The 142,982-nt window shown below is 37.6% G+C and overlaps 8 protein-coding genes, 4 long non-coding RNA genes and 6 pseudogenes across 12 annotated transcripts; 13 read left to right on the forward strand and 5 right to left on the reverse strand.

The window, feature by feature from the left end:
* Positions 1–10,676: 10,676 nt before the first annotated feature.
* Positions 10,677–13,837, forward strand: LOC145219033 (uncharacterized). The gene is made up of 3 exons (XR_013857811.1): positions 10,677–13,152; positions 13,356–13,464; positions 13,553–13,837. It is a non-coding gene; the product is annotated as an uncharacterized LOC145219033 (long non-coding RNA).
* Positions 13,838–26,629: 12,792 nt separating this feature from the next.
* LOC145219589 (uncharacterized) lies at positions 26,630–27,894 on the reverse strand (annotated as a pseudogene).
* Positions 27,895–29,671: 1,777 nt separating this feature from the next.
* LOC145218981 (protein FAM200A-like) lies at positions 29,672–31,226 on the forward strand. Its single transcript, XM_080086398.1, has one exon. The coding sequence runs from the start codon at positions 29,800–29,802 to the stop codon at positions 30,634–30,636; it is 837 nt and encodes a 278-aa protein (XP_079942524.1). The 5' UTR covers positions 29,672–29,799; the 3' UTR covers positions 30,637–31,226.
* LOC145219591 (uncharacterized) lies at positions 30,684–32,904 on the reverse strand (annotated as a pseudogene).
* A 2,741-nt stretch (positions 32,905–35,645) lies between these two features.
* Positions 35,646–37,347, forward strand: LOC145219008 (uncharacterized; annotated as a pseudogene).
* Positions 37,348–41,088: 3,741 nt separating this feature from the next.
* Positions 41,089–46,655, forward strand: LOC145219010 (cytochrome P450 3A8-like). Its single transcript, XM_080086426.1, has 7 exons — positions 41,089–42,282; positions 42,400–42,528; positions 43,296–43,407; positions 43,723–43,772; positions 44,598–44,694; positions 45,748–45,827; positions 46,236–46,655. The coding sequence occupies exons 2-7, from the start codon at positions 42,458–42,460 to the stop codon at positions 46,372–46,374; spliced, it is 549 nt and encodes a 182-aa protein (XP_079942552.1). The 5' UTR covers positions 41,089–42,282; positions 42,400–42,457; the 3' UTR covers positions 46,375–46,655.
* Positions 46,656–51,180: 4,525 nt separating this feature from the next.
* Positions 51,181–54,240, forward strand: LOC145219592 (cytochrome P450 3A4-like). Its single transcript, XM_080086937.1, has 6 exons — positions 51,181–51,238; positions 52,021–52,181; positions 52,451–52,539; positions 53,263–53,400; positions 53,774–53,930; positions 54,145–54,240. Exons 1-6 carry the CDS (start codon positions 51,181–51,183, stop codon positions 54,235–54,237), a joined length of 696 nt encoding a protein of 231 aa, XP_079943063.1. The 3' UTR covers positions 54,238–54,240.
* Positions 54,199–56,052, reverse strand: LOC145218972 (uncharacterized). The gene has a single exon (XM_080086392.1). It carries the CDS (start codon positions 55,966–55,968, stop codon positions 55,000–55,002), a length of 969 nt encoding a protein of 322 aa, XP_079942518.1. The 5' UTR covers positions 55,969–56,052; the 3' UTR covers positions 54,199–54,999.
* Positions 56,053–64,042: 7,990 nt separating this feature from the next.
* Positions 64,043–66,084, forward strand: LOC145219593 (uncharacterized; annotated as a pseudogene).
* A 6,874-nt stretch (positions 66,085–72,958) lies between these two features.
* On the forward strand, positions 72,959–75,675 carry LOC145219038 (uncharacterized). Its single transcript, XR_013857816.1, has 2 exons — positions 72,959–73,901; positions 74,038–75,675. It is a non-coding gene; the product is annotated as an uncharacterized LOC145219038 (long non-coding RNA).
* A 5,756-nt stretch (positions 75,676–81,431) lies between these two features.
* On the forward strand, positions 81,432–85,891 carry LOC145219594 (general transcription factor II-I repeat domain-containing protein 2A-like). Its single transcript, XM_080086939.1, has 5 exons — positions 81,432–81,511; positions 83,080–83,185; positions 83,266–83,525; positions 84,027–85,255; positions 85,563–85,891. The coding sequence occupies exons 1-5, from the start codon at positions 81,432–81,434 to the stop codon at positions 85,889–85,891; spliced, it is 2,004 nt and encodes a 667-aa protein (XP_079943065.1).
* Positions 85,892–86,774: 883 nt separating this feature from the next.
* On the reverse strand, positions 86,775–88,649 carry LOC145219595 (zinc finger BED domain-containing protein 5-like). The gene has a single exon (XM_080086940.1). It carries the CDS (start codon positions 88,647–88,649, stop codon positions 86,775–86,777), a length of 1,875 nt encoding a protein of 624 aa, XP_079943066.1.
* A 6,425-nt stretch (positions 88,650–95,074) lies between these two features.
* LOC145219596 (uncharacterized) lies at positions 95,075–95,740 on the forward strand (annotated as a pseudogene).
* A 1,829-nt stretch (positions 95,741–97,569) lies between these two features.
* On the forward strand, positions 97,570–99,034 carry LOC145219597 (uncharacterized). The gene is made up of 5 exons (XM_080086941.1): positions 97,570–97,711; positions 97,992–98,061; positions 98,355–98,461; positions 98,536–98,631; positions 98,827–99,034. Exons 1-5 carry the CDS (start codon positions 97,570–97,572, stop codon positions 98,952–98,954), a joined length of 543 nt encoding a protein of 180 aa, XP_079943067.1. The 3' UTR covers positions 98,955–99,034.
* Positions 99,035–108,569: 9,535 nt separating this feature from the next.
* On the forward strand, positions 108,570–109,426 carry LOC145219004 (uncharacterized; annotated as a pseudogene).
* An 8,507-nt stretch (positions 109,427–117,933) lies between these two features.
* On the forward strand, positions 117,934–118,877 carry LOC145219599 (zinc finger BED domain-containing protein 5-like). The gene is made up of 2 exons (XM_080086942.1): positions 117,934–118,743; positions 118,824–118,877. Exons 1-2 carry the CDS (start codon positions 117,934–117,936, stop codon positions 118,875–118,877), a joined length of 864 nt encoding a protein of 287 aa, XP_079943068.1.
* A 3,568-nt stretch (positions 118,878–122,445) lies between these two features.
* LOC145219048 (uncharacterized) lies at positions 122,446–123,994 on the reverse strand. The gene is made up of 2 exons (XR_013857826.1): positions 122,854–123,994; positions 122,446–122,777 (listed from the first exon to the last, which is right to left on the reverse strand). It is a non-coding gene; the product is annotated as an uncharacterized LOC145219048 (long non-coding RNA).
* A 5,907-nt stretch (positions 123,995–129,901) lies between these two features.
* LOC145219053 (uncharacterized) lies at positions 129,902–134,875 on the forward strand. Its single transcript, XR_013857831.1, has 2 exons — positions 129,902–134,095; positions 134,296–134,875. It is a non-coding gene; the product is annotated as an uncharacterized LOC145219053 (long non-coding RNA).
* The last annotated feature ends 8,107 nt before the right edge of the window (positions 134,876–142,982 follow it).

Consider the following 142,982-nt stretch of genomic DNA (forward strand, 5'->3'; position numbering starts at 1 on the left):
TACCAGAAAAGAAAATCAGAACAAGAACCCTGTCAACCTTGTACTTTAAACAGCAAAAAAGAAACAGCGATTTTGGAGTAACTTTGTGTACCTAAAGTCTGGGACATTTACCACTTTAAAGCAAAATTAATATTAGCAAAAATAATGGACATGATAGCAAAAGATAATCAGCCATTTTCCGTTGTCGACACGATGGCTTTCGGTCTTTACTGAAACATCTTCAACCACAGTATCAAATTCCATACCGAAAATACTTTGCAGAAACTTTGCTTCCTAAAGTGTATGACGACCAACGAAACATGTTAAAAAACGAACTGGACAAGGTCACAAACATCTCCGTTACCTCCGACATATGGACAGCACCAAATAACCTGGAATCTTTTATCAGCATAAGCGGTCATTGGCTTTTGCCAAACTTTAGCTTACGTTGGTTCAACCAAACGACAGCAGCAATTTACTGTGCTATGCGAAGTTATTTTTGCTTAATTTTAACGTGACGAAGTCGCTGCTACATGCACAAACTTTCTTACGCTGGCATTAAGCGTTGTACTTATTGCTTGGGTTTCGAACGCAGTACATGTCAAGGCCAAGTATTCGCTTTCATAAGTGCTTATATTACTGAACAAACGCTCTAGCGAATGCAGTAAAATATGAATTTTCGGTTTTCAAAAACTCCTTTGAACAGATTGAGACGTTCTTTTCCACGCTCTTTAATGAGTGTCAATTAACATGTTGCATTAAAGTAGACCCTACTTTAATTAAGAGACGTTGATGGGATGTGTTCACTGGACTAAAGCGGTGTCCGTTTTTCAGGTTAAAAGTCGCGATGAACCATAAAATGGATTAACTATCTAAACTTTTAACCTTTACTTGTAAAAAGATTTTGGGACTTGTCTTAACTCGAACCGCTAATGACTTGACTCGACTTGAGACTCGAACCCCTACTGAATTGACTTGTGACTCTACTGATAGGACTCGTTACCAAACCCTGGTTTGCAGTTTTCTGTCTACACACTGCTATTTTGACGTGGCCGTCATAAAAAAGTCTGGTTTCCATTCCGGGCTCCATTATTTGCACGGATTTCGAAATATCTGAACTTGTTTCATTTTGGGTTATTAAGCTTGCAGCCACGTACCCGACCTTGGTTATAAAACAGAGAAAAAAAGGGGGAGAGCATACTTCGTAGTTTTAAAAGTTGCATCCAAAGGACAAATTTTATGACCGTATCGAAAAAGGAGTCTCTTTTGCCAGGCGTATTGATAGACAGAGCAAGATATTTTTGCTTTAGATGATTGGCATGCTTCCATCAACTGAAACATTTAGGTTGCTGAAGGTCAAAATAGAACTTTGTCGCATGAACCTAGATTTTGTTCACTCTTCGATGTGTTGCACTGCGTTTGCCTGATCTAATTTAGATAACTTTCTGCCGCAATATGCTTTATGAAAGTGGTTCCTTATAATACGAGTTTGTTTTGTTTGTCGGGAGTCCTCCTTTGAAATTGTATGTGTTTTTTGAAGCCAATGTCCCATTCTTGAACCATGATTTTGTCTTTGCTGCAATATTTTGTTTATATTCTGCTGCACGTTCGAGAGAGGGTTTCTATCAAACTACACAATATCCCAGTAAAAATATCTTCCTCACAAGTCTAATAACATAATTACACAGTACAGGCGTAATACACAGTTAATGACAACAATCAAAACAGGATCATGTTTAGCTCGATAATAGCAAAAATATCATCAATACTAAGTTGCACTAAATCTTCATGTCAAACGTCTGCAAAGCCTAAATGTATCAACTCTGATCATCCTGGTTGGATCGTTGAGCATAAGCTTGAAGTTGAAAGCAACGGCCAGCAGTAACATGTTTGAGCAGAGCAGTTTTGCAATTTTTCTTGGGCCTAACTAAACAAATGGTCTGTGTGAAAAATTACTTTTTTGACAAATTATTTCATCTAAAATGTTTGATACATTTTACCCTTGGTAATTTCAATACTCACCTGTATAAATAAGCTCAATAAATTTTGCAAGTCCCTGATGTTGAATCTGGAGCAACTTCACTATGTCTTCTTCATAAGTTCGAATTGTGCAATTTCAGCTAATTGAGATGTAACATGTTCCGCTCAAATAGGGCGGTTATTTTTTGACCTAATAAAAGCAAAAGATTGACATTTCGTGTATTTTTGATTAAATTTAAAGTGAAACTCTGAGAAGTCTTTTGGCATTGGTCTGAAATTGGGCGCCACAGATAAATCTTATAAACTTTCTGAACTGTCATTTGGAACTAAATGTCAAAAATTCAGATCTCTTGATTGGGGTGCTTTTTGTTTAAAATGGTTGAGACTGTTTTTATCAAATAACCCAATGGTATACATGGAAAAACTTTCTTCAAGGTGTCAAATTCTGTTTCCATAATAGTGTTATTAGAATCAACACAGTAGTCGCAGATGCCATCGGCTTGCTTCCCAGGAACTGATATTCTATCCAAAAATCCCCGAGTTTCGATTATAGTTTCCTCCAAAGATAAGTTCATTTTAAAATATTTAGTTGTTACATTAGGGTTGCCATATTTTATGAAACACAATCCCTGACAAAATTTATCTCGGTTGCGTGAACCCAGTTTTTCTCAAACTTTAAGTCTAAATGTGCTCACGTAAGTCTGAGTGTGTATTTCAGAAAAACGAAAGTTGATTGCAGGATTTTAGCTAGTTATGCAAAATTGCGCATAACAATGATCCAAATCGGACATCACAGACAGGACAAAATCATTACAATTGTGCGCGAACAATTGCATTTTTTAGTTGTCATGCAATAAAGCTTATTGTTTAACAATGGAGACGGTCGATTCTCACTTGAACTTTGATTTCAACTTAGGAGTCTCAAACTTTTTGGGGGCGAAAAACATTTTTACGTTAATAAAGGGCCGTATCTATGGCCGTACTATTGGAACTTTTTGTAAAAGTAATATGAACAAAAACATTACGTGCTTAAAACTGTTGTGCGTTTATGTCATTTCATGTATATGAAACACTTGTAATGCAAGAAACAGATATACAGTGTAGTAAACTAAAAAACAAGTGCAATAAACTGCCGGCAGCACACCCAGACACACCGGCGGCACACCCAGCATCGTCTTGCGGCACATCGGTTGCGGAGCACTGCCCTAAAGGAGCGCGGACCCCAGTCTGAGAACCGCTGCGTTCATCATTTTTGCGATCCAAACACTTCTATTCCGGAATAAATTAGAATATTGGGAAGTCACACGGACAGCGACACGAGAAAACGTTACATATGATACCCTGTTTAGTTAAGTTCTTTTTTAACCAAAAAAATTAAACGATGGGAGTCACTAGGAGAAAAATGCCACTGTACTTGTGTGGTTTTGCATTTGCTATTGTCGAGTTATAATTGTATTGTCTCTATCGTTGTATGTTTGAAAGTTAAGTTTTGTAACAAACAAACGTAAGGACACATAAACAATTTATCATAAATCTAAAATACCTCTTATGTAACGATTTTGTCACTTTAATAACAGCGTGTCAACAAAAAGATAAGAATTATCAGTGTTGCCAAATCATTTGAAAACATGACCAAATTTCTAGTGATTTTAAAATGGCCTCGATTTTTGACTTGCCTGTAGGTGCGTGCCTACTTTGCCGTAGGTTAAACCAGCACTGAGGAAGGGGTTAAAGCATTATTAAATGGGCAAAAAGTAACACTGAAGGGATCAATTGCACAAATTTCCCTAGACACAACCTTGCTGCACATTCATTGTTTGGATTTACTGAAAAGTGTTTTGGTCACACAACATTTGTTTCAAGATATTGTCATTGGCATTTACTATTGGGTGTCGAACCACTATGTCAACTTCCAATCCTATTTTCAACCACATGGCTGTGTCAAGCAGGGTTTAGTGCAATGTGTTTATTGAAAACGAAGAATCGCAATCGATTGGAAGTGGAGCATGATATGCGGTTAAGTTCTCACTAACAGTTCAAACTAAAGGCCGGTCACACAGGACGTAGCGAAGTTGAGCGAAGGGGGTGTTCTCACCGGACGTAGCTAAGTTGGGCGAACGGTTAACTTTTTGTTGAAGGTTGTACAAATACCACAACTGTTTGACGGAAGATATAAATGTTATTAATTATTTATCTGACACAAATGCCTTTATGTATGAATTGTATCAAAGTAATTTAAATTAATTGCTATTGTGACGTCATCAGATTAACACACGTTTTGACGGGAAAAAACTATACGTTTGAAGTTTAAGTGCTAGAAGGTATTGTTATTGCTGGAAATAAAGATGAACAACCGCTCCGCATTGAAAAGGGCCCGAGTAGTTCGATTACTCGCCATTCTTCGCCTTTCTAGTCAGAGCAGAACAGGTAGAAGCATCTGGATGAAGACTACCAGACAGCGACGACCTGTTTTAAGTAAGTGAATGTTGCTGTTGCCTAAAACCACTTTAAAAAAAAATTAGCAGGAGGTTTAATTCTTTCAGGTGAATATTATCGCCTGATTCGGGAACTGCGACTTGAGCAGGTTGCAGAATTTCAGACTTATTTCAGGATGTCGCCAGCAACTTTCGACCAGTTGCTTTCGTTAGTTGGACCTCCAGTGTCCAGACAAACGACTAATTATCGGAGTCCTATTTCACCACGGTGAACAAGTTGCAGTAACTTTGCGGTTAGTTATAAGTTGTTTTCTTGCACTTCATTTCAACAGTAATATTTATGTTTTTGCAGGTATTTAATGGGTGGAATGACGTACGAGAGTTTGTCACATTCTTATCGCATGTCAAAGGCATCTGTTTCTACAATAATACCTGAAACTTGCCAAGCCATTTGGCAAGTTTTGCAGCCAAACCACATGGCAAAACCAAATGCAGAGGATTTTGAACGAATTCCCTCTGATTTTCACAGGTTATGGCACTTGTCTAACTGTCTTGGTAGCATGGATGGTAAACACATCCAAGTACAGGCCCCTTCCAACTCGGGTTCCCTGTACTATAACTACAAGGGCTCTTTTAGCATTGTTTTGTTCGCAGTTGTAGATGCAAACTATCGTTTTACGATGGTGTTGACATCGGGGGATACGGCAAACAAAGCGATGGCAGCATCTACAGCAATTCTGTATTTGGAAGGCAGTTATCAAACCACCAGTTGCCGATTCCTTTACCACAACCCTTGCCTGGATCATCGGAGCTCCTGCCATGCGTTTTTTGCTGGAGACGAAGCTTTTCAGTTACAGAAAAACTTGCTTCGTCCTTACCCAGGGAGGCAATTATCCCACCGCCAACGGGTTTTTAATTACCGGCATTTTAGGGCCAGGCGTATAAAAAACGTATTTGGTATAATGGTTTCCCGCTTTCGAGTGTTTTGCGGGCCGATTTGTTTGGTACCAGAAAGGGTGGATAATGTGGGGAAGGCGTGTGTTCTTCTTCACAACTTCCTTCGCCATGAAAGTATGTATGTTGGGCCGAGTGATCTCGACCACGAAGATAGCAGTGGCGAATTACATCCTGGCAGTTGGCGGGAGGAGTAAAAAAATAGTCTGGGGTGCATTCAAAGGGTTGGGCGACGTCATAGCACGCAAGCATTTGAAGTGAGGGAAAAGTTTGCAAAGCACTGTCCTACTGTAGTGAAGATTTTAGTTTTCAGACTCCATTTTTTTCGATATCTGATATTCGAGTTCTGATTTTTAATTTAAACTCGCACTTCACTACAGTAGGCACCAGCCACTTCAAGAAAAAACAATTCCTCCAGGGTCTTGTGTCTCCTCTGAAAAACAAATCAAAAACACTACATAAAAGGTCTGGTTTCAGGTACAAACTTTGTTAGGATGTACAAATTAAAACTTATTTCTAGGTTTGTGTTCTGAACAAAATACACACAAGGAAACTGCAGGTAAAATCATTGACTACTATTACCTGTTTTTTTTAAAGGCATATCCATGTCTGGTTTCCTTTTTTTTTTGGTCTTTCTGGTGGAGTTGGTTGATTCCGGGGTTGACTGCGTTTCTGGTGTAGAAACAGTTTCCTGGAAATAAACTGATTCTACACCTGAAATATCACTCTCACAGGGTGAGGTCTCCTCAAAGACTGTGTTGTAGTTTGAAATTGTACTAAACAAATAAAAGCACCAGCAAGAAGGATTAAGAAATATATCCACAATCAATGTATCGTGGAATTATAAATCTCATCATATAGTTTGTGACAGTGTGCACTGTCTTTGGGTGCATTACGTTCAGTTATATATATAGCTAAGTGAGACCTAGACAAATACTCTCACCCCCTGGGCTCCATTTGTTTTTCTAAAAACTGCATCACTGGGTACAATGACCACTGCGATGCAGTTGAAGCTTCTGAGCCGGACTTTTTCAGCATTTTTTTTTCTCCCTCGTGAATTTGTCACGCAGGAACTTCCACCTTTTTTTTCATTTCATCACCTGGTTGAAATTCAAGTTAGTGCCTATGTATTAAAGATTAAAATAAGGCATGCCATGGCTATACTGAAATGCTATGAATATGTTATTATACAATACAATCAAATATGGGAATCCAAACAACCAAGACATGGAAAATCCCCACAGGCCATAAAGGAATCAAGGATATGCACTGCATAAAATTAAAACAAGTGTTCCTGAATGACAGTAATGTTTGGGAATCCAAACAACCAAGACATGGAAAATCCCCACAGGCCATACAGGCATCAAGGATATGCACTGCATAAAATTAAAACAAGTGTTCCTGAATGACAGTAATGTTTGGGAATCCAAACAACCAAGACATGGAAAATCCCCACAGGCCATACAGGCATTAAGGATATGCACTGCATAAAATTAAAACAAGTGTTCCTGAATGACAGTAAAATTTGGGAATCCAAACAACCAAGACATGGAAAATCCCCACAGGCCGTACAGGCATCAAGGATATGCACTGATTAAAAACTAAAACAAGTTTTCCGTAATAACAGTAAAGTATACCCCATTCTACACACATACAATCACACCCTTATCAGTATTTTATTAATAATTGAAATTGCACATGTTTTCAGTTTTTAGTATTCTAAGGAATCAAAAATCTAAGTATGTAGTATTCTAAATCTGTCTGTCTGCTTTTACATCACACTACATTACATGTTTAAACTTTGCCCGATTGCTTTCCAGGCATATTCTTTCGCAAATTTGTCACGATACCCATAAAATGATAGGTCGTACAAAGACCTGTACTTTTTATTTCTTCCACAAGAATTTCATCGATAAGTTCAAAATTCATCTTTCTCTGCTTGTGCTCCTATGTTTGTGATCGTTGGGCCATATGTGATCAATACATGTACTACGAGTGTTTGTTATGCGTGTAGGTTTGTTTAACAGTGGAATAAACGAATTTTCAAAAAGTGATGTGGTAAAATCATCTACATGTATATCTTCAAATTTTGATAAATTAAAGTTAAAATCACCCAGAATGTAGGCTATATACACATGCCAAATTGGTTAACATTATTAAAGACAGTTTTGGTTAGTATGTACAAAAAGAGCAGTATTTTCTTGTAGTGAACACAGACGGACTTCCATTGTTTAAAGGCTCTCCATACTACAAGCTGTAAGGCCCGTTCACACCGGACGTAGCGTAGCGAAGTCGGCGAAGTTAAGCGAACCTTTCGCTACAATGGATTTCATTGGGACTGTTCACACCGGATGCAGCCTTCGCTCAATTTCGCCGAGGTTTCGTGCGCGTAGCGAAAAAGTTGGGCGAAGGCTCCTGTACAGTAATTTTTTGCCAGGAACTTTGCCGAAAACTTTGTTTGTCAGTAAAAAAGAACAGTTGGCTGTTTAAAAAAATGTAAAACTGGTAGTTAATTATTTTAAATGGATAAAAATCCTGCTTAAATTTAAAGTAACTTAATTGGGCGATGTTGAAATGTTTCTCTGTGGCTGAGATTTTGATTGACAAGGTCAAGGGGTCACGTTAGACGACAATTTGGTTAGTTGGAAGTTATTTTTAATCAAGTTGCTTAGACCTTGTTCATTTAAGTTTTTTGTTCGGCAGTTAAGTACAAAAAAATGGATTTTGAGCTAGTGGATGAAATACTGAGAAGATTGGTGCTTCGCGTGTGAGCTCACAAGATGATTGCCCACAAGTTTGACTGCGTGATAAAAACTGGCGAATCGGGAGCAAGTTGCACTCCTAGGTTGATCTCTAACTTCTGTTATATGTGGACGTTTTGTTGACTCCCGCTTACTGTATCTTTTTATTTATATGTGATTTTGTCGTCGAGAAGAAAATATTAGGTTACCGCCATCACAATATTGCAAACCGACCAATTCCCCTTGAGCAACTAAATAGTCAAAAAGGTCTAGTCATTAAAAGTTTAGAGCAACTGATACATTGGATCAGTCAAACCGCAGACGGCGGAAAAGATTGCTTGTTTTTCCCAATTTCGAATATCCAATTTAATTGCGTCAGCACTTTGGACGGATTGGGAAAAAGTTTCTAGCCTAGAAAAAAAATTTTTTAGTAACGAGTGTTGCGGTAATGCCAAACGCAAAAACAATTCTGAAAGTAATACAATTTGGCTTGATGGCTTTTTACCGCTTCCAGCTGACGCTTTGTAAGATAAAAACGTCGGTAGATTTTGTTTCATTTTGAACAATTAATAAAGACGTCAAAAACTTACATATTGTACAGGGGCGGCTCGTGCGAGGGGGCTGCGGAGCTGCAGCACCCCCAGCAGAATTTTTCCTTGACATTCCTATTCCAAGTTGTTATAGAAATCAATCTTTAAATATAGTTTTTATTTTTGATCAGTGTATAATAATAATAATAATTTTTATGGCATTAATCGGCATTTCATTAAAAAAAAAATTTGTATTATTCATGCCGGGCGAAATAGGCGAGAGGGGGCTGTGGCTCGCGCAGCCCCTCTCGTGACGTAGCGCTAGTTGTGCTGTCTGCTTCGCGTCACTGAGCTCCAAAGTCAAACCCGTGTAGCGAGTCTCAGGTTAGCATTCTTAGACAAGGCTTACAGTTATAAATTATTCTTCCAGCTATTGTATTTGATCACGTTTTACAGTTATTTATGAATTTGAACAAACCATGGCTTTTCAAGATTCGGGTTGTGTGACTGTAAGTGAGCTTCAGCAGCTCAAGTTTTCACAACTATCATCGGCTGAAAAAGTTAGCATAAAGAAAAAAGGGCGTCCAACACCTGCTATTCCAGTATGTCAATCAGGAATAAGCAATCAAAAGAAATACATACGCAGTTTTAATTGTGAATGGTACAAAAAAAAAATGGCTTTGTGGCTGTGAAGTTAAAAATGCACTGTTATGTTTTCCATGTTTGCTGTTTGGAGACAATGAAACATGCTGGACAAAGGAAGGTTTTAGAAACATAGGCAGAATAAATGAAAAAGCAGAAAGATAAGCAATCAAAAGAAATACATACGCAGTTTTAATTGTGAATGGTACAAAAAAAAATGGCTTTGTGGCTGTGAAGTTAAAAATGCACTGTTCTGTTTTCCATGTTTGCTGTTTATTTCATTTTCATTAATTTGTTCTAAGTTCTGCAAAAACAATAGTGTCACATTAGCTGTACACACAAAAGACACACATTAAAAAAAATAGGCCTTACTTCTTGAAAAAAAAAAAAACTTCCCTGGGCAACCATCTGTGAACAAATAATACATTACATGGTTTGCATGAAAAATGATTATATCTTGTTTACTTAGCTGTAGGGGGACTCTTCTTCAACCTTAAAAAGTATGGCATAAAATATATAACCTACTTTCCAATAAAACTAATTTTCAAAAATTCACTAACCTTCAAAGTCACGTGTATTACGGTGTCAATTTTCCATGGAAAATACACAGTCTCGGAGCAGCACCCCCAGTAATTTTAGGCACGAGCCGCCACTGGACAGTAGTTTCCTAGACTCAAGTAACGAACTACTGACGTTTCCAGCAAACTTGTCGAACACGAGGCGCGAAACTATTCTCATGATAGCGCTATTTACACTGAAATTTACAAAATGGGAAAACGGTGGACAAAAAAGTAATTTGCAATGTAACAGACTAGAAGCAAGATTCAACAAATTAGATAAGAAACCAAAATAGCAATAATTTCAATTTGCTGACCTATACACCTCCATGTTGCGATGAGCAATGGTTGGTGGCAGATGTTCCATGTTTTCTTTTTCCAATAGCTTCCCTATATGGGAAAGTAAAAACTCGGCCTCTGTCAAAAATGGCCATTGTGTCAGCACCATTTGGACAGGGGAGTTTTTATTTATTAATTCCAGTTGCATAAAGTAAGTTTGCTTTTAGATTTTAGTATGTTATTCCACTCAGATTTTGCTCAAACTCTTCATGTGTAACTTGCATGCAATCGAAACCTACATATTTCTACACTACAGATTAAATTTGAGTCCATTACTGAACTTTAGCTTTAATGAGAAAAGATTTAAAGTTTTGTCAAAAAGAAATCTGCACCATCTCTATATCCAGCAACTGTAAACACCGTCCAAAATAAAATCTAACATTAACTCTAAACAAGTAACACTATTTGCAGAACATGCTTGAAATACGGTCACGTGGACGTAAAAAAAACTTACGTTTCGTGTCCGTAAAAGATTACGTACGTTTTTCCAGTAAAATTTACGAGTTTTTTTACAGTGTAATGTTACAAAACAAGAAGATTTTGTTTTGACAATAATTGTTTTAATTGGTCTGTTTCCAGTTTTGCAACCTGCTACAAACGACAGGCCTAACAAACACAAAAAAACCTTTGTGCGCATGCGGGAAATGTTCATATCGACCAAAAGGCGAAAGCAAATTGGTCAACTAAGAACCTGCAAAAAAATCGCATTAGTATGAAGCTAACACTAACATCTGGTGGAAGTCAAAACGCTTAGGTTTCATTTCTGATAGCAATTGTTGTTTTTGGCGTGTTTGCAGTTTTTGTTTAAAAATATTCACCCATGTGGGAATGTTCATATCGTTCAGAAGCTAAAAGAGAGTTGATCAACCAAGAATCTGCACAGAAACGGTATGAATAATTCATCTGTAATGTCCAATGCATGTTTGATTTTGTTTATTGTTACCTTTGTCTTGTCAAGTCATTCAGCTACAACAAAGGTACTCTTGGGTTAACTGCCATTCCTTGCAGTTACGTTAATCTTGCAGTCTTTAGCGGTCAAACTAGTGCTTGCAACAACGTGTATGCTTGACTGTACGAAGCTTGTGAGGAAATCGGCCATAAGCTTACAAGGAATGTAACAATGCAACGGTTTACTGTACAAAGCTCGTTAGGAAACCTGTATTTCGCCAATTCGGTACATCACTAGTTAAAATTTAGGTTTAGCATTTAACCTGCGATAATCGCCACAAGGGCGCCAACCTGTACCATCTTTAGGGACCATATGTAAAGGCGAAGCCCAGGGACTCGCTGATCTTTGAATTATTCCCATGTCTAGCATTTTGTTAAATTCTTGCTTGGCTATGACCAGTTTTTCAGGAGATAAGCGGCGAGCCCTTGAATGCACCGGTGGTCCTGTTGTCACGATCAAAAAGCGTTGACAGGTATTTTTATCTCACACATAAAATAAATTGTTGATTTGGCCAGTCGCTGACGATGTTAGGAGCGACCGGCTGGTAAGTTTCCCTGCCAGCTGCAAGGTTTCTGACACTTTATAGCTTTTTCACCCAAACGGTCGAGATAAAAGCATAGTCCAGGCTGCTTTTTGGACCTAAACGTGTAGTTCATAGGCACTTCTACATCCCATTTGTTGATTTTTGATATTTGCAATTCATGCACTTTCGCCTGCCAAAGCACATCAGCTCGTAGAGCAAGTTTCCGAGGATCAGCAAAGCTTTCTTTTGCTAGAATCAAACGTATATCTTCTGGCAAAGCTTGCAAGAATATATATCGAAACAAAAAGCAGTTAGCATGGCCACACATCAGAGACAGCATCTCATCCATAAGTTGCGAAGGCTTCTTATCTCCGAGATCGTTTATACGAAATAATTTTGCGGCTCTTTCATATTCAGAAAGACTGAATATGCTCAGAAGTCGCTGCTTAATCGTGGTGTATTTTTCTTCTTCTAGTAAATCAATCAACCTACTTGCTGATCAAGTGACGCAACCACATAATAGTACTTGGTTTGATCGCATGTAATTTTCTTTAGGGCAAATTGTGCTTCCTTGGCTGTTCTGCCCAAAAAGTGGGCAGTTTAACAGACACAGCGTTTTCTTGGTTTGTCATCTTTGAAGCAAGATAAAACGTATCTTGTAGTCGGGGTCACCAATATGTAGCGAAGTTGTTTTTATTAAGCGTGTCCGGTTAAGAATGAATCGTGACACGTCAAAACGAGACAGGTAAACACAACACGAGAAAAAAGGCGTTTCTTGCAAACGTAATGCGTGTGTCGTCACCACAATATTGTGTTTAGGCTAGATCCACACACACGCTCGCGCGCCAGCGCATACTTGGTTTGTTCTTTTATAGCCAGCGTTTTACGCCGGCGCGCGAGCGTACGCTTTCGACTCGGCTGCAAAGCGTGAGGTTTCGCCCGCAAGGTGGCGCGGAGCTTGAAACCACGCTCGCGTTTTGCCGAGCGCGCGAGCGCTGGCTAAATAAATTTGATTTAGCTCACGCCGGCAAGCCAGCGCATTTGTGAAATGTCAACTTCTGATGTTTAGAAACTTTACCTGCTGGACGAAATGTATATCATGTGTGTAATGTATATTGATTTTAGGGCAGGAAATGTATATGTAGTTCTATTTTTTTAAGTCGAGAAAACCGAAATACCAATTTGAATGTCCTCTCTTGCAATGATGGCTGGCACCTGTTCACACATTAATGGTATACAGTTGCTTTTAGGGACACGTACCCGTTAACTTCCCTGATAGTCTTTGTTCGTGTTTAATGAGTTTTTCGTATCCCGCTGCTCTATTCGTATTCGTTTTTGCGCTCCCACAAAACCATTTCATTGTTCTGAAGTAGCCCTAACAGTTCAGCAAAATAAGACTTATCCACTATTCAGCATGGTTTTGTCAATTTACAGCAATCAGGAATTGTTAAATTGTATTGTATGTGTTCAAGCCTACCCGCAAGACATGGTTAAAAATGCCTGGAAGAAAATAATTTTGAAAGGTAATATATGTGGTAAGTTTGGTTATGCATTTTGGAAACTTGTAGGAATATAATTATAAAACTGACATTGCCTTGTATATGTGAAGGTGAAGATGTAAACACAGCCAAGGTTGTATTTAGGAGTTTAAAAAATATAAACGGAAAAAGGATAGCAAACATTGGTTTCTTTTATTTCTAAAAACTTTACAAAATACTTTCAACAGGAAAGCATGAAACACCAGTAAAAAAGAGGTTCAGGCTAGGTCATCACTCTAAAAACTGGCTGATGCTGAAAAACATTGTGTTACTTATCTTGGAACACTGGAAATGAAGGTATTTTTTAATTGTAAAAGTATTATTTTTGCCAATATACACATTAACAAACAGATAGACAAATGTTTACTCATATGTTTGTTTTCAGATACAACTGATCAGTTTGTGCCACACTGGCCTTTTCCCTAGAAGGATTTGATGGAAAGAAATATTGTAAATGGTTTATGAAGCAGAAGAAGACTGATTATATAATTGTTTTTAGTTCAACATGTTTGTGTGGTTTATGTTTAGATGAATTAACTTTTTAGCAAGTTTGGTTTGTTAAAACTGCATTTAACCTTTTTGCAACACATTTATTTGGAACTACCAAGTTTGCTTTTTTTTCATGATGTCATGGTTTATAACTCTTGCAAATAAAACAAATTGGAGCATTTTTTAAACTATGTTTATTGGTAGCAAAACACATGTTAATTTTTCCAAAGGAAACTTCCTTCTCACTGTTATAAGTATACCAGACAGAACTAAATTCAAATTATAATAAATAATAAGGATAGAAAGAATAACCTTTATCTATATTAACCCATACGGTACAGCCAAACATTGACTATATGAAAAGCACATGTAAAAGAGATCCTAGTTAAAGTGCGGCTGTGTGAGCCGGAGCGCCAGCGCGCGAGCTCGAGTTTTATGTCTGTGTGGACGTCACTGCGCCAGCGGGGCAGCTCGTGGGCGTACGCTAAGCTCGCGAGAAATCCTGTGTGGATCTAGCCTTACAGACAACATGCTACTGCATCGAGAACTGCGCGGACTTTGGGCTGGTTTCAGTACGTTAATCAATTTCACACTCACAAAGCACTACTTCGACTTTTTTAGTTTAATTTTGATCAGATTAGCTTTTAAGACCGTGTCAAAGTTTCTAAATCAAAAAAGGTACCCACAAAGCACAAATTCAATTTTTGTTTTATTAGGTGTGTCATAGTTCCTAAATAAACAAAGGTAAAGTATTTTTTACATAAAAACTAATGTTGTAAACCTACATTTTTAGTGCTAAACCCAAACTCACAAGCTTTTAAATTGGTCTGAGGTTGAAAGTTTAAATGTGTAGCTCCAAACGACAATGAAAAGTCGATATAAATGTGTTTTGTTGCAAAGTTATGCTTAATTTAAGCCCCACTTGTTTTTAACTAAGCCTGAACCCGACCAGGCGGCTTACAAATCTAACAAAATGTTTTTTTAGTGGCCCGAAACTGCCTGGCCTGTAAAGCGCGAGGGCTCTGCGGTTCCAAAGATGTAGAGCAACAAACACCAAATAAAACCAACAAATGAAACCTGTCCTGAAGGCGCAATAAAAAATTGTTGGTGGAAATACTTTTTTATTTTACATACATGAGTAACTGAGTTAAGCTGGACAAGGTTTGGTTTATTTTGCTTTTTGCATGGTTTGTTAAATTCTTTTGTTTAGATAGTTCATAACAATTACTTGCTTTTCTTTCTTAAGTCTTTAGCTTTACATAGTGGCGGAACCGTTTGGCAATTTTTTTGTTATCTTGGGTGACCAGTGACGAACTTTTTTTGATTTGCTGATGCACTTACAGTCCCCAAAACAGCCTATTCGCAAGTTGGTTGATAACTATTTCCAGGTCACAATAAGATGACAATCTTATAAAAACAAACAAAGTATTTCTCTAAAAAGTGCATCTTTAGTGTGTATAAAGCGCAATAAAAGGGATTAAAATTGGAAAAAGCTAATTGCTCTTTCGCCAACACGATCATTCTTCAACTAGAAAAAAGCGCAGCCGACTGAATAGACAGTGAACCCGCAATAAAATATAAGCAAATTGTTACGCAGTCCTCTTAACAGGTCACTGATAGTAGGAAACTGCTGTTTAAATTTACCAGACATTGATTGATCAACAACTTCTCGTGCTGGCCATGTACTGAATAATTTCAGCTGAGGGTCACAACGCTTGATAGCCACCCTCCATTTCTCCAGTGGAAATTTATGGTCTCCTTTATTTTCCAGTCAATTTGGCACACAACAGTATCAGCAATATGATTAAATTTCTTTAACTTTTCTTTTAAACGTTCGACTTCATCAAACAGAAGCAATACAAATCAGCTGCTCACAATAACCGTTGCGTGGCGACATGGTACGGTCATTTAATATTTTAGTTACCCACCCCATTGACATGGGTAGAGCTTAACAGTGAGCTTCAGCTTTAGCCCGGCCAAGGAATTTCTGGTGGGTGGCGCAACGGACCATAGGCGCGAAAAATGACGACAGTAAGCCTGTTTACATGCACAAATTTACCCTCAAATTTATTCCCTTTTTGACGACACCGTTTGTGTAAAAATTTACTCTCTAAACGCATCATTTCACATGACCTTAAATTTACCCTCTGTTTTTCGGTTCACTGAGTCCAGCTGTAACAGTTTGTGTTTTTATGCGAAGAGTTGTTTTATGAACAAAGACGGATTTACGTGAAAAAATACTCATTATAGCGATTTTTTACTGCTTGGAATTTCAATTAAAGATCATGTAGCTAAGTTTAAAGTTTTATATCTGTTGCCGACGAAGAAAGAAATGTCTGGTGTTAATTAACAGGCATGTAGCACTATATACAATCTTGTTTTGCACAAGGAGTATAAAATAAGCAACATAATTTCCATGTTAATGAACATTTGTTTTTATCAGATGAAAGCAGTGTCAAAAAAGCTATGCCTACAGACAAAAGGTGTGCCACAGCCATATATAAATTGGCATCTGCCTCAAAGTTACGTACAGTTGGTAATTTGTTCGGGGTCAGTTCGGCAACTGTTCACAAATACAAACCATAAATGTAAAATGGTTAAAATTAAATACACTTTTGCAACTTAACTTTGTTTCTTTTTCCAAGATTTTGTCTACTTATGTGCTCGATACTAACAAAATTTATTAAACTACCGGACAAATCAGAAGCAATTAAAATTGCAAAAAGAAAAAAAAAACAAGCATCACTTTTCCCCAGATATTTTGTGGTTTTAAATTTGTTGACTTTTCTTAAAGCATTAAAGAATTTAGGTATTTGGTTGCATCGATGGCAGTCGTATTGCTGTAACACCACCAAGAATTATTATACTAACCTAAAAGGGTGGGATTCCCTCGTGCTACAAGGAGTGGCGGATGACCAGTTGTAGTAAGATCATTGTATGATAAAAACATTCCAGCAGTTTATGTTAAAAACTTATGATCTCAAGTTTTGTCTGGTGAATTTTCTAGCTTTCGTGATGTCAACATTAAGAAGCCAGGAAGCTGTCATGATGCAACAGTGTTTAAAAATTCTCCACTCTTCCAAAACTCGGACAGGCTTCCTAAAGTTAGTTTTTACAGCCTGCTTTATAGCAGAAGTCAAATATATGTTACTTAGGCACCATCACAAATAGAAGGTGTTGAAGTACCGTTGATGCTTCTCGGTGACCCAGCCTATCCACTTTTGCCATGGCTGTACAAACCCTTCACAGGATGTAATTTGCGCGAAGAAAAATAAATCTTTTAATTTTTATTTAAGTTCCGTAAGAATAATGGTAGAAGTTGCATTTGGCAGACTAAAAGCTCGCTGGAGAATTTTAGGAAAAAAATAATAATTCTGGAATAGATTTAGCCCCAAGTATAATTGCCACTTGTTGTGCCCTGTTGTGGAAGAAAGCGTACTTGTAGCTGAGGAATTGGTTGCTAACAACGCTGCAACATCTAGCGAAGGTGCACTATGTCGTCAAGCACTTTTAAATTATTGTTCAAACAACTTGCCTTTACGTCGTTCAAGTTTTGCCAAATAATTTACATTAGCCTACTTTTAGTTAATTATTTTAATTTTCTTGTTGTTTCGACTGTTGCTTTTTGCACAGTTAATTGCTTGTTACTAATATGCTTTATAGTTTTTGTTTAACCTTTGTGATTTTCCTATTTATCCAACTTTGTCATTTTTATTTATTTAACTTTACTGTTACATCTTTTTTAAGTTGCAAGAACGTATGTGTTTATTAAAATAAACAATTAACAAAAAACTTTAAAACCAGTAAATGTAGCAAACCAGTTTTTTTTTTTTACTTTTTATTATAGCATAATTTTCGACTTAGATCCTGAAACGCAAATATAGCAAGGCAATTCCTGCAGTTAGAAGGCTACGCTTCGTTGTCACCGAAGTAGTAAATTTCTCACCACACCAAAAACCCCGACGAAAGTACTAAACTTTGCTCTTTACAGTCTAGCTGGATTTTTTTAAATTTTGCTTTAAAACCACATGTTTTTCGACTCTCATAAGCATTTCGTGTGTACAGCGTATCAGGCGACCTACTACTTTGTTTACAACGATACGGGTGAGTAGTTTGAAAAATAAACATTGCATTAGTGTATTTGTTACGTCATAGTGACTAGAAACGATTAGTGTTACATGTTTTTTTCAATTTCAATGTAAGGTATCAATCCGCACGAATACTTTGTTCTTCCCTCGTTACCTTCAGAAATTGTTTCGTTCTTCCCCATTTTTTCAAAATTTACCCACCAAATTTACTAAAATTTAGTAATTTACTCCAGTTGCTTTTTTTCTTTTTCTGATAAATCGGGGTAAATTTACGTCATTTACCCGGGTAAATTTGTGCATGTAAACAGGCTTAGTGTGTTTGGTTGGACATTGTAGTAGTTTTTTAAGACCAAGAGTTGTTGGTTTCGGGCTACAGGTGTTAAAATTTTAACAGGTTGTCTTCAACAAACATACCGGTAGTTAAAAGTATATGTCGTGTATACAAATAACAAGATAAAAAGCTTGTGTATTAGCACTTATGGTCTGCCAAACGCAAGAGTTGTCACAGTAACACTAACTAATATAGGTCACTCCTAATCATTCAGAAAATTAGTAAATTTGCTACTCAAAGTAGCTATGTAAGATGCAACTATTTTTGTGTAGCTGCAAATCTATGCATACTGGATGGGTTGCACTAAACGAAAATAAGGACAACCGAAAATTTTTATACAAAACACACGTTTTCGTACAAATCTTTGCATTTATACAAGCCATGACATATAATGCCATATATTTTGCCAAAAACAATCTGTTCCAGTAACTCTTGGTTCGCACAAAATACTTCGTACATCTCACGACAATTCAGGTCTAGGTTTAACCGTCATTTCACTAAGTTGGTTCCTTGTAATTGTAAAAAATCAGACAAAAAAAGAATCGGGTAAAAACAAAGACATTTCTCACAAATAAGAAAAATACATTTTACTGTGACAATGCTCTTCAAAAATAGGACAAATCTTAAGCAATAACGAAGATATGGCAACCCTGCATAATAGTCAAAGTGAGGAGCCAGCATGGTTTGAAGCAAACTTAAAGACAGCCATTTTCGGTCGCTATTGGACCAAAATATGATCCAGGCCAGTTTATTGTAATCTTAGACTATACACCAGTTCCAGTTGGATGTGGCATTCTATTGGCGTTTGAAAGGTTTTTGCCTCATTTTGGGCTTTTATTGTTCATTATTTTCCAAAATTGACCACATTTTACAACTTTTTGCCCAGATATGAAAGCCAAGGGTGCAGTCCTTTCTTTTAGTGCTGTAATGTAACAAATATGTTGGTGTGTTGATTTGTGCCCAGAAAAATAAACCAGTGAACATATCGTGATGTTTTAAATGTGTATTTTGCTTGAAAGGTGACCAAAATAATAACCAAACACACAGCACCTGCTGTCGTTCAAAAGTTCAAACTAACGAGTGAAGTAAAGACCAAAAACCATGTAAATTTAGATAGTTTATTCACTCAAACCAGTGAGTGAAGTTGTTTCGTCGTTTTTTAGAGTGTATTTATTATCTTACCCGCAGTCACCACTCAGTCAGCCGCTTAGTTTCTTAGCCGGTTTTGTAAGGAAACGTGCGTTTGCGTTGCGCCCAACAGAAATAATTTATCTCGAGAAATGAATTTTTAATTTCTAGTTACAATTAAAAAGGATGGGGAAAACGAGAACAACCGGAGGAAAAGAATTGTCAGTGTGGAAAATCATCCAGTGTCGCTTGCCAGCATAGCCTTCCACTTTGTTGCCGAAAAGCCCGCTGCAACGTTACAGAAAGCCTAGAGATTTAAGCGGTATGATATTTTAAGGATTTCATTTGGCCAGAAGAACAACTGTCGTCAAGACAGCGGTGTACGAGGCGTTCTTTAAAGTTGGGACTCAAACTTACTTTTAGGGAATTTTTCAATGAGGATGATAGTGGTCGCATTGAATTTTTGGATCATTGCTGTGCAAGTTTGAATAACTCACATTTTATAACACAAGACTATATTAAGAAAACATCCAAGAACCGCTGTTTTTGCACAGAACGTCGCATCACCCCAGGTACATTTTCGCGGACCAACCCAGAATAGCCTGGGGTACATCTTTTCCACGTCTCCTAAGATCGTTTACAAAAAAGCTTTAACCATCGGTGACCCATGGACATATCAAACAAGTTGCCATCGGGTTCTTGCAAAAAGTACGCTTTGTGTGGGAAACATGGTGTACATGTGGCGATGGTGCATGAGCACTGTCATTTTGCCACACAGGGCTAAGATATAAAGTTAATACCAGTTAAGGATTGGTCATTTACCTTTATTTCAACGTTTGGTCTTTTTACCTTGGCTGCTATAAACACTTTTTGCCTGAGTGCTACTATCTTTACTGACTTCGGTATCTATCACATCAAACACACACATACAGAGATTTTGCATTAAAATTTGCGTGTTTTATTACTTGTCTGTTGAACTGTGCATTACATAGGAACATAAAACATATACCGTAATTTTCCAAGTATAGTGCGCCCCCGTGTATAATACGCACCCTAAAAATGGCATGTCGATGCTGGAAAAAAGCCTGTACCCATGTATAATACGCACCCAAATTTTTACTCTTAAATCCGTAAACAAAAAATTATTTCAGAAAAAAGATTATTCTGCCGGTCAGTATCACTGCGCATGTGCTCGCAAACTCGATAGCGAAAAATGTTTAGGAATTGTGTAGGGTACATCGTGACAGCAAACGAGATCTTACTGGTCGCGTTCAAGCGGAACCGATCTTAATACTTGCAGAGAACATTTTTATTTTTAAAACACAAATGAAGTTTAATATGTATCAGATTAAAATACCTAAAAATCAGAATAATTAAATTCAAACTTATATACAAAATTTTCGTTCGATCCGTTGCATATCGGCAATGATATCACCCCATTTACGTTGTCGCTAAATGGGCAGTGTGCAGTATTTGACAATAACACACCATCAAGGATTGCACCATCGCATCAAACGATGTGTCGTCAATTATGAATTTTACTGACTAAGTGTGTTGGGCAGGATGGCTAAATGTGATGCGCGATTGACAACAAACAAGAAGAAAGGTGTGATTTAAAGTTTTATTTCGAGGCAGATTTTCTTCAAAATTTGTTGTACCCATGCATAATGCGCACCCTAGATTTTAGGACAATAAATTAAGTAAATTTTGCGCATTATACATGGAAAATTACGGCAATTCCGCGCCTGTAAGCTCAACCAGTGTGCGTGATTAATTGGCTTCAGTGGTGAGCCGTTATTGCAAGGTTTTAAGTAAGCAGAATTGGTGTGTAAGGATTTGGCAGGCCTTCCGAAATAATTCATGAGCATTACTGCAAAAAAAAATAACACACTGTAGGCATTCTACTGGCAAACAAATGCGAGCCTCCCATCATAAGTGTAACCCGCCCACGAGCTTTGACAGATACCAGATCATTGCCAAAGATAAAAAATGTTAAGTACAAAACGAATCACTCAGTTTATTAGTGCATCTCCAGAAAATAGAGCAAAATTTGTTTCGAAAATTTGGGGATAGCATTAAGTAATCAGCAAAGACTTGCTAGGTGTGTATGCAGTGAAGAGCTCGAAAATCCTTCAAGACAACCTAGTTTTATTGGAACCTTAAGTAAAACGTATCAACATGCACCTGATTTCAGTTTATTTTACGATCCAGTCTTCTCTCGCGTTTCCCGTTTTTTTTAAATACTGTGCCTAGCCTACCCACTTTTAATTGATTATAATTTCTAGTTTCTACTCTGTATTCTGTTATAAAGTTAATATTCTGCTGAAGATCCGCCCAACGTTGATGTTTCCAATTGCTGCGTCGTTGAAACCTTGAAAGTCGGTTGTTTTATGTTAGGTTCGTCGTAGGCTTATGTCGGTCCAAGGGTGGCATGGTGAAAAAAAGCTGCAAAATCTATGGCATGCGGACGATGCAGTCCTGCTTGCAGGATCAAAGCAATTACTTTAACGATCTTTCAAGCTGGTGAAAATACAAAGTGAAACAATAGGTCTGGTTATATACCTAAAAAAAACAGTTATGGTGGTTGCAAAACATCCCATAACAAGTGCTATTGTAATCTCCTGTTTAAGTATTTTAGAACAAATACACCGTTTCATCTACTTGGGAGCAAACATAAGTGATTCTGAAAGTGAGTCCCAAGAAATCAGTCGGGGGCTAGCTGTAGCAAGAACAGTCACACACAATATTTGGAGAGATGCAACCATCAGCAAAAGCCTAAAGGTATATCTAATTAAATCTTTGGTTTGCCCTTGAGCAACTGATCGCGCTAAGCTTGAACGTTTTGAAATGTACTGCTATCGTCGCTTGCTAAGAATTCCAAAAAAATAATAAAGTACAACGGACACATAAATCGACACCCCGAAACTTTGAAATATTTGTGCTTACATGGATCCCACGGCAAGAGATTAAGGGGAAGGCAAAGACTGCAATATATAAGGCGAATTAAACATGCAGGGAATGATACATACTTCTGGAGCTAACTCGATGCTGCTGAAACCGACAGAGCAGGAAAGAAGAAATATGTTATATACTATGAGAAGTTAAGAGTTGTACCGCTGCCCTTGGGCCTAAAAGGTCGGATTTAATATTTTCTATAATAATCCAGAAACATTTATGTTTACAATTGTGTTTTCGCAGAGACTAAACTTCCTGTTTCTCCGGGCGTCTAAAGCAGCGCGTGTTAGTGTGATTTTCAGATTTATTTCAGTCTACTGTTCCTTGCTTCTTTCATAATATGATTGATTACTCTTCAGGCCTCTTCATTTCTTTTTGCTAAAAAAGCGCTGAACAGTGACGAACTCTGGGATGGATCGGACCATTATAACGAATAAAGTGGACGGTCCTGAATAGTTTTGAAGTTTTAGCTAATTTCCAGCAAATCGTAAGAACTGGAAAATGTGTATTAACTTGTTGTTGACAAATGCAATTTGTAGGGAATTGAATACTGGATTATCCGACATGTATGATTTCCTATCCATTTGTGGTTGCATGACAATCGAATTTTGTACTAAGGGATGGAGCGTAGAAGTTGCAAACAGCCTTGAAAAAAAAAACACAAAAACCAAGACAATCTAGCAATATTCCCAGATGTACATATGGCCATATCTCCGAAACAAATGATATACATGCAACAAGCGTCCATACCGATGGTTTTTCTAAAAGATGAAGTCATAGCAACAACTAAAACAGAGAGGAAATCAGATGTTGAAACGAAAATTACATAACAAACAATCAATGAGCTATTCGTGCAAAAGAAATGTTAGATGGAAACAAAACTGTTTTGAAAATAAACAAAGCAACAAAGTTACAACTCAGTAAAGATTTATTTCAACACTAACTTAAAAACGTTTCAATACCCAGTACAAATACAAACACCTCACAGTCAATCTACGCATATTTATAAGTTATTACACACTGGAATACATGCGTCCTATTAATCTACAAATCATATCTGCAAAAATCGCTATGAAAATGCCTAAAACAAAAATTATCGTCATTTTTCCACTCTCTCCCCGTTGCCCTCAATGCAGTTTTGGGGCTTCCTTTTGCAGCCGCCATTACGCTTCAATTTGCTTCAACCGTGACGGCCAGTAGCGCAATCCAGTGTTTATAGAGATCAGTGCGAATAATGCACAATTATCGTACTAGTTTGTGGGTACAGTGGAACAGCGGGTAGAGCTACTAACACTATAACGAGGATCTACCCCCAAAAGGACCCTATTTCCGGTAGGTGGCACAATAGAGCATTCCGCGCCAAAAGGACGTATTATTAAAGGTGCACTTAGTTTGATTTGTTTTATAAACTGGATATTAAACTTTATTAAATGGACATTAAATTTACTAATTGTCATGTAGAGCTTAAAAAAGAAAATGGACATTAAGTTTATTAAATGCAACGTGAAAGAAATAAAGGTGCAGCAAGAAGGTGACAGCAAAGTGAGTTGTTTTAAAGTGTAAAGTAGTCGTTAAAAATTTAGCAACATAACTTAATTTTTTGTGTTTATTATACAGATAAAGAAAGAAAAAGAAAAATAAGAAGGTAATAAAGATTATTAATTAGGAAATCTGTGTGCCAGATGATTTAACACAAATTGAGTCAGATTTCTAAAAACATCAAGTCATTTGCTATATATATGTTCTTTTCTACAGGTTTATGCCGTACCGACAATTTCACGCTTTACAACAGTAAGTGACCTGTTTATAATCATTTCAATGCAATGTCTTACTATTATATGTCTTGTATATATTTCACAGACAGAACAAAATATCTCGAAACGCAAAGTAAGCAATGTGGTGTAGCTAAAATTTGGTGTAATTAATCCATCTGCATTATTTTTTACAGATGGCTTCCCAGAAACAAATTTTATAACACAAGTAAGATCAATTTTTTTTTAAATGTCTATTTATGAAATAGATGACAACATTGTGTCTTTTAGAATTCAGAAGAGCCCCATTGAAAAAAATGTATGTATGTGGCATTGTTAATCTTATTTTTAATAAAGCATAGACAGTGGATTTTAGTAAGGTTAATAGGTCAATTGATTACGTCTATGATACAGCTAATGACATCACTATTTTTGTAGATGCCACGACAAGACAACTCGGCTGAAAATGTATGTGGCATTGTTAATTGTACTTGTAATAACACATAGACGGTGGATTTTAGTAAGGTTTTGATGTCAATTGATTATGTCTATGATACAGCTAATGACATCACTATTTTTGCAGATGCCATGCCACAACAAGACAGTTAGGCTGAAAATGTGAGTATGTGGCATTGTTAATTGTACTTGTAATAACACAGACAGTGGATTTTAGTAAGGTTTTTAGGTCAATTGATTATGTCTAAGATACAGCTAATGACATCACTATTTTTTGTAGATGCCACAAGACAGCTCGGCTGAAAATGTAAGTATGTGGCATTGTTAATTGTACTTGTAATAACACATAGACAGTGGATTTTAGTAAGGTTTTGATGTCAATTGATTATGTCTATGTTACTGCTAATGACATCACTATTTTTGTACATGCCACAACAAGACAGTTAGGCTGAAAATGTGAGTATGTGGCATTGTTAATTGTACTTGTAATAACACATAGACAGTGGATTTTAGTAAGGTTTTGATGTCAATTGATTATGTCTATGATACAGCTAATGACATCACTATTTTTGTAGATGCCACAACAAGACAGCTCAATTGAAAATGTAAATTGTTAAATGCCTTCAAATGTGAACTTTTTTCAAACTGTTGCTGTGCTTTGCAGAAAGAAGAGAAATAAAAATGAACAAGTGGTTTATGGTGTCTTTTTTGAAAGTTTTAAAGTAAAGATAACAATGCACTGATGATCACAACAGTGAATGTTAAAGTGTCTGCATAATGTGTTCTACATACACAAGTTCTTTGTCAGTTATGTTTATGATAAAAAGATAACAAAATTTATGATTTTATTTACTAATATGAGAACTCATGTAAAATATCATGAGAATTCCAACCACACCCATGGGGCTCTCATTTGTGGTAGTTGGCATTTTTGATAACCCAGACGCCTCGCCAGTAGCCCTATGAAACTGGGGGTTTGTAGTACAACCACACCTGTTGAGCGTTCAAGACTGCAGGGTTTAAATCTGCAGACTTAAGGCTAACCACACCTGTTGAAGTGTTAAAAACCTCTTGCCGTAATAGTAAAATACTATTGCAGTGAGTCAATCACACTCAGGCGTTCAAGCTAAATGCTTAAGGGTTAACCACACTCCGGCGTTGAAGCGAAAAAGCTTAAGGGTTAACCACACTCAGGCGTTCAAGCGAAAAGCTTAGGGGTTGACCACAATAATGTGTTTCAGGAAAAAATGCTTATTAGGTAATAACACTTTTAAAGCATTTGTACTGATACTGATAAACTTTTCAAACAATGTAAAAAAAGTAATATTTTGTCTAGATATTGCAGCATTTAAGGGCAAATAAACCTATTGTCCACAATGGAACATAGTGCAATTCTGTCAAGACAGCTGTTGTGAAAACCTTGTTTGCATCGCACACACTTAACCCACTCCCCTTTCATAATGCTGGTATTGTCTAACATGGTGCCAGATTGACATATTTTACACTGGTCCCTCTTCAGACTTCCTTGAAGGCAGTTACCAGAAATACATTGGAAAATTACTTTTCGACATAAAGATGTAAAAGCTGGCTGCAGAAGATTTGTGCCTGCTGTAAGCCATTTTGCGTACATGCAAATGAAAACACCACAACTAGAAGAATCGTTTTGTGGTCTTCGCATCGGAACTTCCACTGATTCTAGTTGGGAATGGAATTTTTCGGACAGCAGGTAGTTAGCCAACTCCTTTGCAGCTTGAATCTTTGCACTTGTCTTAATACAAGGCATTTCAATTGGATCCAAGTAAATAAGTTTTTTGTTTTGAATATCAATTGTCAAAAGAATCCAGTGGTACTGCGATGGGTTCCATGGAATGAAAATAAGCTTTGGGACACATCATTCTAAAGTTTTCCAACAGGACCCTTTTTTTCGAGGATCTGTGCCACCATAGAACAAACATACAAAGTATGGTTGTTGGCAGAAACTATCTGCCACAAATAACTGTTGATTACTTCATCAAAAAGCCATCTAGTTACAAAGTGTTCATCAACACTTTTTAATAGTTGCTCTTCATGTTTTGGTAAAGTTAGTTCTAGTGACTTTAAATTTGTGATGACCATTGAGGAGTTAATTAAACTCTGGCTTTATTAAAGTAAAAATACAGCAATGTATCTGCAACACAAACAATAAATGAATTGGGAAATGTAGAAAACGAATAAGCCTAAACGGAAGAGAAAACTAAACATCCTACTTTTAACGAGACAAAACACTAATGACCGGAAGGAAGTAACATGGCGTAACGGAAAGGAAAAACGGAACAAGGTAAACCGGAACACAACATAGAAATAACATTCAACACAATCTCCCCCACAAAAGAAAACAGGGAGCAAAGGAGCAAACAGGAAACAAATGTCCATGATTGAAAAATCGCATCAGTCCATTCCCCAAATCTATTAGGGGGCCTGCGGTCTCGGTGTGATCCCCGTGGGGTTGGGGTTGGTGTTATTGGAGCGTTTTCCTCCAACACCGTTTCATCACTGTCGTCAACATTAGGAGATGAAGGCTCTGCTACATTTTCGGGTGTCGTTGCATATACATCTTCTTTGGCAGCTTCAATTGACGGTCTTATGTCGTCCGTACCAGAATGCGGACACGGGGCTAGATCCGATGTGGATACCGTGTCCTCCCTTCCGTTAGAGTGGCGAATTAATGCGTATGATGGATTCGCATCAATAAGATAGACTTCATCGCATAGAGGATCGCCTTTGTTTCGAACGTGGCGCCGCAAGAGAACGGGCCCCTCTGATAACAACCAAGTTGGCATCGATGCTCCGAACATAGCTCTTCTTCGGAAACGAAACATTCTTTCATGTGGTGTTTCATTCACTGCTGTGCAAACTAATGTCCTAATTGCATGGAGAGCTTCATTTAGAACGCTTTCCCATTTTTCTTCTGACAAACCTTTGCTGTGTAACAGAAGTTTAATTGTGCGCCAAATAGTTTGATTTGCGCGTTCGCATTGGCTATTACCTGTGGGGTGGTATGGAGAAGAGTTGCTTGTTGCAATGCCTCGTTCTCAAAGAAATTGCTTAACTTCGCGACTAATGAACGATAGACCTCGGTCACTATGTATGTACGCAGGAAAACCGAAGAGACAGAAAAGGGTATTTAGACAACCAATCACTGTTTTAGATGTCATCGCAGAACACTGAAAAACAAAAGGGAATCTGCTATATTCATCAATAACTACAAGCAAGTATGGGTTTGGTCCTCTTACAGGTCCTTTAAAATCAATTGACAATCGATCCCACGGTTTAGTTGCTTGGACTAGGGATTGAGAAGCAGGTTGAAAGAATCGAGGCTTAATTTCCGCGCAAGTCTGACACTGCTGCCCGACGAGTTTCGCTTCTTCACTTGTATATGAAAGATTGTGGGTCCGGATAAAGTGATACAGTCTGGCAAAACCTGGATGACCCAGCTGTTCGTGAATCGCACGTAAGGTTTTAGTCGATGTGACGGAAGCACAAATGCGAGACATGGCATCAGGTGCAACGTTGTGAATTCCTGGTCTGTGACGAATAGAGTAACTAAACTGACCAAGTTCAAGGCGCCATGCAAGTATTTTTGTGTTCTTAATTTTTCCTCGATTTTTCTGATCAAACATGAAGCTTACGGAACGTTGATCAGTGATTAAAGTAAAATGCCTGCCTTTGAGAAATTGAGACCACTTGCGAGAGGCTTCGATGATAGCCGAGGCTTCTTTTTCAACAGCAGGATAATTTCGCTCGCATTTGTTGAGCGTACGAGACATGTACGCTACGGGTTGACCATCTTGTGACAGTATTGCTGCTACAGCATAATCAGATGCATCGGTTTCTACTTCAAAGGGAACATTATCTTTAATTGCCCCTAAGCTTGCTTTTCCATGATCAGATTTCAAGACATTAAAAGCTTCAAGAGGCTTACCTTGCAGAGGAAATTCAGTAATATACAACAGAGGTCGCGCTTTTTTTGAAAAATCTACAATCCATTTTGCGTAGTATGCAAATAATCCATTGACTCTTTTCAGTTCTTTAGTAGAAGTCGGCGGGCGCATTTCGAGTAACGGTTGTAAACGGCTTGGATCAGGACGTACTTCCCCGTGGGACACACGATATCCAAGTAAGTCTAGACTCCTTACACCAATTTTGGACTTTGCTTTATTAAAAGTCAAACCGTCACTTCTAGCAGCCTCCAGTAAACGCTCAAGATTTTCTTTGTGTTCTTTATCGGTAGCACCAGTTACGGTCATGTCGTCAAGATACGCACACCTTAGTTAGTCTATGGCGCCGTATAAATTCATCCATAAACTCGTGCGATCTTGTTCACTAATTCTTCGATTCGAGGCAAAGGATACGCATCTAGGTATGTGAACTTATTAATAGTTACTGAATAGTCGATGCAAAGACGCTTCTTTCCTCCGTGTTGTTCCACTACCAACACTTGGGCTCGCCAAGGTGATTTTGCTGGTTCCACGATTCCTGCCGCCTGCAGACGTTTAATTTCAGATTCTATGAAGTTGCGATCACCAGGGCTATATCGTCGTGACTTTGTGGCAATAGGTTTGCAGCTCGTATCCAAGAACTGAAATATGATGTAAATCAGTGTTTCTCAACCTGGGGGTCGCAAAGGTATTTTGGAGGGGTCGCGGAGGTGTTAAAAAATTCACCAAAAATAATGGAACATCCTTGGCTTAACTAAAAAATATGTAACAAGGTGTTACTGCGACCAGTTTTCGTTTAAACCGCAGCAAGTTACTGAAACAGAAAATGAATAGACATTGTTACGTAACAAAGTGGATATTGTCAGAATGAAAGACAATTGCTATTTATAGTGAATAAGAAACTAGTTATCTTATAATTGTTGTAATGCTTTGAGCAGTGTCATAGAAAGCGAAGATCTGCAGTCCCATCAGTACTTTTGCTTCAATTGTAGACATGAGCAAAAAACGCCAATATTTGAAAGAGTATTTAAAGTTCGGCTTTACATCCACAGTTAGCAATGGCACTGAAAGGCCTCAGTGTGTTATGTGCCACAGTGTCCTCAGCGCCCTCAGCGCTGAATCTATGAAGCCTTCTAAGTTGAAGCGGCATTTGGAGACAAACTCATTCCAATCTATCAGGGAAAGATTTAGATTTTTTTCGGCGTCACGAGTCCGCTTTAAAAAGCCAGAAACTTGATTTAACGGGAAAGTTTTATCAAGACAACTCGGCCCTAATACAGGCATCTTATGAAGTGGCACTAGAAATAGCGAAGCACAAAAAAACGCATGTAATTGGAGAAACCCTTATTAAACCCTGCTTGGTAAAAACGGTAAAACTCGTTCTTGGAGTTGCGAGTGAAGCAAAAATAAGACAAATATCCCTTTCCAATGATACCATTCGGAGGCGCATTGCAGACATGTCGACTGATGTGAAGGAGTTAGTTGTAAACGAAATACAAGAATCCCCAATGTTTTCTTTCCAAGTGGATGAATCGACCGACGTAACTTCATGTGCCCAGTTGCTAGTTTTTGTCAGATACATTCACTGTGGAGACATCAAAGAAGAATTTTTGTTCTGTAGTGAACTCGAAGGCACCACAAGAAGCGTGGATGTGTTGGAAAAAGTAAAAATGTTTTTTGCTGCAACAAAGCTGCAGTGGAAAAATGTTTGCGGAGTTTGCACTGATGGAGCTCCAGCGATGTTAGGTTCGCACTCTGGATTTCAAACAAAAGTTAAGGAACTTTCTCCGATGGCAAAAGGAACACATTGCATCATTCATAGATATGCACTTGCCAGCAAAACTTTGCCTGTCTCTCTCCACGACGTACTAAAGTCAGTAATACACATTGTCAATTGGATCAAATCAGGAAGTCTTAACACGCGCCTATTTAAACAACTCTGTAAAGACATGAATTCCACCCATGAGGTATTGCTATTTTACACGTCTGTGCGTTGGCTGTCAAAGGGAAATGTTCTAAGCCGCGTTTTTGAGATGAGGGACGAAATTAAGTCATTTGCAGAAATTAAAAAGAAAGACCTCTTGCCTTACTTCAATGATGATTTCTGGATTAAAAGTCTCGCTTATTTAGCTGACATTTTTGAAAAATTGAACAGTCTAAACCTGAAGTTACAGGGTAAAGACACGTACATTATCCAACTCCGAGACAATCTTATGGCTTTGCAGAATCGGCGTCGAAAAGTAATACAAGGGAACATTGCCATGTTCGAAAATTTGTCCAGTGTTTTTGAATAATCTGAAGAGCTTGATGAGCAATTAAAGACATTAATTACACAGCATCTTCAATCCCTTGAAGTTGAGTTTGAACGATACTTTCCTGAGCTCAGAGAAAAAGATGCTTTACTTGTCCGAAATCCGTTCTCTGCTACTTTAGATGTTGCCGATATTCCCGATGAACTACAAGACCAATTTTGCGATCTTCGAAATGATTCGTCAGCACGAGATGCTTTTGATGAAATGTCTCTTTCGCAGTTCTGGTGCGGCATGTATAAGTCGTACCCCCAACTATCTGAACAAGCTTTTCGGATATTGCTTCCGTTTGCCACAACGTATCTCTGCGAGAGTGGTTTCTCGGCACTTGTACATATCAAGACGAAGGCACGAAATCGAATGATGGTTGAAGATGATATGAGACTGGCACTGTCAATCACAGAACCACGGATTGCAAAGTTGGCCATTCAGATACAACGCCAACCCTCCCATTAATTATTTTCAGTCATTTACAATAAATGTTTTCGAGTTGTACTGTAGTGCGATATGTATAGTTCCAGAAGGGGGTCGCGGTCTGTACTAAAACGTTAAAAGGGGTCGCAGAACAAAAAAGGTTGAGAAACACTGATGTAAATGGTTCACCTTTGGTCGTTTACGGGGAAGCTCATCACCACTTTCAGACCAAATCACCTTTCTTTTTGTTTTAACAGATATGTGTTTTGGAATTTTTGAAATTCAAGTTTATCATCATAACAACAGGTTTTTGCTAAGTTATCTTTGATGCATTCGAGGTCTTGAATAGCTTGCTGCAAACCTTTTTGTGAAGGTACATCATAAGACATATTTTTTATGTCAACCAACAAATCGTTGAATTTGCGGATGGTTTGCTGTCTTGGAGTGTCTTCATTCCCAACAGTGGGTGAACTCACAGTTGTGTTTGAACACAATGAATAAGTTGAAATGATATTACTTGTAACAGCTTCTTCATTCGGTTTTGATGCACTTATAGCGTTCACAACATTTGGATCCAACAGCATGTGAACAGAATTTTGTTACCATTCTGGTAAGCTGGACCAATCAACATCATCATACTTGTTAAACACAGTTGCATGGCAAGAAGTGTCGGGTAAAATCTGCACAAGTGCATTTGGAAAATTCATCCTTTGATCCCAATTGCACAGTGTACATTTGGTCAGTAGATTCAATGTTAACAGAGAATACATTTCCATTTCTTGCAATTGTGTTTGATTGCAAATTCGCAGACTCCCCAATTATTTGAATACAATGTTTTACCAATTTTCTTGGTCTGTTTTGTAAAAAGTCAGGAACAGAACTGTTGTAACTTCTGCAGTTGCTTGAAGATCTCAAGTTTTCTTGCTTATACCTAGATTATATACTTTTTTTTCATACACGGACAGTCAACTATAATTAAATAAAAATGTATACATGTGACACATGTTCATATTCCTTAACAAGTTGAATACTTTAGCAAATGTTGTACAAACAGGGATCCAACTGACTATATATTTTGGTTGCAGCTTACTTGGTTTTTCCTTCTGGGAGAAAATCTTTGTGTAAACTTGTAATCAGTCCAGATCAAGATTTGTCTGTTCTGAAACGCGTATGGCATTCTTTTAAAACTCGATTTTGTCTTTCCACACCATTGTTGGTGCGAACAAGTACTTTTAATTGATCTGCTCGATACAGCCACAACCAACGCTAAAAACATACCTGTCATAAATACCTAGCTTGCATCTTTTATTTAACAACCTTCCTTACCTCTTTTCGTGATAGCCAAGTTTTAATAAAGTACTTTTGAAGTTTATCACTATCAATCCATTAAACACATGACTGAAAATTGTGTAATGCTGTTTGGTAAGTTTCCTCACTTTCAGCTCTCGAACACCGTTTTCAGACTTTTTAACCCAACGCTCCCATGCTTGCTCATGATGAAAGTCGCATATTAAAACATGGCAATCTGCCAAAGTATATAGTTTATATACTAGTATTTTCATTAAACATACACATAACTAAGTTCAAAATTAAAAACAAGCTTACCTGAAAAAACAGTTTCAATGGCATGTATTTCAGCATCACATTTGTCTGTCATAAAAAAAGTTGGTTTCCAGCCAGGTGTCCATTTCTTCAAAATTGAAAGAGCTTCTTCAATATCAATTTGTCTCTCATTTTGTGTGATAAAACTAGCCACAACCTGGTAGTTCATGTTTGTTTTAACACACAAAAAAACAACAATGGCAGGGCATATTTTGAAGTCTTATATGTAGCATCTAGTAGGCACATGTCCCGCCCGTAACAAAGAAGAAGTTTTCGCTGCCAATGAAGTTGATAGACAAACAACATAGTTTGCTCTGATGCCATTACAGGAGGTGTTTTTTCATCCGCAAGGTCTAAATTAGTGCTGTTGACCACATTAGGAATATATGGTCTAAAAAAATGTTGTCCTCTGGATTACCAGTAAAGATACAATGGCAAACGTTCAAAAGCTCGCTTTGGTTGACCCGCGAATGCTAAATATCGTCAGGAAAAAAAAAACCTTCACAATTGACCCCACTCGCTTATTTTATTAACAAACCATTGCAGTATCTGTGATTGGGGATCCCAAACTCGAAAGCACGACAGAAAATGACGAAGACAACCGAAAGCAGGAGATTATCGCCCACATCCTGTCATCCAGGCCAAAGACTTTAAAGCAGTGGTTCCCAACCTGGAGTTCGCGGACCCCCGAGGGGTCTATGAGATGGTTTCAGGGGGTCCGTGGAAGGAAAACAATTTTCGTAACATTAACCAACAAAAACATACTTTTGCGTTTCCAAACCCTTTTTACATTCATGCATATGGATACAAATTGTTTATCACAACCATTTGCTAAGAACAATTAGTTGCTTGTGATTGTTAGCCCCAATGTGACATCATAATACACATTGGCAATAGACTTGACAGGACAATACTTGTGCCTGCTGCAGTGCAGAAACTTCATTGAGATTAAAGGACTGTAAAGGTAGTTACAATGTCTAAAATGCGGAAGTATAAAAATGATAACACAGCGCTCGGTTTTACGTTTACCGTCGACCGAGATGGCACAGAAAAGCCACAGTGTTTCCTATGTGGAAAAGTTCTTGCTAACAGTAGCATGAAACCTGCTACATTAAAAGATTATTTCAATACTAGTCACTCCAGCTGTTCTTCGTACAGTTCTGATTTATTTAGCTGCAAAAAGGCTCGGAAAAGGGTGGAACGTTGGAAAAGCATGGCTTTGGTAAAACAAAAAAACCTTTGGTTGAAGCATCGTATAAAGTAGCTTACCACATAGCAAAAAGCCGCATACGATTGCAGAAACGTTAATAAAACCGTGTGCTCTGGAAATCGTCGAGCTGGTCTGTGGTTCAGAACGGAAGAAAAAAGTTGAAGATATACCGATGTCAAATAACGGCATTAAGTCGCGAATAGCGGACATTTCGAAAAATATACTCAAACAAGTCCATGAGTTAGGTGCCTCCCCTTTTGCGTTTAGCATGCAACTTGATGAAAGTACGGATGTATCTCAGTGCAGCCAGCTCTTGGTTTTTGTACGTTACGTTCATAATGACAGATTCAGAGAAGAATGTTTATTTTGTGAACCTCTGTTGCAAACGACAAAGTCGATTTAAAAAAATTGAAATGTTTTTCACACACCTAACTAACACCTAAGGTATTTTTTTTATTTAGAAACGTTTGGGTGCATGGAATTTTAAAAGAGAGAGACAGCAAATCTGAATTCATTCTTGCTGAAGAACTTCTTGGAGGTGGAGACCCAGACAAATACCTCAGTATTTTAGGATGAGTAAAGAAAAATTTTATTCATTGCTGAAGATCATTGAGCCCAAAATACGAAAAAAAGACACTTCATGGAGAAAAGCAATTTCACCACAGCGCCGCTTAATTTTGACCCTGAGATACCTTGCAACAGGTTCTTGAAAGCTGCACACGAGTTTTTTATTCAGGGTAGGTCATACTACAGTAGGCAAGATCATCAAAGAGTGCTGTTCAGCACTTTGGAAATGTTTGGTTCCATTGGTAATGTGCCCTCCTACTACAGAAGATTGGTTGGAAATTGAAAAAGACTTTAATCAGTTATGGCAATGCTCAAATTGCATTGGAGCAATTGACGGAAAACACATTAGAATAAAGGCTCCTCCGAACAGTGGCAGCGAATTTTTTTAACTACAAGGGATTTTTCTCCATTGTGCTTCTCGCAATCTGTGATGCACATTATCGTTTCATTCTTGTGGACATAGGAGACTCTAGTCGACATAGTGATGGGGGTATCTTCAGCAATTCCAGAATAGGAAAAAAAATGATAAAGGCTCTTTACAAATTCCTAGCCCTAATAGCTTGCCAGGATCTAACACACATGTTCCCTATTATTTGGCTGCTGATGATGTCTTTCCATTAAAGGTTAGGATAATCAAGCCATACCCAGGGCGTCACCTCAGTCAGAACAAAAAGACTTTTAATTATCGACTTAGTCGTGGAAGAAGAGTTGTAGAGAATGCTTTAGGTATACTTGCTGTACGATTTCAAGTATTCTATAAAATGCTAAATTGTGATCCAGAAGTGGCCCAAAGTATTGTACAGGCATGTGTGGTTCTTCATAATTTCCTACAAAGTCCACGTCTGTCAGCATCCCATATTTATGGGGACCAATTTGATGGTAATGGAAACATAGTAAATGGCAACTGGAGAAAAACTATTCCTTCATCTGTAAATATGGCTTCACTTGGACATTTCGGATCAGATTTTTATTCTAGAAATGCAGGTTTTTATAGGGATGAGTTAAAAAAATATTTTGTAAAAGATGGAGCAGTTTCATGGCAGTGGAGTGTGTAATGTTTACATATAGGTAATAGTTTATGGCATTTTTTTATTTGCTTGTTCTATTGGTTTATTTGTTTACCAGTAAATTAACTGATTTTGTAACAGTTAATATTTCATTGTTTTAAGTGATTAACCTCCAGGAACAAGTTTTTAGTATCATGGATATTGAACAAAGTTTTTATACAAAGCTTATTGACCTTGTGTCACAAGCAAACTTAATTTACAACCCATGTCATCCAGACCATAAAGGCCCGTTTACACTGTGCTTAGCGGTGCCTAACCTAACCTAACCTTGCGACCCCTTCCGTTTACACTACGGTTTTCGGCGCGTACCTAAGTGTACTAAATAACATACCCGACGTCATTTTTAGCTCACAGCAACTATTGATGACCAACATTCATCACATAAATTCATTGTTACCTATTTTAGATTCGAAAAAGATTTTTATGAATCTAAATTAAATGATATTTTGTTAGTAAACATGATTTTGCATCTCGATAATCATACAGGATTGTTTAGTATGTTGTTGTATAGATTTATGGCATGTTTATCTTACTTTCATGTTTTTATAGCATGTAGTCCCCTGTACTGGGTAGAATGTACATTTTAAATTCACTTAATTACAATGTTTGAACACAAAAAACACAACATACAATCATAACAATGTAATAAATAATTAAATTTGAGGTAAATAGCGCACCATCATTTATTTTCGCCAAATGAACCAACTTTTTTCAATTACAAACCCGCAAGCAGCGATAACACAAACCGTTTTCGCAGGTTCAAGCAGCTTGATACGCAGAAAAACGCTCGGTAGGCGATCGCTCGCTCATTTCTACGAGACTTGAGCGCCCGAAATCAGTCAAGCGCGAAACCAGACAGAAAAAATGAAACAAACAAAGTTACGCAGGTTTGAGCGAGCGCGTTACGCATAGTGTAAACGGGCCTTAAGATTAGAAACAAAACAGATTGTGCATGGAGAAATATTGCTCAGGAGTTGAACTCTACAGGTAAGCATGAGTTTTGTTACATAACTAAATTAATGAAACTAAGGGTAAATATTATTTTTATGTTCTGTAATTTTAAATTAACTTGCTTTATTGACTGTAATTTCCAGTTGACCAGTGTCAGAAGCGCTGGCGTACACTAAGAACAGCATATGGAAAAAACACACAACAAGAATACAGAAGCTCCATGTGGCTCTGGTACTTTTCCACAAAAGAGGTGGCCATATTACCAGCAACTATCTTTTTGGAAAGCTATATTAAGCATAGAGAGTACGTAGATGGTACATTATAACATCAGGCAAATATTAATCTTTTTGTTTGTATAGATCTGTAGACAACTTTACTGATACAAGTGCCAGCAGTTCACCCCAGTCTGTCTTTGACAACCCAGGTCAGTAGGTGTGAGTTTTGCAGAGTAGTCATGTGATTTATGTTTTGCTCATTATTTGAATACGATATTAAATATTTGTTTTTCAATATTTCAAGATGATTCCAGCGATGAAAATATTAGAAAAGAAAATGATCATACTTCTGAGATTCCCACACCAGTCAAAACCAGTTGTCAAAGAAAGAAATCAGACAAACAGAAAGTACAGGTACTCGCAGACCCACAGTTTATTTTGACTATTTCATTTTACGGACAGAGATGCTAAATTTTCTACGGCAGAGCTCTAGTCATCTTGCAGAGCTGCAGGAAAAAAATTGGACCGACTTGACCATTTTGGCAAATTTGTGGTGGCACAATTAAGGGAAAAGCCTGCAGCAGTTATGGAAACCTACATGAAAGAAATAAGAAATATACTATTTTCGGAGTGTACTCTTGAATTTAACATTGATGAACAGTGGACCTAAATTGATTGTTTTTGCTAATGTTTTGTGTTGTTTTTTCGAAGTTGTTTTCAGTTCTTTTCAATAAATCTTAGATTGTTTTCATTCTATAAAAGATTGTTTAAAGCTACACGAAAATGAGGTGGACCATTCAGGCATGCGGCCAAAATACTGTGTGCGCATATATCCGCACAACCGCATGGGAGCGCCGCAGACTGTCCGGGATTTCCCCTGCCGTAGCCGCTGCTTTTTTCTTGTGTGCATCCGGCTTAAGGCAACTGCCCTATGTGACTTTGCAATATAAGGTAATTAAACAAAATAACCGAGTTGTTCATGCCACTAGGTCAGTGGTTCTCAAACTTTTTAAGCATGCGGTGCATTAAAGAACTAAAATTTCTTTTCGCGGCATACTTCGCAGGTAAACATAACAAAAGTTGTTCAAAGAACAACCACTTTCAACTTTGTTGTGGTGGGTGGGTTCAAGACGTAATTCTGGTGTGCATATCAAAGTTTCGAAGCATATTTTTATATTTTCGTTATTGGCAAGGAAAAGCATCCTTACCCACCACAACAAACTATGCTTCATGGACTAAGTGCCTCATGGTGATATTCCTAACATGCAACTTCTCAATATGGCTGTCTTTTCCTCTAACCTGGCGTTCAGAATAAACAACAAAAAAACACTTGAACTCGGTCATCTTTTAAGTACAAATTAACTTTGAACTACTGTTATACTCCTTTAAGGCTGTTAAAGAGCCTGAACGCTTTTAAAATGCTTTAAAACTTTGAAACTACTGTTATACTCCTTTAAGGCTGTAAAGTTTAAATCACTTTCTTTTGTGCTGGTAGTTGTCTAAAATTTTCTTTACATTGTTAATGGGTTTCCATTTTTTGTTGCTGTCTTCTAAGAAATAAATCAAAAAACATAAATAATTAAATGGTTAAAAAACAAATACAAACTTCAGCGTATATGACAGCTGTGAGATTCACTAATCCACTCTTTGTTGAGCAGCTTTAAATCTGTTGGTCCAACCCATATGTATGTACAATATTTTTGTGTTTAGAAACTGAGATAAATCTTATAATAACGGTGTAGCTGCAGCGCGTCTTCCATCCCTCCACCAATTGTACCCCCATATTTGTCGCACTTTTTAACGGTCGAACGTTGCGCAGCTATTCCCGGCCTGGTGAATATTTCAGCGTAATTGTACTGCTACGATTTTCCCGGCGAAATAAACTCAACTCAATAGGCCTATATCACAATGCGCAATACAACAGAGTTTAGACACGTTTAATGAAGGCAATAAAAAAACACTTTTGCGGGTTGCAGAATTGCAGAAATGAAAAAACACCTTTGCGGGTTGCAGAAAGATTGTAAAAATTATTTATGAAAGTCATTTTGCAAGAAAGTTTGCATTTTTTTTGTAAAAACTTTAAGCATGTAAACACAAAACTTAAGCAAAGACCTAATTCGCTTTATATTCACCAACCATTTTTTTTTTCAGTTTCGTAATATGGATTGAGTTTTTTTGTCATGTCTAGGCTATTTACATTAATATTGTATTACACTCTTAGCAAAGCAACGATGGAGTAAAATTGCGAGTAAGTTTTTCAGTGATCCGCGCTTTTTTCTGAAAAGCCTTTGTCGTGATAGACGCTATGACGCAATGATCCCTAATTCGTCACGAACAGGAAACTGGTAGGAATGTTAAATGCGCGTACAAAATAATGCGATGGAAGGATATTTTAAACAGCTGCTATGAGCGGAACATTTAACGCAATATCATAAAGGGTAAATGCAGGCAGTTTGATTGACGTATTTCTTAGCTCTACGTTGGTTAAGTTGTGCCGTAATGAATCAAGGAACTTTACTATTTCAAATTGTGAGTGTACATTTTCAGTGCAAGGGCCATATAAATAGTTTTTGTTGGATTTGGGGTTGAAACAATGTTTATTGGCTAACGGTTTAACATTGAGCTTAAAAGGTAAGCAACATATAGGTTTTGAAATAATATACTTAGGTTATGTTTAACGGTTTTTACAATGAGAAATGTACGCTCAAAAATTCGTTGTTTGTACATACAGGCATAGTTAGAACTGTTTCATAAAAAATATTAGTCATGTGGAAAGTGTGGGTTTTACTATTTACTGGAATCATCGATGAACGGAGGATATTTGTCCGAAAGAAGATTTTAGCTTTGCTCCTCAACCTTATACAAGAAAGATTATTTAAACTATTCACAACATGTGTTATCTAAGATGGGTTATCTGAGATGTAGGCGTTAAACAGATTATGTAACAAACTAAAACGCTTTAATAATCGTACTTGTATGGGGTTGAGAAGCGATGCTAAAATCCTCTTTCGGAGAAATACCCTCAACATACGTTAGTTCTCAACTTTCAAGGTGTTATTACCTTTTGCTCTTTCAAATTGAGGCTAAATTTAAACCATGCTAAACTTATCATTTGGTTTTTGAATGAAACAGCATAGTAAACTACTTTCAATGCAGTATAACATTTTTAGGATTTTGACAACATAAAGGAATTTACAAGATTATGTTACTAATTCTGTCACTGCTATTCTACGCCAAAGGGTTATTAGGAGAAACATTGCTGATCGGTCGTTTTGAAACTAGTGACATTCAAATACGCAATAGCAATGGGGAAAACCCTTACCTCATTATGTATGCATAAAAGCAATTTTAATCGGGAAATTAGCCACAAAAATCATAAACACTCGGATAAGGTTGTCATAATAAAAAGTAAAAATCCGCCTTAATAAAAAGAATCTCAAAATAGACCGTGCTTGTATGACGAAGAATATAGATCGACAGCTAGATGTTTGCTACTAATGGATATTTTTAGGCTTGGTTTTCTTTATCTCTGTCAAGGTAAATTTTAATGTATCAAATTTGCATAATTTTTTAGTCCATTAAAATAAAGAGCCATAATGGGACTACACTAACTAATGTGGCTAATGTATTGTCACTCACATTGTCTGCAGATTTCTTAAGGTTTAGAAATTGTTTTAATTTCCCCAAAAATCTGGAACACATAATTATGGTTAATTGGCTGTCAAAAAATTTCGTTGAGAAAAACGCTGCTTTTTCATATAAAAAGAAAAGCAATAAAACTATTTTTTATCGTTTAAAGCAGTGGTTCTCAAACTTTTTTGACCGCGACCCAAATCTGAGTTTTATGAACAACTCACGACCCAAGCCTTAGACATCAAAACATGTACTAGTTCGACGCCACGTCGTGGCCTGCCCATGTCAAAATGGCTGCAGGTTTAACGAGTTCGTTTCGACAATACTGCATAACACTACACACATTGTGGCTTTGCAGCACCACGATCATTGATCGAAGTGAATCCCAAATCTAAAAATGTTTCCTTGTGCGAATACTTACTCATCCCCAAACGCTAATTGTTACAACTCCTCGCTCAGTTTCGCATGATTAACTTATATTCCCTGTCCTATGACGTAACAATCGCCATGTGCGTAACAGTACAATTTGAAGGCTATTGTCGGTATTTTGCAATGATTAGTTCGTTTTACTGTACAACGTGGTCGAGTGAGGGGACTTTACTACTACTGCAGTAATAGTTCGTTTGGGCAGTAATAGTTCGTCGCGACCCATACTTTGAGAACCACTGGTTTAAAGTAATAAACATTATATAATACAGGTTTAATACAGGCTTAATTTACTTTAGTTTCGTAAGATTGCTTCTTATGGGAATGTTTCAAGGGGAATTTATTACGTCACAAGTAAGACTAAAACAAAATTGAAATTGTGTGCGAACAATTGGCACTTTTTGTCACTTGAAAGTAAGGCGAAGGACCACTTCTTGTCACGCAGATACATCATTAATCTGTCTAATTTTTAATCATAAGATGATATTGCAAAAGATCTAGAGCTTCTCGCGGTCCCTCTGAACTGGCTTGGTGGGCCCCGAGAGACCGCGTACGCCAGTGTTAGAACCACTTGTTTAAAGGGATGAATACATTATCCACAGCTTTTGTGTATTTTCTTTTTTTCCCTTACGCTAAATGAGTCTTACGTCTCTGCTTTTCTCCTTCGAATACGCGTTGTTGCCCCTGTAACGGACTTTGGACTAAAACATTTTATTCGCATATAATAATCAATTTACTTTGCCTTTTTTACACACAAAAGCTTGATCGTATTCTACTCCAACAAAACAAGTTTACAAACCTCTGCTGAACAGGTCATGAACTGTCTTAGGGTTAATTTGTATCATTCCCTTTCGTATTACCGAGAAACAACCCCTTGAACGGCTTCTAGCCATGTTACATTTGAAGTTTCTGCAAACAATTTAATGATAATTACGGTTTAGAACCGGATTGACCTTGTCGTGACTATGTGTTCACAACTATGCGCTTAGTGTTAGTATCTAGTATCGAGTGCATTACAGTTTTCGAGTTGATAGTTCACAGTGGATGCCTTGGCGTTGCGACATTTGTGTTGCGTGGTCAGCCGGCGATTTTGTGACATGCTTTCTCCAAATATAAACTTGGAAACATAAGTGAAGTAGTCTTCGGCCTCGCATAGGTTTAGTTAAGCAGCAATTAGCATGTTTTAACAAAGATTCAGATTTACGTAGTGTTTTTAATTGTCTATCCACTAAAGTCAGCACACCCCTTACAGAATACAGGCATAATGTTTGCTTTAAGTCAACAAGTAACTTGTCATCTTTACAGCACAGTGTTGACACTTGTAAAGTTGTGTCAACATGAGGCAACGTTCTGCTGCAAAAGCCTTATTCATTTTTTTATGTATACTGATACGTCGACTTGATTATGATTGCAGAAAATGTTTAGGTTTATACATACACTTAGCTGCGCTATGATAAGATGTTATGAAGAGCACATTGAATGAATAAGAGTTTAACCATTCACGGTTACGCATTCGGTACAAACTGTTGTTTATGGCAGACTTTTAGTAAGTGACTTGAGCGTATTGTGGCTAAATTGATTTTACATTTAAATAGTTGTATTTACGCATGACTGCGTTTATCGGCATTCTGCCATACCGTGAAATTGGTTTGTTATTTAACAGCATGTGTGTTGCCGATGCAGGAAAATTTGTTGCTTAAACTAGCGAGGAAACTGACAACATGCTATCGCCACTGCATTTAATGGCTTTTGAGACGTGGATTTTATTGGCAACTTTCTTGATTCTTGCATGGTAATTTGATATTTCTTAATAAAGTCTGTACTCTGCGTGCATTTGTAGCAATGTGTATTTTCATTTTAGCGTCACATTAGAAACTCAAAGCAAGTAAGCATTTCCTTTAAAGTCTAGCGGCCGTAGATTTTGCGTTTTGTAAAAACACGCGCCCTAACACTTTCGCAATCGTAAAAACGTATCTCGTAGCCGCCTTCCACTAGGATAATTATTTCCTTTGTTACGGAGCGATACTACCTTTGCCCCGATACAATACCACGTTGTCGCTTGAATATATAATTGCGTTTGCTATTCCAACTAAAGAAGTTATCGCCAACGTTATACGTTTGTTGTTGCTTTATGTATTTGTTTAATAAACCGAGTTTTATTTTTGGATTTAGATCGCGCATTTCCCAACTCAATCTAACCTTGCATAACACCGCATAAATCGGCTAAACTTTTCTTATTGCAACACATTCAATGAGTTTTATGTTTTGAGGCATTTTTAATGTTTTTCGATTGTTTTAACAACAGAAAAGCAGGAAAAATGAAAAACGGTTGTTGTTTTGTTAATTATTCATCTTTATCTTTTACATATCGTTTTAAATTGATCCTTTTTTAAAATGTTTAACTTCTTCCCTTCTTTTGTTTTTAAATCCAAATAAAAGATAAGGGTGACATGTTTTGACAATAAACCGTTAATGCCACACTTTTAAATCTGTAGTGGCATAAAACACAGTTGTTTGGCATATAACTATGTATTATAACCATTCTGTGTTTGTTTCAAGGTTTTACGTACATCATAAATGGCAGTTTCTCAACAAATTTAACATTCCCCATCATCCACCCAGCATTCGGAACCTGGGAACAATTGGAAACATGTTTGACAATCCAAAACAGGTGGCCCATAAATTGACAAAAATCTGATTTTGAACTCTTTGTTTTTCATGTAAATGAAGTCTAAATGATTTTTCCTTTCACAAATCATTTTATATCAGCTTTTTAGGACATGAGCAATAACAATGTTTACATTTAAACCGTTTACTAAAAACATTTTTTGATGTGTGTATTGACTGGTCAATTTATCAATGTTATTGACTAATTAAACAACCAACCTTAGATTTACAAGCACAAAATATTGTTTTTTGACAAATACATGATGAAATATTGCTGTGACAACCGTTTTTGTAACTTTGTATTTTTTTTTTGTTAAAGTTCTTTCTAAAAGATCTTGAAATGAAAAGGAAATTTGGCACAGTATATGGGTAAGGTGACTAAAATTTTACCAAATATTTTTAGATTAATTGATTTTACTGATTAAGCTATCGTTTTATACAAATAATTTGTAGCGCTCGAGTGCAAAAAAACACGGTCATTTTAAGTTTTAATTCATTTTGTTTAACTTAGATTTAAATCAGTTTAAGAACTATTGTACTAAGAACAGTTTTGTGGTTTGATGTGTTGGTAGCAGACATGAATACTAACAGTTTTTTCAGGACAACCTACAAGCATTAAAGTAGGTATGCTCTTGGACTGTTACAGTTACACATTGATAGTTTATTTTATTTGTTTAACTTTTTGAAGTTTTACATTTACCTCAGAAACTGCTCAAGCAAATACAGTTATTTTAAAGGCCAACATAACTCTTTAAGTACCAATGTACATGAACATTTGTGACTTGTTGCTTGAAGGTTTTTATTTTTTAGGCTGAAGTATTAGTTGATTTGGATATGAGTTCTTTCGCTGAATTGTAACAAAATGTTTTGAAACTTTGATTAACGTTTACAGTTCTGATTATATTTCATAATTTTTTGATGGAAAACAAAAACAATTCAGTGTGTTAATTTCTTGTTCCACCAGCATTGTATAATTACAGTATTTAAGCTAAATATTGTCAGGAACAAATGACCTTTTATCTCATATCTGTGTCAATTGCTGGAACACGACTTTTTCTTTCGTTTTTTTTTTTTGCAGCTCTGGTTGTATGTTAAAGTGTCCAATTCGAGAACCAAAATTCTCTGAAGCAGTAAAATATAAATACCAAAGTGTGTTTAAAAAAAACTCACTAAACACTAGAATACTTGTTACAGAACATACACTGGGTGGTCTCCACGCATCGTTATCAGTGATCCTGACATTTTAAAACAAATCATGATTAAAGAATTTAATATCTTCCACGACAGGCAGGTAGGGAAAATTCTTGGCATTCACACCGTAGTATGAAAATTACCATTTGAGTTGTTTTTTTTTTTCAAAATAGTATTGCTTGTGATCACTTGAAGCAAATCATGTAGGAGTATCGTGGCTAGATTAGGAGTGCACAAACTGTTTGCTATGTCTCCCGCATCGCAGATTCTCATTTTACCAACAGCCACAAATACCCTGCTTGTTTTTTTTTCAAAGTTACTGATGCCTAAATAGCCCGGATATACTTTCAAACTGGATGTACAAATTGAGCTGAACACTAGTCTAATGATCAGTCTTAGCTGTTTTTGATGTCGCAATCTAAATTTTGATACTTGCGGTATAAGTTTTTTTTTTTGCATTGTTGCACACAATAGGGGTACAAAAAAGTGTGATACATATGGCTACTAGGCTGATAATACTCTTTTCCAGCAGTTTAAAAATTGAAACATTTGGCAAAATAGTTTTATTTTTGACACGGCTGCCAGAACATATATTTTAATAATCATCTTTACAGCCACACAAAATCGCCTCTGTGGTTGTACAGCTGCAGGTTGTGCACCCCTGGTCCAGAGCAGTTTATTTGTTCTCATTACTTAAATAATGAAAACAATCAATGAATACAACAATAATTAGCTACATATATAGCGAACTGGAGTGGTATGGTCGGTGACACTTCACTTGACCTAGCTACACTTAAACTTTTGTTATTGCAATAAGCTTATGATTAAAAAGCTGTTGTAAAAATACATATTATTTTGGTTATACTGTATATCTTTCCAGGCTTTAAATTTTGCTTTAGTAGAAACTTTATTTGTATTTAAATTTAAATATTCAATTTGAGTTTAAATTGAAATGTGGTGTAAGTCGACTAAAAATTTAAGTAACATTTTAGAATATGCACAAAATAGAAAATTATTTATCTTGACAAATAGTTGTGCATACCCCCAAGATCAACGTGTTGTGCATTTACTATGTAATAAAATAAAACACTTGATAAAAAATTGCAGTGACATAAAGTTATTTTCTAACTATCCAAAAATCACTTTTTAACAGAAAATACTGATGAAAATTATGGGGAAGGTGTTAAACAACGGATTAACCCACATTAGTAGAGATAAATGGAGAAGAGTTAGGTAAGATAGCAAAACATTTTGATAGTTTCAATGTGTTACCAACAGCATGGCACAAGTTAATTTTTGGCAACGTTAACTAACATTTAGAATAGGATGGGGTGTTACCAGTTAACACCAATGGCATGGTTACTTCAGCGCATCTACTGGTAAATATGTTCGATATTTGTTTCTCGTATAAATAGATTGGATATTTGGTTTGAATGTTTAACACTTCTTTATGATTTATTCAACGCTGTAGTTGTCACAAACGCTGGGTCAAAACTCCTTTAAAGTTATATAAAGGTGGATTAAAGAAATTAGTCACGTTCATTTCAACCAGTGAAAAGTACTAAAAATCTTTAACCAAAAAAAGCTACCGGTAACCTTTTATCTTCACAATTCTACCGAAAATAAAATTAATTTGTTCAGGCACACGATTTCTCCTTTGTTTTCGAATGTAAAGTTGCGGTCAATGATGAGGGGTTTGGACGCATGTGCTGATGCCATGGTTGATAACCTCAGAACTTCTTGCAATGAAAACGACGGAGTTTTCGACAGCAAGGGGTAAAACGCTTGATGAAATATTTCATATAATTGTATGCACAAACTGCCTGTATATAAGTATAAACTGAATGATGTTTTGCTGGCAAATACGTTGTTTTAACCGACGTTTTCACGTCCTATTTGCCTAAACAAAGACCTGATTATCGCAAGATTAGAAACGCAGGGGCTTTTCATCTAAAAATTTACAAGTGCAATGAGGAATATAATGACCTAAAAGACGTAAAAGTCGTGATTTTATTGTCAGTACATGCTCATGTCAATGTTAGTAATACAAATCATAGCACACCAGGTCTATTAAATCAAGCCAGCCTTGATTTGTATTCGGTTGCGTCTAGGTTCGATTCACGTCAAAAAGTACAAAAGAAAGATAAATTTGTTCTGTATCTTTTCAAAGAGTTTTTGGAAAGTTTGCTTTGGATGCAATCTGTTCAGCGGCTTTTGGAGTCAACGTAAACTCGCAGGTTTGTTTGTCCAGAAGCTTTAGGGCAGGGGTGTCCAACACGTGGCACGCGTGCCAAAAGTGGCACGCAGAGCATTTGAAAGTGGCACGCCGAGCATTTGCACATTTAGATGGTAAACATTAGGATTTGTCACGCAATTATATTTGTTTCTATTGATTCTTCTTGGCCTTTATTCTAACTTTAGTAATAATTATAAGTAGTAAAGTTACACGACCGACTAATTCATTGTTCGTTTTTCGACCAAACTTAATTATCCCCCTTGCCATAAGCGAGTTTTAAAAAACGCCAGTTGTGCTAGTGCGACTTTTGATCAACAGCGCCGATACCTATACCATGTGCAGTTTTTGTTCCCGTACAAGAGTTTGGCGGTATGCGAATAAATACCAATACCTTTGCTGAGAAACTTGTGCACGTAACGAAAGGACGATTGGCCGAATCAGCAATTTTATCAACTATTTAGTTTTTAATTAATTGTTACGGCGGGAAATGAAAGTAAAAGCAATTCACGTTTCAAATATAGCTGACCGTGTATTGTTGATGCCTAAACTTAAGTCATCTTGGATCAAGTTTAGGCCGTTGCCGACTTTGCAAGCGGACATTAAACACGGTCTAGGAATCGTTATGCAAACCTACATCTATAAGCACATTGTATTGTTTCATGTTGCCCCAAGGAATTTGTTTAACCAAAAATTTACAAATATGTTTATTTCAGAAAGTTATTGCGCCAAATAATATTTAAACCTGAGTGTAAGTGTCATGCTTAAAATGCCCGTTTATTTCAAAACAATTGTAATTGTTGCGTTTTAATCGATATCTGTTCAATTAATTACGTAACTACAAACGCGTTTGTGTTTAGTTTGAAATAAGTTTTGAAACCGATGTAACTTGAACAAGGATGCGATTTCGATGTTACACAAAGCACTCTGTTTGTATCTTGTGTCGCACAAACAGAATAAAAGGTTTCTGGAGTACCTTAAACCAGTTTACTCGCATTTGACGACATATCTTTTTCTAACCATTTAATAGGGTTCTACATGTGGCCAAATATTCGCATTCAGTCCGTACCGCTAAGACGTTTTAGGCATGGTTTGAAAAAAGTACCAAACGTTGGCACGCGAGTATGTATTAAAACAAAAATTGGCACGGCGGTGTGTTCGAGTTGGACACCCCTGCTTTAGGGTTTCTTTGAGCTAGTACCACACCTTCCACCAAAACCACACAAAAACGAAAAGTGTATTTTTAGTACTGTAATATGATTCAGTGATACGCAACATGTTTAACATTTTCGCAATTACCTATAAAATGCGTCGGTTAGATTTTTTGGGGTTTTGGTCATGTTTTGTAATGCTACTTACAGAAACATTAAAAAAGAAAGTTAAGTTGGTTACTTACCCGAAACATATTTCCTAACTTCCCTCCTCAATTTGCATCCGATTTAAACCACTTGTTACGCCAAGTATCGGATCCACCAAATTTTGACTGGTGACAGTTATATGGATAGATCGGACACACTTAAAACAATTTTCTCAGTGTAAATTGTGCAGCAAAAACAGGGGTGCAAAAATTTTTTTGGAATCTGGTAGCGCGCAAAAAATTGTAGTAGCACACACCGTTTTGTGTATGTGTCTTTTTCCACCTAATGCACAACCATTTCGCTACTAACAGGCCGTATCACAGGTCCCTATTTTACAAACTGCCACCAAATGTATCAAATTGTTTATAATCTAGTGATTTAAAGAATTTTATGTCTAATCCATAGATTGAACTGTACAGCTTTAATGATTTGTTTCAATTGTTAATGACGCCACTATCTAAATTGTTAAGTTGTTTGTTGCCCGACATTTGGCATTGTTTGCACACAATAGCGTACAAAAAGTCTGTCACGTATTGCTACCGAGAGTAGCCCCGAAAAATCCATTGCTAGTCGTTTAAAATTAAGTTTAAATCAACGCAGTACCGCCCACACATTTACTTCCATATACGGTTTCGCGGTCGCATTTTCGAGTAGCATACGGCGACAGGTTGTGGAGCACTGTGCTTCGGTAACATCACGGCATAGTCTATTGACATAGGTTTTGGAATTGGGGTTTGCCCGATATCCAGTTTTTATCCCGACGCATGACAAATCGTCGTTATAATTGCTGATTCGGCAAATCGGTCTTTCGGCTCGTCTCATACGTTCTCAGATAGGAACAGCAAACGTCCAAACCTGACGCAGAGATTGTGTTGCAACTTGGCCTACCATATTTCTATCCCCAAAGAGGAGGACACATTGTTGAAAAGAACATAAAAAAAAAACAATTCAATAGCTACAATCCGTTGAAAATGTTTGTGCGGCGTGAGTGACGTGTTGTTGAGTGCATATGCGTTGCAAATTCTTTTTGAGACACGTGTGCGATTGCACCATACCCACGACTATTAGCATCACATTCGCGCCCAATGTGTAAGAATGCTTATTATGATAGTGAAAAGTAAATGTTCTGTTTAGGTTTTGAAAACGTTTGCGGAAATCACTACTTCAACAGATGACAGACACAGTCACGTCATGTCATGTCAATTGATGATTGCACATTTTACACAGTTACATCGCGATAGTGCCTATAAAATATGCAATTAACGTAATTCGGTCGCCGCTCGACTCCAGCGTGTTTTTCGCGAAAACAATATTGTTAGATCGTTGCCTACCCTCTATTTTTGTGCCACTTTATCATTGCTTTGTTATTATTCTGAGAATTAATTACAAAAATATAGACCACCTTTAATTGTGACTACAAACTGCGGTCGCGCACGCAAGTTTATTGGTCGCGCGGCGCGACCATGCGACCGCATTTTTGCACCCCTGAGCTAAAATGTTGTAAGTTGTAATTTTTCTCTGTGTAGGCTAAAGATGGGAACGAATCCAAAGCCATTAAGATGGCAAAGAAATTATTTCAGGCAAGCTTTCTCACAAATCCTCTTGTGTTTGTTTTTGGTAAGTTAGCAAAACAGGTACAAAAGACAACCATCAGCTAATTGTGGTTGATTTCGGTATCAAGTACTCGGTACTGCAGTGTTTCGAAATTTGGTTATTTACAAAAAATGGCCATCAAAAGCTCGCTGTAAATTAACTGATTCGACAGTAAAAGGATTTGAAAAGCACTGCATGCATCAGAGGCGAACGACTGAAATAACTTTACAGTCAAAAATTTAAGTCCTAAACTAAATCATACTAAATCAATCGTGTGTATTTTACAAAAGAACTTTTTTTTTCATTCTCATCATTGTACCAAACGTTTAAGGACGACAGCAAACGAAGAATTGCATGTTTCATTGTAATTACGCGTGACATTTTCAAACCAATTAAGGTAAACCCATTTTTAATACTTAAAATTTATTTCAATTTTGTGCACTGGGTGTTTTTTGAAACTGGTGTAAGTCGTGGGTCGACAATCTCTGCCAAAGTCGGCACGCATTTAGTCCTAAAGTCCTAGTCCTAAAACACAGAGAATTTGCCTGCTTTCTGATTGCTTTTCAAATCAGCCGGCAAAAAAACTTCCAAATAAATGTTGGAACGCAAAGATATTACTGTAGATATACTAAATTACACTTGGCTATATTTAAAGGTTGCTGACCTCTAGTAAAAACTATTGCACTTGGTTAAAGGTAACGTCGTTTCATTTCTCGTTAGAAGAGGCGAGATTAGGACCGACTATCTTATGAACTGAGACGCTTGCTATACCATTTTAACCACATAATACAATTTTAGTTGAATATTTTATTATGTAACCTTTTGAAATAATAATTTCGTTGCAGCCATATTTCCGTGGACAGAAAAATTTGCGGAAAAGATGAACTACAGCTTTTTCCCAAAAGATTCGATCGAATATTTTAAAAGTCTTACTAAAACTCTGATTGAAACGGGAAAGACTACTGACTCAAAGCAGGTACAATTACATATAACTTACCACACCAGAAGAAAGTATGGATTCTTTTCTTTACGCGGCCATTCCGCCAAAAAAGAACCTAAAATGGGTCAACTTCAACCAAATATTTAAATAAGATTTGGTTAGTGTGTACTTTCAATACTGAACACTGTGTTTGACTCTAAAACACCTAACTTTCTCATGGTTGTCTCTTGAAATGCATTTCATTTTTAACTTTGCATGTGTAGGGTTCTGCCTGCAGAAACAAACTATGATCATAAAATGCAATATGGGACCCAATACAAAATTAGCATAGGAAATGAAGTAACCTTTCAGAACAGGTCATACTCCTAGTGTATGTGCAATAGCAAAAATGTGCTAAACCACTCTTTCAATTTAAGAAACCTTCCATTCACTGTCTGATTAAATATTTAGGAGCAGAGTATCATGCAGATTATGGCAGAGTCTGAAATCACAGACAAAGAAGCGCGAAACAAAATCAAAGGTAACAAACCTTCAAAAAGTTGAAAGTAAGAAATTCAATAAAATCAGTATTTTTCAATGTGAATTTGAAGTGGCACTAAAATGTGTTGATGACAGACTAAAAAAAACATGTTAATTTCTAAATTAATGTATGCCCTTGCCAGAACACATCACTACAGTTTGTTGGAAAGAACTTGCTGACCATGGCTTACTAAACCTGTTTAATTCCATACGTTAAACCTAATTTATGATATTTAACAACTGCCTAGAAATAGCGAATGCAGTCTTTCAACTAATAAAACTTGCGCTTTAATGGTAGCACATGTTATGACTGTAATCTCAATGAGCAAAATGACAGAAGAAAATGTTAAAACAGAAGATAAAACTCTCAAATATGCACATCAACCATAAATAAATATGTGTCGCCTAGCACCAAGTTTTGTGTTTATTTTGGTTTGGTTCCACAGATATGGTCTACATAATTTTAATAAACAATTAACATATACTACATTTGATAACAGACAATCAGACTTTATGACCGACATGGTCCGTTCGCAATCCGCCAGTTGCTTGTTGATTGTATTTTACGTACAGGCAACTGAAAATAAATATGAGGATGAGGATTACAAGAGACTCGCAATTGAAATATTTAACAATTGCAGTTACAACATTTCGTAATGTAATCTAACAAATTAACATCACATATAATACTTCTAAATAACTTTTAGTGAAACTACAATATATCCTTGCAATAAACAAAACAATCTGGTCTAGACGTTTTAAAACTTGGTGAAATATTTTTAGGTATGACACGTCTGGAGTTGATAGGGAACGGAGTTCTAATGATTCTTGCCGGTTACGAAACTACATCGAGCGCCATCAACTTTCTTGCCTACAACCTTGCATGGAATAAAGAAGCTCAACAAAAACTGAGGAAAGAAATACAAGGGATTGCTGGGAAAGACGTGAGTTTCTAATGTTGGAACCTTGTTTTACTTCGATCCTGTTTTTCAGAAACAATCTTTTTTGTTTTTAAAAGGTTTTTACTTGCCGCTGATTCATTTAAGTTTATCGCATTTACATCGTTACCATCACCATACCTTGTTGTTATTATTAGACCTATGCCTCGCTTGAATATTTTGTTAAAGGAAAACATAAGTAGTCGAGACGGGATTAAAACCAATAAGCTTTCGAACATGATGACAAATATCTGATTTTGTTGTTGTTTTTGCAGAATTCACTTACATTTGAGGATATAAGCGACCTCAAGTTTCTGACCCAATGCATTTACGAATCTGTTCGTCTTTACCCACCTACAGTCAGGTTGTGTGTTTGTATTTTATTCTTAGTAAACTGCTTTGCGCCGAAAATTGTTTTGCTTGTTATAAGGGAGCTCTTGTCGAATATTCAGGACCTATGTCAATTTTACTTGTTTATTTATGGTGTCCAATTCCGCTTTAGGTTGGTTTAGTTTAAATCAGTGATTTTTTAGCGTAGTTTTTCTTAAAGTGCGACTTACAACTCGGGCTTTACGGCTTGATAACGAAGTGCGGGTGTGCGGAATAAGGCTAATGCATTGTGTCGTACGGTGAAAGAAAACATAGTAACATAATTGCACCAAAACAATCACCAAGCCGGAAATAGCTGCGCAACGTTAAAACGGTATGGAGGGCAAAAAAGTGGACGACATTATTTTTAAGCGTTATATGACCGGGGCTTACAAGAAAGTGAGTGTAGCGCGCAGTGAGATCAGAGTGTCTCGCATAAATTGACTTTAGAACGCATACGTGCGTGGGATTCGAACTACTAATTTCGCGATGCCTTTGCACTATTCATCTAAACTTGTTTCGTGGTTGATGCAACGTGATGTTTTAACAAAGTCTTATGTCGCTTATGTGACTGTGTTCATTAAAAACGATATAATTTTCTATTTGGGAGCATAAGGCGGGGTTAGAACCCATAACCTTGCAAGTATTTGTGTTCTAGTTTTATACTTGTCATGACACAGAAAACGCAATTTGTTTTAATCCATTTCCATGCCTTCAGAAATTTTCGTTTCTGTGAAAAACAAATCACGATTAATGGAGTGACGATTCCAGAAGGAGTCCACATCGATATTCCACTTTATGGAATGTCACGAGACCCGGAATATTGGGAGGAACCGGAACGATTTTTGCCAGAGAGGTAAAACTTAATTTCAAAATAATAAACAACTGGTGATGATAATAGCTGTAATTTCAACGTCTTTAATTTAAAAAAGTTGCTTAAAAACTCTTGCCGACAAAAGTAACTTAACGTTTCATTGAAACAAAAGCTGTTATCACCACTACAAATATTTATTCAAAACATTCAAGATTTTCTCGGAAAGATATTATTGAAACATAATAATTTCCAGTCCATTTTGAATTATGTGGGATAACATAGGTTTCAAATTTGTTAATATTTTAATGAACAAATAAAGTGTCAGTTTCCAAATTCTAACATAGCCTTCCTAATGCACCGCCAATCAACAACACCGTTTTCTGCCTTGCACGTAATTTATTTTTTGCTCAATCAGAATGGAAGACATGAGCAAAATCGACCCAATGATTTTTCAACCGTTTGGTGCTGGACCAAGAAACTGTGTGGGAATGAGATTCGCCATGATGGAAGTTCGCCTGGCAATTTGCAAGTTGCTACTGAATTTTGAAATCGACGTTTGCCCTGACACACCGGTAACTTAATCGACTTTCGTCGTGTATATGAGCAGGTCAATTCAGAATGTTAGATGGTTGAAAACGCCTACTTCTGGGCCCCGTACAGCTTAATAGAGAAACACATTGGAACTAAAACCTAGTGGAATTAAAACATTTTTTTGCAGTCAATTCGATTTCTCGTTTTTCATTTTAAGTTCATTGACTATTTCATCCGTCTTGTAATTCATTGCAGGAGCCGCCCATAGAAATCATTATACAGTCGACATCGATGCGACCAAAGATAGACATCTTACACCTCAAGGCGACCCCGTTAAAGGAAACTTGAAATCTGCACTTTAAGCTGTATTCTGTTGACGTTTTTAATTAATGTAAATGCAAAGGTTCGATTCTTCGACTCACATGCAAATTTAATCATGATTTTTACTAATACTGTTATTTAGAGTAGGCTACCAACCAATGAACATCACGTTGAAATGTATACGAAATTTCACGCTTTATAATATTGCAATGTCGTTTGATTCATTGAAACCAACCTCATCTTCGTGCAAACGACATGAATCTACATCTATTTCATAGTTGTGAAAGCAAGAATGTGATTTTTAAAGAACTACAAACAAAAACATTTGTTAAGGAAATTTTCTTTTAAAAAAACTAAGAAATAATAGGTTGAAGCAACTTTTGTGACAAAGTTTGTAGTTGTAGCGATGAAATCACGTCGAGATTTTGGTTGACATGCCCTGGATCATCGAGACAAGCTGTTTGCGTTTTACCTCAAACCAGCATTTACGATTTAGTGGCTCAATGTTCTGCTAAATCTGATCTTCATTTTGTCTACATACAGACATTTTTAGTGCCTGGATAAAAAGTTGATAATATCACCCAAGCAAGTCTGTGACAGTATAGCGGATTGCTTTGATACGTCCGATGCGTGTGTGTTTAAGTCAAAGTTTGTGTGACGACATAAGGGATACTTTTGCCAAAATAAATCTGTTTGTTCGATTTAAAGCGGGAAGTTGTGCGTTTTTAATTTTTTTCAGTGTGTGTAGACATGTGCATTTTCATGTAATCACCTCGGGCCAATCGTTTCTCACAAACAAAACATCAATGAGAATTTTCTTTGGTGTCTCAACATGTGTCTTTTTAAACCTTCTCTTATATTAAATCTTTTGTCACAAACATCACATCGATGAGGTTTCTCGTTGGTATGTATTGACATGTGTCTTTTCAAAGAACCACCGTGGGCAAATCTTTTGTCACAAACATTACATCGAAGAGGTTTCTCACTGGTGTGTGTAAACATGTGTGTTTTCAAATAATCACCTCGGGTGAATCTTTTTTTACAAAGATGACATTCGTGGGCTTTTTCATTGATGTGTGTCAGCATGTGTTTTTTCAAACTTCCAATACGGGCAAATTTTTTCTCACAAACATAACATATATGGGGTTTTTCATTGGTGTGTGTCAGGATGTGTATTTTCAAAGTTCCAATTAGGGCAAATGTTTTCCCACAAATATGACATTGAAGGGGTTTCTCTTTGGTGTGAATAAACATGTGTCTTTTCAATCCTCCTCTTAGACTAAACAAATTGTCACAAACATCGCATCTGTAAGGTTTCTCTTTGGTGTGTGTCAGCATGTGAGTTTTCAAAGTTCCCCCTCGGGAAAATCGTTTTTCACAAACGTCACATCGAAATGGTTTCTCATTGGTGTGTGTAACAAGGTGTGTTTTCAAATAATCACTTCGGGTGAATCTTTTCTTACAAACATGACATTCGTGGGCTTTTTCACTTAGGTGTGTCAACATGTGCCTTTTCAAAGTTCCACGTCTGGAAAATCGTTTTTCACAAACATGACATTCATGGGCTTTTTCATTGGTGTGCGTCAACACGTGCTTTTCCGCAGTTCCACTTTCAGAAACTTTCTTATTATTGTGGGTTGACTTGCGTGTTATTGAAAGAAGTTCATTTCTGCTAGTTTGTTGGAAGTTTGTAGACAAACCAAAGGTCTTTTCACCTCGCGAGGATGATTGATTGGAGTCTGAATCCCAGGAATTCATTTCTCTCCACGTTGGGTGATCAATATTACGGGAACGGCGTAAAGTTGCACATTATATACTAAACATTTTACCTTGACTCTATTAAAAAACAAAACGTCAAGTAGAAAAAATTGTTCCGAGACACAGTAGTTGTTAATAAATTCGTAAACTATATTTTGTTAAACCGTTGCTTTCGTACCACTTAAACCCACTTACAATAGCTTAAGTATGTAAGGATGAACAAAGAATGTCAACCTACTAACAAACCTGTAATTTTCTACGTCGGTGAAAGTTAAGATAATCGTGGCAATTAGTTTAAGTGATCTTTCTCTTGCAAAAATACTAGCCCGAACCCAAATCGTTTTCGAAAAGCCCTAAAGTGTGATTGAGAGGTGTAGACAGAATTGCCATCGACTTGAAACAAAAAAAAAGGACAACCGAAAAGTTAAATTTTTATGCGAAACGAAACAAACGTTTTTGAACAAATCTTTGCATTTATACGAGTCATGACATATCATTTGCAATATTTTGGCCAGAAACAATCTGTTCAAGCAACTCGTTGTTCGTAGAAAATACTAAGTGCATCTCACAATAGGCCAGGTCTAGGTTTTACTTTTACTTGTAGCAGGGATTTGACTATAATAATTGTTGAAAATAAGACAAAATAAGGACTTCAGTCAAAAATAAGGACATTTCTTAGAAATAAGGACAATGAACATTTCTAAGACATGGTCCTTTAAAATAAGGACAAATCTTAGAAATAAGGACGGTATGGCAACCCTGGGTATAGATCAAGAAAGGCCAAGGTAACAAACACAATAGGCAATTGGTCTTGGATGGCGTTTTAAGGTTGTTTGTTAGTTAAATGAATGCAAAATCTGTTAATGACAAATCATCGCAAAATTATGCACTTTTGGGTTAACCATAAAATTACAACAGATGTACAGTGAGTTAAAACTAATGTGAACGCAAAAATGTATAATGATTAAAGCAAAACTTTTTGCTTACAATGAAAGTAAACGGTATACGTTCAAATCTTTGCACAGCTGCGCCTTTTGTACGTTCCTGTATTACAGGAAGCAATTTACCAGTACATCAGAGCACATAGTCAGGGACGTGCTAAGTGCCACATGGCGTGTCTGCATAAAAGGAACGTTGAAGGTTTTATTTTCTGGGAGTATTTTTTATGAACGTCTATCCCACAATAACGACAGCGGATAAACCGGATCTTCGTCTAATCCGAAAAATGTTTTTGGGCCTAACGCATCCGGATTAGCCAAATATTTTACTCTTACACAAACAAGAGGTTAACAAGGATCTTGTTTTTTGTTTAGGCCTAAAAGTTAATCTCCTTGTTTTTCAATAAAATTGCGTAAATAAGCATCTTCACACATACGATGTTAAAACTGAAATTAAACTATAACATCAAACCATAGATCAAAATACTTGATTAGACAAACTCATCAGTGCTGCTAAAACAAAAATTTTAAACAAACTTAAGCTTCTTTTGAAAAGCGAAGCAGTGCGGGAACGACCTAAAATAAACTCTCAAGCCTCGTTTGTTTAAAAACTAATAAATTTCCGTCGTGGTACAGGTACGTTGCTTGCTTAACAGTTAAACTTGTTTATCAGTTAAGTCTATCGAATAACAGACCACGAGCCCAACATAACAGACCACTGGTACAATATTTAGGTTGTGTTTTTTTAACAAAGAATGCAAACAAAGCGCCACAACAAAAATGATTAATATACGCACCAACTTTACATCGCTGTTGGGCTAATACGACCAGTTGCTGCGCATAGAATATTTTAGCTGTGAACTTGCGACCTCCGATTTTTGTACGTTTTGATATATCTTTCAAAATTAGAGTAAGCAAGCAGGGACAAGTCAAATGCTGCATAGTTTTGCTGCTCCAAACAAAAATATTTTTTAACTAGTCTAGTCAACTAATCTAGTATTTTTTAACTAGTCTAGTGGCAGTACTACACAAAACTTCCTTTCCTGCCGAAATAAATGAGTCAATACGTTTCGACTAAAACTCACCACTCGTAATAGAACTAGACAACCTGAAATGTTTGGAACTCCTACTGTGCGCACCGACGCGTATAATTTGACCGTTCTTATAGTGACGTCAGTGCGTAGTTGTCGTCACGGTTAAGTAGCGTGAACAACGTATGCTCACATACAGCGCTTAAAGGCTTGGTCAAATATTTCGTGTGTTAGTTAAGTCTTACATCTGGTTTTTAAGATATTTTATATATCGCAACAAGGCATTAATACGAAAATGACAATCGATTTACGTCATAAGACCTTGGTTATTATTAGGAAGTCACTTACATCCAAAAAAATTAAAATGTGTTGATCCGTAGGGGAAAGTTTCAGGCCTTGCAGGTCCTTTATTCAAAAAAACTTCATTTTGAAGGTAATTGGACTTCGGAAGCAATCCTATGCTGTGTAGTGGAACATTTTGTATGTGGTGTAGTCATGGGCGGATCTAGACGGGGGTGTTTGGTGTTTTGACACCCCCCTCAGAAAATCGGTAAAATTTGCCGAACTCCTATTTTTAAAAGTTGTGTGTAAATTAAATAGGCCAAACGCTCCGTTTACCGCTGCATGATTACAGGGAGTCGTTATCTCAAAGCCGTGCGCCTTTATCGTTTTGTATTGGGTGTGAAGTAAGTCTATTGTGACGACGCAACAAGGGTTAAATTAAAGAGTTTATTGCGCTGACAATACAAAAGTGATTATCCGCGAAAAAACGGTAAAGTCAAAAGTGCTGAGCACTAAATGTAATTATTTAAACTGTTGACTGCACTATAACTAACAATCTTAAATCCAACTAAACTGCTTGAAACGTTCAATGCTAAAGTGTTTACGACCTATTCCCCAAAACAGGGAATTTTCCAAAACAAAGTCGCTGCTATTTCTTTTATTTGAGTGAATTACCTTATTCTAAGTATAACTTTTGGGATTACAGTCGATTTCCAGGCGCATTGTTTGAGGGTCAAGCTAGACCTGTCGATAGTCTTGTCTTGCTTTTGTGACAGGCTTGCACGTATAACGTGAACTTTATTTTGAAATAACATTTTGCAAACAGATAAGGGGCGTGCAACATTTTTCGTCGGTGGGCCATGTAACCAATTTCGGACCTCAAGCGAGGGCCACATAACTTTTTTACATGTGCACAATAGTGTTTTTTCTTAATTAGTGTATAGGTGTGGCCCCACCAAATAGCTTGTCGGGCCGGACTGTGGCCGACTTACTACAGCGATATAAAAGCACATAGCATTTCACAAAATAATCCACGAACAACAAAGGGGAAGATTCACCGACCACTGGTGCATAACAGCTAAAGAAAAGGCGAGATCGATGAAGGCTCGCCACTTTTAAACGCATGACAAGTCAACCGGTTATTCGGCTGTTGTCCAAACAACCGGGCGTTGACTAGGCTCGTGACTTTAAGATGCGATTTGCTTTGTAAACTTTAAATGGGTCGCATTTTTCCATCGGTGTATGTTACTATTATATTTTTATAAGCAGTAATTAAACACTTTATAATACCACGTTGTGGAGCGAATGAACCAATTCAATCTCACAATATGGCTTCCAATAACACTGTTCAGGTGTAAATTGGTTTATTACGTCACAGAAGCTGTGAGATTAGACTCGCCTGCTGTTTTCGGCTTACCTGAATGGATGATGTTAGCAGATGATTGTTTTATTCTTAGCAATCTACGAACAGCAGTAGAATGGAATGTATGATTTGAAAGGAAATTAATTCCACTAAAATTTTAGAAGATTTAAAAATCACTTTCAAAAGCATGAATCAGTCATATTGAAATGCTTGTGACCATATCGCGCATGACACGAGCTTGGCTGGTAACTGCAATCAATATTTGCTGCCGAACGACGGTCAGTATTACTTTGACACAAATGCGCAATGTTGTTACTGCATGGAGTACGGGCACAGGGCCAAGTTTTGCCCTAAGCTTAAAGAGGAATCGCGCACTTGTTTTATTTGTGACAAAGCGGGACATGTGACAAAGGACTATAAATCCCGGTTTGTTGCTTCACGGGCAATTAAGCATAGTGGAAGTGCGAACGACGTCTTTGGCGAAGAAAGTATCTCGAGTAACCGGTGGTGGTTCAAAGCCTAAATATGTGGAAAGAATTGGTTACCTTTGCTGAAAGGGCTGATTGGCGATCATGTTGTAAATATACTTCGTGATACAGGCTGCACGGGGTTTATCGTCAGAAAAGAGTTTGTTGAAAATTGTGAGCTGACCAGTCCAAAAGGCATCGTTACGCTTTTAGATTCGAGGACAATCGAAGCGGAAGTGGCAAGAATATCTGTGGATTCGCCATACTTCAAAAGAGAAGTAGATGCGCTGTGTTTGCCAAATACCTTGCACGATTTAATTAAGGGAAATGTTTCAGGCGCCAGAAGTCCTGACGATCCATATCAAATGTGGGGGGTGGGTTAAGACGCGAGCACAATCTGTTCAGAAAAAAAACGAAGTCCTTTGGAGGTTCAAAATAGTGGAGAATGGTCTATTATGGATATAGAAGGTTTCGAAGCAGCTCAGAAGGCTGATGTTTCAATAAAATCTCTGTGGAGCATGAACGAAGAGCGGGCCTAAGGCGAGCAAATTACCTGTTTCATAACTGACAATGGGTTGTTATACCGAGAATTCCGGCATCCAAATGTTAACAGAGGAAAGTTTATTTACCAGCTTGTTGTACCAGTCGAGCTGCGCCAGAAGATAATGGAAACGGCACACGAGTCTATAATGGGTGATAAGATTCTTTGGAGTTTTTACTGGCCAGGAATTAATGGCGACGTCAAGCGATTTTGCAGGTCTTGTGATATATGCCAGAGAACTGTTCACAAAGGAAGTGTTTCACGGGTGCCATTGGAAAAGATGCCATTAATGAATGTACCGTTCAAGCGTGTTGCGGTTGATTTAATTGGCCCAATTTACCCACCTAGTGAAGATGGACATAGGTTTGTTCTTACCCTTGTAGACTACGCAACGCGTTAACCTAAAGCTATTTTTCTAAAGAACATAACAACTGATGCTGTGGCCGAAGCCCTAGTCGACATATACAGTCGCCGTGGGATTCCAGACGAGATTGTAAGTGATATGAGCAAGCAGTTTATATCCGACTGTGTGCAAGAGGTGGAGAGACTTCTGAAAGTAAGACATCTAGCGACCACACCATATCACGCAATGTGCAACGGCTTGGTTGAGAAATTTAACGGCACTCCTAAAAGAATGCTTTTGCTGTGGCCAGCCACGGCAGTGGAATCGATACATTAATGCTCTTCTTTTCGCATACCGCGAAGTGCCACAAGAGTCAACTGGGTTTTCGTCATTTGAGTTGCTTTTTGAAGTGTTCGCAGGCCAATGGCGATTTTTAAAAAAATGTGGACAAACACCTCAACAGAGCCGGATGTAAGATGAAGCTACAGGTATGTGTTTGAATTGAAAGAGCGCTTGGAAGAAACTGTCAAGATTGCACAGGAGGAACTTTCCAAATCAAAGAAAAGAGAATTGGGTTAAGTGATTATGTTCTCGATACAGGGGGAAAAATCAAAACCTTTCACATCAATTTACTAAAAGAGTACATCGCAAGAGACGGTCGCACACGCGACGTGTCAAAAGATGCTTCTGCTTGTTTTTCAACAATTTCTCCCGGAGAAGAACATGATGACAATGATCTCTTAGAGTTGTATGCATGTGTAGCTGAAGAAAATGTAGAGGACGTAAGGTACGGTGAAAATCTAACAGAATCTGAGAGAGACGAGGCAGTTGCACTAGTCAAACAATATAGCAACGTCTTTAACGATGTACCTGAAAGCAAGGATTTCGTTCTACATCGAGTGACACTCATAGACAATCGACCTGTTCGGTCAAGGCCGTATACAGTACCCTACAAAGTGCGGAAACGTTGGAAAAGGAGATGCTGAGGTTAGGCGTTATTCGTTGATCAAACTCCGCTTACGCCTCACCAGTTGTGGTCGTCGCTAAAAAGGATGGCACAAACCGAGTATGCATAGATTATCGAAAGTTAAACAAAGTGACTGTATTTGACCCGGAGCCAATGACAACAGCTTCAGATGTTTTTCACAAACTCGCAGGTAACAAGTTTTTTACAAAAATTGACTTGTCAAAAGATTACTGGCAGGTTCCGATAGCTGAGGAAGATATAGAGAAGACGGCGTTCGTTACCACATAAGGTAATTATGAGTTTCTTAAAATGCCGTTTGGTATGATGAACTCTGCTGCTACATTCGTTCGAGGCATGAGAATATTACTGCGTGGAATGGACTGTGTTGAGAATTATATTGATGACATCATCATCCATACGAAGACATGGAAAGAACATGTTATTGCCTTAAATGCGAAGGTGACAATAAAAATGTATCATTGGTGCCAACAGAGTTGATTTTCTCGGACATAACGTTGAACAGTGATTGGTCTCCAGAAGGACAACGTCAGGAAAATTCAGAATGCGAAACGCCCGGTGACAATGAAGGACGTCAGGACGAGCCTATTTTGCACCTACCAGATATGTGTAAAACGTTTGTGCTGCGAACAGATGCGCCAGACAAGGGGCTGTGTTATTGCAAGAACATGACGGGAAATTGTTTCCTGTCAGTTACGCGAGCAAAAAGTTGTGTAGTGCTGAACACAACTATTCTACTATCGAAAAAGAGTGCTTAGCAATTATATGGGCTGTACGTAAATACGGTGTATACTTGTATGGCAATGAGTTTGTGTTGCAGACCGATCACCAAACTTTAATCTGTTTGGAAAGCGCCAAGTTTACCAATGATCGTATTATGCGATGGGCTATGTTTTGCAGAGTTATCGCATAAAATATGAATGTATCAAATATAACGTTGGTTCGGATAACGTTGGTGCAGGTTTTATGAGCAGACTGGAATAATGGGCATATTATGCAATGTTGTCATCCGTTGGTGTTCGTTTAATTTCAATAATACTTCCTGGTTTTTGTGATGTGATTTGTTGTCGTGAAAATTTGTTAACGCAAAGAAAAAAATCTGTACGCAAATTGGTAGTGCGTGGTTGCAGCACAAGTGACTGCCCGCGTCTTTCCTGAGGCGCACGTTTTGTTCTGCGCCTTGCAGTTTTTTGACTTGTTTTTGTGGCGCAAGTCATTCTATTTTGGAGACGGTATGGTGTGGACCTGTGTTCTGTTTTAATAAAGAAACAATTGGCTTTGAAACTGACTGACAGCTTGTAGGTATCAGTCATTGAGTTAAAAAGGTTATTCTTTACAAATAATCTCGCATAAGAAAGTACACTAAACGCGACAGTCGGAATGAAATGAATGACAGTGTATACACAGAATGAATGTCGGAATGACATGAATGACGGTGTTGTCGGGTATGAACGGAACGCACTGTCGGAATGAAATCAATGAGGCTATATGAACAGAATGAACTGTCGGAGTGAAATAAACAAAGCAGTATGAACAGAATGAACTGTCGGAATGAAATCAATGGGGCTGTATGAACAGAATTAACTATCGGAGTGAAATGAATGGGGCTGTAGAAACAGAATGAACTATCGGATTGAATCAATGGGGCTGTAACAATGGAAGGAACTGTCGGAATGAAATCAATGGGGCTGTATAAATAGAATGAACTGTCGGAATGAAACGAACTAAGCTGTATGAACAGAATGAACTGTAGGAATGAAATCAATGGGGCTGTATGAACAGAATTAACTATCGGAATGAAATGAATGGGGCAGTAGGAACAGGATGAACTATCGGAATGAAATCAATGGGGCTGTAGGAATGGAAGAAACTGTCGGAATGAAATGAGTGAGGCTGTATAAATAGAATGAACTGTCGGAATGAAACGAACAAACTGTATAAACAGAATGAACTGTCGGAATGGAACGAATGAAGCTGCACAAGGTAAGCATCAGGATCGTGCCTGTGCCCCTTGCTGACTCGAGGCAAACAGCAAATTAAGCCAATAGGTTTGTACGCGGATCTTGCCCGAGGTTGGAAGCAACTTAGGTTGGCTCACCACGAACGCTAGTTGGCTCTGAAAGTTGGCTCCGATTAAGTTGGCTCCGGATCGTTACCGCCCTTCCTTACCTCCCTTACCTACCTCCCCTTCCGCAGTTGCCCGTTGGGCCCTTGTCAGGGCCACCAACACTAGGGGCGTTGAGAGAATAACTGCTCCCCTTTACCAATCTTCCCTGCGTGCGCACCACAAAGGGAAGCCCTTCCCCAAACTCTACCTCACAGAATTGCGCGCCCTAGTGGACGCAAGTCGATTTCCCTTCACCCACTCCCTGGCTTGCCATCTGCAGGAGGGAGTTCCCCTGGACCCCATACGACTGTACCTAGACTCGCCACTCCCGGCCCTTTTCAGGGCCCCTGCTGGGAACGGGTTTAGTCAGTCTGCGTCGTCCCGCAAATAAGCGATTGGGCTTATTTGCATAAATTGTGACGTCACAGGTCGAAGTCGACTTTGACCATGACGTCAGCACCCCAAACGTCCACTCCGTTGAACAAGGTGGTCAACCGAGGTCTTCCGCGCAGGGCCATGCCGGCCTTCAACAGGGAGACTGAGATTTTGGCCAAGTTACCTGAAAAAAAATCGAGGCTCTACATTTACAAAATGTTAGAGAAAATCCAGTTTCCCGTCAGGGATCTGGAGGGCATAGTTGAGCGCCGAGGTGGCCTCACCGACTTCACGTGCAGAACGCGTGAAGGTGCGAAAAAGCTGGTTGATAAGATGAAACGGCTGAGTGCCGTCTAGTTCGTCCGACTCTACGATCAAGAGTGGACGAAGGTGATCATTAGAGAGATTCCCCCGCGGCACCCCGTGGAGGAGATCCGCCAATACCTAGCGAGTAGGCATGGTACAGTGAGAAAGGCCGAGAAGTTGAAGGACCGTTGGGGCCTTCAAGACGGACAACAGTCGTTCGATATCAAAACGACCGAACTCAAGCAAAGGCCGATTGGGCCGAAAATTCGAATCGGAGGCTTGGCCTTCCAGGTTGAATACGATAATCAACCGCCGCAATGCTTCGTGTGCCGAGAGTTCGGACACATGCGGGACACCTGCGAGCTTTTTCGCTCTCGGGAAGATAACTTCCCGACACTAAAGAAAGTGCCGGAAAGTACAAGTTACAAACGAGACCGAGGGCGGCACTTTGCAAGCGCCAACCTCGCCGATACTCGTTTCAGGGGGCGCCGCCTTGGGCGAGCCCGCCTCGCAACACCGAGATCTAGAGGGCGGCACCTCAGGTGCACTCGCCTCAGATTCCCCGGTTTCTGAGAAGAGTGCCCCGGGTGAGCTGGATTCATCGCCTCGAGAATTGCAAATCGATACCTCGAGTGCACCAACTTCGATCCGCGGGGATCCAAAGAGTGGTACATCAGGTGTGTCCGATGCACCTTTGCGGCAAGCAGAAATCGGCGCCTCGGGTCCGCTTGACCAACCCTTGCGGGATATGGAGAGTGGAACATCAGGAATTCGAACCAAGGATCTTCAGTATCCGGAGGGCGGCACCTCGGGTGCCCCCGACAATGGGAGCCTTCAGTATCCGGAGGGCGGCACCTCGGGTGCCCCCGATAATGGAAACCTTCAGTATCCGGAGGGCGGCACCTTGGGTGCCCCAGCCACAACATCCCGGGATCCAGAGGGCGGCACCTTGGATGTGCCCGCCAAAGACAAAGAACAGGAAGGGAACGAGTCGGAAACGCCATCCAAGTTCCTTCCACTTTACAGCAATCCGGAGTTCATCCACGAACTAAGGCTGATTAGTAAGTCAATAGATATTAGTACCAGTAGTTCGGAGGAGGAAGTGGACGCGTTTCTAAAGAGGCTCCGCTCTGCAGAGACCTCCATGTATAACCCTAAGCGTTGCAAGTTGGCCTCAAAGCACGCAGCGCCCTGCGAGTGTGGTGCAGATGTCCACATCTCGCCGACTACGGGCGATGCCTTTTGTAACAAGTGTGCTAGCTACTTTAAACGTTGCGACAAATGCCAAGAAATTACCAACCTTGGCGAAGGTTGGTCCACTGATTGTTGGAACTGTGGCGAGCCCGTCGAGCACGTTAACTTTAATAAGACCTGCTAACATCCCGTTACATAGTACTGTGTATATGCTTTTTCGTGTAATTGCGCTATAAGCGCTTGTAATTCTAGCAACTTAACTGTTGTCTAGTCAGTAGCCTCTGATTGGTTGCTTCGTCAGCCAATCATGTAGGGCCTTTGTTTTCTGCCTCCTTTGTAAATTTTCGCCATCGTGCGTCTTATGGGCTTACTTGAACTAGTGACTTAGGAGTTGCTTAACATGTAGCTTCTACAGCTTTAAGGTACCGTACTGGTATAGCTACGCTGATGTAACACTGAATCACGTTTTTACAAAAGTAACGTTGTAACTGTGCCCAAATCGCTCTTCCCCAGTAATTGGCGGGAATAGAGTCTCCTTTTTCTGCTGTACTCGCAGTAGTTGATTTTGTTTTGGGGTTCCTTTTTACGTACATTACTACCCCCGTTTAAGCACAGCCTTTCTGCGCTTGAAGCAGAGATCCAATGTATTTAGGCATAGGTCTTAACTTTGCCCTTGCGTTTTTAGAACGCCCGTTTCGAAAAGCCCTAGTGGTGATATTTGCACCGCAAACTTTCCATACTTGCCTCTTTTGACACGTAGCCTCTGACTAGCCGTAGCTCGGCCAATCACACAGGGCCTTGCCTTATGTTTGTTTTTGTAAATATTACGTCCTAGTGCGCCTTTTGTTGTGGTGGTGACAGAGAACGCCCCTACGTCCCTAAGTGGAATCGCAGTCGAGCACTGGGAATAGCATCCAGACCCAGAAGAAACTCGGGCGCTTTAGGCATGACTACAATTGGAGTGCGTACACCGTTGCGGAGGACGGTTTCAACAACCGGACAATGGCCTTTAAAGTCAACGTTAGTTTCGGGTTCGTACTTCGCAACACATACAACGAGGAGGAAAAATTTTAATGCCTCAGCGAACAACTTCATGGTGTTGCCCGAACCCAGAGCGTTTCAGAGCCTGGACGAATTTGAGGAGTTTCTGAGCGGAAATCGAGGCCATGGACTGTCTCGAGTTGGTCCGTAAGGAGCGCGGACAAACATAACTTTTTTCGTTCTACGTCATTTACGTTCAACACGGACCACTAATAAGGGTTGCCGCGATATGTGATTGGTAACAGAGGCAAAAAGTTTTTTAATGACAATCTGTGTCTTTTGGCTGTTTGGTGCTGCATATTCCCCAATGAACCACCAACGGTGATGGGAACGACTCGCGGCTGTGGGTATTAACGTACCCACTGGTTTAAGGTTCTTCCTATTTCGCGCCACGTCAGATTTAGAGGCGTATTCCACTGACCACCTTCACAAGATCAGGCGTGTACAAAACGCATCTGTTGCAATTTTGACGGAGTGATTCAGTGGTGTCTTCCAAGAAATAACGACGCGCTCAAGAAGTCTTGCCTTTTTGAGGTTTGTGAGAATGCATTCTTTTTTGAGTCGTTAATTGTTGAAAACAAACATTCTCGCAGTCGTCTGTAGCGGGTTCAACACCTGACCGTCCTGCTAGTGATTTCATTCAACGGTGACAAGTATGACACCAATTTAACGAAAATGTCACTTTTATTGTAGAAAAGAGCAGCAACTATATGTGTGTTGAAAGTGGCAAATTTAAGTTTCTAGATACGAATAACTTTACCTCTTTTTGAGTGTGAGGTGAAAAAATATTTTCCCCCTACGAGTACATGTCCATAAGTTGAAAGAAAAACAATTAACCCTACGTTCTGCCTTTTTTAACTCCCTGAAGTGTTCCACTATTTCTGAGACTAATTATGGCCGTTGTGCCGATGTTTGGAACTGGTACTGTATGAAATCCATGCCTGACTTTTTGTGGTGGTACAACAGTTTAGATGAGTTAGGTAGCAGATGCATTGTATGCATTACAGTATTCCTCTTGCTGAATGCAAGTGCGCATGAGCGGCAAGATGAAAGTGTTAATATCAGCTGTGAATTTAGCAACGAAAGTTGTGAAGCACGAAGTAAAAGCAAAAACTATGCCAAATTTCGGCACAATCTGCCTTTAATCCGAGAAAATATTTATCCTTATATATGACGGCCAGAGGTGTGAAAATCGAAACTCAACACAAGGAATGGGGTACCATCCATGCAAACACTGCGGTCTTTGTGGGCATTACAGCGATTACAAATCAACACAACCGCTCGTGAAATAAGTCTTAAATAAAATCTTAGTTGCTTAAATGAACCCCTAGTTGAAATATTTGATTACAGTGAAAAAAATGACAAAGCAGCTTTATTGCGTCTCTACGCCAGCTACCACATTAATACATTTGTTGAAAGCTACACTACAGAAAATTTAGACATATGCGAGGCCAAATGGCAAAAAATATTGGACGCTAAATTAAACATTCAAGGAGTGGTCCCTACTTCGAGCACGTTAAAAACTCAATTAGTGACGTCATATTTTACCTTCGCCACCTTGCAGAAAAGACTTAGCGTGACAGATTAGATCCAAGTTTACCAAGTTCGCTCCTGATTGGATAAAACCAAAGCTTCACTTTCGTTTGCATTATTCTCGACTCATACAGATGTATGGACCATTAAGGCATCTGTGGTGCATACGTTTCGAATCATTTCACAGGAAAATAAAGGCCATAGCACGGAATTGCCAAAATGTTAAAAATATTTGTTTGACTGCCACAAAACGTATTCAGGCTTTAAAGTGTTATGAACAGTGGAATGAAAGTTGTTTGACTGATGATTTTGCAAGACAAATATTTCTATGTGACTGAGATTTCGTTTGACAAGGTCAAGGGGTCAAGTTAGACGAAAATTTGGTAATTGTTTACCGGTATGTGCTTGCTGAGAAATTGTTCATTCAAGTTGTTTTGCTTAGTAGCTAACAAAATAGGGAAAGATGAATTTTGAACTTATCAGATGAAATTCTTGTGGAAGAAATTAGGTCTTAATTCCAGGCATTTTCTTTCGCAAAAACAATACAGGTCTTTGTACGATCTATCATTTCATGGGTATCGTGACAAATTTGCGAAAGAAAATGCCTGGAATTAAGCAGGCAAAGTTTAAACAAGGTAGTGTGATGTAAGAGCAAACAGACAGATTTAGAATACTACACACTTCGATTTTTTTGCTTAGATTCCAGGGGCGGCTCGTGCGAGGGGGCTGCGGAGCTGCAGCACCCCCAGTATTTTTATTTGACATTCCTATTCCAAGTTGTTATACAAAACAATCTTTACATATAGTTTTATGTTTGATCAGCGTATACTAAGAATAACTTTTATGGCATTAATCGGCATTTTATTAAAAAAAATTAATAAAAAGTTTGTATTATTTCAAAAAAAAATTTGAAAAAATAATAATTATCATAAGTTATCTATGGCGGAGCTGCAGCTCCAGTTTCGTGACGTTTCATGACGTTTTCAGTTGTGCGCATGCGCACTTGGAAAAGCTACATGCCCGGCGAAATAGGCGAGAGGGGGCTGTGGCTCGCACAGCCCCTCCCGTGACGTAGCGCTAGTTGTGTTGTCTGCTTCTCGTCAGTGACCTCCAAAGCCAAACCCGTGTACTGTGTTTTTAAGTGCGACAGTAAGTTCAGTTAAAGAATTATTTTGCTATCATTAAATTTGTTGTTTGACTGTTAGTCGGGACTTTTGAAGATGACTGTAAGTGGGTTTCAGTTTTTACAGTTATCATTGAATTAAATAAGTGTATCTAACACCTTGAAAAAGAAAAAAAGGTCATCTAACACCTTCAAAAGTCACAATTAACCTTTATATATATAACTGAATTTAAAAATAACTGAATTAAAAAGAGTTATGAAAGTATGGGACAAAACATCTGCTACTCCAATGTCATGCAGGAATAGGCAACAAGAAATACTTAGTTTTAGTTCCTAATGCTACCAATAATTAAATTTGTGACTGTGAAGTTAAATGCCTTACTGAAATTCAGGCAATACCAAATGCAGAACAAACAACTGCAAGCAACAGGAATTTTGAAATGAAGACAAAAAAGGAGTGAAGACAATTTAAAGTGTGGATTTCTTAACACACCATATGGACAGTATTTGCAACCAAGTGCAATCATGTCTATTGATATAATGGACATGGACATGTACTGTCTGTCTAAACAGTAGCTGCTAAATTGCTTCACAGGAAGTGTTTCTTAAGAATGATTATTCTACAGACAAGATAGTAGTGACACCAAGCACATCCTATTGTTGACAAAGAACAGCTAGCTACTCAAAATGTTTCTGTAGATCTGATGTTCATGATTACTTTGAAAATATTTAATCTAAAGATGATGTTTTGACAAGTTAAACTACTAGGATGAAAAATCCTTTTTGCTGTTTCCATGATTCCTTCAAAGGCAAAACAGTTCTTTTTAACACTGACAAAGATGCCAGTTTTGCTGAGGAACACTAATATATCCAAAAGACTTGCAGTGCTAGTACTAAATAGAAAAACAGTTTCTTAGTTATCATTTGGGATTAAGGAAGAAGCTATCAATTATCATGCCCAAACTATAACTTCATGATTCATTTTGGTTGGAAAAAGGAAGCACCAGATTTAATAGTATGGTTTAAATTTAAGTGGGAATGTTGTAAATTTTAAAGCTTGAAGGCGGTTTGAACTTAAGAAAGGAATTAAAAGCTATTTGCCAGCAAGCAGCAATTATTGCAGTTAAGAAACTAAAATACAATTAATAGTTTGTACACAAAAATTCAAGAAAGATGTTTAAATGAACAAGTTCTGAAACCAATGTAATGTGGTTGTTAAATTTGTTAGTTATGATACCAATAAAAAGCTGTATGGCTAGTTTTTTTTGTGTGACAATAATCTGTGAAGTGGCATAGAATATGTTGAAAACACTGACTGTGACTAAATTTACTTAAATGAAACATGACAATTTTTGTTGTCGAACTGAAATTCCTGTTGTGTTTTACCGTATTTACAACCGCTTCGTTTCGAAGCTGTGCCACGTATGTTTTTGTTTTCACATTTTTACTGAACATTATTGTGTTTAGCCCGTCGCTGTGCAAGTAAACAAAATACACAAATGATGCCGTCTGTTGTTTACACTGTTCTTATACGTCACAATGGGCAGCACCCCCACAAATTTTAGGCACGACCCGCCACTGTTAGATTCCTTAGAATAGTAAAAACTGAAAACATGTTCAATTTCAATTATTAATTATGTATCAGTTGCAAAGACAAAATTTCCCCTACTTATTAAGCCAAGTAATAAAATACTGATAAGGATGTGATTGTATGTGTGTATACAGTAGTATACTTTACTGTTATTACGGAAAACTTGTTTTAATTTTTAAGCAGTGCATATCCTTGATTCCTGTGTGGCATGTGGGGATTTTCTATGTCTTGGTTGTTTGGATTCCCATATTTGGTTGTATTGTATGGCAACATATTTATAGCATTTCAGTAAAGCTATGGCATGCCTTACTATAAACTTTAATACATAGGCGCTAACTTGAATTTCAACCAGGTGATGAAATGAAAAAAAGGTGGAAGTCTCTGCGGGACAAGTTTACCAGGGAAAAAAAACTCTTAAAAAAATCCGGCTCAGAAGCCTTAACTGCACCGCAGTGGTCATTGTATCTTGTGATGCAGATTTTAGAAAAACAAATTTAGCCCAGGGGGTGAGAGTATATGCCTAGATCTTACTTTGCTATATATAACTGAACTTCTAATGCACCCAAAGACAGTGTACACTGTTACAAATTATATTAAAAGATTTATAATTGCACGATTAATTGTGGATATATTTCTTAACCCTCCTCGCTGGTGCTTTTGTTTGTTTAGTACATCATCAAACTACAACATTGTGTTGGAGGAGAACTCGCTCTGTGAGAGTTATGTTTCTGGTGTGCAATCGGTTTGTTTCCCAGTAACCGTTTCTACACTAGAACCCACAAACCCTACCAGTCAACACCAGAACCAACGAAAGTCAAAAAAAGGAAACCGGTCATGGATCTGGCATTGTTACATGTGCTAGAATAAACTGCAGGTAATAGTAGTCAATGATTTTACCTGCAGTTTTCTTGTTGTGTGTATTTTGTTTAGAACTCAAATATACATTATTAAAATATAAGTTTAATGTGTACATGCTGATACAGTTTTACCTAAAATTTCTGAAAAATGTCCTTTTACGTAGTGTTTTTGTTTTGTTTTTCAGAGGAGACACAAGACCCTGAGGAATTGTTTTTATTTTCTAGGAGTGGCTGGAGAAACAAAGCACTGGCCTACTGTAGTGAAGTGCGAGTTTAAATTATAAATCAGAACTGTAATGTTGGACATGGAAAAAAATAGGGAGTCTGAAAAGTAAAATCTTTAGTACAGTAGGTCAGTGCTTTGTTTCACAATATATTTTATTTTTCAGATTTTATTTTATTGTTGTTTTAAATAAACATAAAGTTAATCTAAGATGGCATCGGTTCGTGTTTTCACACTGTAACAGCAAAGACCACGTGATAGTTGCCATCAACTTTCCCACAAACAGACACGTAAACAAACAGTTCTTACTTTGATACAATTCATACATAAAGGCATTTGTGTCAGATAAAAATTAATAACATTTACATCTTCCGTCAAACAGTTGTGGTATTTGTACAACATTCAACAAAAAAGTTAACCGTTCGCCCAAATTCGCTACGCTACGTCTGGTGTGAACGAAGCCTTTATTGTTGTAAATCTTTTCGTTTTTAACAAAGAGTGGTTGTTTGTTTTTCCAAGAAAAAACAAAACTTCTGTCCTTTCATGACACTACTGTTCAGTTGCATTTAGCAACGTTTTTCTCGACCTCTTGAAAGTTCGTGTATTTTTTCCAGGCCATGGTATCACCGTGGCGTCATCACCAAATTCTAAACAAAGAGCAATTTTGCTTCCAGAACACAAAAAATTCCGTTGGAGAGAAGCTGAAATCCTTGCGTTGCTGTCCGACGGAAACAACACGTTTTCGTCTAGTTCGGTTTCCGGAATAATCCACGCCTATATGGGAATCGACATGCGACATTTGAGATCCAGAAGACGCTTGCATTTCAGAAACCTGCAGAGAATTTTTTTGCATAATAAACGCAGGGATAATTTATTCGGTAAATGACCTGTACCTCGGCAACCTTAACAGAAGGGAACTAGTTTTGGATGAAGAAAAGGAACGTCAGCTTCAAATATTAATAATGAAGAATCTAAGGAACGTGGGTCATTGGATTTTTCCCGCTTTGCAAGTTGTTCCAAAAGTGGTACCATACACAACTTTCATCTTTACGGTTAGATATTTTTTGCCAGTCACACAAAGTTTGCAAAATAATTGATAAGATAAGTATGCCATTGTGTTTGTTAAGATAGGTTGTAAAATTTGAAGTTACTGGCCAAAGTTCTTCCACTATTACGCTTTGGTGACATCTTTCTGTTCTTTGCCTTGTGGTGCTGCGTGCTGGCCACTAAATTATCTTGATCGACAATATTGTTCACTGGGTACATGAAGAGATCGGGTTGAGGATCAATGACAGAAATTTTGCACAACTTCATGTAAGTTAGTCGACAGTAATCTTTAGGAGGGTTGACATCGCTCAGGCTAAAAGCAGTTGAAGCATTTTTTACAAAAACAGGCATTTCGTTTTATCAAAGAACGCGACAAATTTCCATTCCTTTGCTAGGGCTCGCGCGTATACGCACTAATTTCGCTCGTCTCACCTAGGAACTGAAACATCACATGGAACAAAACCAAACACTACTTAAGTGGATCAACACCAAGGCCGCGGCAAGGCTTTTTACAATGGCACTTTATCTCGACTATTGTACCAAATTAAACAGCCGCGCATTGCTTACACCCCCTATTGTGCGACATGTGAGTGCTGAAAAATGCTAAAATTATTTCAATACAAAAAAAGTTTAAAAAGGGAAAACTCCCGGAAAAACGCGTGGTATTTAGTTAATGCTTGGTAATTGATGTTTCTTTTTCATTCTTCTGCTTCTACATTAAGGGGCATGGAATGGATGGAAGTATGGTGGTATTGAGTTTTTATAACACTGTTTGGAAAGGTCCCTGAACTTTTCCTTGGAAATTCCTAACTCTTTGTCGTGTAGCTGTGGCAAAGAAATTATTTTAACCTGATGCAAAGAAAAGCTCCTGGTTGGCTGTTTTTATGAAATTACACACTGCTGAAACTCGCTGTCTGTATAACTGTTCCTTGCGAAATTTCCTTGACATCACTTTTCACCAATACAATTTCTCTCCTGCATTGTTTCCTACATCAATCTTCAAAGAGTTTTTCCACACTGGATGAAACCATGGCAAGCTTTTCGGATTTTTAAAATCACTGACAGATGTGTATAGGCAAAACCTCAACTTTAGGTGCATGCTTTTGGAACGACATTGTTATTGTAGTTTGCCACTGGTCAGTTGTGAAGATTGTTTTATTTTTTGTCGCAGTTTTTATTACAGAGTGTACATTCTCATTCTCATTGTGAGTATGTCCAGTGACTAAAAAATTTAGAGTAATTTCTGTAATATTTAAAACAATGCTAGCATAGGATAGCATCACAACAACTGTTCTATTATTGTTCTGGCCACCACATCTGCCACACAAAAAATGAACAACCTCTTTTCCCAAACTCTTTAGCTCTTACAAATATTTGAAAACAACTGTTATTGTAAAATTGTAGTTTCTTATTCTTTGTGAATAATAAAAAGATGATGCTTGGCCAATAGGGAGTTTTTTGAAAGTCAAAGGCTGCCACTAGTGTATTTGCACTTTCCTTCAAACAGGATTTAAACTGCCTTGCATGTTTTTTTGTTTAATGTGATTTTTATGACAGATAATTTGATCCTCACTTGTAATGTTTTCTGGTGTGTTGTCAAAGCCGGAGTACAAATCACAAATATCATTTTTCGGTTTCATCATTTTCAGATTGAAGCGAATGGTAAATGTTCTGTGGTAAAATTCATATGTCTTATGGTTTTCATACCCTTTTTTCATTACACCGTTCTATATACATGCGATGCATTTCTTTAACCGATAGCTCTTCTGGTAAGTACTGCCAAGCGGAGTTTTTCCTAACATAATGCGATTAAACTGTTAGGAATTGTTCAATATGTTCGATAACGGGAGCTTCCCTTTTTTCTGAAACACTGTTGTGACTCCCCTTTTTTCAACGAACATCGGTTGACACAGTTACACTTTCAGTTATTCTGCCTAAAGCTGTTGTGATTCTCATATTGGTATTGAGTGTGTTGACAAAAAAACTTGGCAAACCTTTACACACTTACGACTTTCGGGATAAGAAAATACCTAGAATGTGTTTTTTCCCTTCGCTTCCCACTTTTTGCTGTGGCGCAGAGCCTTGTCCTTTTCTTCGGAACACTACTAACAAATTTTGTAATAAACGAGCGTTGCAAATTTATATCTTTTAAATCCCAAAAGTCTTCATTAATTTGTTTCCTCACATCTTCTGTAAATGATTTTGAACATTGCATTCTGCATTCACTGGTGGATCCTGGATTTCCACAAGGTGCACTATATTCATTTACAGAACAGCCAAATTTTCTTAACCCACTTTCTACTTATATTCACATTTGGTTTCCTTGCATCCGAGCCCAACTAGCTAAATTCTGTCGCAGACATTTGTGTAACAAACTTCATATTCCATAGAACAGAAGAACCTATGCAATGAATATCTGCCTCAAATGATGCCCACTTACGGCAGCTCTTTTAAAAACAGTGCATATAAAAAACCTTTCCTCACCTTTCTGCATAATGTGTCCATGTACTGTCTGACTACCATCTGTCTTGGAAAACTTTGCTTCAAATACCTTTTTGGAATTTTCTAAGCAGAGATAAACTTCTTCTGTGAGAGATGTCTCATTTTTTCAATACTTGTGGTGGCTACATCATCTTTATCTGAGCTTTTGGTACTGTCACTTTTAAGGATTTTTCCTTTTTTGACACTTCTGGTATATATTCGATGTCGCTGCCACCAGAGAAAACATCAGATTCGCTGACACTCTCTGATTCTGTTTGAACTGGAGTAGCACTACAAGTGTCTTCTAAAAACAACTTATGAGTTTCAATGCTGCCCTTGCTATCATTAATTTCCCAGTGAACAGTCCATTTTTCTCCAGTCCTCCCTGTAACCTTTCCATATGAACGAGCATCTCTCCAGTTTTTCCCAAATATGAAATGAGACCACCTGTCCTCTGTTACACTGGTATTTGCAACAAAATGCCAGGCATCTGTTCACACTGCCGAATTAATTCTTGTACGATGCATCTCTTGCCTGATAATACATTTTTTAAACAGTTTGTTTAATGGCAAAGCGCACACAATCAAGTTACTCTCTGAGTACTCTTTGATCAATGGGATACATGCTAACCTTTCGTAGAATAAATCTCAATATATTTGCTGCACCTATAAATCATGTTACTGAATCTTTGCTAGAAAAGCAGTTCTTTCATAATGCACACTATGATGCAACAACGGGAATATGTCGTCACAGTGGATAAAACCTTACCACCGTGTGACGTGTACAAAGTCAAAAATACTAGTGATGGTGTACAAATAGCAATAATCTATGCTCTAACAGTAAAAATATTCATCATTAATAGAGTACTTTGAAGCTGCTCGAGCCACAAAAAATAGGTGTCGCGGGCCGGACACTGGCCCGCGGGCCGTATGTTGCACGCCTCGGGTGTATGTCCTTAGTTGCAGTGCAAATCCTGTTAAAAATTTGAATTCTAAAGGGGTCTCTATGTCCAAAAAATGGACATAGAACCCGGAATGAATTGAAAGCAAAACATCTGCTACTCCAATGTCATGCAGGAATAAGCAACAACAACAAATACTCAGTTTTAGTTCCTAATGCTACCAAAGAAAAATTAAATTTGTGACTGTGAAGTTAAATGCCTCACTGAAATTCAGGAAATATCAACTGCAGAACAAACAACTGCAAGCAATAAGAATTTTGAAATGTAGACAAAAAAAAGAGTGAAGACAATTTAAAGTGTGGATTTCTTAACACACCATGTGGACAGTATTTGCAACCAAGTGCAATTCATGTGGACATGTACTGTTTGTCTAAACATAAGCTGCTAAATTGCTTCACAGGAAGTGTTTCTTAAGAATGAACATTCTACAGACAAGATAGTAGTCACACCAAGCACATCCTATTGTTCACAAAGAAAAGCTAGTTACTCAAATAAAAATATTTCTGTTGATCTGATGTTCATGATTACTTTGAAAATAATTAATCTAGAGATGATGTTTTGACAATTTAAATTACTAGGATGAAAAATCCTTTTTGCTGTTTCCATTATTCCTTCAAAGGCAAAACAGTTCTTTTTAACACTGAAAAAGATGCCAATTTTTTTGAGGAACACCAATATATCCAAAAGACTTGCACTTGCAGTGCTAGTACTAAATAGAAAAACAGTTTCTTAGTTATCATTTGGGATTAAGAAAGAAGCTATCAATTATCATGCCCAAACTATAACTTCATGATTCATTTTGGTTGGAAAAAGGAAGCACAAGATTTAATAATATAGTTTAAATTTAAGTGAGAGTGTTGTAAATTTTAAAGATTGAAGGCGTTTTGCACTTAAAAAAGGAATTAAACGCTATTTGCCAGCAAGCAGCAATTATTGCAGTTAAGAAACTAAAATACAATTAATAGTCTTTACACAAAAATTCAAGAAAGATGTTTGAATGAACAAGTTCTGAAACCAATGTAATGTGATTGTTAAATTTGTTAGTTATGATACCGATAAAAAGCTGTATGGCTAGTTTTTTTGTGTGACAATTATCTGTGAAGTGTCATAGAATATGCAAATTTTAGGCAGCACCCCCACAAATTTTAGGCACGAGCCGCCACTGTGGGTAACGCAAATTTGTGACGTACGTGCCACAAAAGTACGTAAGAAAAAAATGCTAGTTAACCCGGTGGCAACGAGAACAACAAACAATTATCATCATCAACCGTTTGTTCATTGAGACACCAGAAATTAAGCAATAAAAAACAAAACAAACTTGGTTAGACGACAAAAAATAGAAGAACAAAGCCGTGGCCTTTACTTGCTACCAACGGTAGTTGTGCTTGGGCCCCCTACCAGAAGCGTAGGAGCTACGAAACATGGAAAAACTTTTTTTGACAACAGTCTTCGAAGAGAGTACAACAATTGCGTCATTCTCAGTTAACAGAGACATGGGGAGAGACGACCATGATGCTTTCGGGCTTGGGATGAATTCCTGACCAGCAACACTCCGATTCATTGATCAATTAACAATTCCATTTTCAAGTTAGGCAACCTTTTTTCATTTTTGCCTCCCAAGAAGAGTCCACATGAAAGTCGTTAAACCTTCATGATTCTTTAGTAATTTGGCAGAACTAATTTTACGAGCAAAGTTGTTTTTTTTTATTTATTTACAATGCACACCAAAGGAAACAGATGTAAGGAAATAATAGTATTTGACCATTAATAAGCAACAAACTTACTTTTAACAATCCGTTTTAATTGCTTTTTTGGGACATATTCATCAGGGTGAAACTTGTCAGTAATCATTTTCTATGTATTTCGTCTATGACGACATCTTGTACATAAATGGCGTCACGACCCACAACATTTCTGTGCAATGCAAAAAACAACTCTTTTCAACAGCATTCCTTCATACGCCATTTTCCCGATAGATCCCATAACTTGGCAATACAGGCTACATATTACATGCATGTTCAGAGTGTCTTAGTTGCTTAACACAGTTTGAAACACCTCTATGCAAAGCAGAACTGATAAATTGCAGCAATTGAGGATTATGACGAAGGATAGAGGTTACCACTTGCCAGGTTTAGGCAAAAAGGAGTAGAAGTTGTGTAAGATACATTGTTTTAAAATTTTCGTTATGTTGTTTATTTTCTGTTCCTAAATTTCGAGGTTTCCAAAATAATTCTGTACCATCGTTTACGTAACCTCCAGTGAAACTTCTACAGGGGATATTCTATGTCATTATTCGTTGGTTGTTGCAGAGAAAAATATCTTCCCGCATTCTGCTTTTGGGTAGGGAAATAATCGAATTTTATTCCTGCAAAAACTAGCACTTTTACATGCGCTTTTAGTGGATTTTTTAAGGCATATCAACACTGTCCATCAATCACGTTTTTTATTTGATTCAACGCCAAAATATGAATAAGAGAGATGACATAAATGTAAACATGTAAAACAGTCCTTTCTATCTGACCCTTTCTATTTGTTTTCGGTGATTGGTTCTAAAAAAAAACACGAGAAGAGAAAAAAACAAAACAAGCAGTGCGTTATAAGTGTTTTTCTTGAAAATACATCAAATAAATAAAATGAATCTTTGTGAAATATGGATGTAAAAATGTGTTCGCATTTCTTCGGGCAGTAATTTCACGCTTGTCTGGCGGGGTAGTTAGTGAACGGTATTTGCGTTGCACAAGTAAGTAAGACCATAACACCCCGTGGAATGTAAACAATGCACCACGTGTGGTACATGCCAATTGCACAAAAAACCTTGGGATTTTGTGAAATGATTCTCGCTCATATGTATGTTGCCAGTATGAAAGATTTGCTGCTGCTCATGAAAGCTTTTAAGCCTGTTTTTTTGGTGGTTATTTTATCCGGTAGTTTATTTCAAACTTCGGTGCACTTGTATTTTATTGTATTTTTGGCTCGACTTGATGAAACTGGAAATGATGGAACAAAAAATTTTTGTGTAGTTCTTGTTGCATGGTGATGTATTGCTGATGTGAAATTGAAAAAGTTGTGGAAGGAAGTCTTTTGTTTATGAACTGAAAATCAAATTTTGCCAATTCCATGTTGTGCATATCATGCAATTTTAGAATGTTAGTTTTTCTGTATAACTTGTTGGTTGAGGTCCGAAGAGGGCTTTTGGTTATGATTTTTAAAATGCTATTTTGCATGATTGAAAGTGGATGTATGTTTGTTTTGTTAGCAAAACCCCAAGACAGTAATCCATAAAGAAGGTGTGGATGCACCAAAGAGAAGTAAAGACATCGGAGCGTCGATAACTGCACATAATGTCTAAGTTTGGAGAAAACTCCTGCAATTGAAGCAATTTTATTATGGGTTCCCTTCCCTGAAGGGGACACATACTGATTTTACCCAAATGTTTGTTTGTTTGTTTTCTTCCTTTTTTTTTCTCAAAGTTTGTCCGACTCGTTTTTCAGTCAAATGTTTCATGGATTTGGCTGAAATTTACACATATGGTAGATGTAGTTATGTAGATGTGCATCACACTTTGTTTTTGTTGATAACCCCCAGTATTTACCCCGCTAGCCCCCTAAAATAGGTGTTTTTTTACCCGAAGTTTGGCCGACTCGTTTTTCCATCAAATGTTTGTTGGACTTGGGCGAAATTTATACAGATGGTAGATATATTTATGTAGATGTGCATACCACTTTGTTGTTGTTGATAACCCAAGTATTTACCTCGCTAGCCCCCTAAAATGTGTTTTTCCCCAAAGTTGGTCCGACTCGTTTTGCCATCAAAAGCTTGATGGATGTGGCTGTAACTTATGCAGATGGTAGATATAGTTATGTAGATGTGCATCCCACTTTGTTTGTCCAGGTAACCCTAGTATTTACCCCGCTAGCCCCTTAAAAGGATGAGTTTGTAAACAATGTCAGAAATGGCTAAAATTTGGATAGCTTGTATAGTATGCCATTAATAGGTGTCGATTGTTGTGTTCAACCCTAACATTTACCCCACAAGCCCCCAAAGTGTAATACGTATTTGTATGTTACTGGGCACCACAAACGGCAAATTTCTGTGACACAATAGTGTCACAAGGGCAGCTAGTTGTATGCTACTCGTTTGTGGGTTGCTTGGTGGACCTTTTGCGCCACAGAAATTTGCCGTTTGTGGTTGTTAACAGCCCTATGACGTCAGAGTTATTAACGATTGTTGCTCAAAACACCTCTAGTGGTCGAAATTGTAAACATTGGCGGATTTGGCTCAAATTTTGCATTTCTATTAATTGAGTCATTGTGGTTTCATATTTTTTCAATTTGTGTGTCGAACCCCACTAGCCCCCTAAAATGGGTCAGTTTTTTTTAAATTGTGTTGGATTTGAAAGGAACTAAAATTTCCTACAGCTGCTTTGTTTCTGCCTTAACATGGGCAAATTTGTACTGTCTGTTTGCTTTGATCCCTTTGTTACAAAATGTTTGTTTTAACGTGAAAAGGCCGCTAAAATGGTAATGGGTAAAAAAAAGTACGACACTTTCTTACGCTTCCGTTTATTAAATTTTTTATGCATGTTTTTCAATTACATTTTGGTATAGTGACGCGTCCAATGCTAACGAGTGTCGACTCAGCGTTTATCGGGAATGTTTTTTATTATTATCTAACATGGCAAAAAAACACAGTCGCGAGGTAAAGGAAAGGGGTAAACAAAGGAATATACTGGAACGTGACAATGACAAACGAATGTGAGTACGAAAAAACACAAAAAAGTAAGTACAATTTATTTCATATAAGTAAGTATAATTCATTTTAGTAGGCCTGGACATTCTGGTGTCTGTTCTGAGGCGATTGAATATCGCTGTTATTTCCTTCTTAAAGTCAAGCATGGTTTGGTTTAACAGTTCTTGACCATGTTCCATTTCGTCAATGGCAGCCTGGTGTTCGCCTCACCACAAATGGTTGTCCGCCCGCAAGAATGCCATGGCTAAATCTTTTTGTCGCGAGTACATTTTATCAAACACAATTTTTCGCTCCATTTCGAAATGTGGTCCTAGGAAACTATTAACCATCTAATTTCCTGAAAAATAAAAACACAATTTCAAAGCGTGAAACAAAACGTGAAAACGAATATAATAAACAAAGTGAAGCATACATTTCACACTGCGAGTAACATGAGAAAAAGGTTCCTTTAATTAGTTTTGCATCGTTTGGCGAGACTTTCGGTAAATGATTCCACTTCTTTAAAAAAATCTGACAAAGTATCGTTTTGAGTTCAGCCGTATGTTTTGTAACTTAAAAAAATTCGTCCGTAATTTTTCTTTCGCTGATTTTGCACTCTTCAACCATTTTTTACCGGCTTTCTGGGTTTTAGAACTCTGTATCGAAGTGTAAACATTTCAATATCATTTTGAAGTGCTTTAATTTTGTCGAAACAGCTCTGGACATCCCGCATTTTTATTAAGAGGTCGACCAACGCTATGTCCCCTGTTGCAAATTAAATGCCCAACATTGCTCCAAACAGCACAAATCGCCAGTAAACACAATGTAATGCAAGACAAATAAATGCCGCTTGTAAGTTAAAGTTAGCTGAGTCTCACTGTTCTTGTGTCTATGTATACAGTCAGTAATACTGAAATAACCCCCCTTTGAAGTAAAATTGCCCCCAACTTCGAAAATTGTCATCATCGCCCCCTTGGTGGACCAAATCGACCCTGTCAAAGAATCCTGCTTTAGATATTTATGCCATACAAGTTACAAACAAACAAAAAATTTTCAGGTTTCAACGAAGATTATACAACCTGTTTCAAGTGCGGTACATCATTTCTCTGATTTGTTAACAAAATATTTTGAAAGCCAGAGATGCTTGCAAGAAATTTATGAAAGGAAAACTACTATACAACAAGGTGCCAAAGAAACAAAAACAGTGAAAAACAAAAGAAAATACAAGGAAAGTAAACATTACAGAGCTTTGAAATTAGAAAAATCGAAAAAGTAAATACCACAATGATCCTGCTTACAGAGCATCTGTAAGAAATGCTTCAAAAAGAAGATATCACGAAGACATCAATTATAAGCAATAAACAAATAAAAATAGTAAACAAAACACAAAAGATTATACCTAAATGATCCTGAATTTCGTGCAACAGCAAAAAAAGTTTTAAAACAAAGATACAATGAGGACATATGCTACAAGCAGCATAAGATTGGATGCAGTAAACAAAAATACAGAAAAAACAAACAGTACAGAGCTAGTGTTATTAGAGATGCAACACAGCGAATGACAAAAAAAATATCACCATGACCCTTTATTCAGAGCACCAGTCAAAGATGCAGCTAAACAAAAATATCATGATGACCTTGCCTACAAGCATCAGAAGATTCAAAACTTGAAGACAAAGTACAAGAAACATAGACTTTCTGTAATTAAAAAAAGCCGGTTAAAACGAAGTACCACAGCATTCCAGCCTTTCAGGCAACAATAAAAGGTACATCAAAACAGAAGAACCACAAGGACACTGATTACAAGTATCAGAATATTGGAAACTTGAAAAGAAAGTACAAGGAAAACAATGAACACAGAGTTTCTGCAATTGGAAAAGCTGGAGACAGAATTAAAACGAAATACCACAGCATTCCAGCCTTTCGTGCAACGATAAAAGATGCATCAAAACAAAGATACTACAAGGACACTACCCACAAACAGCAAAAGATTGAAAAGGCCAAGAAAATCATTCATCAAAAATACTGGGAAGATGAACAGTATCGCACTCATATAAAAAGTTTTTCGAAAACAAAATAGCACATAGACCAGGGGTGGCCAACCCGCGGCTCGCGAGCCGCATGCGGCTCTTTGCCTGGTTTTATGCGGCTCTTACGAGGTTTTGACCACTGTGGATATTTTGGTTAGTCTTCGGCGATCTGGTACAAACATCGTTAATTTTGAGGTTAAGCTATAACAATTTTGCTTTTGAACAAACTTACTATCGCAGTGGCCACAAACCTTGCCTTAAAACTGCAACTTTAGGTGGTAAATGGCCTGATTATGATGACAAATATCCAATTGTTTGAATGAATGATTTCTCATTGTTGCGCACAATGCGAATGAGACACAAAGCCACAGTTATATTTACAACAACGTGTTTTAATGATCCAATCTGTTGCTTTTTGGGCTATCAATCCGTTACGCATGCGCGTTAGATGAAAATACGGCAGAAGTTTCTCAACGGGGACAAGATCTTTTGAACAAACAATTTTTGTCAGGTTAGCTATTAAAATGGCAGAGAAAAAAAGAGCAGTCAAACGAAAATATGAAGAAGAAAACAGGATGTTTTTAACAGAATGGGAGAGTTTATATTTTTGGGTTGAGCGTAATGGCAAGCCATTTTGCCTTATATGCCAGGCATTATTGGCGAATTTTAAGGCGTCAAACCTTCAGCGCCATTTCAGCTCATTACATGCTAATATTGACCAGGAATTTCCAAAAGGAACTGAACTTCGCAAGCACAAGTTGGTTACTTTGAAACCGCAAGCAGAAAAGCAAAAACAGTTCTTCCACAAATTTACAAAGTCCTCAGAAACCGCAACGCTTGCATCGTATCAACTGGCTTGGAACATTGCACGGGATAAAAAGCCATACAATGAAGGAGAGTTTGTTAAAAAATGTTTCAGTGACATTATTGAAATCTTGTCTCCTGAAAACGGCAAGCTAAAGCGAATGGTATCCGAAGTCCAGCTGTCCCGCCACGCTGTTGAACACAGAATATCGGACATTAACACCACTACTGAATCAAAGTTGCACTCTGCCCTTCAAGCATGTGACTATTTCAGTGTCGCATTGGATGAGAGTTGTGACATTCAAGACAAACCTCAGTTGACAATATTTGCACGATTTGTGTCAAACGATTGTGTGATCAAAGAAGAACTTCTTGATATTGTGCCGTTAAAAGACAGAACCCGTGGTGTAGATTTGAAACAAACAATGATGACTGTATTTGCGAATGCAAATCTGCCTGTGCAGAAACTAACTGCAATAGTCACGGATGGGGCTCCAGCCATGAAAGGATCTGCGAACGGGCTTGTGGGGCTGTGCAAAGCTGATCAAACATTTCCCGAGTTTTGGAATTTTCACTGCATCATTCACAGGGAGCAACTCGTGTCTAAATCATTGAATTTAGACAATGTCATGAAGCCTGTGATGGAAATCGTCAACTACATCCGCACACATGCGCTTAACCACAGGCAATTCAGGAATCTTATCGCCGAGCTGGACCAAAGGCTTCCAGGTGACCTACCGCTGCACTGCACTGTGAGGTGGCTATCAAAAGGCAAGGTACTTTCTCGCATTTTTGAGCTTTTGGATGCCGTGAAACTGTTCATGGAAGAGAAGGGTAAGCATTATCCCGTCCTCTCAAACCACGAGTGGATTATGGATTTGGCCTTCTTAGTTGACATGCTGTGTCACTTGGACAGACTGAACCTGACCCTGCAGGGTAAGTTCAAAATGCTGCCTGACCTAGTGCAAAGTGTGTTTGCGTTTGTCAACAAACTGATGCTGTTCAAGGCGCATATTCAGAAGAGAGATTTAAAGCATTTTCCCACTCTGCTAAAAGCCAGCGGGCAAGTAACCAGTGTCGCCCTGAATAAAAAAAACAGCTGGATTTGCAACACTGGTTGAAAACCTGCATCAAAATTTCGTGACCCGGTTCCGTGATCTACAACTCAAAAGGCCACAAATTTCATTCCTCGTTGACCCACTTAATGTAGAGACCAACTGTTTGAAAACCCCGCTGGTCACAGATGAGGCTGCGGCTGAGTTAGAATTTATTGATCTTTGTGAGGAGGACCGACTGAAACCCGCTTTAAGGGAAGGGACCATCGAGTTCTGGAAAAGTGTGCCAATGGAAAAATACGCCAATGTCAAACGGGCTGCGCTTAAGATACTGTCAATAATTGGATCAACATACGTCTGCGAGTCTGTGTTTTCCACCCTGAAACACGTGAAATTAAAGCACCGATCTGTTCTGACTGACACCCATGTTAAAGAATTGCTTCGAGTGGCAACCACTCATTACAAGCCAGATCTGAAGAGGATTGTTCAAGGCAAGGAATGCCAGAAGTCCCACTAAGCAACATGCATAATATGCAGTGCTGTGAAAGGAGGCAGGGAAAAATAGCTTCGATTGTTATATTTATTCAGTATTAAAATTCTTTTCTGTTTGTTTTTGACTTTCATTTTTTCTCGACCATCTTTATAGTGTGGCTCTTTGTGGAAACACAGAAAAAAATATGGCTCTTGAGCTCTGACCGGTTGGCCACCCCTGACATAGACAGAAGGTATCATGATTGCTTCAAACAACGAGCTGCTGGTGATGTTAACAGAAAGTACTATGAACAATCTGACTTCAGATCTAAGTTTAAAATGTTATGTGCACAACGAAAAAGGCAGAAGTATCATCAAAAGATTTTAGGCAAGCAGCTCTAAAGTCAAACACTACAAGGTGGAAGGAAAGAAAAAAAATACTCAGCAACATAAACCATTGTGTTAATATATTTCGCACACACTGCCATCTTCTTCCAAAATATGGTTGTTGCATTAAAGCAGGGGTGCCCAACCTTTTTTGACCCAAGGTCTACTTTTCAACTAGATGAGCTTTGGAGATCGACCAGGCTTGTGCCTCCACCGCAAAATTATGCAAATCTTTACCTGGCTTACATCAGTACACTGCTGTTATTGTACTTGTTATTTCGTGACTGTTATAACGGTATAGTTGCCTGGAAAATGATTTTGCTGTCGGTTGGCCCAACAAGGCTTTTCTGATGTTAATACCTTTTGCTGCTTGTCTCAAATAATTTTTTTATAGTTAATTTACTACTAATTAAACTTTTAGGTTCACTGCTGAAAAAACTTTTAAAGACTTGAGCCGGTATTGGCCCTCGCATGAAACCTAAATTGCTGTTGGCATGTATTTTTTATTAAACAAAGAACGAAAGCATTTGTTGCCCGCTACATTAATGGGAGATCTGGCTTTGGGAGGATGAAGCTAGTTTCTCGTAGTCGGGAGTGTAGGAGCTGGTTGCAAGACGTAGGCAGGCTGCAAGGTGGTCATCAGTGATTGTTGATCTGTACTTGGACTTAATTATTTTCATGTGCGAGAAAGCTGACTCACACAAATACGTTGACCCAAAAAGAGCTGTAAGGTTCAAAGCACATCTCCTAAGATTGGGATACTTCCCTTTTGTGAGGTCTTTCCAAAACACCACATGCTCCCCAGACTGAGAGGACGTTGATCTGGCTTTCAAACAAACGTCGTTTTGCAGCATCAGTATTTCATCTTCAAGAGCGAAAGTTTCCAAGTCAAACACTGCATTTAATTTTACGGCAATCTCACCTACGTCAATACCTGCTATAAATGGATTACACATATAGCTGGCTATAGGCTGAATACTTGAAAAGTCCTTAAAACGTTTTTCAAACTCTGTCAAGATGGCCTGAATGTGCCCCTGATATCCTTCACTACTCGCAAGGTGTGTGGCGCTTTTATTCTGACGTTGTAATTCTGCCTGAATGTGAGGAAAGTTGCGTAGATTACCACTCTGCAGCCTGGTTGACATTAAATAAAGCTTGCTTTTAAACGTGTTTATCGACGTTATCATGCTGACTATATCCTTATTCTTTCCCTGCAGCTCCAAATTTAATTCATTGAGCTCTCCAGTGATATCTGCTAGAAACGATAAATCCATAAGCCATTGATGGTCATCTAGTTTGTTGTAATACTCCAGATTTTTGGAATGTTTCAGAAAGTCTTTGATTTCAGGAAGCAGCATCTTAAACCTGGCTAGAAATTTTCCCTTACTTAACCACCTAACATCCGTGTGAAGGAGCAAATCTACGTGCTCAGCATCGTGTTCCTCCAAGTGAGCACGGAAAAGTCTTCTCTGCAGACTCCTTGCACGCAAAGAACATACAACTTTCATTGCAATATCCATGACATCTTTCATATTTAAAACCTTTCCGCACAATGCTTGCTGGTGAATCAAGCAATGGTAACTAAGGATACCTGGAAACAATTCACTTTGTTTACAAAGTGCAACAAACCCACTCGTCCGGCCAGTCATAGCAGGAGCTCCATCAGTTGTGATGGAGACTAGCTTAAAGAGTGACAATTTTTGCTCGCTTACAAACTTCATGAACACGTTGAAAATATCAATTCCTCTCGTGTGCCCCTTTAATGATAAAATCGTGAGTAGCTCGTCCTTCGTGCTCATGTCTTCAAACGCCATTCTGACAAAAACACACAGTTGTGCCTGATCCACCATATCAGTCGATTCGTCAAACTGCAACGAAAAGCACTCACAGACGTTTATGTCTGCCACCAGCTGCCTCTCTACATCCCTGGCCAGTCCCTCATATCGCCTTGTAATAGTATTTCGAGATAGTTGCACTTCTTTAATAGCCTGTACAATCTTTGTTTTATTTTTGTATTCGTCAAAAAGGCTATCAGCGGCTTCAAGAAAGGCTTCCTTTATTGTTTCTCCGTCTTTGAATGGCTTTTTGTGTTTGGCAAGTACGTGGCTGATGCGATAGGAAGCAATGGTTGCGGCCTCACACTTGTTGCTCGGTTTAGTAAAGATGGACTGACGTGCCAGGAGTTGTGCTTTTAATTCTTGCACTTTTAATGTGCGTGACGGCGTTTTCGCAGGAAAATCTTTCTCATAGCTTCCATGTACTGTTTTAAAATGGCGCTCTACATTTCCTTTTTTTGCTAAAGCCACTGTGGCATTGCAAATCAAACAAACCACTTTTGAAAAAGAATTTACAAAAAAGTAATCTTCCTCCCATTCACGATTAAAGTGGTACGTCTTGACTCGTTTCGTCTCAGCCATGTCAAAACAAAAACTAATATGTAAATAAGCTCTGACTAAAGTGCAGTGTTTTTTTCTTCTTATTAAACCTTGCTAAAAACCTGCATAATTGTACAATCATTTTAAGCACTTTTCGTAGCATGGTTTAACAGATAAACATACAACAACAAACTATACCAGACCTAAAATATCGAGCTAACAGGGCTAAAAAAACTATTTGAAGTAAATAACAAGGCAAACTATTATCGTTCCTTCTTCAAACTTAACAATCCATTTCGATAATAATGTTGGTGACGTTGACAAAAGGCGTGCTTCTTTGTTTGTCTGGTAAACAATGACAATGAACATTGCAACAGAGAAGAATTAAAGCAGAAAGCTCTGTTACGCAAGAAAAAACGTATAATTTCAAAAATCTCTTGCGATCGACTTTTAATCATGCCGCGATCGACCAGTCGATCGCGATCGACAGGTTGGGCACCCCTGCATTAAAGTATTTAACAATAATAATTGCGGCAATAATTCACTTGAAGTTAAGGTTGATGACAAAAGGTGGATTTGCTTCACTCGCAATAATTATTTGAAAAGAGGCCACATGCCCCGCCTGGCAAAATGGTTTGGAAACCGATACAATACCAGATGAACTAAGCAGTCTCAACACATTGGAGAGACACTTAGTTTCTCCAATTATACCTTTTATAAAAATAGTTGCTTTGTCTAAGGCAGTGGTTCTTAACCTTTTTAGCGAGGTTTCCCACTAAAGTCAACCACCAACTTCGAATTTCCTCCTCTGCTTTTTTAATAATGATGTTTTGTGCCCAACGTTAACAAAAAAATTTATTCTTTAATGAAATAATTTTGTGAAGCGATTTGGTCTGGAACTCCAAATGTATACTGCAATCTCGTTTAAATAGTGCTTCTGTGAGAGGTTCAGTTTTTGGAATTTTAAAGAGTCTCCTCTACTTGCAATAGTACTTTATTGCATCATAATCAACAAAAGAAAGGCTTTTATTCGCGCACAATAGCAAAGTCATTGATACTGGCCTTTAGATTAGGGTTGCCATTCGTCCGGATTTTCCCTGACATATCCGGGAATTCAGTGTTGAAAATGTACCTAAAAGTCCGGATTTCAAGAAAAAATATTTGTATATTTTATGAAATTAATGTACCAACGGAGAAAGTTTCTAATAGATAGCTACAACCGCATCGATACCATGAGACGTAAAGAGGTAAACTGGCGGCGCGCAGGTTGACGTACCTGTTACTGTTTGATGTGTGTGCGCGCGTAACAATACCTGTTTGTTACTAGATGTTTAACAATATGCGTTAAATACACAAATAAAAATCCGCGTCTCAAGAAAACACAGCATTCAAAGCTATATGAGAACGTGGGAAATTTCCTTTAACTGTGTACCTGATATGCAAGGAACTAACTAACAACTAAAAGTCGAATGCGTGAGACATCAGAACATTTTTACAGTGGCTTTTTTCTTTAAATTTAAAAAGGTCCTTGTGACTCCCATCGTTTAATTTTGTTGGTTAAAAAAATAACTAAACAAAAGCTTGTGCAGAACGTTAATTGACAAGGATCAGAGTATCGTATGCAACGTTTTCTCGTGTCGCTGTCCGTGTGACTTCCCAATATTCTAATTTATTCCGGAATAGAAGTGTTTGGATCACAAAAATGGTCGACGCAGCGGTTCTCAGACTGGGGTCCGCGGTCCTTTAGGGCATTTTGCGGGGACCTCGAAAAGGTGGAAGTAATTCTATATCCTTATTTGGCGTCAGTTTGTGCAACTGGATGAGTTGAAATCAAAGTTCAAGTGAGAATCGACTGTCTCCATTGTTAAACAATAGGCTTTATTACATGACAACTAACAAAAATGCAATTGTTCGCGCACAATTTTAATGTTTTTGTCCTGTCTGTAATGGATCATTGTTATGCGCAATTTTGCATAACTAGCTAAAATCCTGCAATCAACTTTCGTTTTTCTGAAATGCACACTCAGACTTACGTCAACACATTTAGACTTAAAGTTTGAGAAAAACTGGGTTCACGCAACCTAAATAAATTTTGTCAGGGATTGTGTTTCATAAAATATGGCAACCCTACTTTAGATTCATATGTGTCTTGTAAGCCTTGCTGAAATCTTACATCTTTTTGCGGAAAAATATTAGTAAAGTAACTTTCAACGATTAATTCAAAGCCGGGTTCGACCCTCGGGCCCGAGTTTGGTATAATTTCCCTCTGAAAACAATAAATTTCCCACCGGGTAAGAACCACTGGCCTATGGGATTGCAAAAGGGAATCCATGGATCAGTTGTCTGTGTGCACTCCAACATACAGCCTCTGTTATTCCAAGACCGATCACAACAGACACCCTTATTAAAGTACCAACAAATTAACCTGGAAAAATTAAAGTCAATAAACACAAATTTTAAAGGTATTGCATATGTGATTTTTCAAATTTATTAGATCTGTAACAGGGCTTTTGTATTAGATATTCAATTGAGAAAAATTAACTACGCAGAAGCTGATCTGTTGCAATACTGTGATGAAAAAACAGGTAGTTTAAAATTCCACTTCTTACATTTTAAAGCTTTGTAAATGTAACTCACTAATGTTTTGGCAAATATCCAAAAACCTTTACTTTACAGACCATGATATTCAAGACGGTACATTGCATTTGCCGAAGAATGTCGTAAAAGAAATGCTTGAAGATGTGGAACTAACAACTTTAGGTTTCTTGTTTTACCTTTAAGTTATAATCTTTTTTTAAATCATGGATTGCACCCAGGTTGTGATTCTACAAACAACAACACACATAATAAGACAAACTCTGGATAGTATTAAGTGTATTTCAAAAATACATTTGCCAGAAGAGCTCTATAGACTTGAAACTCTGGAAATGGTAAGATTATTTTTTGGCAGTTTTTTTGTGAAAAGCGAAATAATAACTTGCGTTTTTGTAGAGGATTATAAGTCAAACCACTGTTCCTCTTGTGTCCTGCCTTCTCCCTACAAACCCAGCACAGTAGCTTTTTGATACGGATGATAAAATATTGTGTCTTGCACCTGGGGAATGAAACAAACCCACCAAAGCACAAGAAGCAGAGGGTTTCCCTGTTTTATTTCCTTCTGGGAAAAATACTTTTCAACAAAAAAGTTGCATTTATTCGGTATTTAAACACAAGGATTTTGAGTTGTGACAATAGGTTTGCTACCTGTGCTGAGTACATATTTTGGGTCAGTACATCAACGATGTAGCAACTGTTGCTTCATCCATTGCCATTACAATGAGAAAAAACTACAACTACAATGCCCGATTGTAATACAATTACAAGGGATGTTTTACTTGTAGAGGAATCTATAAAGAAGTTTTTGAGAAAAGATGAAGCATATAAGTCGCTAAAAAGTATTCGTGGCAGTCCCCCATAATGGGAAAAAACCTAAAAGATTTGTTTGGCATGCTTAGACAACTTGGCATTCCTACTAGGTGTGGTGAATGTTATTTCTATGTTGTGTTCCGGTTTACCTTGTTCCGTTTTTCCTTTCCGTTACGCCATGTTACTTCCTTCCGGTCATTAGTGTTTTGTCTCGGTAAAAGTAGGATGTTTAGTTTTCTCTTCCGTTTAGGCTGATTCGTTTTCTACATTTCCTAAGTTATTTATTGTTTGTGTTGCAGATACATTATTTTACTTTAATAAAACCAGAGTTTAATTAACTTCTCAATGGTCACAATTTATTAAAGTAAATTAAATTTTGATAATGGAAAAGCAGCAACTTTCCAGACCAAAGGAACTCACAATAGCCACAACGGATCCTGAACCTTCAAAAATATTTACATATTGGCTAAGGACCGTGAAAGACTATATTGCATATCTTGAAGATGGCAGATAACAAAACCCGAGTAATTATAAGTTGTTTATCTCCTTCTGTTTTCCCACTAGTGGAAGATGTCGAATCATATGACGATATTGTCACAACTCTGCAATCTGCATACGTAAAGAAAAAGAACAATGTGTATGCTCGTCATCTTCTTGTTAGTCGCCATCAACAAATGGATGAGGCCGCAACAGAATTTGCACAGTTTAAAATCTTTGGCTAAAGATTGCACTTTCAAAGCTGTATCAGCAAGTGAGTACCGAGATGAATTAACCAGAGATGCGTTTATAAATGTTGCTGATTGCCTTGATCGAGCACAGAAGCAGGCGGGGGGCAGAAGCCAGTTAGCTGTATCCGCTGTCCCTGGAGCTCAATCAGCGGAACAACACTCACCAGTTTCACGAGATGGCAATTTAGTATCGTCAGAACTGTTGGCCGCATTCAAAAGTGGAAAAGCGCGCAAAAGATGTTTTTTTGTGGTGGTGGCTTGCACATAAGCCGACGTCCTGCACGCAATGCAATGTGCCATTATTGCAACAAACGTAGCCATTTTGCAAAAGTTTGTTTAACCAAACCACCTGAGGCCGATAGCGCGGCGTCAGTAAGGCGCGCTCGGTCCCGCAGTTGTAAAAGGAAACGTTGAAGGCCAGATTGTTGACGTGTTGATTGACACGGGTGCATCAGAGAACTTTATAAACAAGAATGCTGCTGGGCGATTGCAACTTACAGGACGCGGGGACTCGCAACAAATTTCGTTAGCCATGCGCAGAATGGAGGCCAAGATTGAAGGTAGAACAGAAGCTAATATCACATTGTTGGGTCGAGAATATTCCAATTTGCAACTCGGTGTGATGCCAGATCTCTGCGCTGATGTAATCTTGGGGCAGAATTTTCTTAAACTACATTCTGAAGTTATTTTCCAGTACGGCGGACCTGAACGACCATTAAAAATACCTTTTGTTAAGACTCACCCAGTGCTTAATGTTTCAGCTGCCAAACTGAAACCTTCGAGAATATTTCAGTTCTTGGATCCGAGCTGCAAACCTATTGCCAAAAAGTCACGACGATATAGCCCTGATGATCGCAACTTCATAGAATCTGAAATTAAACGTCTGCAGGCGGCAGGAATCGTGGAACCAGCAAAATCACCTTGGCGAGCCCAAGTGTTGGTAGTGGAACAACACAGAGGAAAGAAGCGTCTTTGCATCGACTATTCAGTAACTATTAATAAATTCACATACCTAGATGCGTATCCTTTGCCTCGAATGGAAGAATTAGTGAACAAGATCGCACATGACTCTGTATACAGTTCATTTGATATGAAGTCCGCATACCATCAAATTCCACTGTTTTCTGAAGAGAGACCAATGACCGCGTTTGAAGGCAATGGGAGGCTGTATCAGTATCGTCGACTGCCCTTTGGCGTCACTGATGGAGTTGCAGCGTTTCAGCGAGTTATGGATGAATTTATACGGCGCCATAGACTAACTAAGGTGTATGCGTATCTTGACGACCTGACCGTAACTGGTGCTACCGATAAAGAATACAAAGAAAATCTTGAGCGTTTACTGGAGGCTGCTAGAAGTGACGGTTTGACTTTTAATGAAGCAAAGTCCAAAATTGGTGTAAGGAGTCTGGACTTACTTGGATATCGTGTGTCCCACGGGGAAGTACGTCCCGATCCAAGCCGTTTACAACCGTTAATCGATATGCGCCCGCCAAATTCTACTAAAGAACTGAAAAGAGTGAATGGATTATTTGTATACTACGCAAAATGGATTGTAGATTTTTAAAAAAAAGCGCGACCTCTGTTGTCTACTACTGAATTTCCTCTGCAAGCTAAGCCTCTTGAAGCCTTTAATGTCTTAAAATCTGATCTTGGAAAAGAAAGCTTAGGGACAATTAAAGATAATGTTCCGTTTGAAGTAGAAACCGATGCGTCTGATTATGCTGTACCAGCAATACTGTCACAAGATGGTCGACCCGTAGCGTACATGTCTCGTACGCTCAACAAATGCGAGCGAAATTATCCTGCTGTTGAAAAAGAAGCCTCGGCTATCATCGAAGCCTCTCGCAAGTGGTCTCAATTTCTCAAAGGCAGGCATTTTACTTTAATCACTGATCAACGTTCCGTAAGCTTCATGTTTGATCAGAAAAATCGAGAAAAAATTAAGAACACAAAAATACTTGCATGGCGCCTTGAACTTGGTCAGTTTAGTTACTCTATTCGTCACATACCAGGAATTCACAACGTTGCACCCGATGCCATGTCTCGCATTTGTGCTTCCGTCACATCGACTAAAACCTTACGTGCGATTTACAAACAGCTGTGTCATCCAGGTTTTGCCAGACTGTATCACTTGATCCGGACCCGCAATCTTTCATATACAAGTGAAGAAGCGAAAAGCGTCGGGCAGCAGTGTCAGACTTGCGCGGAAATTAAGCCTCGATTCTTTCAACCTGCTTCTCAATCCCTAGTACAAGCAACTAAACCGTGTGACCGATTGTCAATTGATTTTAAAGGATCTGTAAGAGGACCAAACCCATACTTGCTTGTAGTTATTGATGAATATAGCAGATTCCCTTTTGTTTTTCCGTGTTCTGCGATGACATCAAAAACAGTGATTGGTTGTCTAAATACCCTTTTCTGTCTCTTCGGTTTTCCTGCGTACATACATAGTGACCGAGGTCTATCGTTCATTAGTCGCGAAGTTAAGCCATTTCTTTCAGAACGAGGCATTGCAGCAAGCAACTCTTCTCCATACCACCCCACAGGTAATAGCCAATGCGAACGCGCAAATCAAACTATTTGGCGCGCCATTAAACTTCTGTTACACAGCAAAGGTTTGTCAGAAGCAAAATGGGAAAGTGTTCGAAATGAAGCTCTCCATGCAATTAGGACATTAGTTTGTACAGCAGTGAATGAAACACCACATGAAAGAATGTTTCGTTTCCGAAGAAGAGCTATGTTCGGAGCATCGATGCCAACTTGGTTGTTATCAGAGGGCTCCGTTCTCTTGCGGCGCCACGTTCGAAACAAAGGCGACGTCTATGCGATGAAGTCTATCTTATTGATGCGATACCATCATACGCATTTATTCGCCACTCTAACGGAAGGGAGGACACGGTATCCACATCGGATCTAGCCCCGTGTCCGCATTCTTGTACGGACGACATAAGACCGTCAATTGAAGCTGCCGAAGAAGATGTATATGCAACGATAATGTAGCAGGGCCTTCATCTCCTAAACGACAGTGATGAAACGGTGTTAGAGGAAAACGCTCCAATAACACCAACCCCAAGGAGATCACACCGGGACCGCAGCCCCCCTAATAGATTTGGGGAATGGACTGCTGCGATTTTTCAAACATGAACATTTGTTTCCTGTTTGCTCCTTGTTTTCTTTTGTGGGGGAGACTGTGGTGAATGTTATTTCTATGTTGTGTTCCGGTTTACCTTGTTCCGTTCTCTTCCGTTTAGGCTGATTCATTTTCTACATTTCCTAAATTATTTATTGTTTGTGTTGCAGATACATTGCTGTATTTTTACTTTAATAAAGCCAGAGTTTAACTAACTCCTCAATTGTCATCACACAAGGTTATGCAGCTTTTCAGCAGCTGATAGGCGATGGCTAGAAATAATTGAGACAATTTGCGTATCACACAACAACTCTATACCTGTTCTGGACTGGGAATCTCATACTGCAAGCTTGTAGCAATCAACCCTGTTACAGCAGCATGTTTGACCAACGGGTTAACCACTTTCTTAACGATATGTTTATGTCTGACGCTCAACCGATCGGAGAGGTTGTAGATTTCTTTTACAGGACTGAATTTCAAATGAGAGGTAAGAAATTTTATGATACCTTATAACACATACAATCAACATCAGTTTTCAAACTTCTTACGTTGGCATCCATGCACTTTTCTGGGTAAAAGATGCACCACTAAGTCCAAATGAAGAGGTTTACCAATTTATTGATAAATACATCACTTTTCCTGATGCGCAAGAAGATCCAGAGCTGCATGAAATGGTAACAAAGCTGCAAACACATAGCAAAAAAACACACATTCCAAATCATGCAAAAAAGGTGGAAAAGTTTGCAGGTCAATACGTTCAGCATTTTTAATGGTTTATATTTCCAAATACTGTCTTACTACTTGGTAATCCATTTGCAGATTTAATTTTCCACGTCCAAGTAGCTCTGCTACGTTTGTGTCTAAACCTGTTTCAGATGAAACCAAAACCAAGAAAACTTATACTGAGTCAATGCAAATCTTGCAGACCATATGTAGTATGCTTGCCTGGGATTTGTCACCAGATAAAGATGCTGATGTACTGCAGCTACTGCTACAGGTAACATATATATCACATTTGCACACGGTTTAACAACAGAAAAACTACAAAACGCATTTTCGCAAAACGCTAGGTTAACCCTTTACAGTACGTTAATTTAAAAAGAGATCCAGAAGAGTGTTGGGTGAATGCTTCCAACTCACATCTGCTTCGTGCATGCACGCCAATATGCATTTTTAGTTTGTGCTTGACCCCTTCAGCTGAGATGTGACAAACAGAAAAACTTACATGCAGAAACAATTCACTCATCGTGAGATAAGCCTTATGGAATCAGCCTTTAGATTGGTTTACCTCTTAACGCATGTTCGTCTGCTTTTGACTGGTCGTTAGCCATTAAATTTTCCAGTAACTAATCAACGGCTTAAGATTCATCAATAACCAAAATTAAACAATATTTAACAGCAATTGCGACAATTTGACACACCACAGAAGTGTGCCATAGCACTGAAATGAATATTACTGCTTTGTAGCGTGACAATTATAATTCTGGTATCAAAGTAAGTCGTAACAATTAAGCCTGGTTTACACGAGCTTCTTCGAGCGCGAACGTGTTGTTTGTTTTATTGTAACTTGCGTAACGCGCGTCACGCTTGCTGCGCTTGTCGCGCCGTTCGCTTGCAACGCTCAAAAAGCGATAAATTCTCGAGTCACGCTTGTTGCGCCAGACTGTCGTTGTGTTGTCGGGAAACTAAAACAGGCAAGATGGACCAGATTTCGGATGAGGATTTCATCCTGCAAGTTGAAAAGCACGAAAATTTATACAACGTGGCAATCCACTCCTATAAAGACAGAAAAAAACGTGAAGCATCGTGGAACAGGATAGCAGAATTTTTTCACCTGGAAGGTTGGTAATTATACAACCAAGTTTAACCAGTTTGAAATAACTAAACTTTCTGATGGCAGTTTGTATTTGCATGGTTGTTTAAAATAAGAGACACATACAGCTGGTTGAATAGTGAATCAGCTACCTTTACAGAAATCCAGCAGTGTAGCAACAAGTTGAGTAAAAATGTGTTTTAGGTTCAGACAGGGTAAAGAAATGCATTTTACGGTGGAAATCAATCAGGGATAAATATTTACGAGAAAAACGAAAGTAGAAGAGGCTTATAAAAGTGGTTCGGCAGCTTCATCTGGTTCAACTTTGCCACTTTATTCTGTTTTAAGTTTTATATCTCCATATGTTCAGCCAAGAAGGTATTTAGTTGGGCCAAAAATTTTAGTATTTGTCTCAATAAACTGTTTACAGTCTTGTATTGTTGTGCTGTCAATCAATCTATGTTTTTATTGTAAATTGTTATAACTTTTGATAAGATTGATCTATAGCTAAATAAATGAAGTTGGAAAGTTATACCTAAATTTTAACTGAAAAATTAGTATAACCCACTGAGGCTTTGCTGTTCTTGGATTTGGCTTGCAGCTTGGAAAAGATTAAGGACCTGGTTTTAATAGTAAGTAACTTGTAACAAATATTTTGTTGCAATTTTCAGCACTTCATCAAACATGGTTGATCTGACAAACACCATAGAGGTTGAGGCAGAAAATTTTATAATTGAAGATAATGACACATTGTCATTGTCAACAACTAGTGAAACAGGTTTGAAATGAAAGCACTGTAAAAAGCATTTACCAGATGATTATTGAATTTGTGTTAACAAACATATGTTGCAGATTTTGTTGAGTATGCACCTGCACCAAAAAAGAAAAACAAACCACCCAATGAGTTTGAAGCAAAGCTGCTTGAATGTCTCAAAGAACCGCCTCCAAGTAAGTAACAAAGTGTTTTGGTTTTCACCTTAAATGTACTCTTTCAACATACTGTTATAATTGATCATGTTTTAAATCTCTAACTATTCGGGTTTTTTGTGGCACTATATGAATATGCAGTCAGAACCATCAAATACATATTTTTGCATTTTTAAATGTTGTGCAAGTGTAAAATATGGTCTTATACTTTTGTAGATGTCAACAATGATGAAGATCAACTTTTTATGTTGAGCTGTGTGCCACAACTAAAGTTACTTCCCAAAAATAAAAAAAACAACTTTAAAATTGAAGTCTTAAAACTGCTGTCTGCTCTAAGTGAATAAAAAACTCATAAACTCAATTTATGTTCAAACAAATGGTGTATGTTTATATGTTACAAATAATACACAATACACAAGTTTAAAGCTTGGGGAAATTTAAGCAGCATCAAAAGCAAATATTTGTTTTTAAATCATTTCGTTTTGCCATTGGCAATGAACCAAAATCACTATTAAAATATTGCATTCGGTTATGCCTAACTTCTTCAGCTCTGTTTGAATGTCGACGTCCAGTACGATTCAATGGCCGCCATGCTGACTGTGGTTGGGTATCGTGGTCACTGTTCTCGAGTACTGTGGAATCATTAGAGGTTTCCTGCCTCAAAAAATTGTGTAAAACAGTGCAGGCCTTGACAACGCTGTCTGCCCGACGGGGAATGATCGATAATGGCCGACGAAAAACACGAAAACGCGACGCTAGAATACCGAACGCATTTTCAACGATTCGCCTTGCCCGCGAAAGTCTATTGTTAAAAACTCTCTTATCACAACTGAGGCCGGGGCCAGGAAAAGTACGCATAATGTTGTACCGCAAAGGAAACGCCTCATCGGCGACAAATACAAAAGGCATTTTATTTTTAGTCCAGGCAACAATTCTTCACGGGGCAGATCCAATTCCTCGTCGATCAGCTTACGTCAAAAAGTAGAATAGCGCAAAACACTGCCGTCGCTCTGACGGCCGTACGCACCAACATCAACGACAATAAAGTTGTAATCGGCATCTGCCACAGCCAGCAAAACAATACTATGACATTTTTTATAATTAAAGTACAACGATCCACTGTTAGCTGGGGCTTGTAAATGGACGTGTTTTCCGTCTATACTTCCAACACAATGTGGAAACTGCCAGATTCGTTCAAAACTGTTTGCCACTTTTTTCCACATTTTCATGTCGGGAGTCGGCATATAGATTGGCTGCAACGTATTCCACAACATTTGGCAGGTATGCGGCACGATTTGAGAGATGGTCGATTTATGAACACGAAATGAATAGCCAATGCTCTGGTAAGAATCCCCTGTAGCCAAAAATCTAAAAAATCTTTTAATATTAAAATCAATGCCGATTGGAGAAGTATAGGCCTACTAGCATAGGTGCCAATTTACCTCAACGTAATACCCAGTCGTTCTGCTGCTGAAATAGGCCTCCTCATATTAGTGGTTTGCTTGGTTATACTGGTTTCAATCATTGCCAAAAGTTTATCAAATAAAGACGGAGACATTCTAAAATATTTCTGAAATTCTTCCGGTCTCTCATTCCGAAGTTCCTGTACCAGTGTATGAAACTCCCCATTTAAACAGTAAAAACAGTTATAAACACACATTTGCTATGCACCTTTTTATTGTGTTAAGTTACCTTTCTGGTGGCGGCGTTGCAAAATGGGATGCACCCAAAACCGCCTCTGCCGTCGCTTGGCCAACAAGTAGCAACAACTCAAAACTTTTTTACGTCGCACATACCATCATCTGTTTATTGAAACTTGTGCATTCATGTTTTTGTTTTCATTCATTCATACACATTAACACCTCAAAAATACCATACAAGATCATATGTGAAAATATAATGTGACACGCCAAAGTTACTACAGTCACGCTTGACTTAACATAGTGTATACGCACTTCGCTTCGTACGCGTCATACGCGTCTCTTTTCGCACGCGCGAACATTGTCCGTGTAAACCAGCCTTTAGAGTGTTTGTGTTACAGTGAAATAATTTGCAGTTGAGCGGTTTAAAGAGAAAGGAAACGTATTACTTTAATGATAAATGGAAGGTCGAATATTTTTTTTGTCATGGTAAAAGAGAATAATTGCACATGTCTCATCTGTCATACTTCTCTTGTATTGACCAAGGAAGAAAATTTGTAAAATACTTTATGACACGCCATATACGATTTGGAAAAAAAGACTTTATGACACGTCAATACTATTACTATTCTCTTGGAAGTGAAGCAAGGAAAAGATAAAAAGTTAAAGAGCTCACAACAAGATTTCGAGAACAGCAAATAAGTCTTAACAAGATTTTGTATTTCGTCAAAAGGAACTATTTTAGCCTCATTTAAAGCAAGTTGTTTCTTTGAAAAAAGAAAACCATTCTTAGGTTGAAAGATGCTAAAAGAATGCTTTCTAGAAATTGTAGACAGTCGGGAATTTTCGTAAAAAAAACGAGATTAAAGAGCGATTAAAGAGCTACAGTTGTCGAGAAACAAAGAAGAATAGAAAACATAAGAGGAATAGCAACTTTTTCTGAAATGGTTTTACTAGCTGTGAGTGCTATTCATTGCAACTTAATAGGTCAACAGCCGCACAGGTTTTTTTGTTTGTGCGTATGTTTTTTATGACTGGAGCATTAAGAAGAGGTTTGTGTAAGTGGCAGCCTAAATTATTACCGATCAACCCATCGTGTAGGATTAAAGAACGTCGATCTTTACGACTAACAAGTTGGCCACCCCTGGTCTATAGTCCCGAAGATGTCGTCATTTATTTACGGTATGCACTAACGAAAAAGGTTGCACACCCCTCGTTTAGACTATTTTTTGCGCCGGTCACTTTGTTTCAAATATTGACGTCTATATAAGTGTTGATCGCCAAGTAGATCGTTCTCCTGAACCTTTCTCATCAGCTTTAGCTGTCATTGTGTTAATGACTTCATGATGGGTAATCCAGTTCCAGGAAGATGGCGTTTGTTTGAAAACATCTAAGACAGTGTTTCTCAACCTTTTTGCAAATTAAGAACCGCGACCCCCTTCTGGAACTACACATATCACACTACAGTACAACTCGAAAACATTTATTACAAATGACTGAAAATAATTGATGAGAGGGTTGGCGTTGTAACTGAATGGCCGTTGTAAAAAAACTTTGCAATCCGTGGTTAAGCGAACTGTGATCGACAGTGCCAGTCTCATATCTTCAAGCATCATTCGGTTCCGTGCCTTCGTCTTGATTTGTACAAGTGCCAAGAAGCCACTCTCACAGAGATCCGTTGTGGCACACGGAAGCAATATTCGAAAAGCTTGTTCAGATAGTTGGCGCATGCCACACCAGAATTACGAAACAGACATTTCATCGACAGCACGTCGTGGGGACGAATCGTTCAGAAGATCGCAAAATTGGTCTTGTAGTTCATCGGGAATTTCGGCAACATCTAAAGTAGCAGACTAGCAGAGAACGGATTTATTTGAAGATGAAAAATAAATGCTCATCAAGCTTTTGTTCAAATTTTTGAACATGACAATAGCCTCTTTACATGGAGCGTTTAAGCGTATTCGATACGCATTTCTCTCGTTTTCGAAAAAGAAAAAAAGCAAAGCGTATTAGACTTCTCCAATTCTCGATGCGCTCGGCACAGGTGGATTGAATACGCTTAGGCGCAACTCTTTTGTGAACAATTACGTCAACTTGAAACCATATGTAGTTTGTTTAATTTGGTGCCGAATATAACGGGGAATTTTGTAGTTAATGCTGAACGTACGTTCCAAACACTAAGTTATATATTTCATTAATTTTTTCGTCCAACTGGTGCAAAGTTGTACAAATTAGTCGTTTTTTTATACATATAACGCACAAGAGACTCTTAATGAAACAGATTTAATATATTTGTACCGTCATATAAAGGATTTTTTTTAATGTGCTACATGGCCTGGAAATGTAATACAGTTTTAGTATGCAAACTTAGAAATCGGAACGTATTACTATTGGACAATAAAGTCAGAGTAATCTATACACTTTGAATGTTTCTCCCAACTACTCCTGATAGTTTAACTGTTCACAATAAAGAAATTCATACATTTGGTATGTCTAAACTCGACGCAAACAACTGCTGCACACAAATTAATTCAGATTTTTTTGGAAGAATAGACTAAAAGTCTAAAAATACTTATTAACAATTAGGCGAACTTATGTTTGTATATCACTTTACAATAACCATTATATCGTTTTTGCGAAGTTGAAAACCTTGAATGCGATTCGGTTCGGCAACATGTAATTTTACGCTTTAGCGAATTGAAATCGTGACGTCACACAATGCGCATCAACGATTCGATTCGCTCATGTAAAAAGGCTTAATGTTCCCTTGTATTACTTTTCGACGCCAACTAGCTCTGTACTAATCGTGGCAAATAATTTTTCGAAAAAGTCTGGATCATCCTTGTGTGGTGGATAAATGTTTACAAACAATAGTGGCTGAGAATTGATGGTCGCTTTTATCATTATAAATCTGCCTTCGACGTCTCGGTATATGTTCGATAAAGACAAAATAATTTCTGACCACACTTATATTTAATCATTTTGCATCTGCAATCTTTGTTAGAACATTCTTGGCACATTGTAATTTTCGGCAATAAGTTAACGGTTTTACACAAACACGTGAAGGGGACACATCTTGATTTCACTATGTTTTTATTTATTTCTTTTTTCTCCGGTGAAGTTTGTCCATGCACTTTTGGCATGAAATCTTTGATGGATTTGGATTAAACTTTTACAGGTGGTAGATATGGTCATGTAGACGTGCCCTTTGGTTAGTTCAACTCGATAGCCCTAGTGGTACCCCACTAGCCCCAAAAACCTAAAACGTTTTTGTATGTTGCTGCGCACCACAAACGAAAGATTTCTGTGGTGTCACAGTATAATAGGCAACGAGAAAACTACTGTGTGTTCTTTTATTACGTTTTCCTTCGTCACGCTTGAATGACACTTTATTAAACTTACCGGGCTTACATTAAACTGTACTATAACTTGCAGCTAATGTGACACTCTCGTTTTTTTGTAGAACTTCGAACAAATTAATGAAAATGTTTGTGGTGATGTCTAATTTGATGTTGTAATGGTACCACTAATGACACTATTGTGTTTTAATATGATGCAGAAAATAAAAATGTTAAGTTTTTGGTGATGTCTTATTTAATTTAATGTTGTAATGGTACCAGTAATGACACTATTGTGTTTTTATGGAATGCAGAAAATAAAACTGTAAGTTTGTGTGGATGTCTAATTTAATTTAATGTTGTAAAGGTACCATGCGAAAGAATTAACACTTATTAGCACAAAACTACATGGTAGTTGATGACAGTTTAGGGCAGGGATAGTTAACTTTTTTGCAATTGCTAATGAAATAATATGAGAATTCCAACCACACATTTTTGTTAACCCAGACGCCTCGCCAGTAGCCCTATGAAACTGGGAGTTTGTAGTGCAACCACACCTGTTGAGCGTTCAAGCCAAGCCTTTAGGTCTTATTACCAGCCTAGGCTTTTAGTTAACCACACCGATAAGGCGTTCAAGCAAAAATGCTTATTGGTTAACCACACGGCGTTCAAGCAAAAATGCGTATTAAATAAAAATTTAACAACTACATTTTGTTTCTATCTGCTAATGTTAGTTAAAGCAACTTCACTTTGTTCTAATGTTTGTACATCAAGTATTTTGTTTCAGTTTCTTAAGCTCAAATAAAGAACTTATCTACAGGACAAAACTCCTTATCCTAAAATTTACAACATTCCTACTTACATGTAAAGCATACTTTTAAACTTTGCTTGCTTTCACACTTGAATAAAAGCATATAGATGTAGCAAGATCTAATTATTTAAAAATAAAATCCATTCTTCTGGTTTTAATTTGGGCAAAATGATCAATAACGTTCTCCTTGATATCTAAATGATTACTAAGAAATTGTTTTTCTATTGCAAGCACAGCAAGAGCATTGAGCTTTTCTGAATTCATTGTGCTTGTCAGAAAAGTTTTTATTCTCTTTATTGTTGAAAAGCATCGTCCAGCCTCTGAAGTAGTCATGGGAATTGTCAAAAGGATTTTTATCAGTTTTGTAATTTCACTCAATACATCATCTAGATTATTTTCCATGATAAATTTCAATAGCTCGAGTAATTTGCAATATTCATGAATATCAGATCTACAGTAGAACACATTAGTTTAGTAAAACACATTTGCCAGCTTGTCTTTGTCAATGAAGGGATATGCTCTAGTAGTCATTACTATCTCTCCTGTAGGAAGTTCATTCTTAAAACTAGTAAAAAGTTTCCTGTCAAACAATCTAGCAGCTACTATGTGTTCAGTGGAAGAGTGTCTGTCCGTTATATCAACACATATACAGTCCATACTTCCTTAGCTTCTGCCTTGAGTGTCCTTAAATGGTTTTCACAGTACTTTGAATTTCTTATTTTAGACATAGCACACTTACAATTTGTTATATATTCACTGACTTTAAAAGCTTCAATATCTCGAGATTGCATTTGATTGCAAATAATTTCGACATGCGGCATAATCTGATAAAAAAGCCCCAACCAAAACTTGAAATTATCGTCAGTCAAGTATTTTAAAATTCCTGTTGCTTCTGCAATTGTTTGATCTGCATTTGATGTTGCCTGAATTTCAGTGAGGGCTTTTTTTTAAAGGTGACAAGTTTTCATAAACTGTGATTATGGTCCGAATGTTGAAGTTCCACCTTGTAGCAGATGGACGTGGAATTTTGACATCCATATGTTTTTTTTAAAATGGTAACACGTTGTGGTGATCTTGAGAAAAATGTTGGAATAGCCAAAACGTTAGAAAAAAATATTCTTGCATTTCGACTAATGCTTGCTGCAGTTTTCATGATCAAATTGAGTTGATGTGCATAACAGTGAATAAAATGTGCATTACTATACACTGCTTTTACTTTTTTCTGAACTCCTGATTTTCTGCCTCTCATCACATTTGCACCATCATATGTCTGAGTTATTAATTTTTGTCCATTTCCTTGAAGGATTATGTCCAATTGTTCTAAAATACGATTTGATATGCCATCAGCTGCTTGATTTTCTGGAGTAAAAAACAAACAAAAGTGGATTTCTCCATCCAAAAAGTACCGCAGAACAAGGACCATTTGTGTAGTTTCCGAAACATCAGTTGTATCATCAGCCATGACAGCGACAAAAGAAGATCTTCCAATTTCGGCCCTTATCAAGTATTTCATTTTGAATTGTTTTAGAAACCCCTTTGAAAACTGTACTTGTTTCTAAGTGTTTTTTTAAGTCTGGATCTAACTTAGATGCAAAATTGACTAATCCTTTAAATACACTTAGATTAGCACCATCATCTTTTTCATCATGTCCACGTAAGGGAGTTTCAAAGTTTCCACAGAACAAAATGCAGTCTATTATTTTGGACAATATTTCACGATTTTTTTTCACTTTTTTGTTGTGTTCAATAATTGAAAGTCTATACGCCTCACTAAGTTTTTCCTTAATATTTACAGTTCCCAAAAGTGAAAGTGAAACATCATTGTCCACATGCTTCTTGACTTTTCATGTTTTTCTGCTTTCTCACCTATTTTGGCTACATTTGTAAAACCATCTTTTGTCCAGCATTTGTCGTCACCTCCAAACAGCAAACATGGAAAACAAAACAGTGCATTTTCAACTTCACAACCACAAAGCCATTTTTTCCTTTGATACCATTCAGAATTAAAACTGCGTATATATTTCTTGTTGTGGCCCATTCCTGGCTGACAAACTTGAATATCAGGGGTCGGACGCCCTTTGTTCTTTATACTTACCTTTTCAGAACTTGATAACTGCGAAAACAAGTTGCTGAAGCTCACTTACAGTCACCGAATGAGAATCTTGAAAAGCCATGATTAACCTTTCAATCAAAAACTGCAAAAATGTGCGCATGCGCAGAACCGCAAAACGTCAGAAAACTGGAGCTGCAGTTCAAGCATGGGTATACATTACTATTTCAAAAAAAATGTTTTTTTATGAAAAAAAAAATTTAATGAGAAAGAGGTGATTAGGGCGAAAATCATGGAATAAAAAATAAAAATAATGAAAGTTATTTGTAATCTTATGATAGGTTTATTAAGTAAAAATATCTAGGAGGTGCTGCAGCTCCGCAGCACCCTAGCACGAGCCGCCCCTGGTTATTTGTCTGTTTCATGAAAAGCGCAGAAGTGAACTGATTAGCACAAATCAAGGATTTAGGTTTTGTAAGGGTTAGACAACGAATACCTGGAGATTGTTATGCGCTTCGTTGATCACAACGTCGTTAAATCTGAATATACGCCGGCAGGAAATTTGATTTTTGTCGCACTTCAAAATATCTGATATAAACTTGTTTCTAACTATGTACTAAATTGGGAGGCTTATATACATTGTGTTATGAAGGTGAAGATTATGCTTCTGAAGAAATGGGTATGTCGGCAAAAAAATTCGTCAAACAAAAATCATTATGTTCGTTTATTTATTTGTAAAATAAAACCATTTCAACTCCCTCTTCCCTAACACGGGTGGTTAGCTTTTGGGTCCCAACTTGACTGGCACTCGTGTTTACTAATGCGTTATCGAATGGCTACACAAGGTTTTCTGGGTTTTTAGACGTCGGTATTATAGGCCGAACACAGTGAATTATAGCATTCCAAAGGTATTTCATGTTTTGTTTGAGCGCTAGATTAGGGTTACCATATTGACAACCCTGACAACTTTATTTCAGTTGCGTTAACCTTTTTTGCGATCCAAACACTTCTATTACGGAATAAATTTAGAATATTCGAAAGTCATACGGACGGGCGACACTAGAAAATGTTAGATACGATATTCCGATCCTTATCAATTAACTTTCTGCGTAGACTTCTGTTTAGTTGACTATATTAGAATAAGCTCAATACACTCCCTACCCATGAAACTGTAAGCACGTATTTCTGGAGGCGCCAATATTTGCCACTCTAAGAGCCATTTGGACCAATTTCACATAGTAAAAAACACTGGGAGCCACAAAGACCTTTTTTTAATTTAAAACAAAATGCCACTGTAAGAACGTTTTAATGTCTCACGCCATGTCTGTTGTTAGTTAGTTCCTTGGCAAACCATTTTCGTCAGCACTGAAAGCAAAGTAAACTTTCCACGTAGCAATGAATGGTGTATCGGACCTTGGACTTTTCATGCAAAACATATCGGACTTTTTAATTCAAAACATTTTAATTCGTGAAATTGTCGTGTCATATTGTCCCGGTCAAACCTCACCTTTTTTCTACACAAAAGCTTGACCGGCTTTTAAACCTGTTTTCTAATCACCACTCTGGTCATATACTGGCTTAAGACTATTGTTGTATCGCTTTTAACGTGTTAACAATAACCCACGTATTACTTGGCCTCCAGCCATGTTATACATGACGTTTTCAAAATCAACCAAAAGAATAATTACGGTTTAGAACTTAGTGAACCTTCTCGGGCGTACGTTTTTACAACTTCGCTTGCATAACAACATTTGACCTGATCGCTATATAAACCGCGTCAATTTAGATTTAAGATCAGTGCATAAGTGACTATAGAAGTGACTAGGTTTTGCATTCGAGTCGATATCTGACTGTTGATTCGGGGCGCGTTATGATATTTGTGTTGCGTGTTTAGCCGCAAATGGCGCTTTCGTGGCATGCTTTATTGAAATATAATGTGGGAACGTTAATTTAGTTTTGCGTCTTTTTAGGTTTAGTTAAGCAGCATTAGTTTGTTTATACAAGGAGTCAGATGTACGGCAGTGTTGTTTATTGTCTACGCACTGGGTCAGTACAAATTTGGTGAGCCCGACGTGATGAAATTGATTGTCGCGCATTTAACCTTCTGATGAAATTGCTGTTAAGAACGCCTAAATTAATGATGCAGAAAATTGCTAGTTTCGTTTCTGTAAGCGCCGCGACGCATTGTTATATGACGCCTGTCCAGTCTGCATGGACGTCACCAACGGTATTGTATTACTCTGAGACTGAGCTCCGCTCAAATTATTCTGTCAAGTTTTCAGATAGAAACCAGGCAGCATCGCCGTTTTTGCCACGTAGCCAGGCACCGTGTGATGCACAGTATTTTACACCTCGCTATCAAATTAATTCTGCGCCTTTTCTTAATTTAAAAGAACTTAATTTACCTCCAATGTGGACGGATACGGTAAAATTTTGGTTTGCAACGGTGGAAAACATTTTCCAAAGCCACCAGGTAACGTCCGACGCTGAGAAATTCTGTTTAATTGTCTCTGTGTTGAACCAGGCACAAGCGCAAAAGGTCAGCCACGTCATTTTAGGTGCTGTTGGTGGTTGTCTTTCGTATGACGATCTAAAACAGGCTCTGATAAAGGCTTTTTGCGTTAACCCTGTTGCTAAGGTAAATGAGTCGCTTCCCGATGTTTCGTTGGAAAGTAAGCGCCCTAGTGTCTCTGTTGATAGTTTGTTTCCTCATGACGATAACCAAGATCTAGAACCGGTCGCCGAAAAGTTGTTGAACCAGTCGTTTTTGGCGCCTGATTACTACTGTTTGTCCATTGATGCATTGGCTGAAAACGCGTATGAAATCGCATCGTTTAGCGAACCAAGGAACTTTCAGTCTATTAAAGTGACCGAAAAGGACACAATTGTCGCCGGCAATAAAAGTGTCATTGTCGACGCGTGCCGATTTCAACAACTCGTCAGACGAACTGCCGGATTGTTCAGATTCGTGGGCGATCTAAGAATCGGATAGCAGGTGAGTATAATTATTGATTGACTATTGTTTACGGACGAATTTGATTTCCTCACTGCGATATTGCCTACTTCCCTTACTTTTAATCTCTACCTTGCGATTGCTAATCTTAAAATGCAGCAACTGTACCATGTCATGACTACATGAGGTTCAGACGACTTCTACCGATACTGACGACGACTTGTCAAGCAGTAAGTACACTATCGTCTTTATATGCCAAATCACATTGGCCTCGCTCATGCCAATATAACCAAAAGCGTCTGATAGAAACCTCGTAGATTGTCCGTTCTAACAACTACATTGATATAAAAAGAAAACGATCATAACCTTCGTTCTAAGTACCTAATAGGTTGACCCTGTATAAAAATAAATTTAGATTTGACATGACTATAAGTGAAACCAAAACGATAAATATGAAATTGTGTTTAATCAATTAAACGTGCCAAGGAAAAATGCAGGAGAATGCTACATTAATAAAGCGGAGAGATGCAAATGGCCTTGACACTATAGCGCCGCCGCGCGCACGCGTTCATCGAACGCCAAGCCACTGGTTCATATTGAACTTTATACTTCAATGAGCTTCGCTCAAAGCAGCACTGCTGCTCAGTCGGTAGGCCAAATACCGCCTAAAAGCAATTGCAACTCAAACAAGATTGATTGCCTAAAAACCTTTACCTTGCCTCGACGGCAGCGCAAAAATATAATAATCTATTACAGATTGGCCTGTCGGGTCGAAATGGCGAGAGTAATGCTACAAAAAACGACTTACCAACTCACAACCGCAGATTGCTGAAGCACTGCAAAACCCTTACAAGTGGGAGGCTGCAAAGCCAAATTTCACATGTAAAATCAAGTCGCCAGCATAGCTACGCGTCAAACCGTAAAAAAACTTAGCAAAACTCTGAAAAGTACGGCAGCTTACGGCAGTTTAATTTCTTACAATAATTCGAAACAGAAACACTTGTCAAATGTCAAACTATTTTTATTTGTATATCACAAACCTACATAGTACTTAGAATTTGCGCCATATTAATCGTAATGTATATATACTTAAAGAAAATTCAGTGTGAAAAACCACTAAATCTGTCGCTATGTTTTATTTGTTTTATTAAAACAAATGCATTTCGCTATAAAAAGCATCATCAGTGTCTAAAAACAAAATAAAAAACGGGATAAAAGCAGAAAATACACAAAAAACGCACACACCCAGACCAACCACAAAAAGCCTATCCTCTATCTTACAGGACTGCAAATGCAGACCGGCAGGTATGGCGCTGATTAAAACCACGAAAAAAGGCGAGGAAAAGATAAGGGCGCAAAACGAAAAAAACAAACACGATTGTAGCAACAAAGCGATTGCAGTCAACGAACCGCAGGAAGGACCATAGATTGAACATTTATTGTGGCGCCCGTTAAAATTAGCCATTTGTTTTCACAAACGTCCAAATTTTCAGTTCGAGGTTCCTCTACAAAAACCACATTATAGCATTGTGCAATACCTAACTTTTTTTGGAAAAGTCGGAAATGTTTATTGTGGTAGTGCTGAAGAAGGGCCCCGCGCGGTCACCCCCTACACTTATGTCAGACGTCCGCCAAACAGCTCGATGTGAATTCCATCGGGTCGAAAACTTATTTTTAGTTTGGCCGACATATTGTTCTTCACACGCCAAACACGTGGCTACATATATTCCGTAGTTATGACACGAAAGTTGCTGACGTAAGTGGAACAGTCTTTGTTGTGACCGCAAGTCAGTCACCGGAAAAACCATTGATTTGGATTTGCCGTGGCGACCGCACAGGGCGCATTTGCCACAAGGATAAGATCCTGTTTTATGATCTGCTGTTTCGTGCGCTAATATTTTGTAACGCATCAAGGCAGCGCCGATGGTGAAGGGTCGCTTGTAGACTACACACGCTGAAGGCCTAAGAGATTATATAAACAGAAAACGGTTTCCATCAATGGTGTTACAAGCTGTTGTTGATAACCAATACAGGTATGTTGCAAACCAAATGTATACTGTAACAAATACAATTGGAGTATAATTGTCTCTTTTTAGATTTCGAGATGTTTCAATAAAGTGTCCAGGGTGTGAACATGATGGTGCAGTTTTAAAGTCAAACCTGTACAAAAATTCAGCCCAACTACCTAAGGTAAAATTGATGTGAATTTAAAAAATATAGTTCTCACATTTGCATAGTGTTATAATAGCTTTATGCTAAAAAAATTGCACAGTAGTTTATGTGGCTTTTTATTAGGGTGTTCTTCAAATTAATGACAAAAATGTGCCACTGATGATTGTTGGGGATGCTGCATATCCTCTGCTCCCAAGGCTGATGAGGCCATATTCAGGTGCTTCACTTTCTGACAAGCAAGAGCTGTTTAATTTTCACCACAGCAGTGTGCGCATTGTTGTTGAAAATGCCTTTGGAAGACTTAAAGCACGCTGGAGAATCTTAAAGCGCTAACTAGATATTAAAACTAAAGATGTACCATTATTGTGGGAACTTGTTGTATTTTGCACAACTTATGCGAAGAAACTCAAAGTCCTTTACCCAGAGATAGTGCTTATGCAAATCCTGTACCCAGCACAGTGCATTCCGAAACACCAATTGATAATTCAATCCGACAAACTACTGCTGATTTCATCTTTCAACAACATGAAGTTAATGGTTAAGAGGTTTTGGCTTATTTTATCCTACTAATAAACTGCTAACAAAACTGTTTTGTGGTTTTGGCTAATAAAAAAGAAAAACGCATCTCATGAGCACATGTTTATTATGTATACATATGTTTCTGTTGCTAAAACATAAACTACCAAATAATAATTTGGGTGGTAAACCAACATCTATGGATTAGGGTTGCCACGGGCAGCAGCATCCAAACTTTGTGTCATGCTGGTAAGTGCACCAAGCAAAGTATTCCACATTTGTGCATCCCGTTCTTGTCCCTCCTTAATAAGCCGCACCATTTCTCTCCCTTTTTCAATATTTTGTGCAGCAAGAGACTGTCTGCCTTGTGCACGACTGGAGTTACCTTTAAAAATATTGGTATTAGAAACAAAAATAGTAATAAATGAAACAAATATATACCTGAAATAGTGCCTGGTGATGGTGTTTGTATCACTTGTTCCTCATCCATTAATTGTGTTGCTGAGCTAGAAAGTAAATTCTCCGACTCTGATGTATCCTCTGATTGAGCTGTTGAACTGGTATTATCTGCCACATGATATGTAACATTCAAACCTTATTTATACTTTCACCAATACTTTGCTTTCACCTGCTTCCTGCAGTAAAGCTGATATATTCATGTCTTCTGATAAATGGTCTGTGCAGAAACATGGAACTATGATGTAATTGTACCAAATTTTTACACTACTATACATTATACCAGTTGGAGTTTGGATACAATCACAAGTTCTTCCAAGGTTTGAGGTAGTGGTTCCTTATCGGATGATTCAAATCTATATGACTGACTGGATGACTAAAAAAATGTCAAACAAAACACACATGTATGGGGCATTTAAAACTTGATAGAGGACGCATGGCAAACAACTCATCCATTGCATCAAAAAACGGCCAGTGTAATGCTTTTGAAGAATGGCCTGATGTCCCCAAGTCTGCTTTAACTTTATGATATTCTGATTTTAACATTTTCCATTTGCGCCGAATTTGTTCTCTAAAATGGCATTAAGGACATAAACAATATAGGTAAACTTTATAGCAGTAGGCAAGTTTCTTTGTCATACATATTAAAGTTGTGACCTCTTTGCATCATTACCTCTCCTGCCTTTTCCATCACTGTTTTGTTTCTTATCGAGGTCTTGTCTGATTTGTCTACCAACTTCATATCTTTAGTAATGTTTATTAAATCAAAAACTTGATTTTTTGACCACCTAATTTTGCCTGACTTACTCATTTTTGCACTAAAATGTAGCTATAACATGACACTTGCATTTCACGTCTTGTACAAAAAACTATTACCTGATCGACAGGTTCAAATGGTGAACTTTAAAAGCTAAAATTTTCCGAAAACCTACAACAATGCTCACATGCATAATTAACGGCCACGAACGCCTGTGAACGTGGTGCTCTGATACTTGCATGCAGACCCCAGACTTTAAAACCAATAAACCGTGTCGCGGGAAACTCGCCAATCCGGTCACGCACCATTGCGCACATGACATGTAAACGCAAAGGCTTTTTGCCAAGTTTAGGCCTAGTCTATTGACGGACATGTAAACGTAGTAATTGACTTTCAGGACTTTTTGATTATATGGGTCTGCTAGGTCAATTTTGGTAAAACCATGTCCGCCTCCACTTACACTAATTATCTTTTTCTAGGTCTAAACAACTACAACTTGATAAACACCTTAAAAAACATCAATAAATTCAAACCCTAATATGCAGATCACAGGAAATAATTTTCAAACTACTTTTTAGTTGAGATTTTTTTTTAAGTTCTCCTCTCAAACCAGCATTCAGATTAGATGTCACTTTGCAATACTTATGAAACATGCATTTGGCAAAGTTATGACCTAAAAATTTTCATAAACAAGTGCACAGTATACTCAAATACTTTCAAAACAAAACTTTCATCTTTTCCACACATCCTAATCACAGTTGCAATAAAGCTTTTGTACCAAACTTCATTAGACAGAGCATTAGTTATGCTAAAAATGTTGACAGATTTTGGAGATACTGCAGTTTCTTTTTTTGTAACGGATGAAAATTGATTGGATAAATTGTTGAAACTCATTGGTGTAGAACATTTGCTTTCTTTTCCATCATCTTCACAAACTTGCCAGATGCTTTCTCTTTTTCAAGACAGTTGAAACTAAGTTTTTTTTTTAGGTACCCATCAATATAATTTATTATTTCAATACATTCCAATAGAAAAATGCAATAAATTAAAATTTAGAAAAAAAAATCGCAAATCTTATTAGCCAAACCTGTTTCATGTCCTGAAATCGATTTGTTTCTGTCGCAGGAAGAACGGAATTTTTTTTACAATCAAAAATCTTGATGAGGAATTTGAGCGGCTTCAAATTGGTTTGCAATGCCGAGATGACAAGCTGCTGAAGGTGCGTATTGAGGATAAAGCATATTAAACTGATCTTCTTCTTTTTTGTTTGATAAATTTAGTGACTAAATATTCAATGAAATTTTCGATCGCAATTTTTTTGTTCACCTTCTGCGACTCACACACGGCTGTGTTGAAGATATCTTTTGAAACATGATCGTATAATTTAAAAGAAAGGTGGGAAACAAAATGAACCTTTAAATCTTGAAGTGAGCCAAACAGCTTACCACACAATTCTTCCTCACAAATGTGGTACATTGGCATATTGTCCAATTCAGCGAATTCGAAGTCCAAACATGCTACATAAGTGAAGTTAATTGCCTTTTTTATGATTATTGAGAAAATTCATCAAACTAAAACATTTTATTAAACTAAACGTTGCAGCTCAAAAAAAAAACGATCGACAAAGTATATGTATGTTACCAATGCACACGACATGATGCAGCAATTCGCCCGAGAGAATAAGTTATCTATGTTCTGCAGTTGTTTGTTTAATAACTGCAAAAAAGTTTAAACTTAACTTAAAAATATGTTAGCTAGAAACGCACATGTCTTTCGTTTGGATGAAGGCTCTGATTTTCTTTTTCACTAACAGTAAACATCTTATTGCTTCATCTAAAGTACCAGATACAAAATATCTTCTTCACATGCCTCCAGCACATAATCTAACAAAAAGTACACACTGTCACATCTAACGCACTTGAGCTGTGCCGGTAGCCTGTCACACAAGATGGCATCTAACAAGTCAAAGTGGTTTGCTATTGAATTAGGCATAGGTATGTCTGAAGCTTGACCTGTCTTTTCAATTTATTTTAAATAGTTCCCGCGCAGTTGCTGCATCTTTTTTAACAGGAAAGTGCAGGTAGACCCAAAATGCATTTTTCTTCAACCCTTCCTTATAGCTCTTTCTCGATGAAAATCATGAGCTGAACCTCCTCCGCACACCAAAGTCAATTTTGTGACTTCTTCTTTGTACCATATAGGCACCCCTTTAAAAAACACTCAGTTGACAAAAATAGACAGCACTATGTAAACCGTTGTATCCGGTTTTCCTTGCGTCGTCCAGCCACGGGATTCACGGCAACGTTTGCTCTTTCCGTACCAGGTTTCGTTCACACTACCAAAACGTTTCATTCCTAGTAAAGCTTCGCCCTTATCTGCACTGTCCCTGAGGGAATTCTTATGGGTTGTTTTAAAATGTCGATTAATGCTTGATGTTCTGCATACAGCGTTTTATCAAATCTTGAAATGATCTCACATCTGATGATTAATTGCATTTTTTTAAACCAATTTGAAAAACGTTTACACTCTTACCAAGAACATTTAATGGAAAATGACACCGCTAAAACTAACCTGTGCACAGTGCTGACTTATTCGTTACAACTATTTGCCACAGTTTTAAATCACAATAATTGCAAACTGGTTGGTGATGAACATCTGACAAACAAACAGTTAACTTCACCCTAAACACACGCATTGTTTGGTAAATTGCGACAACACAGACGCGTTCTTGTGTTTGGCTGGGAAAATACAAGTCACACTGTAATCAAATGGCTTAATCCATATCAAACAGCTAAGCTGCAAAAGAATACAAACTTGAAAATCACTCGGCGTGCTATGAAAAATCACCTCGCGTGCCAGGGGTTTCTACAAGTCTTACTTATATTGCAAGACAAGCAATTGCTTTTCCCTACTAAACGGTGAGCGCTTAATTTTGCTGACTCAGCAAAAAATGTTTTGAATTTTTTATTTTTGTGAAAAAACGTTTCCGAATTTTAAATTAGTTTTAAGGAAAAATTTTTTCGAAAAAAATGTTCCAATATAAATAAAAGCAAAATATTGTTTTAACGTAGATCAAAAGTGACTATGTCTCACTAATTGCTGTTTTTATAATTATTGCAGGGCTTTAAAATAATTATTTAAAAAAATCCGCTGCGGTGGAGATAGAAGACCATTTTGTATTCAGTTTGCTGCGAAGATTATTGTGTATCAAACACAAGGTGTTGTTGCACGCAAATTGCTGGATTGTGAAACGGGGCTACTTTTAACGCAAAAGATCTGTATTTTGGTGTGTTTTTCAATAACTTGTTTTAACGACCAACTATTTTTTTTTGTAAATTGTCTTGCCAACAATAAAATTAAATGTTGGTTGCTGGGCAACGCGTATTCTTTGCTGAAAAGCGGTTTTGTTGGCACTAGTTTGACGAAAAATGTTTTTCTGCATCGTTTGCTGGCAATTTTGAGAAAATAATCTTTGAGAAAACTATTGTGATGATAAAATGTAAAACAATGTTAAAAAATGATCTAATCGAAGCAGTTCGATTTATCCAAGTTACATTTGGCTACTGGAAATAGGAAGGTGCAAACCAATGGAAAGTCGCAATACGTTTACCAGTTCTATGATCAGATGAGCTAAATGTGCACATAAACTTGCTGCTTAAATTAGTGAAAAATTTATTCGGTGGCCAGTTATGTTTACCGAAGTATTGAAGAAACTGTTGGATGGTTAGGCTTTTAAATGAATAAGCCATTGATTTTAAAGTATCCTAACTAAACAAGAATTATCTACAAAATTGTCTACATGACAGATAAACAAGCAAAAATCATTTATTTAATTAATAAACTTTCTGACATTTAGTATTCTGGCACCACATGCATTAGACTTCACGTAACTACTGTGTTTCAGTTTATGAAGCTATACAAACAAACAAGAAATAGAAAACTAATTATTGCAAGAAATATATTTTGAACTTAAAGAATCAGATTCAATTAAACTAGTCCCTTTAAATGCAGTCTTATCTGGAAAGCCTTGCCGTTTGTAAAGGGCAGAAAAGCAAATTTTCCAAATATATATACTGCAACCTTCCCATATTGTGTATAAATATTAGATCACGGTGGGTTTAGTGTAAATTTTTGGTAAATGAATATTTTTCTGTTAGGATTAAACATTGAAATAACAAAAGTATGTGAAATGAAAATCAGTCTACATCAGTGGTTCTCAAACGGTGTGCCCGGGCGCACTGGTGCGCCCCAGAGGTTATCTAGGTGTGCCCAACAGCATTCCTAAAAAAGTATTCTAATAAGAAAAACAAAAAGAATAGTTACCATATTAGATAAATTTTCTTATCGGCTCCTTCCGTTTAACATCATTATTACGATAATTTCAGGCACGGTCGCAGACATTCGGTAAAACTTGTATTTCCATTGTTGCTCATAATAGCAGTTGTCTATGTGTGTTTTTTACTGTTGGAGTAGATTCAGAATGTAATTGTAAAGCAGAAAGAAATTGCTAGTTGCTGAGTTAGTGTTCATAGAAAAGGTGGTAGTAAATAACTGTAATGCGGATTTTATAGTTAAGAATAAATTTCGTTGATGTAAATATCTTTTTCTTTAGAAAAAATTACTCTTACATATGGATCAGTTTCTTAAGAGCAAGCGTGACATTGATGAAGTTGACGCCGAAAGTGACCAAAATTTAAGCGTAAAAAAATGTACTAGTAAGAAAGCAAAACCACGACCGACTCGTAAATATGATGATAGCTATCGAAGTCATGATAATCCTTTGCCTGTATGTTTAGTTTGCAGAATGAAGATGGCCAATGAATCAATGATCCCTAGTAAACTTGCTAAACATTTTAAAAATAAACACTTTTATCTACAAGATAAACCCATAAGCTATTTTCAGAGAATGTCTGAGCAACAACAAAAAACAGCAAGTTCCTTTAAGAGTATAGTGACTGTTTCTGATAAAGCTCAAATTGCTTCTTACCAAGTCTCTGAACTGATTGCTCAAAATATGAAAGCTCATACTTTAGGTGAGTCAATTATTTTGCCTGCTTGCAAAAAGATTGTCAGTACGATGTTAGAAAACGAAGCAGCATTAAAAATAAGCAAGATACCTCTGTCAGACGATACTGTTCGCAGGCGTATTCTGGAAATGTCTTCTGATATTGAGAAAAATGTAAGTGGTAATAAACTCCACTCTTCAGATTTTGCTCTGCAAGTTGATGAAACTACCGACATTACCAACAAGGCACAACTCATAGCATTCGTTCGTTTTATTAACGAAAACGAAATAACAAACCAGTTTCTTTTTTGCAAAGAATTAAGTGTGACTACTAAAGGTGAGGACGTTTTTAACATTCTGAATGACTACCTTGATAAGTGGCAGTTATCGTGGAAATCGTGTGTAGGCATTTGCACAGATGGAGCACCTTCTATGGTAGGTTGTATCAAGGGACTTGTATCTTTTATGAAGAAGAAAAACGAGAATGTTATTGTAACTCACTGCTTTCTGCATAGAGAGGCCTTGATATCAAAAACCTTAGGAGAGAATTTAAGAGAGGTCTTAGATGAAGTTGTTAAGATGGTAAACTTTATAAAAGTAAGACCTGCAAAATCGCGGTTATTTGAAAAAATCTGTACCAATATGGAATCTCAAGAGCTATCAAGAGGCAAAGTGCTTACTCGTGTACACGAGTTAAGACAAGAACTTCTTGTATTTTTTGAAGCAATGAAGCAGTCACATTTTTGCGACCTCTTGCAGTGTAAATTTTGGATTGCTAAATTACAATATTTGGCAGATATATTTCAGCATCTCAATATTTTGAACACCAGTATACAAGGGAAAAGGCAAAACGTTCTTACATCCACTGACAAGATAAAAGCGTTTCAGAAAAAATTACACGTTTGGAAAAGTGCAGCGATTAAAGGGAGTTTAGAAATGTTCCCATTGGTAACTAATACATTTCTAGTTTAGAAATGTTCCCTTTGGTAACTAATTTTCAACGTCATATTTATGTGAACTTGGCTTTTCTACCCTCGCCACAATTAAGTGTAAAAAGAGAGAAACTCTGGAATGCATCGATGAGGAAATGAGAGTTTGCCTCTCAAACATAAGACCGAACATTGAGATAATCTCACAGGCTCATCAAGCACATGTTTCCCATTAATAAAAAGATAATTTCTTTATTTTTGAGTTTTATTTATTTGACTTAATTATGACATTTTAGTGCATTTTTATATAAAGTGTGCCCAGAATTATTTGTAGTATTGTAAGTGCGCTTAGACTGTAAAAAGTTTGAGAACCACTGGTCTACATGGTGAAATTGCAACAGCTGGACCAATTTTGTACCTCAAAGTTTAGGACCTGACAAAACAGTGAAGCAATGCAAAGTGACTGTCAACGGTGGGAATTGTCACTTTAGTACAATACCTCCAAGAAGGCTAACAAGCACAAAAAGAATCAACAGGAACATGCAAAGGGTTTGCTGAGATTGTCATCCAGTAGATTATTTGTAAAAAAATGTTCCATCACATTCTTTTGTGCACTGAAAATTCCTATTCCTTCTCGTTATGTCCGTCAATGGGCTAGAAATGGTTGCTTAATGTTTTATGAATCTTCGGTAATAAGATGCAAAGCCAAGAAAACAGCGAACTACTTTTACAGTAGATGATTTGGGCCAAGCACTTACTGCTTTTGGCTTGTTTGAATCACATTGAACCCCTTTTTGAGAAACAATAGGCCCAAGAAAACTAGATTCTCGAGATAACAAGTGACATTTTTTCGGCTTCAATTTAAGCCCCACTTGCCTCAATCGGGTAAACACAGCTCTTAAATTGGCTATAGCTCCTTCAAAATTGTTCGCAAACGATACCACATCGTCGACATATACCAAACACGAATCCCACAGTAAACCTTGTAAAACTCTTTCCATTAAGGAGGCAACATTGACAACTGCGTTCATGTTGGCCTCGGAAATATCTTTGAAATTGTCAACAAGACATAGCATATGTTCAGGAAGAGAGTTTGTTCCTGCGTTGCACAAAATAGGGTCGACATGTTTGCTTGTTTGAAATGGTTGTTGTCAATAAAAAATGTTTTATTACTAAAATTGCTCGAACAGTTTTGTTCATGCAAGAAATCTAGCCCCAATATACCCTCAATCTGTCCCAGAACTGCGACCACCAGGAAACATTGATGTATCAAAGGAACCGTAGCAAGGTATTGGAATATTTCCTGCAGATTTAAACTAGTATTTGCGAAGAGAAGACGCATCGTAAGCTAGTCCAAATTTTTTGAAAACACAGCGAAGACACACAAGACCCGGTGTCAACCAAAAACTTGAATTGTGTTGTTCTGTTGCCTCACAACTGACTCAACAATCTCTATTTAAGGCAATAGGCAATCTGGCAAAGGGCTTAAAGTTAACTGTTGTGTTGCTTTTTAATCTTGGAAATCTGGTAACCCTACCTATAGTAACCTCACCGCGGGTGAGTGGTTCGCCATCCCTGCACTATACCATCGACGTGAAAAGCTTTGTCGTTGTCGGCCAAATAATTTGTAACTGATGATTCAGCCTTTACACCAGTCACCGTAAGTTTAAAGGATGTTGAACACGATTTGTACCGGACTTATCTGCTTGTGGGCAACTCCGCTTCCAATGACCTTCTTCGCAACAGAGGTGGCATTTGCTTTCATAACTTGTTTTTTCTTTCCGGTTGGGCATATTGATTCCATCGTGGTCACCAGGGGCGGCTCGTGCGAGGGGGCTGCGGAGCTGCAGCACCCCCAGAATTTTTCCTTGACATTCCTATTCCAAGTTGTTATAGAAATCAATCTTTAAATATAGTTTTTATTTTTGATCAGTGTATAATAATAATAATAATTTTTATGGCATTAATCGGCATTTTATTAAAAAAAAAAATTTTGTATTATTCAAAAAAATTTTTTAAAATAAAAATAATAATAAGTTATCTATGGCGGAGCTGCAGCTCCAGTTTCGTGACGTTTCATGACGTTTTCAGTTGTGCGCATGCGCACTTGGAAAAGCTACATGCCGGGCGAAATAGGCGAGAGGGGGCTGTGGCTCGCGCAGCCCCTCGCGTGACGTAGCGCTAGTTGTGCTGTCTGCTTCGCGTCAGTGAGCTCCAAAGTCAAACCCGTGTAGCGAGTCTCAGGTTATCATTCTTAGACAAGGCTTACAGTTATAAATTATTCTTCCAGCTATTGTATTTGATCACGTTTTACAGTTATTTATGAATTTGAACAAACCATGGCTTTTCAAGATTCGGGTTGTGTGACTGTAAGTGAGCTTCAGCAGCTCAAGTTTTCACAACTATCATCGGCTGAAAAAGTTAGCATAAAGAAAAAAGGGCGTCCAACACCTGCTATTCCAGTATGTCAATCAGGAATAAGCAATCAAAAGAAATACATACGCAGTTTTAATTGTGAATGGTACCAAAAAAAAAAATGGCTTTGTGGCTGTGAAGTTAAAAATGCACTGTTCTGTTTTTCATGTTTGCTGTTTGGAGACAATGAAACATGCTGGACAAAGGAAGGTTTTAGAAATATAGGCAGAATAAATGAAAAAGCAGAAAGACATGAGAAATCAAAGAAGCATGTGGACAATGCAGTTTCACTTTCCCTACTGGGTACTGTTGATATTAGCAAAACTCTTAGCAAGGCTTATAGACTTTCAATTGATGAACACAACAAACAGGTACAAAAGAATCGTGAAATTTTGTCTAAAATACTAGACTGCATTTTATTCTGTGGAAATTTTGAAACCCCCTTACGTGGACATGATGAAAAAGATGATGCAGTTAACCCAGGGGTGTTCAAGGGTTTAGTCAATTTTGCATCTAAGTTAGATCCAGATTTAAAGAAACACTTAGAAACAAGTACAGTTTTCAAAGGTGTTTCAAAGACAATTCAAAATGAAATACTTGACTGCCTTCTACAAATTTACCGTGATGAGATAAGGGCAGAAATCAAAAGATCTTCTTTTGTTGCCGTCATGGCTGATGACACTACAGATGTTTCGGAAATTACACAAACGGTCATTGTGCTTCGGTACTTATTGGATGGAAAAATATATGAGCGCTTTTGGGGTTTTTTTACTCCAGAAAATCAAACAGCTGATGGCATATCAAAATGTATTTTAGAACAATTGAACATAATACTTCAAGGAAACCAACAAAAATTAATAGCACAGACTTTTGATGGTGCAAATGTGATGAGGGGCAAAAAAGCTGGAGTTCAAGCAAAAATAAAAGCAGTGTATGGTAATGCGCATTTCATCCACTGTTATGCACATCAACTCAATTTAATTATGAAAAATGCAGCAAGTATTAGTCGAAATGCAAGAATATTCTTTTCTAATGTTTTGGCCATTCCAACATTTTTCTCAAGATCACCACAACGTGTTTCTATTCTCAAGAAACATATGGATGTCAGGATTCCTCGTCCATCTCCTACAAGGTGGAACTTCAATATTCGGACCATAATAAGAGTTTATGAAAATTTGCCACCATTAAAAAAATGCCTTACTGAAATTCAGGAAACATCAAAGGCAGATCAAACGATTGCAGAAGCGACAGGAATTTTGAAATACTTGACTGATGATAATTTCAAGTTTTGGTTAGAGCTTTTTTATCAGATTATGCCTCATGTCGAAATTATTTACAACCAAATGCAATCTCGGGAAATTGAAGTGTTCAAGGTCAATGAATACATAACTAATTTTAAGTATGCTATTTCTGAAATAAGAAATTCAAATTACTGTGAAAGTTCTTCAACAACACTCAAGGCAGAAGCCAAGGAGGTGTGTGACTGTATATGTGTTGATATAATGGACAGATACTCTTCCACTAAACACCTGGTAGCTGCCAAATTGTTTGACAGGAAATGTTTCACTAGTTTTAAGATTGAACTTCCTACAGATGAGATAGCAGTGACCACTCATGCATATCCTTTTGTGGACAAAGAAAAGCTGGAAACTGAACTAAAAGTGTTCTACAGTAGATCTGACATTCATGAATATTGCAAGTTACTTGAGCTTTTGAAATTTGTCTTGGAAAAAAATCTGGAGGATGTTTTGAGTGAAATTACAAAACTAATTAAAATCCTTTTAACAATTCCCATGACTACTTCAGAAGCAGAACGATGCTTTTCTACACTGAAAAGGATAAAAACTTTTTTAAGAAGCACAATGAATTCAGAAAGACTTAATGCACTTGCAGTGCTTACAATAGAAAAACAGTTTCTTAGTTATCATTTGGAAATAAAGGAGAAAGTTATTGATCGTTTTGCTAAAATTAAAAATAGGAGAATGGATTTTATTTTTAAATAATTGCTTCTTGCTACAACGCTATGATTCATTTCACTTATGAAGGCAAGCACTAAGTTTAAAGTAAGTTTTAAATGTTAGTGAAGGTGTTGCGAATTTTGCAACAGGGTGTTTTGTGCTGTAGAAAAGTTATTACACATCCTTTGGGCAGTTACGCTAACTAGTTATGAATAAAGATTAGAATAAAGTACAGATGTTTTAACCAAGAACAGCAAAAACTAATGTTATGTGCTCATTATTTTTTTAATATTTGTTTTTGCTTGATACCCTGAGTGTTGTTAACCAATAAGCATTTTTGCTTGAACGCCTGAGTGTGGTTAACCAATAAGCATTTTTGCTTGAACGCCTGAGTGTGGTTAACCAATAAGCATTTTTGCTTGAACGCCTGAGTGTGGTTAACCAATAAGCTTTTTTGCTTGAACGCCTTATCGGTGTGGTTAACCAAGAAGTCTGCTGCAGTCTTGAACGCTCAAAAGGTGTGGTTAACCAATAGCCTAAGCTGGTTATAAGACCTAAAGGCTTGAACGCTCAACATGTGCGGTTGTACTACAAACCCCCAGTTTCATAGGGCTACTGGCGAGGCGTCTGGGTTAACAAAAATGCCAACGACCACAAATGAGAGCCTCATGGGTGTGGTTGGAATTCTCATAATATTTCATTAGCAATTGCAAAAAAAGTTAATTATCCCTGCCCTAAACTGTCATCAACTACCCTGTAGCTTTGTGCTAATAAGTGTTAATTCTTTCCCATGAACCTAAAAGAATAACACCATAAGCAACTCCCAAAACTTGTATTTCCTTTTTCTGCGAAACACAAAAAACAGGTCGATAACAAAACTACATTTGTCATGGGATGCATGTACTATGCATACTTACAAATCTTTTTACTTTTCAGCATTCTACAAAAACACAATAGTGTCATTAGTTGTACCATTACATTATTAAATTAAATTAGACATCAACACAAACTTACATTTTCATTTTCTACATTCTACAAAAACACAATAGTGTCATTAGTTGTACCATTACATTATTAAATTAGACATCAACACAAACTTACAGTTTCATTTTCTACATTCTACAAAAACACAATAGTGTCATTAGTTGTACCATTACATTATTAAATTAAATTAGACATCAACACAAACTTACAGTTTCATTTTCTACAAAAACACAATAGTGTCATTAGTTGTACCATTACATTATTAAATTAAATTAGACATCAACACAAACTTACAGTTTCATTTTCTTTTTCTACATTCTACAAAAACACAATAGTGTCATTAGTTGTACCATTACATTACAACATTAAATTAGACATCAACACAAACTTACAGTTTCATTATTTTGTTCTAAGTTCTGCAATAAAACAATAGTGTCACATTAGCTGTATATACAAAAGACACAAATTAAAAAATAGGCCTTACTTCTTGAAAAAACACTTCCCTGGGCAACCATCTGTAAACAAATAATACATTACACGGTTTGCATGAAAAATGATAATATCTTGTTTACTTAGCTGCTGGGGAAATCCTCTTCAGCCTTTAAAATAAAAGTAGGGTTAGAAATATAAAACATACACTTTCCAATAAAAACTTATTTTACAAAATTCACTAACCTTTGCAGCTCACAAAATCTGTGATATGGTATGAATCTAAAAATTAATTGATGTTTATTAAACAATTGGAACTATGCTTTACACAAAAACTATTTTACTTAACGATAAAACCTTAATCTTACCGTTTCTCTCTTTTTTTAAATGTCCGTTTTCTCTGCAACAAACACAATATTTTAAATTATTCATATTGAACTTTCTTCATTCTTTATTAGCTATTTCACATTTACCTTTACCCCACCCTCCCGCATCGTTATACTTTGTATAGTGCAATTTTGAAACACAAAATTTTCCATTTTTAGCTGAAATGCATTAACACAAATATTTTTTCAAACAAAAGTAACAAGCCACACATTAGACTTTAACTGGAAAGTTTGGTATTTTTTTCTTGGAATACGCCACTTATATTAGATATTTTTGTCACAAGAAAGTAACAAAACACAATTAAACGGGTTCCAATATAATACGCCATTTACGCGCCATTGATCCCGTGCGCCACCTATCAGAAAATAGTAAATTGCGTGGCAAAGTCACGTGTTTTACGGTGTCAGTTTTCCGTGGAATTGCAATACACGGTCTCGAAGCAGCACCCCCAGTAATTTTAGGCACGAGCCGCCACTGGTGGTCACCACATCAACCGCTTCTTTTAAAGTCGATGGATTTCTCACGACCAAAACGTTTCGCAACGAGTCTTAGTGCCAGAAAAAAATGTTGAACAAGAAACTCTTCAGCACACTCATCACACCTCGGGCGATTTGAAAAGGCAAGGCTGGGCTCACAGTGTAAACGCCGGGCGGCATGAAACGCTGCTCTGGCACGTGGTGCGTTGCTTGTCCAATTTGGCAATGAGGCTTTCCAAATTATCTTTTTGGCTTTCAAAAAATCTTAGGTCACTTTTCGGTTGAACAAGCGGCTAGCTGTTTAACAGGGCAACATTCTCAAAATGTACATTGTATTGTGCCCTTTTATCACCGTTTCCACTTAACGTTCCAGCCAACCATGTTGTTCTCGCAAAAGACAAAAGACCGGTTTAGCTTCTTCTTGCGCTGTATTTACAGACGGTAAACTTTTTGGTGAAATGTATATCCTGTAAAATACTGTGTACGAGTACGGTTGATTCTGTTTGGACTGGGGTTTTGAATTGAATTTACAGACGGATTTTCGTCACAGTATCTTTCTATAAAATCAACTCTCCTCTTAAGGCGATTGCTGATATCCACAAAAGTTAATTTGTTTTTAAATTTTTGGAATAAGTGTACAAAAACTTAGTTAAACATTTCACACTTTACCTCTGAGTTGATGGCGATCGACTTGCAGAGGTTGAGACTCTGCTTTGTACAGCTCCGCCGCTGTGGTGTGACTTTTTCCTTTTCAAAAAGCAAAATTACTACTAATTTAGTTATTGTTTGTCATTAGTTAATTATTTCTCTAAACAGTATTCCATCTGGCTTGATGGCAATCGACTTGCAGAGGTTGAAACTCTGCTTTGCACAGCTCTGCGGCTGTAGTTTGACTTTTTCCTACTTTGGCAAATGAGAAGGACGTTTGTCCGAAGAGATAGGTTTTGACATCAAGTGATGTTCGAAACAAACAAAACTAATATTGTTAAATCCGTTAAAATTAAATTATAATGAATGCATTTGTGATTGTCTTATAATAACACTAGTTGTCAATAATGTCTAACAGGACTTACTCCAAGCATGAATCATTTTCAGAGGAATCAAAGTTAATGCATCGTTTGCTTTGAATAAAAAAATATAAAAAACACTAAAATTGCGCAAAGCGTAGTCGCGTAGTATGCAAGTATAGCGCATCTGTCTCCATGCTTTTATTGGACCTTCATAGTTACAAGAACACTTGCCCTTTTTTATATAGTCCTTAATCCATTCCGAACAGACTTTTTTACATATTTCACATGTCCTGCTCATTACAACAGCATCTAAAACTTCACCAGTATCGACAGACATCACAACACCATGTGATGATTTGAAAGCTCTGTGGTGCCATGTTCCACCATATGATGTATAACATCTTCTGCAACATCCTCAAACGCATTCGATGCATTCTAACGGGCTCCTCTAAAATGCCAAAATAGTATACGACGCAGTCTACAAAATCTCTTGGACTCAAACATTTTAGTGTGACAATGCACGGTGAATTATTAAAAGTTTACGTGCAAATTAGCTTCAAACATAATACAATGTTAGGATACAAATGACAAAAGAAAACTGCTTCTATCTGACTAAATTAAAAAAAATGTGCTGCCTTCACATTAAAAGCTACAAGAGTTGTTGCATATGCTGATTTCATACATTTATATGCCGCAAGTTCAGCATTACATGTGGCCTTTAATTCTTTCATGCACGCACTGGGCCACTACATATAGAGTTCAACATACACCCCCAATATATGGAGTTGTTCACAAATTTGGGGAGAATTTTGGGTACAATAATGTGCACCAGGACAAGTTGTGTTAAGCAGCCATTTAAACCCAATAATTTTGTGTTCCTGAAAGAAATTTACAGTTGATAGTAAATCACAATCAGCTGCAGACAGTGCACACTGTTTCGGGTCTCTGCACTGATGAGACCTTATAGGTCGAAACAGTGTGCACTGTCTGCAGCTTATTATTTATTGACTCATATGCTTTTATAAATCACAATCAGTTATGTAAAATCAGATAAAAGTCAAAACAAAATCAGATATCAGTGAGTAAACAACAATCCGATAGCAGTGAGCAGCAATTAATCTACATATATCAACAAACAGATAGCGTGGATGTACACTTCAATGATGCAACAACTATCTCCCAATCAAAAACCACACCAAACAAAGATTTTAGGACTGCAAAAATTATTTTGCCGAAAACTCTCAAACCATTACCAAGGTTACTAATTAAAGAAAAAGAATTAAACTTATTCATTTTATTGAACAAACGTTTCGACAAAAAACTTTTGTCATAATCAGTGAAATATAAAGTACAAGCGAAAACAAGCGCGTTTATATACACAGAAAAAGGAAAGAGAACGGTTCAATCAACAAACGAGTGGATAAAGCAGCGATAATTAGATGATGAAAAGCCGCAAGGCCATAGAAGTTGTCCAGCCCCGGGGCGCGTTGTTGGATCTAAAGCGACTCCAAAATTATCAAAGAAATCCGGTCAGGTGTTGCGTCCACTGTTTCAGGTTCGGCAAAGTTGACCCTGTGCATGGGGTTAGTTTGAAGATGCCTGCACACTACGTTTTAGTGAATCGTTGAATTGAAGTCAACTTTTATGATGTGCTTGATCTTTTTTCTTTGATGTCGTCTACTTGTATTACATTGGTTAAAGTTATTTTATGAGGGGTTCCGAAAAGTTTGACAAAATATCTTATAGGTTCCGTGCCAGTAAAAAGGTTGAAGAGCACTGCTCTAGGCCTTTCATTTTCCTTTTATGTTTTTCCTGAAAACATCCTTGAAATGTTTTATCTGAGTTTCTGTCATGCTTCACCAACATAATGACTACTTGCTTACTGTATTCTGGTCCTAAAATTGTTTTGTATAGTGCAGAAGTAAAAAAACGCCATACTAACCTGGGTGCTTATCTCTAAAGCTATTGTGAGCCAGCAGAGTTGTCTTTTATGTTGCGATTTTTGGTAATCGCTTATGCTGGAATTGAATAAAGCAAGAACATCACTTTATTAATTACATTTTCCTCCATTATTTTGCAAAACTTGAACATTAAAAATTGTTTGTCATTGTAGTGTACGAGAAATCAATAACCAAACCAGGACTAGCATCCTGTCCAAGGGTCTAAAACAAATTTTAAATGACACAAAGGCCATCAAACATATTTGCGGAAGTAATTGTGTCTTCCTTATTTCAAATAATTGCGGCGAATTAAGCAATTTATATGACAATAGTTATGCGGTTTGTGGTAAAATAAAGAAATATTTTTCGCCTGGACATTCTGGTTTTGGCTCATTTTCGGTGCCACTTCCCCAGTTCGGCTACATTGCGACAAAGTCGGTTAATGGTCACAAAAGCCTTTTAAACTTCCCCCACTGTCGCTGTCTAAAAGTTAAATAAAACCAAGATGCCGATGCGCTTCTCGTTGTTTGCCTGAGTTTGTTAAATATTGCTGTAATCTCTCGCTCTTAACCTTGTACATAGTTTGATTTTACATTACTTGTCCACGTTCCATCTCGTCCATGGAAGCTTTTTGGTGCCCTCGTAATAGTGCGTAAATGTCAGTGCGTAAAAACGCCATTGCTTAATCCTACCTGTTTTATCTCTTGATTTGAAAAAATGAAATCAGAATTGCAAATCGTAAAAGAAAACGTATGAAAAAAGAATGGAGTGAAGCATGCATTTTACCAGGTACCGTAACAAAATGTTGCAATAAACAACATTATAATGGCTGCGGTGATATGCAACGTTAGATCAAAACAGGAAAACGCGCGATCCAACTCAAAAAATAAAACTCTGAACGACACCTGACTAATAACAACAAGAACGTTAAACAAGGTTTATTAAACAAAATATATAAAACGACAACAAACGTAAGGTATAACGTAGGCGACAACTTCATTAGTCACTTAAGACTGAGTAAGTTAGTAAATAAGTAAGTCTGATCTTTTGTTGGATTGGAAAACGTAAATATAAGTAAGTGCTAGGGCATGTGATTTTAGATAAGGAAGATGTATTGACGTGCCTGATATGCCGTTAAAATAAAAATACACTTTGCTACAGAAGCCCTCCTCGCTCAAAATGGTTTCCGGAATGTTAGTTACAAGTCTGCTTGTTCCATATCTTCTTCTTCTGCAATTCCATTAATGTTCATGATGCGCAAATTGCGATGAACCATCCATCCATCCGTGCATGTTCAAACAGAAGCGAGTGCGCCAGCATCTCTCGTCCATTTGTCAATGACGACTTTGTAGCAGGGGGGCTACTCTTCAAAAAACTTGCTTGTTGGCATGGCGACTGCTTTGGAATTTTCGGATGATCATCTAGCACAAGCTGCGCATCAATGAAGTTGGATGGGTCTTCCACTTTGTATTTCTTGCATCTTGGCAATCTATTGAAACTTAAATCAGAGTTAATACATAGTGTAATAGAAAGTTACTTTTTACTTTGCGGCGCGAACCTTCTAATGAACCAAACTGTCATGTTAAATATTGATAACGGGCCAAACAAGAATATACGTGCGGTGTTATATTTGAAAACAGTCTGCACAATCATCTACACCCTAAGACAAACTCAGCACGTAAACATGTAGTGTAGCTGTCGTACCTTATAATTCAAGGACATATCTCGAGATTCATCGTTAAAAGTATCTGATGGTGATTTACGGCTAAGCCATCTGTAGGCAGTTTGTCTGTGGAGGACTGGCCTTGTCAACTCCAAACAGACCGTGGGGTAAAACTAGTAAATAAAGATGATGGCTGCCTTGAAGAAGCCAAACGATAACCCACAATATCACACCTCGGCATAGGAAATGAGGATTTCTAAAGCTAATAAACGGACTGAAACGCTACACATTTCTTAAACAGCTAAAGTTAAGTGACATGACGCTCTTTTCTATTCAAAAGTAAGCAAGACCCAAAGTGACGTATATGCGAAAAAATACCACACGTATATCAAACGGGTAGACGTAACGCTAACAAATATCTATAAAAGATAAGCGAAAAAAGTTACAGAAAGAGTTTCAAAGAGGAGGTGGATTGGGTAGTGGCTCGGTTTAAGCACTTCGAGAGATTTTAAAGACATTTCGCAAACAAGTTCCAAAGTGGCGGTGGCTTTGCTCATCAACAAACTTATTAACCTGTAGTTGAATATTATTATTGATAAGCGTCTGGGTCGCCAAATTTTCTTGTAGAGCCTTAGAAGACAGAGAAGAAACTGTTTGCGAGGCTAAACTTCCAGGGAACTGATTGACAGGATAGAATCTGCTTTTGCTGCAAGCGTTTCCATCCTCACGCCATAGTCTGAAGCCAGTATCAAACGCACATTAGATGGAAGGAGGTCAAGAAATAACTTTTTGAGAAGCGTTTCAATTGTGGGACTGAGACTGCCGTAATTGCCAAGAAGAGATAGATTTCATATCATTAAGAAGTGCGGAAGGCCGTTTATCACCCAAGATAGTATCATTTAAAAGCGTGTTGATGCTTTGAACTTCGTTCACCTCATAGTATTTAATTAAAGCAGCTTTGAGATGACTAGTGTATGACATTGCGCAGTTACGATCCATGATTACAAGTCTGATTTGCTTAATCTGTTCTTGCTTTAGAGGTAAGAACAATATTATAGCGCCCAACAAGTAGTTTCAGTTTACACCACATTCACTTACTTTGCATTTCTTGACATTTTTTTCTAAATACAACATATATCTTGAGTAGGACATTTAGTACTAAAGCTTAACTGCCGATAGCGTATAACCTGTAGAAATGAACATTTATTTTATATTTAAACTAGTACCTCGCATCTCATTGCTTAAGTGGATGAAGACTACAATGCCTACACGCTCATTGATTCAAATATTGAATTCGTAGAATGAATAAATTTACGTTAAATCATCTTACACACATAATTACTGTTTAATAATAAACCTTCATTGTTAAGTTTGCTTCTGTATTTTTTTATTTGCTTTTATTTTTTAAAATCACATTTTGAAACTATTACAAGTACAATTACCTTCCTTTTTCAAGAAGAATATTAAGACACTTTATTATGGCACAGGTGATTCGCATTCAATGTTTTTGGTAAAAAAATGCCTTCTTAAAAATACGTAAGCTACGCACTGTTTCTGTGCACAAAGCAAGGAAGTTGATGGCGACGCACTCACCTGTTGGCGATCTCCTTGTGTGTAATCTACAAAAATAGTTGTGTCATTGGCTGTTTCAAAGACACAAGCAATTGACATTTTACTAACAGCAACCACCTTACTGTACCCACTGCCAATATGTTATTACAAGTACAATAACAATGCCACATACTTACATTTTTTGTAAAATGGGGTTCTTCTTAATTTTTTGTCATGGGTTAAACCCCGTGAAAAAAACAAAAGAAACTTGATCTCTACGAAACAAACAGCCACACAAAGAACTAACAATATTTTAGGATTTGCAAATCATCTTTGTTGTTGTAATGGCTCTGGTTGAACATCTGACAAACACAATTAAAAGGTTAATCATATTTCATTTTGTCTTTAAACATTTAACTATACAGAAGTAGTTAATGACACAAACCTTGCAACATCTTGTTGTTGTGATGATGGCACTGATACATTTGTCAAACACAATTGAAAGGTTAATCATGTTTAATTTTATCTTTAAACATTATACAGAGGTATGTCAATAGTGCAAACCTCGTAATCATCGTTGTGGGCTCTGGTTGAACATCTTTCAAACACAATTAAAAATTAAACCATACACAGTAAAACTATATTTATTGTAAGTACAAGGCACATACAACACTTTCCAGATGTAGTAAAGTCACGAGCCTCCAACATCAGTCGAGCTTTTTCAACCCTTTGGTGTGGGTGTTGTACATTATATACTTCAGCAACAGCAAGTGTCACAGCAATTTGAACCTTTTTTTGCTCATCTGCCATTCATTGTGTATTGAGTTTTCGTACTTCAGTCGCCGTTAAGAGATGTCCTTTCAAACATAAAAGGAAGGACCTTTTTATTTTTTGAAAATTCAGCATTTGTCATTTTGAATGAACTTGCTGTTGCTAAATTTTTGCTTACGTTGTTAGAAAAACTGGTGGTCCTGTAGGTTTTGTCTTGTGATTTTTCCAAGCCAATTTACTGGTGGTTTTTGTAATTCAAAGTAATTGCCCTCATCATTTGTTTTCCAATCATTACAGACGGTCTACAGCAATGGTTTTCATCCTTTAAAATATCTTTTTGGCCTCGTGGCCCCTTCTTCTAACCCTGTAAGTCCTGTGCCCCCCGTAAAAAATTAAATGGCACTGCATTAAATTTAGGATCTACTGGTTCCAATAATGACAAAAATGTAAGGCTTTTCTTCCACCTCGAGTCCTCTGTGAAAGAGACCTTACTTATTCGAAAAATAAATGACATATGAATTATATAGTTGCCATTTGGCATGTGTCATTTTGTATTACATGGCTTATTTTGGTATTACGTTTTGCATGTCATTTCAATTTATTTCAGAAAATTCAGTCACTTTTGCAGGTGTACACATTTTTTGTACGGTATAAATCAGAAAAATTACAAATACATTTTATGTTAAACCATAAAATACCGTAATTTTCCAAGTATAGTGCGCCCCCGTGTATAATACGCACCCTAAAAATGGCATGTCGATGCTGGAAAAAAGCCTGTACCCATGTATAATACGCACCCAAATTTTTACTCTTAAATCCGTAAACAAAAAATTATTTCAGAAAAAAGATCATCTTTTGAAACAACCGGATGTTATTCTGCCGGTCAGTATCACTGCGCATGTGCTCGCAAACTCGACAGCGAAAAATGTTTAGGAATTGTGTAGGGTACATCGTGACAGCAAACGAGATCTTACTGGTCGCGTTCAAGCGGAACCGATCTTAATACTTGCAGAGAACATTTTTATTTTTAAAACACAAATGAAGTTTAATATGTATCAGATTAAAATACCTAAAAATCAGAATAATTAAATTCAAACTTATATACAAAATTTTCGTTCGATCCGTTGCATATCGGCAATGATATCACCCCATTTACGTTGTCGCTAAATGGGCAGTGTGCAGTATTTGACAATAACACACCATCAAGGATTGCACCATCGCATCAAACGATGTGTCGTCAATTATGAATTGATTGACAACAAACAAGAAGAAAGGTGTGATTTAAAGTTTTATTTCGAGGCAGATTTTCTTCAAAATTTGTTGTACCCATGCATAATGCGCACCCTAGATTTTAGGACAATAAATTAAGTAAATTTTGCGCATTATACATGGAAAATTACGGTAAATGCACACAAAACATTTTCATACAAAAATCTCAATGTTTTGTCGATTCGTTTTATTTCTCCAATTGTAGAAGGGGAAGGAAAAGAAGATGTGTCATCAGTAAATGGAACAGAAGTAGCAGGTCTGTCACAGACATATCCACCAAGGAACTTCTCTTCGGTGAAAATATTTTTTAATCAATCAAAGTTATAGACACATGTGCTTCATGATTGGCAGATAAAAGCTAAGAGTCTTCACTTTGATTTGCTGTGCCAACAGATCCAGTAGGTACATTTGTTAGAAAATGATTCCTATAGTGAACCGTTAAATGAACTGCCGCGGTAACGATGGCTTTTTTACCAGCTGTAGTTGCTAAACATGGATCAATCTGGTTTTGCGATAGGAAGTGTATCCCAGCTTTAGTTTGCTGGGTGTTTTATATTATTTTCTTTTGTAACTCGCCAGGCCAACTTCCTCACTGAAGTTGGTGTGACAGACCACAAATCTTCAACATACTCCGAGAGCAATTAATGTCTGGGTGGCCCAAAAAAACTATTCCTGTCTGTCAGTATACTGTTTTTTTTTTACAAATTTGCGGTAATGTTATAAAATTTAGTAAATAAATGTACATAAATCAAATTTTTATTACGACCAGGAGTAACGGTAAATAATATTTTGAACGAAATTACCCAGGCGCCGTGCTTTTTTGATGCAAGATTTGTTTTCCGTTCTAGCTAGGCATAATTGGAAAATTTGGTTTAAGAACTTGTTCCGCTACATTTGGCATTATTTTTACATAGTTGATGTTTTAGAGACTACACATGCAGAACATTCTTATAAGCCTTACCAAACCACGACTTCTTTATTGACTCATCCGCTGTTCAACTGTACTTAAAAACAGTAGACGATAATTGCCTTATTCATCGTTGATTCCAAACGATCTGCAAATAAAAAAATGTCTGATCGTGACCACATTTATTCAAACAAATTGGTTTATTGGGCAAATGTGCATGAACAATAAGTACACACATTTTAGAAAACGATATCTGATTTGTCCATTCGCCACCCTGTGTATTTCATCCAAGCCCAAGAAATTATAGCCAAAACCGAATTATATTGTCGATGCATGTTTCCAAATCTAAATTTCTACTCTTCCTAGCTTTCATTCAAATCCTCACTTTCGTTACATGTTCGTCGTAAGTTGTAAAAAATGACAGGATAGGGTGAAAAAACATGTTACTAAATAAACAAAATCAAAAACCTTTTTACGTTTGTGGTGTTTCACCAAGTTAGATTAACGTAATCCTAGATTAAGTAACCTGGTAGTCGTATTTACCAACCTAGATTAAATCTTAATCTCGGATTAAATGGGCAAAATTTTAATGCATTTTGATCGGGATAAAAAGTAGGTTTTGTGTTTAATTAAGCTTTATTTGTGTGTATTAACCAAAAAATGAAAAAATAATACTTAACACGGATTAAAAAAAAAATTTCGAAGCAGTAATGGATGTAATACAGGCGATAGAAAGTGTAGATAACGCACCAAAACCACAAGACTGTTGAAAAGAAACATAAGAGACAGAATCAACCCAATTGAAAAGTTGGAATTGCAGACGTAAATTTGGAATTTCATGCAGTAGCAGATTTTCCCAATGTTATTGGAGCAATTGATTGTCTTCATATTCCGATTGCCTCACCTGGGGGAGAAAATGCAGAAATATATCGAAATAGAAAAGGCTTCTTTTCCATTAATGTACAGCAGGGGTGTCCAACACGTGGCACGCGTGCCAAAAGTGGCACGCAGAGCATTTAAAAATGGCACGCGTGCTTTTGCACATTCAGATAGTAAACATTTGTCACGCAATTAAATTTGTTTCTTATGATTCTTCTTGGCCTTTATTCTAACCTCTGTAAAGATTACTAGTGGTAAAGTTACACAATCCACTAATTAAATTGTTTGTTTTTGACAAAATTTAAAGCCTCCTTGATGCCATAGTCGTAGAGCTTCAAAAAATGCTAGGGGATACCTTCTGTGTTTTAGCCTGCCTGTAGTTTCTGTCACATTCACTAACGTATGCACATACCAAAGGGACGATTTACCGAATCAGTCATTTTAACAACGATTTAGTTTTTAAAGAACTTGTCACGCAGGAAATAAAAGTAAAACCAATTCACGTTTCAAATATAGCTGACCGAAACTTAGGTCATCTTGAATCAAGTTTGGGCCGTTGCAGTGCTTTGCAAACGGACATTGAACACGGCTTAGGAATCGGTAATGCAAACGTACATAACAACATCTAAAAGCGGCTATAAACCTTGCATTGTTTAATGTTGGCCCATGGAACTTATTAACAAAATAATTATAATTATGTTATTGCGCCACATAATACTAAAACGTTAGTGAACGTGCCATGTTTATGTCGCAATAAAATGCACGTTTATTTCGAAACAATTGTAATTGTTGCGTTTCAACCGATGTCTGTTCAATTAATTACGTGACTACAAACGCATTTGTGTTTAGTTGGAAAAGCATTTTAAACCGACGTAACTTGAACAACGATAAGTTTTTGACGCACACAAAGTACTCCAGTGCCCCATTTTTTCATCCTTTAGTAGGGTTCTACATACTGGCCAAATATTCGGATTGAGCCCGTGCGGTTTAGACGTTTAAGACATGGTTTGTCAAAAAGTACCAAAGGGTTGCACGCGAGTATATTTTGAAACCAAAATTGGCACGGCGGTGTGTTCGAGTTGGACACCCCTGATGTACAGGCTGTGTGTGACCCAGATATGCTGTTTACCAATTTTGTTTGCCGTTGGCCTTGGTTCTACTCATGATAGCAAGATTTTTGACAACAGCCATTTGTGTTACCAGCTTGAACATTGTATTATTGACGTTTTAATGCTTGGAGATGGTGGATATGCTTGCACAAAATACATGACGACACCATTAATAAACCCCAGTGACCAGAAGGAGAGAAATTATAATCGCTCACATATGAACAAAAATTGAGCGTACATTTGGAAATTTTTGATATGAATGGAAAACAACAGTGTGTTATGTTAGTATATAAAAACAGTGCATTAAAAGAACTAAACAAAAGTGTGAAAAAAGTGACATAAAGTTGTTCGGCCATTGACTGCTTTGTTCCTAATATAGCGCTACTTTTGATTTTGACTCACCAGATGTAAGATAGGAAAAAAAACAGTTAAGTAATACAATGTGAAAAAGGTGCATTTTAAACATGGTAAGTGCACAGCACAAATAAAACAAAATGCCAAAAAGTTAAGATTTGAATTTCTTCTGCATTTTCTTGCTTGTTGCCTTTTAAGTTTTTCCACAGCAATTTTAACTGATCTATTGACCTTGTTTGACTGAAGGAATTGTTGTTGAAATCTTGAGTTATATCTTTCCAAACATTGTCTTTTTTCCCTTTGGTGACATGGTCTGACTTTTTGCTTACTATAACATCTTTATATGTTTCAATGAGGAAAAGCAAAAGATCCTTTTGTAATAAACTGAAATTAGTTGTTCTAGGCATATTTTGTTGTTGTGGCTTGCTAACAAAACAGTATTTAAAAACTATGTGCCACACATACAATATTATTAAGCACACAATTCACATTAAATAGCTGGCAAGTATATATATACCAAAGCGCCTAGAAGTGTTTAAAATCCTAAAACACGCAGTTTTGCACCTTCATACAAGTGAAAACATTGTTTAAGCAAGCCCAAAACCCACGCAGCCAAGACCATGACTCAGCATAATCAGGGTCTATGACTTTATTAAAGTACAGATTAACTAGTCTCTTTTCAGTGCCACTGGCCCGGGATTGCATGTGATGTAGGGTGGTAGTTCGACAGCTTGTCCAATTTAAGCCCCCATTGAAAAAAAAACACGTTAAATTAATCATCCAGGAGCTGTTTTCACGCAGAGCATGTGTCCATGCGAGAGCGTTGCTTTCTAATGTATCAGATAGGAACGCAAGGCAACAAGTGTTTCACGGCTCCACATAAGCACCGGAAAATCGAAACCATTAAAATTGTAAGATAAAACCAAAACTTGCGTTGATTCTAACTGCTCCTGGCCACAGACGCAAAGTGTGGTCTACTTACATGTTGTTGATTGGCAGTCTGCAATTGAACGTATATGCCAGGGGTGGCCAAACTGCGGCTCCCGAGCCGCATGCGTCTCCTTCAGCCTTTGACTGCGGCTCTGTACATTCTGAAAACGTAGTACAGAATCGTACTACACTCTATGACGTACTCCTGAAAAGAAAAAAAGAAAAATCTCACTGTTGCAGTAAGTCTTTCTTCTGTACTGTTATTATTAGCCCTCACGACACCACTTTTCGCCGACTTGCACGTTTTCTGGAGGAATACCCAAACACACAGCGGCTGCAGACATTTAAAAAGGGCCACAATTTCCAGAATTCTTCGATTGTTTGGTAACACCAGGAAAAATACAATTCAGCTGTTTATGTTTAAATGAAACAAGTTTGGATAGAATGAACTGATCGTAAGGGCTATACTACGCTTTAGGGGCGCTGTCATAAACAACAATCGTTTGTTTGTATGGTGGAAAAATGTTAGATACAGTTACCCAGTGATTTCCATGTACATTAACGATTTGGACAAACAATTTTGTGGGCGTGTATACCGGGTTATTATTCGCTAATTCGGAGAAACAACTTTGTAAATTCATAACATTCGGAAACTGCTGTGCCTACATGTACATTGCCGAGTCGATGTGCGAATCATCTAACCATTCATCTCGCTTGCAGCAAATCCGAATGATCTTGACAATTCTCGAAAAATCTGGTGTTTCAGCACTGCAGCGTCTCACAGAACAATCTTTCGGCACGGGACAGCTATCTTGCTTTTTGTCTTGCTTTACAGGGGCCTGCATATACTTGCCTAGATTTTTATTTGGAGTCGTTACTCCACTTTTCCTCAGGTTTTTGTGCTCTTACTCTTTCTCTGACCCCATCTTTATACTGCCGAACAAGTCCAAGATGCGTATCTGCATAAAGCTATGCAAACTCATGCACCCTCTTCTTTTTAACTCTTGCGGACTCTTTTCCATACTACCCTGCGATCTGTCGTCTTTCGTAAAATTTGGCTGGACTCTGTTTGCACCTTCACAAACAATAATTTTTGCAAGCAAAGTGTGTCCCCGTGTCGAGCATCAATCCTGACCAAAGCGACATTTTCGGAAGTTTGTATTTAATAATTTTTTCCCAAAGTTCTGGACAAAAAAATCATTGGTTTGAACCTTACCATCTGATTGTACGTTGTTGTACGTTGTCTTTAGCCCGTGTGATTACTTTTTGTAAGTTATCAAACAATGTGTCGGACGTTCCAGCCAAAGTTTCGCCAAACTAGACATCGTCGTTTGCGTCCGAAACGGTTTTTTTTCGGATTGCGGCTAACTTTCTGCTGCAAAATCGTCCCCAGCTTCCCTCTATGTAAAGCGCGTCCAGCGTAGGAAACAAAATTGTCATTTGATACACAATTTGTTTTTATTTCCTCCATGGACTTTGAAGTTTTTCATGTTCTTTGCAGCGTGGCTGCCACACAAATGCATAAACACAGCTTTGCAACCGTTTCTGCGATTTCCAAACCATCCTAAGAAAACTTAGCCAAAACAGATAGGATGAGCAGAACACTACGTCAAAGCCAGGGGTGCGTTTTGCTGCAAAATGTCCCATAAAATGTTTATTTGATGTTGTGTTGTGAGGTATTCTATACCCTTGTGCGGATTTCGTAAGCTGCATTAAACAGGGTTCTGTCATGAAAACTTCGCTATGTCTGTTCTGACCAAAGCATAACAAAACGCGACTCGCACGGCCATTTTCTTATACCACCTGGAAGATTTTTTCCGACACCGTTTTCTTTCGGTCTGCCTCCATCTCGTTTTCATCTAAAACCTGGATTTGTGATTCGGGAATCCATTTGACCTGCTTTCCGCGGAAAAAAATAGCATTTATTCTGTCATAATAGTTGTCATAAGAGCATAATAGCGTATGGAACCTATAGCCTGCAGTAATTCTCACAACTCTTTCTTGGAGAATCCAAAGGTTTTCGTTTTCACTGCTGTTTTAGATGCACGATATGCATCTTGCATGTTGATTTTTGCGTCTTAAAAGCTAATGAATAGCTGTTAAAAAGATCTGATCTTGTAAAACTGTTTTGTAACTTATCTATAAACAAAACTGCGTTTTTGGCGAAAAATAGGACTAATTGGGTTGGTAACAAACATGCCTCTTTTGAAACCGTCTGGAACATTGCTCACCCAGATATTAAATGGACAATTTGAAACATTGAAAAAAATACAAGGCGATCGGGGTTGTCGAGTGTTACGACAATTGACAGTTGCTGGCAGGACGTTAATTGTAAGGCCCCTGATATTGTGGTGGCATGAATGACAACGAAGTGAGTTCAGAGAGATTGGACAAGTATGATTGAAGCTATCAACCGTAGACACAAGAGTCGAAGGGGATTAACTGCTTGTAAAGATGACAAAAGAGCATGTTTATATCATCACATAAATTCAGTTTTACACTCCTCAGCTTCTGTCTTAAGATTTCCACAATTCTGTGAAATTCTTAGTTTAGAACTACCACACAATTTGTGGTCAAATTTCACTGACAATCTCTGTGTCACATAGGTACTTGGCTACAAGCATATTTGCAACATTTGTTGTGAGAAGTAAAATAGCTGATCACCATCAAATACTTATAGTGGCGTCAAGACCCGAGATCGAAGAAAACAACTGTTTTGCTGACAAAATACATATAGTTCAAAGAATCAGCAAAACTGACAATTTGCATTAGAAATACTAGTCGCTAAAGAGCTAGTGGATAATTCATGTGATGTTTTTTCTGTGCCAAAGCACGGAACAGCATTTCCAGTATATCAGTTGAAAGGTCATCAACTTGAGTTGTGACATTTGGACCAACGAATGATGGGAATTTTGAAAAAAGGATTTCAATAAGGAATTGCTTTCAGCCTAATTTGTAAAGGCATATCGTTTTTATTGGTTAAGGGTTGGGGTACCAGGACAAAATACACCATCACTCTCAGCCCGCCAGTTTGACCTAGCCAAATTGCATGGTTGTGTCTGTGTCAAACAATGGCTAAAGGGGTTAAACGTTAAGACGGTGTAGTATGATATTGGGACAAGTTGCGAGAACGAATTTAAGTGAAGCGAATTTGCATCTGAGCACAAAACTGATTAGCACATCTGGGCAGTTCGACCATAATGTGCAAGACAAATTGTGGTGATACCCTTCTCGTGGTGGCGATTAAACACGATGGAGGGGATTCCAAAAATGTGGTCCAGGATAAGTCGATGAAGAGCCTGGTGTCGTTAACCAAATAAGGGAAAATGGACGTTCAGACTCATCCTTTTATGAGATAACGAAGATTGAGTCCTGGGGCAGAGCCTCTCCTCAAATGGGTCTACACCGAGACCCTGGCAAACTATAGAAAGCTCTTCAGATGCGAAGAAGTGAGGTCACCTTTTCATTTTTGTCGGGTATCGCCTCGATCACTTTTTGTCATACTATATTCGTGACTTACTTAAATAAATGGCAGTAAGCAATTGCCCACGTCGACATACGTTGCAATATTGCCGAAACGTTGCAAACAAATTGAAATTAAGTGTAAATCCCACACAGTGCTTAACCAAAACAAACGTTTCGTTGTAAGACTGTAGGACCAACCACTCCGTTTGGTGCGTGGTCTGAGTGTGCAGTCTCGCAGGAAGAGGTTTGGCAGGGTTAGAGACTTGGCTGGGATCGGAAGGTATTGCACAAGGTGGCGCCCGCCATTGGAGGTTTTGTAGGAAAGAGGGTTAGACTTAGGTGGTATCGGAGGTTTTGCATTAGAAGAGTTATCGTCTTAGGTGGAATCGGACGTTTTTGCAGGAGAAGGGTTATCGACTTGGCGGGGCTACGGGGTCTCGATTTCTGACCACGCTGTGCACAAAGTTGGTGCGTTAACAATTGAGTGACTGATTACAAATTTTTACACGGTGCCTACCTCGCGTGTGTAGATGGCTTTGGTTTGCAAGATCTGCCATTGTTCTTGTGCTTTTGTTGTTTCAGTTTAATAACTATCGTTAGCACCCTTCGTCGTTGTCACTTTTTTCATACCCGCATAGAAAACCAACATTTATTTCCCTTATGGACGTAGTGCAAGTGGCGTTCCTTTATTCACAGGTTTGTGTTTTCAGTTACCTATTATTAGTTAGTCCAATAACAGTTTTTCGTCTCACAAGACCACCTCCAGGATTTTGTAAAACCCTAAATTGAGTGCAAAACGTTCTATTTACTGCCAAATTAGTGCAAAAAAACTTCAGTAAATGATTACCAATGTCAATCCTGAAAGTCTACATTCCATTGTTGCAAACAAAATATATCCACACCGAATGTGCTTTTGATTTTTTGAAATATTTCACTTTTTTCCCATTTTAAAACTTGTTTTCTATCATTGCAGGTATGATGTTGAAGTCAAGTTAAAACACATAAATTACAATTGACATCATACTGGTAAAACAAATCATGTGGGTGTACACATAACTCTATTCCAAGTTCAGCATATCTATTCTATTCAAAAATTAACATTGTCTCTGTTTCAATTACAGCATAACTATGGTTATGTGAAATAAGAGAAAGGTTTAAAAATTGCAGGTGATGAAGCAATAACCTTTTTTGACACATTTAACCAGACAATTAGCACGAGGACACGGTATTTCGATACTTTCTATCCTG

Source organism: Phallusia mammillata, chromosome 3 (genome assembly GCF_965637545.1).
Source record: "Phallusia mammillata chromosome 3, kaPhaMamm4.hap1.1, whole genome shotgun sequence".
NCBI lineage: Eukaryota > Metazoa > Chordata > Ascidiacea > Phlebobranchia > Ascidiidae > Phallusia > Phallusia mammillata.

Coding starts and splice junctions, on each gene's coding strand:
- LOC145218981 (XM_080086398.1), top strand. CDS start 29,800: ATGTCGACTGATGTGAAGGAGTTAGTTGTAAACGAAATACAAGAATCC.
- LOC145219010 (XM_080086426.1), top strand. CDS start 42,458: ATGCTATCGCCACTGCATTTAATGGCTTTTGAGACGTGGATTTTATTG. Junction 43,773..44,597: donor AAATTTGGCACAGTATATGG/GTAAGGTGACTA, acceptor TACTTGTTACAG/AACATACACTGGGTGGTCTC. Junction 45,828..46,235: donor GATAAATGGAGAAGAGTTAG/GTAAGATAGCAA, acceptor TAATTTGTTCAG/GCACACGATTTCTCCTTTGT.
- LOC145219592 (XM_080086937.1), top strand. CDS start 51,181: ATGCAGATTATGGCAGAGTCTGAAATCACAGACAAAGAAGCGCGAAAC. Junction 51,239..52,020: donor AGCGCGAAACAAAATCAAAG/GTAACAAACCTT, acceptor AAATATTTTTAG/GTATGACACGTCTGGAGTTG. Junction 52,182..52,450: donor AAGGGATTGCTGGGAAAGAC/GTGAGTTTCTAA, acceptor TTGTTTTTGCAG/AATTCACTTACATTTGAGGA.
- LOC145218972 (XM_080086392.1), bottom strand. CDS start 55,968: ATGAATTCCTGGGATTCAGACTCCAATCAATCATCCTCGCGAGGTGAA.
- LOC145219594 (XM_080086939.1), top strand. CDS start 81,432: ATGGCAAAAAAACACAGTCGCGAGGTAAAGGAAAGGGGTAAACAAAGG. Junction 83,526..84,026: donor AAATACTGGGAAGATGAACA/GTATCGCACTCA, acceptor AATTTTTGTCAG/GTTAGCTATTAAAATGGCAG. Junction 85,256..85,562: donor ACTGAACCTGACCCTGCAGG/GTAAGTTCAAAA, acceptor CGCTGGTCACAG/ATGAGGCTGCGGCTGAGTTA.
- LOC145219595 (XM_080086940.1), bottom strand. CDS start 88,649: ATGGCTGAGACGAAACGAGTCAAGACGTACCACTTTAATCGTGAATGG.
- LOC145219597 (XM_080086941.1), top strand. CDS start 97,570: ATGGACCAGATTTCGGATGAGGATTTCATCCTGCAAGTTGAAAAGCAC. Junction 97,712..97,991: donor AGAATTTTTTCACCTGGAAG/GTTGGTAATTAT, acceptor GTGGTTCGGCAG/CTTCATCTGGTTCAACTTTG. Junction 98,632..98,826: donor TCTCAAAGAACCGCCTCCAA/GTAAGTAACAAA, acceptor ATACTTTTGTAG/ATGTCAACAATGATGAAGAT.
- LOC145219599 (XM_080086942.1), top strand. CDS start 117,934: ATGGATCAGTTTCTTAAGAGCAAGCGTGACATTGATGAAGTTGACGCC. Junction 118,744..118,823: donor CAGATGGAGCACCTTCTATG/GTAGGTTGTATC, acceptor CTTTCTGCATAG/AGAGGCCTTGATATCAAAAA.